Consider the following 114,671-nt stretch of genomic DNA (forward strand, 5'->3'; position numbering starts at 1 on the left):
GCTGCCCGCGTTGTTTCCCTTTTCTTCTCCCTCGCAGACGCCTGCGACACACGGGTCTTGTGGCTGTTGGTGGCTGTCCCTGTCTGCTTGTATTTTGGAGTTTTCACGCAGTTTTGTTGCAGATGTTGTCATGGGATTTTGGTTTTTCTATGTAGTTCCTCTATTTCTATCTGAAAATTTGTTGCTACCATCTTTTAGACTTTCCTAGACCAACTGTGCCTAATAATAACTGGTAGGTGTCCGAACAGATTAGAATTTGGCTATTTGAGGAATTGGTTGGCTAGTAATTCCACTGGGTGTTTGTACCAATTGATAACTAAACTGTCTGGAGTAGTGAGAAAAGGAGAGAGTTTTGAGTCACATTTTAAGATGAAGTGTCACTGCAGTTCTAATTTTCCTTTCCTTAAACTTTATCAAATTAACGATGTAATCCCATGAGGGGAAAAATCTGAAGGATCAAGTTGATAACATTTAGTGATCAAGAAGTTTCCATTCCAGTGTGTATTACTATGCATTTTGAAATGTTAATTACCTCTATGTCTTTAGACCACTCACTTTTCCTCTTTGGACCTCATTCTTTTGAATCCTGCCCTAATTATTTGTCTCCTCTTCAAGCTGGAATATTTTAATATAGCTGTACTTCAAGTAAGTTATAGTTTGAAGAAACCTCCACTTAAGCTTTTATTGTGTATCCCACCTGCCTAGTTTTGTTGTAGATGTTATCTCTGGGTTTTTGGAGTTGCTATTTAATTTCTTTGTTTTTAGGTGGGGAATTAGATTGACCTCAAAACTGTGCTTCCACTGCCTGTTCCATCTTCCACAAATCCTTGAAGTGGTGGAATTTTTAAAATATTTTGGAGGTACAGTTGACAGAATGTGCTGATGGTTTGGAAGTGAGTGGTGTGAGAGGAAAAAAGGAATCAAGCATGACTTCATTTTTTTTTTAACAATATATTTTTTAGAAGTTTTATAGTTTTATTTTTATTGATTGGTTGATTGCTGCATTGTGTCTTCGTTGCTGCGCGCCGGCTCTCTCTAGTTGCGTCTGGCAGGGGCTACTCTTGGTTGTGGTGCGCGGGCTTCTCATTGCGGTGGCTTCTCTTGTTGCAGAGCATGGGCTCTAGGCGTGCAGACTTCAGTAGTTGTGGCATGCGGGCTCAGTAGTTGTGGCTCGCGGGCTCTAGAGCGCAGGCTCAGTAGTTGTGGCTCACGGGCTTAGTTGCTCCGCGGCATGTGGGATCTTCCCGGGCCAGAGCTCTAACCCGTGTCCGCTGCATTGGCAGGCGGATTCTCAACCACTGCGCCACCAGGGAAGCCCTGACTTCATTTTTTTAAAACCTGAATACCTGGGGGAGTATTTGTAAGGTGAAGTCGATGCAGGAGTAATGGCTGACAGGGAACATCAGGAGTTTGGGTTTCAGACATCCAAATGCTGAGCACCAAGTAGGCAGTTGGATGTTAACGTCAGGAGCTTGGGAGAGAGGTCCGGGTTGGAGATGTATGTTTGGAAGTGATCAGCCTGGGGTTGGGTTTAGAGCCATGAAGCTGAGGAACATCCCTGGGAGGAGTGTGGTGCGTGAGGACGCGAGGTCTGAGGACTGGGTGCTGCGGCAGGTCTGACGTCTGGAAGGAACAGCCAGGAGTGGAGGCCTTCCTGCAGCAGCTGTGTATCAAGAGAGCAGTTTTTTCTGGAAGCCAAGTGAAAAACTCTTTCTGGGAGGAAGGGGGTGCTCAAAGATGGCACGTCGTGCTGATAGGTTAAGTAAGGTGAATACCAGGAATGGGATGGACTGGGCAGTGGTGGGCATCTTAATTACAGTGGACCATTAGGGACAAAACTTAAGTGGAGGCGTCTTAAAAGCAAATAGGAGGAGCGGAGACAGCAAGTACGGCAACTGTTAGAGGCATTTTACTCAAAGGTGAGCTGGCAGGGGGTGTTAGTCAAGGGACAGTGGTTTGGGGTTTTGTTTTTAAGGTGATGTGTCACAGCATGTAAGGTGTATGACAGCATACAAACACACATATGTGTATAACATACAGACAGTTCATAGCTGGTGAGAATGAGGCAGTAGGAGGAAGTTGATACAGTAGGGAGGGGGGCAGTTGCTGTAGAAGAGGTGCCTTGAGGAGGTAAGAGAGGATGGGACCCAGTGCCCTTAGAGTTTTCCAGACAGGAGTGAGGACAGTTTGTCTGTAGTAGCAGGAGAGATTGCAGAGGTCGTGATGCTGGTGAGTCGGTAGAGGCGGTGGGAGCGGATGGAATTTGTCTTCTGCTTGCTCGTTTTCCAAGTCATCAGCAAAGAGGATAGAGCAAGAGGCGTTAACACATCTACAGAGAGAGGAGGTGTGCTGTAATGGACCAGGTAACTGTAGCGTGATCCTTGGGTTTCATTAAAGTCCCACTAAGGTCCTGAACTTTTTCCAGCCATGTTTAAGAGCTAGCTAGTAAACAGCTTTTTGATTTGTTGCAGTTTATTTAGGCAGTTCCTAATTTTAGCCCATCTTATGTTTCAAAATTTCTACCAAATAACATTTTGATAAACAGATAATTCTTTCACAATTCCGTAGTTCCTTAGGTTACAATCCTAGAGATCGAATTGCTGATTGCAAGGGTATATTCATTTTTAAAGCTTATGCTAGAAACTGCCAGATTGCCCTCCATAAAAAGATACACCCATTTATATGCCCACTAACACAAGTGTCAGTTTTCCCATGCCCTTGCCCAAGCATATGTATCATTAAACAATTAAGCTTATGGATTGTTAAAACAATTTGGTGCCAAGCTACTAGACAAAAGGTGGTGTGCCTCCTCATTCTAATCTATAATTATATTTACTTGGTTACTAGTGAGCACACATATCTTTTTATATTGGCCATTTTATATTTGTTCTTTAGTGAATTTTTTTTCGTGTCCACTGTCCATTTTTCTCTCAAGACTTTCTTGTTAGTTTGTAAGAGCTCTTGATACATGAATGAAAATAATCTGTCATTCATAAACTGTCATATATGCTGCAAATTTTTCCCCCCAGTTTACCCTTTGGTTTTGGGGGTGTTTTAATGTATAGAAATTTATTTTATATTGTTGACTCTTGATTTCTGCTTTTGCATTTATGCTTAGAAAGACCTTCCCTACCTCAAAATCAGCTGTTCACCTGTATTTTGTCTTAATTCCATTTAAAACCTGCTAATCTTCATGCCTTTACAGTTACTTCCTACTTTGATTTACAAATGTGTATAGTTTGTATTTAGAGAAAAATTATTTACCATTTCTTTTACAGCAAAGATTTGTGGAGAAGATGGGCAGGTGGATCCCAACTGTTTTGTCTCAGCACAGTCCATAGTCTTCAGTGCAATGGAGCACGAGTACGTCCATGTCGTATTTCCACATTGTGCATTCTTGGGAGTTCGGGTTCAGTCTCACGAGTAACTAAAACCAAACTATCTTTGAGGATTTAAATACTTTGAATGTTTACAGGATCTTACAGACATTCCCTAAGACTATCTTGGGTAATGGTTTCTTTTAAATATAAATTATGTGAGTTCTAAAAATAAAACAGATTTTTATTTTTAATGTTAGTATTTCCTAAGTCAAAAGAATTTATTTTTAATTCCAAAGTCGTTAGAGGTGATTGTGACTGTAGTGTGACATAGTAATTGGTTTATCTGTTTAAACGATGCATGTCTTCAGGTGGATATCCTGATTTGTTAGTGCATGCTTTAAGCTTAATGGATGCCATATTACTAAATCCACATAGATTTGTTTAAACTGCCTCCAAAGTTTTCTTAGATTAATTATTGCTGCATGCCCTCAAAAAAAATCTCCATATTCATTCTTTCATTTATGAAAAGGGTGCTATGCACAGTTTGGATGTAGTGCCTGCTTTGAAGGAAATTGCAGCCTAATAAGAGAAATAGGGCATGTTCTTTGGTTACTGTAATAGGAGGTAGCGTGAGTTAGCTATCAGAGGAGAGCTGCACGTCATTAAGAGGTGGGAGAGATTACTTACAGGTTACAGGGAGAGGAATCAGGAAGGCGCCATGGGAAGGGAGGTCACGTTGACCTAGGCCATTAAGATGCAGTAGGCACAGTGGGCAAAGAGTGTGTTCTTCCCAGCTGAGCTCTTTCCTTGGTCGGTCCCTCAAACTTTACCTTTTTGTCCACGTGCAGGCACTTTAGTGAGTTTCTACGAAGTCACCATTTCTGTAAATACCAGATTGAAGTGCTGACCAGTGGAACTGTTTACCTGGCTGACATTCTCTTCTGTGAGTCAGCCCTCTTTTATTTCTCTGAGGTAAAGTCTGCATTTCCTTTCACACTCTGTTAGAGCATTCCAGCCTTTAAGCTGTACATGCTGGGCCCTGTCTATAGAAAATAACATAGAAGAGACAAATCATTTCCAAACTGATCAGGTGGATTTAAGTACTGTGATTACTGTTTTAAGTTGTATCTAATGGCAAGAGTACTTGAATGGCATTAGTCAGATTAAAGAGAACATGAAAATTCACAGTAAAATAACTCTAATTTTGAAAAACCTAATTAAACTACTTATAACAGAATGCAGATTTTTACTTATTTAGAGCTGTTTTAAAACCACGAAATTTGATACTTGATTCCAGTGCATAAGTGTTTGCAGAGCAGACTTCAGAAGAGAGAAGGAAAAGTAGTAAAATTTTTCCTACTGTCTTCATTTTACTTTAGCCACTTGATAGGATTGCCCTTGATAGGACTGAAGCGTTTGCAACAAGCAATGAGTATATTCATCTCTTTGAGGCATACAGTGTAGAGTGATGGGTTTTGTTAGGCTTCAGCAAATGAAATTATTTTGTTGCGAAGCAAATGACTAAGTCGAGATAAGAGGATTCCCAGTCTCACAAAGCAGTAACTTAGACTCACACTTGCATCTTGCCTCTTGACAAGGATACAGTTATTCAGCTGATTTTTGTTTTCAGTCCCTCTCTTTGCTTAAGTTTAAGTCAGCATTTGTTCAGGTTGGCATGGCCACGTGGAGTGGTGGGAATGATCAGGTATAAAAGATTTGGTCTGGTTGCTTTACCTTTTGTATGTTTGCCAGCGAGGAACCACTAATCCATCTTTAATTTTTACTCCAGTTCACTAAAGTTTGCATTCAGCTGTGTAGTGGTTGCTTTTTGTTGTTGTTGCTAGTTTTTTTTTTTTTTCTCCCCCTAAAAGAATATTTAAAAATTATTCAATCTCAAATGACTGTAAGTTGCAGACTGGCATTAACTGAACAAGTGGATCTGTTTTGGGGTGGGGGGGTTTCTTTTGTGGGTTTTTTTTTTTTTTTTTCTCTATGTCCTGTATTTTAATAGTTGGGGCTTAGATATAGACGAGAGATAGTGAGAGAAATCTGTGTATAGCCTGATTTTCCTCTTTTGTGTTTTTCCTTCCCAGTACATGGAGAAAGAGGACGCAGTGAATATCCTACAGTTCTGGTTGGCAGCAGACAACTTCCAGTCTCAGCTTGCTGCCAAAAAGGGCCAGTATGACGGACAGGAGGCACAGAACGACGCCATGATTTTATATGACAAGTGAGTCTTGGTGGTAGACGTATCCAGCTTTCCGCGAATATTGAGTACCTGATGCGTATTTCAGAAGTCACCTCGGTCTCTTCCGCCAGGGAGCTCACAGGGAGCCGCATGAGAGCTGCCTTTCATTGGTGTGTTCAGAGTAGGGGGTTCTTAGAATAAGTTGCTGGCGGGGCAGGGGGAGGCTTGTGTGTGGCAAGCAGGACGATGTTTGTTGGTGGAGGTCACTGAGGGTTTCACAGAAGGGAGATTTGACTGGCGCCTGAAAAATGGATTGAATTCTGCTAGCGGGGAAGGACACTCTTGGCAGAGTCATCGGTACGAGCAGTGCCATAGAAACTTTGCGTAATTGACACTTGGTCAAGGGAACAGGAGAAGATGAAACTAGCTGGAATCTATTGCAAAGGGTCTTAAATGTCTGTGTGGGGTATACCATGTTTTTTGGTGCAAGTCTGCTCAGCCAGATTAACTACTTGGTGAAGAGTAGTTTTTCATTAGTTTTCACTGAAAATGAGAGGGCAGCACAATCTTAGTGAACAGAATTGAAAACTGTGTCTGCCCCCCCTTTCATCGAACTTTTCTCGTTCTGTAAAGAAAAGTAATGTGTTATTTGTATCTGTGAGCACTTGCTAAGAAGATAACTTGAGAGGCAGAGAAAAATCCATGGGATATTAGGGTTGGAGGAGAGCTGAGAGCATCTAGGTCAGTGGTTCCCGAACATCGCCGGGCAGGTCCGTGCTCCTGTCGGCATGAGAGTCACCTGGGAGCTTGTCAAAAATAGGTTTCCAATCCTTTTCTCTAAGAGATTCTGATTCAGCAGGTTTGAGGTGTGATCCAGGAATCTGATTCTGACTAATAGCCAGATTAGGGAGCTGGTTTGATTTTCCCATTTTGCAGATGAGAAAACTAAGGCCCACAGGGGTAGTGACTTTCTCCAAGTCACAGGGCAAATTAGTGGCAGAACTTGGATGCAGTTCTAATGTTTGTCCAGTGTTTATTTTTGTGCAATATATTTGTGGGAAAATATTATATAAGAAACATTGTTATATGGATGTTAATGTAGCAAGCATTTCCATTTAGAAATTTGAGGGAATTCCCTGGTGGTCCAGTGGTTAGGACTGCGCACTTTCACTGCCGGGGCCTGGGTTCAATCCCTGGTTGGGGAACTAAGATCCCACAAGCCGCACAACATGGCCCCAAAAAAAAAAGGTCTGGGGTGCCCCAAAATTCAAATCGTGGAGGAATATTTGCCAACTTAGTTGTTGCAAGATGGGAGACTCACTTTTTGTTAAGAAAATACTGATAGCAAGAAAAAAGAAGAATTTTTTCCTGCCGGAATAGAAGAGTGGCAGTAGTACGGTCCTGGCCGGAGCTCGGTGCCATGCAGAGCAGAGACCTTGTTTTCCCACTGGATCCCATTTTCAAATTGGGAGCCATTTTTAAATGAAAATTACTGTGTGACATCTTCCCGACACTGTCATCTTACCAGTTCCTGCTTATTTGTTTTTCTATTTTTACTTTTTAATATCATGCCTCATCAGCCTGTCTGTATTTGTATCATGCACAGGAGTTAGAAGCCACAGAATGCTCAAGAGACAACATATGTGGTTTTCTGCTTTTAATGCCTTTTTTGTATTCAATTTATAACCAGTTTACCAAAACACTAGTTGCTTTATATCCTATGAAGTTAGAAATCTTTGAGTTATCATTGATTACTCCTTTTCCTTTCTACACCAAATCATTAGCAAATCTCGTTGTTCTACCTAAATACATCAAATTCATCCACTTCACCCTCAATGCTATTTTGTTTTGAATTCCTACATGTATATTATGTATGCCACATAGTTATGCTGGTATGTTCTCCTTTGTACCCTGTACAGGGATCTTTTCTGTTCTCTTTCCAGGGGACATGTCCATGTCTTACCCTGTTTTAAATTTGTTTCTTTCTCCCAAGCACTGAACAGAGCACTAGGTGCCCATTAAATGTGTGCGATTGTTTTCTTTGCCTCAGTTGTAACCTGACCTGGAAAATCTTAAACAAGAACCGAAGATGGTGGCAGGCAGATAGGGAGGGTCACGTTGGCTCAGATATATCTTCGGCGGTGGGAATACAGGTTGCAGCAGGGCTGTCATCAACCCAGCTCTATAGTCCTAGGTCTGCAGGAGCCTCATAGAAGGTTCTCTGGTGTAGGTGCCAGAAGTTGCTTATGATTGCTGTGGAGTTGGGGTTTACTTTGGCTGTCTTTCTACCATAGGTACTTCTCCCTCCAGGCCACACATCCTCTTGGATTCGATGATGTTGTACGACTGGAAATTGAATCCAACATCTGCAGGGAAGGTGGGCCGCTCCCTAACTGTTTCACCACTCCGTTACGTCAGGCCTGGACAACCATGGAGAAGGTAACCAAAACTTGAAAAGCGTTAAACTACAAGAAGTTTTTAACTGGTGGAACTCAGAAAATAGAACATGGGAAAAAGCAAACAGAAAAGAACAGTGGAAAATTGAAGCAGTGCAGCAGTGATGAGAGCGGGGGCTTTGAGTCTGACTTGGTATGTATTAAACTTAACCTTCATAGGCTGAGTGACCTCAGGCAGCTACTGAAGTCCTTTAATGCCATTTTCCTCCTCTGTGAAATGGGGCTAATACAGATACTTAGAGTTATTTTGAGGATAAAAATGAGGTACTACGTGGAGAGTGCTTATTAGTAACGTAAGCATTAAAAAATGTTAACTGCTATTATTACTGTTATTATAACATCTTTTAGATAATTAATATTGAGCAAAGTTAGCTTAGGGATGATCCAAATATTTCACCAAAACCCTCCAACAGGGTTGGAGCACTAGTTTTCTGTATCATGATCACTTATAGGGTATCACTAATAGCTGCTTAATAAAGTGTTGGAATTTGTGACTCACTTGTTCTTCTGATGAACTAAAGCAGATTTTACTAGGAATTGCAAGAGCCCAGGATAAGCCCATGAGGTTATTTTGCTCATATATGTCCTGTGCATCTAGGTGGAAAGGGATTAAGTAAGCATTGCCACATGATACCACACGATACCATACATAAAAACTGATTTCAGGAAAATGGAAGAGTTACACATAAAAATCAAATCATTGAAAGGCTGGTGGTAAACTGGATAGACTATTGGCTATTGTCCAGGGTTGATAATTTTTTCATGATTAAAATTAAAATTTTCTGATCTTAAAGGAAAAGTTCAAGATATGTATCATATAAAGAATGTAAACTTTCTGGGTAATAAGTTAAAATACAGAGAAAAACTAAATGTAAAAATATTTCTCACTAACTGTGTATCTAGGGAACTTATACTAATTTTAATTTTTAAGAGTACTATCAAGTAGGTAAATGGGAAAAAGATATGTATGCTTCGTTCCCTAATACCTTGAGTATTTCTCTGCTAGGTATTATTGTTATGGGGTAAGCAAAAAAAAAGAAACATAGCTTCTGCCCTCCTGGAGCTCTGTCTATAAGAGCACATATTAAACATAGACGTAAATATTTACAGTTGTGCTAAATGCTGTGAAGGAAAAGTTGGTAATAGGAAATGCCAATAATAAAGATGGGAACTTAACATCATTAATAATTTTTAAATAGAAATAAAAGCATCCATGTACCATTAGACATTTATTTAACAACTATTTGAAAAGACAGAACCCAGTGTTGGGAAGCCCGTGTCAAAACAGATGCCTTGATAATGCTAGTGATGCATCCTCAACATTTATCAAAGCTAAAATGTTCGCATCATTTAACTTAGTAATCACACTCCTGGTAATTTATCTTAAGGAAATCAGATCGAAAGTGAAAATCAGTATATACACAAAGACTTCAATATTTATAACAAACAAGAAAAATCTAGTTTCAAATTAGATCCCTCCCTGGTATCTAAGAAGTCTAGATAATCAAGTCCATTCAGTAGTTTCATGGCAAGTTTTCTGGGGGGAAAAAATCTATAAATTGTACACATTGTAGTTTTAGTTACAATGTAAACTGTGTACAAAGGGATAATACTTGGAGTGTAAGAGGAGGAGTAAAATCATGTGTGCTAACTGGTAGCATTGAAGGTAAAATTTTGTTGTAAAATAAAGTTTAGTGTATTTGATTTCAACTTTAAAATAAATTGTATCCTCTCTTCAGGTCTTTTTGCCTGGCTTTTTGTCCAGCAACCTTTATTATAAATATTTGAATGATCTCATCCATTCGGTTCGTGGAGACGAGTTCCTGGGAGGAGGTGTCTTGCTGACGGCTCTGGGCTCTGCCGGCCCCACCGAGGATTCCCACCCCGGGGCGGCTGACAGCTCCGCCATGCAGGTAGTGACCCCTGTGCCCCTGTGCCAGGATTGTTTCGCTCAGATCTTAGCATCAGATCCCGTTTGTAGCTTTTAGGTGGTAGAAGAAACAAAGGAGAGAGAAAATTAGCCTACTTACTATATATGCTAACCAAAGTCTTTGTGATGATTAACAGTGTGTCATATTGTAAGATGTCCTGCTGTTTCATTCAGACCATTATTCTGCTTGACACTGCAGCTCTTGCTTTATTTTTTTATTTTTTAAACATTTATTTATTTATTTACTTACTTATTATGTAGTATGTATGGCTGTGTTGGGTCTTTGTTGCTGTGCGCAGACTTTCTCTAGTTTCAGTGAGCGGGGGCTACTCTTCGCTGCGGTGCATGGGCTTCTCATTGCGGTGGCTTCTCTTGTTGCAGAGCATGGGCTCTAGGCGCCCGGGCTTCAGGAGTTGTGGTGCGCAGGCTCAGTAGTTGTGGCGCACGGACCTAGTTGCTCTGTGGCATGTGGGATCTTCCCAGACCAGGGCTTGAACCCGTGTCCCCTGCATTGGCAGGCAGATCCTTAACCACTGCGCCACAAGGGAAGCCCAGCTCTTGCTTTAAATAATCAAATCATATGACATATTTATAGCCTCCGAAGAGCTGTTTGTATAATTATTTGGGAAATTTTAGTAACTAAATTTGGAATGCTTTTTTAGAGAATAATTGAGTGAACTCCTAGATTTATTAATATTTCACTGAAGAGCATTTGGTTTCATTTTGAACTATAATGCCATTGTACATTTCCTTAAACTTTTTTTGTTTTTTGGAGTGCTTTCATATATCAGGCCTTCTCTGACTGTCTGCAAAATCACAGAAAGTGGGTTATGCCCAAGAACAGAGTAAGGAGGTAGTAAAAAGTTAATTGATTTTATTGAAGTCACACAGTAAGTGGCAGAGCCACGAATATATTCTCTGTCTAGTTTTTCACCATAAGTTTAATAATATAGCATAATTATTTTCTCATCACTATTGGCAAATAATTTTTGACCCTGGGCCTTGGATAAATTTTCTTAATTTTTAGGACAGTACAGTTTTATTACCATCAACAAGGCTGTCTGTCCTCAGTACCTTTTCCTCTTATTGAGGTTGCGTAGGAGGTAACCTGCTGAGTGTGGTTGCCATTTCGTTTTTTGATACAAGCTGGAATGCTTTGTTTTTATTTAGGCACTTAAAAGGTGTAGGTGCTAACTGTAAAGTGTATTTTTTTACATATTTGGTTGAAGTATAATAACATATACAGAAAACTCTACATTTCATAACTACATACAGCTCAAAGAATTTCGAAAAGCAGACCTAACCCATGTAACCAGCATCCAGATCAAGAAACAGGACGCGTCACCAGTATGTCAGAAACTCTCGTCCCCCCTTCCGGTCACTATCCTCCTCTTTTCTTTTTTCTCTCTCTGTTTTTTTTTGTAGAGCCTTATTGAGATATAATTCACATACCATACAATTTATCCATTTACACTGTATAATTCAGTGGTTTTTTAGTATATTTATAGAGTTGCTTAACTCTCACCACAATCAATTTTAGAACATTTTTTCACCCAAGAAAGAAACCCTGTATCCTTTAACTATCACCCTCCTAATCCTCTGTCCTCCAGCCCTAGGCTACTGCTAATCTACTTTAACTTTATGTCTCTATAGATTTGCCTATTCCAGACATTTCATATAAGTGGAACCATATGATATGTGATCTTTATGACTAGCTTCTTTCACTTAGCATGTTTTCAAGGTTCATCTCTGTTTTTAGCATGTATTAGAACTTTGTTCATTCTATGGCCAAATAATATTCCACTGTATAGACACACCACAGTTTGTTCATCCATCAGCTCATCGACATTTGGGTTGTTTCCACCTTTTGGCTGTTACGAACAATGCTACTGTACAATTTTTGTGTGGGTATATGGGTTTTCATTCCTCTTGGGTATATACCTAGGAGTAGGATTGCTGGGTTGAATGATATCTGTTTAACTCAGTCTTGATAACTGTTGCTTTGTAATAAGTTTTGAAATCAGGAAGTGAGAGTCCTCCAACTTAGTTCTTCTTTTTCAAGATTGTTTTGACTGTTTGAGGTCCCTTGCAATTCCATGTGAATTTTAGGATCAGCTTGTCAATTTCTACGACAAAGCTAGTCAGGATTCTGATAGGGAGGGAGTACTTTGACTCCATAGATCCATTTGGTGAGGATTGCCATCTTAACAATATTTTGTAGTTTTCAAGTATAATTCTGTATTTCTTTTCTTAAATTTTTTTCTAAATGTTTTATTGTTTTTGATGCTATTATAAATGTAATTGTTTTCCCAATCTCACATTCAACTTGTTCATCGTGTTTAGAAATACATTTTTTTTTAATTGAGGTAAAATTCACTTAACATAAATTTAAGCATTATAAAGTACACAATTCTGTGACATTAGTATATTCACAGTATTGTGTAGCCATCACCACAACGTTTCATCATCCCAAATGGAAGCCTCGTGTCCATTAAGTAGTTACTCCCCATACCCACCTGTTTTCTTCTAAGAGTTTGGGGCCTTTGATCCATCTTGAGTTAGTTTTATATATTATGTGAAGTAGGATTCAACTTTATTCTTTTGCATGTGGATATCTGGTTGTCCCAGCACTATTTATTGAAGAAACTACTCTTTCACCATTGAATGATCTTGGCACCCTTGTTGAAAATCATTTGACCTTAGATAGATGGGTTTACTTCTGGACTCTCAGCTCTACTCCATCATCTGTGCGTCTGTACTTAGACCAGTGCTACATTGTTTTGATTACTATGGTTTGCAGGCTCTGTTTTGAAATCGGGAGCTGTGTGTCCTCTGACTTTGTTTTTATTTTTCATTTGCAAGATTGTTTTGGCTATTCGGGTCCCTTGTAATTCCGTGTGAATTTTAGGATCAGCTTTAACATTTTGGTCAGGATTACACTGAATCTGTAGATTCCTTTAGGGAGTATTGCCATCTTAACAATATTAAGTCTTACAGTCCATGAACATGGAATGTCATTCCATTTATTTAGGCCATCTTTAATTTCTTTCAGCAGTGTTTTGTAGTTTGAAGTGTACAGTTCTTACACAAGAATAAACTGACTCCTGGAGTCAGTTTATCCCTGAGTATTTTATTATTTTCAATGCTATTATAGATAGAAATTGTTTTCTTAATTTCATTTTCTGATTGTTCACTAAGTGTATTTTTGTGTGTGTTTATCTTGTACCTTCAACTTTACTAAATCCATTTGTTAGCTCTAATAGTTTTCTTGTGGATTCTTTAGGATTTTCTATATGTAAGATCATGTCATCTGCAAATAGTAATAGTTTTCTTTCTTATCAACTTTGGATGCCTTTTATTTCCTTTTCTTGGCTAAACTGCTCTGGCTAGAACTTGCAGTATAGAAGTGGTGAAAGAGAGCAATCTTTGTCTTGTTCCTGATTTCTCAGAGAAAGCTTTCAGTTTTTCATCATTTATTGTGATGTGTGGGATTTTCATAAATGCTCTTTATCAAGTTGAGGAAGTTCCCTACTCTTCCTAATTTATTGAAAGTTTTTTATCATGAAAGGCTTTTGGATTTTGTCAAATGCTCTTTCTATATCAATTGAGGGGATTATGTGGGTTTTGGGGATTTACTCTGTTGTTACGGTGTATTACATTAATTAATTATCAGATGTTAAACCAACCTTCCATTCTTGGGATAAATTCCACTTGGTTGTGGTATATAATTATTTTTATATGTTGCTAGTATTTCGTTGAGGATTTTGCGTCTATACTCCTAAGAGATAGTGGTCTGTAGTTTTCTTTACTAGTGATACCTCATTTTGGTATCTTACCTCAGTGACCTCATGGAAGTATTTCTCTCTTCTTTTATTCTGGTGCCTCTTTCTTTTTTTTTTTGGCTGCGTTGGGTCTTCGTTGCTGCGCGCGGGCTCTCTCTAGTTGCGGCGAGCAGGGGCCACTCTTCGTTGCAGTGCGCAGGCTTTCTCATTGCGGTGGCTTCTCTTGTTGCAGAGCACGGGTTCTAGGCGCACAGGCTCAGTACTTGTGGCTCACGGGCTCTAGAGCACAGGCTCAGTAGCTGTGGCGCACGGGCTTAGTTGCTCCGTGGCATGTGGGGTCTTCCCGGACCAGGGCTCAAACCCGTGTCCCCTGCATTGGCAGGCGGATTTCTTAACCACTGCACCACCAGGGAAGCCTCGCCTCTTTCTTTTTAATTATGTGCCCTTCTCAGCATGTGAAGAGAGCCCTTTTTACCCCTACTATAGAGTGTTCTATAAGTGTCTGTTCAGTTATTTTTTTAATTTAACCTATGCTTTAGTCATGGATGTTAAACATATTCCTGTCTTTTGTTACTTGAAACAATACTGCAATAAATACTCTTGTGTATAAGTCATTTTGCATAAGTGTGAGTCTGTCTATAATTGAATTTTTAGAAGTGGAATTTCTGGGTCAACCCATGCCTCTGTATTTCACAGAAGTACCAATTCTGACTTGCTTTTTTTTTGTGGGCATGAGGAATAGGAGGTAGAATGCTGGTCCTTTTAGAAAGTTTCCTTTATCTTCTCTTTTGTCACATGGCCACACTGAGAATCAAAAGCATTCATGTTTATCCTGTAAAAGTTGGGCTTTACATTTATTAGGCAAGATACATATGCCTGGAAGAATGGGAGTTTTGCACGTTTGGGAACGTAAGCACGTTTGTTGGAACTTCAGTCATTAAGGAAGATACGTTTGCCACACAGACGCATGTGTTGTACGCTTTAGTATTGTGCTTCCCTCCTGTAGTTTGTTCAAGATGACATTTCAGAATCATTGCCGTTAAGCATCTCATTAGTGACAGGGTTGAGTGAAAAGTGCATGTGTTTGAAACACTGAAGATTTTGTACGAATCTGTCATTCCAAACCCAGGACTGATTTGACTCCTGAATAACATACTACTAATTTCACAATTTCTGTTGCGTAGTCTAGTGTGAAAAAAGCCAGTGTTAAAATTCTGAAAAATTTTGATGAAGCGATAATTGTGGATGCTGCAAGTCTGGATCCAGAATCTTTGTATCAACGGACGTATGCAGGGTGAGCATCTTTTTTATTTTTTAATTTAAAAATTGTTTTCTACTCTCTTGAATATACCTGCAGTGCAGTAGAGCATGGTTAAGGGTGAAGGCTCAAGAGTGACTTCCTGAGTTTCAATCTTGGCTCAGCCACTTATGGTAAGCTACCTAACCTCTTTGTGTCTCAGGTTTTTCATCTGTAAAATGAGGATAATATTCCTGCTTCCTTGGGCTGGTGAGGGGATTAAATGAGATAATACGTGAAAAGCATTTAAAACATTGCCGGATGTCAGTGAGCACTCGGTAAATATCATTGACATCATTATTCTACCACCATATACGACTCTGATGAGTGTCACATTTACATAGTGTGTTTTAGGCTATCTCTTCCACATTTCATTGGATTCATATGTTAGCTATTTCAAAGTCTCTGTCTTAAAACCAAAACTAAATTACAAAGAGGCTGATATCATTTATCATGGACTGTATAACTATTACTGTTATCCCTCAGTAACTGCAGGGGATTGATTCCAGGACCCCCTCAGATACCAAAATCTGAGTATACTCAAGTTCCTTATAGGAAATGGCCTAGTATTTTAAGCCTGTATAAATCATCTCTGGATTGCTTATAATACCTTATAAAATGTCAGTGCTATGTAGATAGTTGTAAATACAATGTAAATGCTATGTAAATGGTTGGAATGCACAGCAAATTCAAGTTTTGCTTTTTGGAACTTTCTGGCTTTTTTTTCCCTGAAGTTTTCAGTCGGCAGTTGGTTGAGTCTATGGATGTGGAACCCGCAGATACGGAGAACCAACTATACTTGGAAAAATGGAATAAAATGATTCCTTTGTATTTAAGAATTAACTTGGTTGTTTATTTTATCCTGTAACAGAAAGACAGTGATTCCTGTGTTACAGCACTTCTTGATCCTTACCACAGATCAAATCATAAAATCACTTCCTCTTCCCTAAAGATGGCTTGAAAACACAGAAACCTGTGTAAAGACATGATTACTGTACCCCAGTCCTGGCAGTACCATAAAAAGGGATTTCAACATGTTTAATTGCTTTTACCAGAGAGTAAATTGATATTTGGGAGACCAAGAAGTCTGGAAAATACTTTGAAGTAAATAGAAGGTTATTTTGACCACATTGTCTTCAGCTGTATCAGTGTTGTAGTAATCTTTATTTCTTCTTTTAGGAAATGGTGGACAGTAAGCCTAAATGAGTTAATTCCCAAAGATGATATTTATTCTTAAGGAATGGTTGGTTCATTTATTTCAAACCTGACTTAAGAAAGTCTATCAATTGCAAGATGTTTTACTTCTATAGTTTTTTGTGTGTGTAAAATAAATATATAAATATATTTTAATTTATAAAATTCAAATTTGTAAAATATATAGTGTGTAATATGCATATTTTTTAATTTATAAAATGGGTCATAAATAGAGAAATAATGATTTTTCTCCATCTTTAGAGATACTTTTCAGTGTTTTAGTTTTATGGTTTTAGCATCTTCCTGAAATTTTTCTAAAGGCAAACAAATTTGTATCAGTTGCTATATTGGCACCCATATATTCATTGATGACTTATTAGGAAGGCTGTCTCTAAAATAAGATTCACTTTGCCAGAAATGAAATAATACATAGGCATAGGATTCTTTTTTCTTCTTTTAACTTTTAATTACAAATATATTAATCTCTTCTTATAAAAATTAAATTTACAGATAAGGCTTATGTGCCCTTTGATTACACACCAATGCTTATTTTCCCCCCTTCCTTCTCAGGATAATCACTGTTACGTTATGCTGTATATTTTTGTTTGCTTATTTTTATGTAACTGATATTACACTCTATGCTGTATCTTGTGCTTTCACTCATAGTGAGTTTGGAGATTTTTCTATGTTAGTCTGTGCATATTTACCTCATTTTTAACTATGTTGTAGTATTCCATAAATAATATTAATTATAGCTCATAACTGTGGCAAAATCTTCCATAATGTGGTATGTTACTATTTGGCTATTTTGGTATTAAATGGGTTATTTAAATTGCTTGCAATTTTACTGTGATACACAGTATAGCAAAGACTTCCTTTTTATATTTCCTTGTACCAAGAAGCAGAGTTAAAATTTTCATAGCCCTTAACCAGTTTACAGTTTACCTTTAAAAGCATCTGTACATTTTACATTCTTACCAATCATTAATAAAGATACTAATTTTCCCCACATCCTTGTCAACAATAAATAATATCAAACTTTAAATGTTTTACCAATCTGGGTTTGTTGCTTATGAGATTGAGCTTCTTTTGTCATGTTTGTTGGTTGTTCAGGTTTTTCTTCTGTGAATTGACCATCATCTCTTTTTCACATTTTTCTGTTGGGTAATTTCTTAGTGGTTTGTTGGAATTCTGTACGTTTCTGGTTATTAATTATCAGTTACTGCATCTATTAAAAATAAGACCTGTCACTGTGTTCTTTGCCTTTTAACTTTGTTTTCTATTGCTATAGCTTTATAATGTATATAATTATATTTTTATCTTGTTAGGGCAAGTCTTACCTTTTTGTTTCTTTTACAAAATTATCTTGGCTATGCTTGTGCCTTTTCTGTATGAATTTTAGAACTGTGAATTATCTGTTAACTCATGTTTCATAAACTTTTTGAGGATTTTGAATGGAATTGCATTGAATTAAAGATTGCTTTCTGTGGAGACAGTTCTTTTTGAAATTAGCCCCACTTTGAGTAACATGGGATAGATATAAATTGTATTTTTAGCTTTCTAGATCTAGATAAGATGCTTAAAAATTAATTTTTTTAAAATTTTAAATTGATTTTTAGAAATTATGTTCTTTTCATACTTATTTAGGAAGATGACATTTGGAAGAGTTAGTGACTTGGGGCAGTTCATCCGAGAATCTGAGCCTGAACCTGATATAAAGAAATCGAAAGGTTTGTGGTGTTTTTATACATTTTATCAAGCCTTTACTCACATTAGTCATTGACTGTAAGTAAAGGATCATTGAAGATTTAAACTGTTTGTTTTGCAAAATAACTGCCATCTCTTTGACCTTGTGTTTATAGTCACGAACGAGTGCAAGGGCTTCGTGTAATCAGGTCTCAGTACAGTCTCTCTCTGAATCAGAAGTTACTGAACTTGCTTTACCATTACAGAAGGCGCATCTACATGAAAAGATACTCGTCACCTTTTGATTTAAAGGCAAAATACCCAGTCCAGGTTGGACTTGAGGTTTATCTTGAGACCCTTTATTTTACTAAATTTCCTCTAAATCGCTGAAAGTTATTATGAAATATGTGTGGAAAATATTAATAGGTTGAAATTGAAATCCTTTGTTTAATCAGCAAAAGAGTGCTTGGTTAATTCCAAGAGTTAAACACAGAAATACTCTTCGTGACCGAGCTCCGCTTCCAAACAGTTGGTTTACACAGGACGATTTAGGAAACCACTGTGGGTCCATTCAGATAATATCTAGAAAATTTTCAGTGTGATTGGATTGACAGTATTGTCTTGAGTAAGATACTAACTTTTGTTAGAAGAAAATGTTCCATTTTGATAAGTGTGTTTAAAATTAAGAGCTATTGGCAGTCTTCCTATTGAATTGAATAGAACTTCATTTCTATTCTGTTTATCTTATTTTTTAATACACGAATTGTTTAGGTAATGATTTGCACCACTTTTTTTTTAATAGTTACTAACTTTAGATTTTGTTTGTTTATTTATTTATTTTTGGCTGTGTTGGGTCTTCGTTGCCACGCGGGCTTTCTCTAGTTGCAGCTAGCGGGGGCTACTCTTCGTTGCGGTGTCACGGGCTTCTCATTGTGGTGGCTTCTCTTGTTGCGGAGCACGGGCTCTAGGCGCACAGGCTTCAGTAGTTGTGGCACGTGGGCTTCAGTAGTTGTGGCTCACAGGCTCTAGAGCGCAGGCTCAGTAGTTGTGGCTCACGGGCCCTAGAGCGCAGGCTCAGTAGTTGTGGCTCACGGGCTTAGTTGCTCCGCGGCGTGTGGGATCTTCCCAGACCAGGGCTTGAACCCGTGTCTCCTGCATTGGTGGATTCTTAACCACTGCGCCACCAGGGAAGCCCTGCACCACTTTTATGTTGATGAGTAATCTACTTTGGGGTCAGATATAAATTAACAGAGTAAGCAAAAAGTGCAACAATTGTTGAAATAATTTAAACCAGAAAAGGGCCTGTTGACCTATTTGTCTTTATAAGTTTATCCAAAATATTGATTTTATTTCCTATTTAGCCAGAGAAGTCTGAGGTACACAGTTGGGAAAGTGTAAAGACCGAAGGAAGTCTGCACAGCTCATTCTGTAAATAATTATTGAGTGCCTCCGTGCACTCAGACTCACGGGGCAGTTAGAAGATACAGAGCCTGTTGTTAAGAAACTTACAGTCCAGTAGTGTCTTTTATTGGGTAGAAGATGAATACTAGGAAGAGGTCAGTGGTGGCCTAGGTGCAAAGAAAATGCTGGACAGCCTCTGGAGGTATCGGTCAGGAAGGACTCCACTGTCATCAGGTAGCTTCTGTCAGAGAGGGTAATGGGGTCTCCAGTAATAACAGAGTCTCTGAGCTGTTCGGGTTTTTTCTGGAGCTGGTCTTACTCCTTTGACAGCTCATGAAGACGTGCTGCTGCTCCAGAGAATAGGTGTTGGGTGTTTGCAGTTTGGTTTTGTATTATATGAATTAAGATGTATTAAAGATATATGAGTAAAGATGAAGATAAGGTGTACAAAACACTTTTCCCCAGATCACTGTCTCTGCTTATTCTATTCATTCAGTCTCTTCACATTACTCATTTGTTCATTCATTCTAACATTCGAGTGCCTACTATATGCATCTACTGCTCTAAATACTGGGAAGAAAATAAGATTCCTGCCCTCATGGAACTAACATTATAGTGGAGGGACAGTAAACAGATAAATACAGTGTGTGTGTGTCTGTCTGTCTGTGTTTATACACAGACATGTAAGCAGAGTGAGGGACTGGAGGGGTGGTGGGTAGTGCTGTCTTAGAAGTGGTTGTCAGGAAGGGGCTCACTGAGGAAGCAGCATTTTGAGTAGACGCCTGAGCAGAATGGGGGACTAAGCCCTGGCTCATTCGAATCTTAGATGATACGTCTGTGGGTACCGCCTCCTTGTTCTACAGGTGAAGAAGTTGAGGGTCAGGGAAAATGTGACTTGTCAGGGATCACAGCAGACGGAGCGCAGCCTCGCACTTTGGTTCAGAATACCGCGTTGACGGCGGTTGTTTGCAGCTCAGCTCTGCTTCCTCCCCCTTCCTCTCCTTGCTGAGGGCAGCTGCAAAGAACATTTGTCATTAACCAACCTGTAGTTTCATTTTGGATTTTAAAGCTCTGACAGTAGAGCACAGAAGAAAGGGCTACGTTTTGGGGCAGCTGTATCTCAGAAGCTTCTGAGAATATGAGAACTTTGCTTTCAGGGCAAGCAAGGTAATTTTAAAAGTTACCTTCAAATCATCTAGGAGAAAGTGTAACAAGAAGGCATCGTAGAGGATGTTGTGAGAAGGTGGTCCCTGCAGTGGCAGTCTCCTCGTCCCCGGTGCAGCGGTGGGAGATAGAGCCGCATGTACACTGTGAAAGCCCGCACGTGTCAAACTAAGAAGCCTGCGGTACTGTCTGTTGAGCACCAGAGATTTCTAAGCAGAGTGCAGTGAGATGCATTTTTCTGGCTGTAGTCTGCGAATGAATTGGAGTTGGGGAAAGAGTGGTATCAGAGATTCAGGTAGTATAATTTGCTAGGAATGTAGTTAGAAGAAAAAGAGGATCCGAGGATAGATAGTGGTAGCAGGAGTTAGAAGGTCAGATTTATAAGACCTCCAAGGGGGAATTCAGGAGACTACATCCAAGGGGGAATTTGGTGACAGATTTCATAGGGAGAGCAGATGAGGAAGGCAGATGAGTTTTCTCATATGGGTTCTCTAGATGAAGCATTATGATGTTAATTTTTAATAGAAGATTAAATTAATTTCTGAGATAGAGGCTACAAGAAAAAGAGTACATGGGAGATAGAAGAGCTCGACTCGGAACATGTTACGTTTGAGATGCCTTAGGACAATTTGTAAGTATTGGTTTGACACCCAATGACACGTTTTTGAGTTATTTGCATTTTGAAGGAAGTTAAAGCCACAGGAGGGGATGAGATGCCCCAGAGAGAAAGTGCTGAAGGGAATGGAACCCTGATGAAGCTCCTTGTTAAGGGGGCACAGGAGTCAAAGACAGGGCGTTAGCAGAGGAGGGGGGAGCGTTAACAAGCAGGAGGCTGCCGGCAGGGTGACTGCGGGGAGCCCGAGGACAGACTGCAGGCAGAGCATGTAGTGTGGTGGCCCTGCTGGCTCTGCTTGGCTGTAAAATTAACTAGATCAGTGTTCAGACTTTTAGCTAATAATACAAAATATTAAGGGAAAAGGATCCAGGTTTTGTTTTTTTTCATGAATGCTGCAGTTTACTATAGAGTATCCCAGTCATTGAACTAATCAGGATCTTGCCTAAGAAATAATCTACCAGCCACTTGGTTTAAGGCAAAGTTAAGATGTGAGCCTATATGTATTAATGAAAGGATAAGCTGTGTATTTAATACCTGGAAATAGAGGCTAACCTACGTCCTTGGCGACTCCTCAGCATCTAGAGTACAGATGGAGATAGGCTTGTGTGTCTCCTGGGAAGCTGAGGTGTATCATGGCCTGGACAGAGCATGGCTGTTTAAAACTCTGATCCTACCCAGCAAATTAACACAGACCAGAGATCCAGCATGTAGCAGCATAATCTGCACTGGAAGCCCTTTTGTATAGGAGCTGATCTGAAAGATTTACATACATGGCATCTCCTGATGTATTGCTAGATTCTTATCTCAAGACCAGATCCTGGTCATGGTTTTATTTGATCTTTGAATGTTTACTGCAAATTTAACACTAGATGATAGTTTCTTTCATCAAGTGAGGAGAATAGAAGAAAAATCTAGAGCTCTAAAACAGCTTTTCAAAGTTTTTCAAACCATAATATTTGCAAGTTAAATACTCTGTTATGGAGCCAATATCATTAGTTTTTATTAATGGTAATATTCCTTAATTTTGGGGTGAGGTTTTACCCCCAAAATAGTATCTTTTAAAAAAGAATATCTTTTAAAAGCTGGGAAATAGATGTTTAAATAAGAGCATTTTTTTTAATGTAAAATTATGCATGAGGTCTACATTCAACTTTGGCTTTGTTTACTAGGATCCATGTTCTCTCAAGCTATGAAGAAATGGGTCCAAGGAAATACTGATGAGGTAAATTCCGCTTTTAGTGTAAAAAGATTCCTGTTTATAAGGGGCACTTACTCTAAGCAAGGTTTCGAGTTTTCTCTTTCCTTAGTTCCCTTGCTTAAGCAGCATGGTACATCACTGCTTCCTTATCTACGAGGTAACAGGAAGGGGTGGGCCCTTCCTAGCATCTCACAGTTGCCTGGTAGAGGCAGTGGAGGTATCCTCCGTCCAGAGACTCTGACCACTGAAAAATATCCAAGCAGTCAGGTTTCCATTAATCAGCAGGCACCAGTAAACAGTGTAGAAACAAAAGCTCAAACGTTTCCTTCCTCACTGTCAGTTATACTTTCAGAAGTAGAGACTTGCTTTTTTGAATAGTTAAGCACATTGAAAGATGAGAGTGGAAAAAGAAAGACGTTTTGTTTTGACCGCCTAACATGAAAATAGTCATGATGTCGGATAGACAGTGAAGAGCATGTTGATATATCACAACCAGAGGGCGGCCCGGGTCCTTTCATGCGTGGGAATGTGCTTCCTCCCAAGTACGTAGAAATGCTATGCATATACAGCTGTGTTTAGAACATTAATAATGTTTGCTGATTCTTCTAGCGAATAACCATTATCAACAGTTTAATTACTTTTATAGGCCCAGGAAGAGCTAGCTTGGAAGATTGCTAAAATGATAGTCAGTGATGTTATGCAGCAGGCACAGTGTGATCAGCCGTTAGAGAAGTCCACAAAGGTAAGGATGACTTGTGTTCTGATCTAGCGTGTGTGAAACTGAAGAGAATTAGATCCCAGAGATACAAATACTTAAAAGGACGTAAGGGAGCTTCTGCTTCTGCCGTGGAAGGATTAACTGCTATAGGAATTGCCCTCTCATTGTAAACAACTAGAAAATTGACAAACTAAATGAAACAGCTATTTCCAGATATCAGACAACAGGGCTTTAATCCTTGAAAGGAAGGTAACATTGAGGTGATCCCTAGTTCACTTCCCAGAAGCAGTTTCCAAAGTGTAGGGAGGACAAACTGTAAGCTTTCAATGAATCTTAAAGGATTGAAAGCATACAGTTTGTTCTCTGACCATAAAGGAATTAAACAAGAAATTAGTAACAGAAAGATATGTGGAGGGAATTCCCTGGCTGTCCTGTGGTTAGGACTCTGGGCTTTCACTGCTGAGGGCCTGGGTTCAATCCCTGGTTGGGGAACTAGGATTTCACAAGCTGTGTGGCACAGCCAAAAAAAAAAAAAGAGAGAAAGAAAGATATGTGGAAAATCCCCAAATATTTTGAAATTAAACAACATACTTCTGAGTAACCCATTAGTCAAAGAAGAAATCAAAAGGAATATTAGAAAATATTTTGGACTGAAAACACAGCATAGTAGAATCTGCCCTCCCTATTCGTGGGCTCCACATCTGAAGGTTTCACATCCATGGATTCAACCAGCCACGAATCAAAAATATATTAAAAAAAAAATTTTTTTCCATAAAGTTCCAAAAAGCAGAACTTGAATTTGCCGTGGCCTGGCAACTATTTACATAGCATTTGCATTGTATTAGGTATTATAAGTAAGCTAGAGGTGATTTCAGATACACAGGATGAAGTGTGTACGTTATATGCAAATACTGTGCCATTTTATGTAAGGCACTTGAGCATTCTCAGATTTCGGTATCTGCAGGGGTCCTGGAACCAATCCCCCACCATTACTAAGGGACAACTATATTTGTGGGATACTGCTAAAGCAGTTCTTATAGGTAAATTTATAGCATTAAATATTTATATTAGACGAGAGGAAAAGTCACAGTCTTCTATCTTAAACTAGAAAATGAGTAAATGAAACCCAAAGAAAGCAGAAAGAAGGAAGTAATAAAGATAAAAGTGAATATCAATTACTTTTTTTTTTTGGATCTACTAAGTCATTTACACTCTTCCATTTTGTTGTTGCCTATTCTCTCACTTTTCCATTTCTTGTGACTTTGGTTTTTTTGTTTGGGTTATTTTTTTAAGTACTACTTTAGGAAGGAGTGAATTGAATGGGTGTGATCCATCTTCCATCTTTACCTGGAGGTCAACGACAGTAATCATTAGGAAATTCTGACTTGCCCCCAACCGAATACTCTGTTTTTCTATGGCTTCACCAGCTGTGCCCACAAGAGCCACACAAATAACCCAGCAGATTGGAGGCAGCCACTTAGCACCCCCCAGTTATCTCTTCAGGCAAAGACTCCCAGTTCCTCCACCAGCTTTGCTTTCTGTAACTTGAGTTGACTCACAAAGACTTCATGTGATAGGCGAACCTCTGCTCAGACTCTTTGTGAAGGTGTTAAACTACTCTTCTGTCGTCTACGTTAGCAGGAGTTGGGAACACTATGTTTTAGTTACCTGTGTTAGTTACCTATGTTCAGATGGAGGCGTGAACTTAGATTTGGGTCCAGCATCACCTTTCCTTGCTAACTTTGTAGCCAACTTTTTACTCTCTTATTACCAGAGCTTGGTTTAATTTTGAACTTTTCACTGAGCTGATTCATACCAAAGTTCTGTTTACTTTTGCAGACTCCATCCTCTTTTCTATGTAAAGGTGATAATTTTTGCCTATATTCACTGGCTCAGTCAAACCCAGAATAGCAAATAACATGATAAAGGTGTATAAAGAAGTGCAAGGTAGTTATTTTTGTGATTCCCCGTTATCATGTTGATGATCAAATATTTGACAATATGAAAATGTTCTTTAGAAACCATTTTGGAAAGCAGATGTTTAAACTTAAGGCTTTTTATTGGAGTTGTGTGTTCAGATTTTATTACCATATGCTTTTCATTTCTAAGATACACAGATATATTTTGCTTTTAACCTTGCTAGACCTTCTCTTTGGCTGGCCAAGATGACTGTCCTGTCTGTCCTTTAGGAATCAGCAGTGTATTGGTATGGAAAACGCAGTAGGCTGGCAGGCCTCGTTGAGTCCGTTTCTAGTCAGTATGTGTGACCTTTTGCAAGTTAATTTTCTCCGGTCCCTTCATTTCCTTATCAGTAGATCAGAGAAATTGGACAAGAAAATCTCGTAAGATCCCCTGTAATTCTCATTCCATGAATGTGTGAATGTGAGAAGTCCTGCACCCACAAAGGAGTACCCAACCCCTCTTTAACCCCTGTGGATACCTCTCTGCTTTGAATCGCCTACTCTACATTTGTCTATAGAAAGCACTTGGGCATTTAATGTAAATGACCTCACAGCATTACTGAATTGTTTCATGTGTTTATGTCCCATCTCACAAATAGCAGGGACCATGTCTTCTGTGATGTTTGTTTCCTCCCCAGTGCAGTGAAAAAGAGGACTCAGCCTCAGAAGCTTGGTCTTAGGAGGCCAGAAGATCAAAGCTCTCTGTTTTCTTTCTAAAGGCTTTGGCGCATTCCATATTATGGCTCTGTCTTCATCTAATGAATCCCCTGTGGATGGTCACTTAGGTCGTTTGGGATCGTTCCCTGTTACAAACAATACTTTGATGAATGTGTATGTAAGTCTTTGCCCTCTCTTATGAGTATGCTTTAGAGTTAATTCCTAGAAGCAGAATTATCTGTCAAAAAGTAGATATTTCGTTCTAATATCTGTTGCCAAAAAGGAAAGATAAAAGCAAGTCTGGGTGCCAGTCCTCGTTATATAACCTTCAGGTGGGTTGCTTGGCCTCCTTAGGCTTCCATTCACTCAGCTGTAAATGAAGCTAATTAGGGCTATTTACCTCCCATGATTGTAGTCAGGTCCTGGCTGTCATGAGCACTGGTATGTAGTAGGCGCTCACTAAGTGTTGGTGCCCTTCTTCCTTAATCTGTGATGGTAATGTGTCACTGGTTGTAGAAATGTACCTTACCTTTTTCTTTTCCTTTCTTTCTTCAGCTATGACCCAAGACCTGAGATAAAGGAAATCTGCTTTTGGAGAATAAGAGAACTTTTTTCCTTTGGTTGGATTCTTCCCCACAGCCAGTGAAAACAGAGCACTGTACTTCTTCTCACTGTTGTTCCCAAGAAAGAAGGCAGACAATCCTAGACTTCCACCGTCGGCAGAGTGTCGCGTAGACACGTCTGCACACGATGATCACGCAGTGAAAGTCGTAGAGACAGAGTGGTGTTGTTTACATTACTAGAGAATTACTAGTTTTCCAATGGCAATAACCCACGTGTGGAAGAGTTAGTCCACTGGGATAGGCGGGGGCCACACGCCATGGGAGACGCAGAGGCGTAGGGCCGGTATTTGATGCACCTCCCGTGGCGGTGACCCACCCCGACAGCGTCCGACGGCGGGTACCAGAGGGGCTTCGCCTGGTCTCCTGAGCAGGCAGGGGAGTCGGCCCTCGGGAGCCAGGCGGTGTGGCGCCAGCAGGTGGCTTTTCTTCCGGGGAGCGGGGTCTGCACAGAGGCGTTAATGTGGAAGTGGGTCAAGTCTTGGTGACGTTGTCCTCCCCTTTGGTGACAGTGTGTGGTGTTCACGTTGTAATTGCTCCTGAGACGCAGTACTCTTAAAACCAGCTCCCCCGCGGCCAGAAGGGCGAGCCTCTGCGCCGCAAGTGGTAGGACTTGCTCCTCCGAGATTCTGGGCTCCGGTGACGTCACCTCCCCTCACAGTACTTGTGGAAAGGGATGTGCAACAGCCATCACTCCAGTTTTCCCCTGTGGCTCCTTGAACAAAATGTTTATTCCCAGATGGTAGAGTTTTTAAAGAAGGTGGGCGGGCAGGCGTGGGGACAGAGAGGCACTCAGTTCTGACTCTCTCCTCTTCTTTGCTCTGCGCTGGGAAGTGTGCAGGTTGTGGCCTTTTTCTTCTGTCTGTGGGGTGACGAGAGGCCCCTCCCTGCACTTCCACTCGGTCGGCTTCGGGGTCTGGACCTCGCTGCCATGGGCGGGGCCGCCCGTCGGCCGCACACTCCATGCCGGCGGCGCCAGCGCTGCCTCACCACACGGACTGTCGGAGGGAAGGAACGTTCTCTTAGGTGTTACTGCTTTTGCTCAGACTTTGCAAAAAATACATATATACACATATGAATATATAATTATTAATCACCTCTGTCCTTGAGAAAGTCTTGAATGAATAGAGAATTTATTCCACTGCAACATTTGGTTGTATAGACGCGCACTGTTTCATCAACAGAAGAAGCAGAAAGGCTGTGTATGAGTTTTTGGTACTATGTACCACCTCTGTTATTCTTCTAAAGTGAAGTATTCATGTACTTAAACCATATTCTATTTAATTGTGTTTGATTTTAAAATACATATATGAATTACATTTAAAATTGTGTCAACTTTCTGCTTTCAGGGCATTTATGGCTCCTCTGTTGAGATGTGTTGATTCTTCCCAATATTTCCATTTGCTTTTCAAGAACCCAGGACATGAGCCACTCCTGGACTCAGCCTTGTGTTTGGAGCATATGGCATAGACCTGAGGTGTTATTAGATGCATATGCTGTGATTGACTCACTTTGTTCTTTTAACAGAATATTTCCATCCGTTTCACTTTGCTTCAACCTTTAAATAACAGAAAAGCAACGTAAAGGTCATAGAATAAACTGTGGTTTTGGGTGACTCTTGCTGCCTCTGCATGGTTTGGAATAACATTTTCTGTAAGACTCTAGGCTATTTAAACTAGTGCTTTCAGTTAAGATACTGTCCAGTCATGTCTTTGTGTACGTTGTGTGCTTCTGAGCTAGAGATATCAGTAGGTGTAAGGTTCTTATAAGGAAAAGAATAGCAAGTTTGAGACGGGGTTACTTTTTCTGCCCCACCCACTGTAGGACACAAGCAAAGTGTAGCCTGAGACTGGTAGCCAGACGAGACGTATGCTCTCACGGAGCTCCTTGCGCTTATTTTCAGATTAGGATTGGAATCATCTGACCTCGAGTGCCAGGCTCTGTGTGGTGTGCCCACGAAATAGGATTCCCTGGCAGGGTTTTTATAGGTTCAGTGAATCAACTGAACATCCTGCTTTATCATGATGTTGACATCAATGCAAATTGTTAAAAAAAAAAAAAAAGAAGATGTTAGTAAAAAGGGGTACCTTTTGTAACTGTGCATGTCTTCATCACTCATGTAAGATGTGATGAAAATTTTAAAAACAAGCATCAACCAAGCCCAGTGAAGAGCAATAAAACAGGGAGCAACTTTCTGTGACCTTTTCTACTTGGGTTTCAGGGTTCAGTAGAACTTCGTAAAATGTACGTAATTTACGTTTCTGAAGCTTTGGCTAGTGCAGTAAGAATTTGGAGGGGAAGGTCGCTCTGAATAGAAAAGTACAGACGTCTTTGTTGTTTTAAGTACTGATAGCTGAGCACTGCTGAAGCGGCGGGTGGGCGCCTCTCTCATTACCGTGCCGTGGGGCCTGTTTGTACACAAGGACCTCGTCCCTCCCCTCCCCCACACACCCGTTGATCGGACCGGGGTTGATCTTCTCCTGATCCAAACAGGCCCAAGAACATTCTTTATCCAAAGAATTTTGCAAAGGGCAGGAGACATCCCAGTCCCTGTCTGGGGTGATAGCGCGTATGGGGCACTTGCAAGTCAGGACCCCTGAGCCGGTGCCACGTGGACGAGCCGAGATCTGTACAAGCAGAAATAACAGACACGAGAGCCAGTGGGTGAGAGCAGCTGCCTTGTAGCCTGGAGGTGGTGAAGGTTTCTGGCTCTAGTCCTGCATCCCGGCTGTGGACTCCATCAATTCCTCGGGTATCCTTAGGATGCACTTTGGCTTTTTAAAAATCAGTCTGAAGGGAGTTTTTCCTTCGCGCAACCAAAAGGACCTTGACTACAATACTACCAGATTGCTGTAATCACTAATGATCGCATGTGCTCAGCATGTTTGCAAAATACTGGTGAATTCTGGAGAATTTTTCTTCAGTAAACCTTCCTTGGTCATTTTGTGTATTCTCTCAAAATGGAATCCTAAACTCATGGAACTAAAAGACACTCCCTCATTTTTCCAGGGGGGAGTTACTCAGGCCTAGGAAAAGGGCAGGTCTTTGGCCTTTGGTTGGATGGTCACCTTCTGGACCAGGGCCATTGCACGCTTCCCAACTTCCTTCTGAAGGATAAACACCATCCCCACTTGCAGCGCCTACAATAAAACCCAGAAATAAAAGGGCATTTCTGTTAATGAGTGATAAAAACTTCATATGAGGGAGGGCAATGATTATCACAAACTTTGTAAGTGCTGACCATTTCTACGTACTAGGCAAGGTGTCTGGCCTTTGGCTGGGGCAGGAAGCGGGGCGGGGCCCTCTGCAGACGAGCCCTGGGACGCCGCGGAGGCCTCTGCTTGGGCTCAGAGTAGGAAGTGGGGTCCTACGCGGACGCGGGGGGTGGGTGGAAAGGGCCAGCAAAAGCCTGGAGGGCGTTCGTGACCACGGAGGAAAGCCTGTCTGCTGCCTGTCACTCGGGGTTGGAGCTCTCCCCGCTTCGTGGTTCACGCCAACGGGTGTTTCCTCGTCTGCTCCCTCCACGCTGCCTGCTCTGGCTGGCGCACTGCCCAGGCACGATGGGGCGCCCACGGGGCTGCTCCTCAGCTGCCCCCCAGGGAGCACTCGTGAGCCCAGGCAGGGGTGGCAGGACCCCGTCGGCGGTGGGCGGGCAGGTGCCCGGAAACAGTGGCTTCCATTCAGCCGAAGGCAGCTGGCATTTGCCAAGGAGCAAGTGAGGGTTGTGACGGTGGCGTTTCCTTGGACGCCCGACTCCCCGATCTTGAATAGCCGCCAGGCTCAACCCAAAATGATCCCAAGCCGGCCTCCACCTCCATCCCGGTAAGAACCCCCCACCTGCAGGCACCTCATGGAACGGCTCGAGCTGGGCCTCCAGACCAAGCAGAGCTCCCCATCTTGGCAAAGGGCCCTTTGTTCTTTCTAATGACAGAGCTGCCGGGTTAGCACGTGTTCACCTGCAAAGTGTTGATGGTGCAGGGATGCAGGAAGGGGTAAAAAAAAAAAATACCTCTGGGCCCCCTGGAGCTTCCATTCTACCGAGGAGGTAGAGGTTGGAGGTTCGTCTGAAGTGGGTGCTGGTATTTTTCACTCAAGACAGCCCTTTGAGCCAGTGATTTAACACCCTTTCCTTCCAAAGCCCTTCCTGGCGGAAGTCACCAGGCTTCGTGACCTCTTGCCCGCGCCCGTCCACGGGCCCCCGGAGGGCTGGTTGCTGGGCGGCTCCATTTCCTCGCCGTCGCCTGGCTGACAGCGAGGGGTGGGCACCTTGACCCCGGGCCCTTCAGGCTGCTCTCTGATGAGGGTGGGCCTACGAGCAGCCACAGCCCCGTGGGGCTCCCTGCAGAGCTCTGGGAAATGTGGAGCCTTAGAAGCGAGAAACAAGGAGACCCGTGTAGAGTTTTTACACGCAGGTGATATAAAAACCCCAAGCTTGGAAAACCCAGCTCACTGTTGAGCTGATGCCATGAGGTGATCAGCCAGCCCCTTCCGAGGTCTCCTTTAACGAGAATAACCAGCCCTTGAGTACTTGCCGGGTGCCGGGCACTCTGTCACGTAAGCCGTGCGATAATCTTGCAAGTGCATACTTTTCCCTGTTATAAATGAGGAGACTGAGGCTCTGGAGGCAAAGGAATTCTCCAGGGGATCGAGTCCAGGCAGCCATTAAAAACATTCCATTAGCTTAAAGCAGTGGTTCTTAACACTTCATGTGCATCAGGATCCCCTGGAGAACATGTTAAAATGGGTTGCTGGGCCTCCACCCCTCCCCGCTGCCCACAGTTCCTGCCTGAGTTGGTAGGTCTGGGGTGGAGCCTGGGAATCTGCACCGTAGCAAATTCCCAGCTACTGCAGCTCACGAGACCACACTTTTGAGAATCTCAGCCTTAGAACCTTTCCTGTAAATTGGGAAACGCGTGTTTTCATTCCCTTTTATTGGATGTGCCCACGCAACACAGAAGTGTAATTTGAGACCTATTACTCATTCACTCAAGCACATAAATCCTTTATCAGTATTCAGATATTTGTCAAAGCCAAGGGGACCCAGACGCCAACCCGCTGTCTCATTGCCTGGGCAGGTCTGAGGCCGTCCAGGCAGGTGTCGCCCCCGGGGGTGAGGCTTGGAAGAGGCCCAGACCAGCCTCGGCCCCCAGTGCATTTGCTGGGGACAGTGCACGTGTCATCCCTTCAGGGCTGAGTCCAGGCTGGTGGGTCACACCGGGGTCCCTGTGGAAGCTTTTGCACAAATCCTGCCTGGCCCACTTCCTTCCAGCTTGTCCCCCAGGTCCTCGATGCCACCTGCCCCCGAGGCCCTGACCAGGCCTCTCCTGCCCCCTCTCCCTTGCTGCCTCTTTTCAGGTCCCTCCCGCAGGGCTCGGGTGCCTTGTTCCCCTTCCTCTATCTTCTCCCTTCAGCACACGCTTCCTGGGGGCCAGCTGTGGGCCTGTCCCCGGAGCAGACACTGCCCACCCTCCTTGCTGCCTAGGAAATAAACCCTGATGCATTGCTGGGGTGAGTGACCTGCTGGGGGCAGCCTAGGTGGACCCAAGGTTCATGGACTCCTGATCTGATCATCGCAGCCTTGCCCCGGAACATGCCCACTGTTTGTTCCCTCAAGATACCACTTCTTCACAGTCCCAACACGCCCAGACTGCGCCCTCCCCTCCCCCTCCCCTCCCCCTCCCCCTCCCCTCCCCCCTCTCCTCCCCTCCCCTCCTCCCTCCCCCAGATGGACCAGGACCCCACATCAGCATCGCCCATGGCTGCCCACTGCTGGCCTGGCCCTTCCATGTCCTCACTCCATATCCTCCGTTGCTGCCTGGGGAAGCTGTCCTCTTATCTTCTTACCCAGCTCCGGTCCACTCGCCGGCGCGCAGCGTGGCCAAGCCACTGACACAGGGTGAAGGAAAGTGCAACATTTATTGTAGAACCCCAAGCAAAGAGAACTGGCAGCTCTTGCTCTAAAGACTCAGGGCTTTCAGGGAAGGGTTTTAAAGACAGGGTGAGGGAAAGGGTCAGGGGGTGTGTGATCAGCTTGTGCACAATTCTCTGATTGGCTGGAGGTGAGGTAACAAGGTGGTGGTTCAAGAATCTTAGTCATCAGCCTTCTGGTTCCAACCTGTCTGGGGTCTGCGTGCTGGTGGTCAGCATGCAGTTAACTTCTTCCACCTGGTGGGGATTTCAGTATCTGCAAAACAGCTCAAGGATATGGCTCAGGATGTTATCTACAGCCCCTGAGGAACTAAAGGTCTTCTGGCTTTTTTCTATGGCTAAACTATTATTATTTTGTTTTGTTTGACTGTTTCCCTTTGTTTCTGCATTTTCTCACTTCTCTGATTAAATCTGCTCTTTGGACCTCCGGGAAGGCCTAGGAGGCTAAAGCTTTTCATCAGACAGGAGGTGTGGGACACGGGGGTGGATCTGTCCCCGGGAAGCCCCTGCGGGGTCCTGCCCGGCCCACTCTGGTCCTGCCCGGCCCACTCTGGCTCTTTCTTCGGAGCTTTCTTCCCTTTCTCACTCCCACCCCAGCAAACTGCACTGTCCATGATGGCGACCCCGCCTGGGGCTCTCCAGTCACACCCACAGCCAGACTGTCATCTCCTGCAACTGCTCTACCTCTGGTTTCCCCTCACATTTCAGCCCCCAGCAACCTCAAGCCATGCAAGCTTTGCAGGGTTACAGATGCCTCCTATTGGAATGGATTGAAAGAGGGGTGAGAAGCAGCTTGGGCGTGATCCCAGGGGTTTTCCCCTCACCGTTACTAGAGTTGGGCTTTGTAAACCAGCGTCGAAGAGCAAGTTCAAAAGCAGTAAGTGAGTAGTTTTGTTATAAGGATGACAAGCGGGGGCTGGGGAGGACCATGCTGACGTGGGACTTGGGTCAGTCTTCCCAGTACCAGTGTGGGACACGTGTCTTGTGCTGCATCGCAAACAACTTAGACACAAGGAGAAACGCTTCGAGAAACCGTAGCTCTATCATGATGAAGACTTTGGTGTCCCAGATGCACATAGAGTGAGAATAACATTGTTACTTGAAACGTGAGATGGGGGAAAAAAGCAATATTTTGTACTGATGTATTCTTGTATATAATGTTATTTTAAATATGCATGTGTAACTAAATAAATTAGATATTATAACTAGGCATCTGAGTATTTTGTCAACATTCCAAAAAATTTGAACTCAGATTGATACCTTACTTTTTTTAAAATTTTTTCTTTAGGAAAATCGGGGTTTGCCTTAAATATAGGATCAGTTATATCATTCATTACCTCCCCGTGGTCTGCTGAATAAAATCCAAATTCCTTATTTAGCACTGAACACCCTGGCTGACCCAGCCTCCGAGACCTTGGAACCCTAGACCCTTAACTCCACCTCCCCACACTCTTCCCCTGTGGGGTTCTGCGGACTTCCCCCCTACGCTCTGCCTCAGGAAGCCCTTCCCCTTCGAAGACTCACTCCTCCCCCTCCTCCAAGACCCTCCCTGATGTCCGGTCCCCCTGAGCCCCCAAGCAGCACATCCTCACACAGCATCCAACTCGGCCTTATCGCGGATGGGCCCTGGCCCCGTCTGCCCCACCTGATGTGAGCGAGCTTTTCCCAGGGAGCGTGGCCCAGGAGATGCTGGGGAAGAAAAGAGAAAGTTCGCTTTAAATGAACCGGGCCCAGCTCATGGTCTTCCTGGGCTCATCTGCCCAGAATCGCACCCAAGGCCTCCCATGCCTTAGGGGCTGAAGGGGTCCCTACCTGCTGGCGGCAAGAGACTGATGTTGAGGTAGATATCTCAACCCGGGTCCAGCAGCTCACAGGTTGCCCAAGTGTCCTGAGACCCTTTCAGAAGGTCTGCAAGGTCAAAACTATTTTCGTAATAACACTAAGACGTGAATTGTCCTTTTCACTATGTGAATATTTGCATTGATGATACAAAAGCGATGGTGACCCCTTAGCAGGAATCTGGACACACTGTGCCAGTGGTCATTGTACTCTTCCCGGCCAGGCACTTGCCATTTAAAAAAAAGAGAGCCAGTTTCCCATAAGAGTGTCTTGATGAAGCAGTAACAATTATTAATTTTATTAAATCTCGACCCTCAAGTGCCTGTTTTTAATGTTACATGGGACAACATGGGAAGGACACGGGAAGCCCTTCTGCACAGTGAGGGGTGATGGTTGTCTCCCGGAGAAGCTCTGGCCACCCGCCGTGGACCCCCCCAAGGGCACACCCGACAAGCCGGTTATTCAGGCTTGGGTCTTGCGAAGACATTTTCGTGAAAATGAAGGAAGCGAGCCTATCACTTTGAGAAGAAAACACTGCCGGTATTTATTATTGCCCGGGATGAAATTTGAGTTTTCAAGCAAAAACTAGAATTGTGGAAAACTGATACCACGGCGGCCTTGATAGCTTCCCTTCCTGAAAGACGTTTCTGATGAGATCTAATATATGTGTGATTTTTTAAAATATTGTATGATGAAATGTGTCATATTTGGAAAAGCAGTGTAACCCAATGAACCAATATTTTCCAAATGACTGATGCATGATGCACAAAACAAGTAGGTGAAAGATTGGTTCAATGTGTGAGACCCACCCATAGGGTATGAAGGGTTCCGAGATGAGAAAACTTGAGAACTGCCCCGCTGGTCCAACCTCAGGCCGGTGGAGGAAGCCAGGCCTTATTTGCACTGTGTGTGTTTGCATGAAAGTAAGTTTGATTCCACGTGGTGCTATATCCTTGCTGTGGGGTTTTCGGCCTTTCCCTCACCTCTCTGGGCCTCTGTGCCTTCTGTAGAAACGGAGATAATGACTCTTCAGAAACAGACGGTGGCAGACAGGGTTCGCTGGCATGGGGAACATTTGGTAGTGCAATCGGAAGGTCTGGATGATGTACGATGAAGAAGAGGCTGGAGAGCTGGTTTTCTTTGGTTTAATTACAAAGACAGACCCACCCTAACCATCTCCCAACTAAGGCTGCCCTCAGGGTGCAAATCAGCGGCTTTGTGTGCAGGCCCTGGGCTTGTGTGCAGGGGCTCCTCCTTAGAGGCGAGAGGCTTTGTTTATAGTCGTGCTGTGATCGCCAGGTGTGGGGAGAACTGCTGATCCGAGGTCTCCAGCCAGCACAGGAGGAAATGAGTGTTCTGTCCTGACCGCAGGGCGCCAGGCCACCTCCTCTGCCTCTGGGGGCCCAGTCTGAGGTCAGCGGCACAGCTGGCGGGCCAGCCTCTCGGGAAGGAAGCTCGAGGAGGCTGGGGGCCTCCCTCAAAGGAAGCAAGAAGCAGAACCACAGGCAACAAGGACCAAAACTGTGCACGGGGTCTCGGAGCAGAAAAGCAGAGGTCAGCGGAACCAGATGGAAAGCCCGAGACACAGGCGAGGTCAGCCCGGCATGGGGGGTGTTGGCAGGAAGTGGATGGGGGAGCTAGCGGCCCTGCTGTCATCCCCCAGGGGACTCACCACACCTGATCTCATGAGCCCCGGGGGCCAGGGTGTCAGATTCAGGGACACTTCACGTTAATCAAGCTCCCACAGGCTGTAACACACAAATACAGGTCAGAAGCCTTCTTACTGATTTCTGAGGGAAAGTTCAACTGTCAAAAAGTAAACCAAGGACTTCCCTGGTGGCGCAGTGGTTTAAGAATCCGCCTGCCAATGCAGGGGACACGGGTTCGAGCCCTGGTCCGGGAAGATCCCACGTGCCACGGAGCAACTAAGCCCGTGTGCCACAACTCCTGAGCCCGCGAGCCACAACTACTGAGCCCGCGTGCCACAACTACTGAAGCCCACGCTCCTAGAGCCTGTGCTCCGCAACAAGAGAGACCATCGCAATGAGAAGCCTGCGCACCACAATGAAGAGTAGCCCCTGCTCCCTGCAACTAGAGAAAGACCGTGCACAGCAACGAAGACCCAACGCAGCCAAAATTAAATTAATTAATTAATTAATTTTTAAAAAAAGTAAACCAAAAAGAGCATTTGACACAATCCAACATGCCTTCACGATAAAAACTCTCAGCAAAATAAGCTACGAGGACATACTGTACAGCACACGGAATATAGCCAATATTTTATAATAACTATAAATGGAGGATAACCTTTAAAAATTGTGAATCACCATATCGTACACCTGTAACTTATATAATATTGTACATCAACTAGACTTCAATTTAAAAAAAAATGCTCAGCAAAGTGGGAAGAGAGGGAAACTTCTCTCAACTCTGATGTTTTTCCGACCCCACAGAATGCACAAGAGCAGGGGTGAGCCTCATGTAAACTCTGGGCTCTGGGTGGTGATGACGTGTCCACGCAGCTTCCTCGGTGGTAACAGATGTACCGTCTGGTGGGGTGTTGATGGTGGGGAAGCTGTGCGTGTGTAGGGGCGGGGGTATGTGGGGAATCTCTGCTTTCTGCCCAATTCTTTAACTGAGATAGAGTTGACGTTTAGCATTGTGTAAGTTCAAGGGGCATGACACGTTGATTTGATGCATTTATATTGCAACATGATTGCCACCGTAGCGTTGGCTAGTTGGCTAACACCACGGTTGCATCATACAATCATCGTTTCTTCTAGAGGTGGGAACAACTTTCTGCTCAGTTTTGCTGCTATGATGTTGTTCTTTCCTTAAAAACCTTACAAAGGCTTCTCCTCTGACCCAGGAACCTATGGGACCCTACAGCCTCCGGCCTCCTGTGACGTCACCTGCAATCACTGTCCCAGGTCCACTCAGGCGCAGCCATGCTGGGCTACAGGCACACCCCTCCCTCGGGGCTTTTGCACCTGGAATTCCTCCACTCTGCATGGATCACAGCCTCACTTCCTTCAGGTCTTGGCTCCGATGTCACCTCAGTGAGGTCATTCCAGGTCACCTTTTCTTAAATTGGGCCCCTCCCCCCATACTTCCTCCCTCCCTCCCAGATTTACTTCTCTCCTTGGTCCCTGTCACTAGCTAACCTCCTAGCTATTTTATTTATCCTATTTATGGTCTGTTTCCCCCACTAGAGAGTAAGCTCCTCAAGGGTAGGCACTTTGTCCATGTCGTCTTCTCATAAACACTTGTTGGATGAATGAATAAGTGACGTGTCCAGTGGATGAGAATGCTTGTATCAGGAGATCCTGCAAAGCCACCAGAGAGCCAAAGCCCCAGCGGTACTGAGTGAGCTGGACCAAAGCCAGGGTTACTCTCCGACCTCGGGTAACAACGTTGGAGGCCCTCACCCATCGAGGCAACTGAAATCCTAACCCTCTGTCTCCTTGACTCTGCTCTTTTACTCTTCCTAGGTTCCCAGCCCCTCTTTGGTTGGCATAGACTTTCTTTTCGTCCTTCCTTCCTTCCTTTCTCTTTTTCTTTCTTTTTTTCTTTCTTTCTTTCTCTCTCTTTCCCTCTCTCTCTCTTTCCATCCCTCCCTCCCTCCCTTCCTTCCTTCCCTTCTCTCTCCTTCTTTCCTTCTTTCTTTCTTCCTTCCTTTCTTCCTTCCTTCCTTTCTTTCTCTCTCTCTCTCTCTCTCTCTCTCCCCCCCCCACCTCTCTCTCTCTCCCTTCCTCCCTCCCTCCCTTCCTTCCTTCCTTCCTCTCTCTCTTTCTCTTTCTTTCTTTTTCAGGAACTGCCAAAGTTTTCGTGTTTAGCGGCACAACTGACCAAGGTCCAAGATGTGAAGTTACCGTGTTCAGGAAACATGGGGGGGCAGGGGAGGGAAATCACTCTATAAACTAACTATATAACATGTGCTAAGAAGAATGCACACTTTAGAATATAAAACATGTCCACGCGTAGTAGTTAGCTGCAAAAAGCCATCCGGCTTCTCTTGGCTTGTAGAAAGGGTGCTCCAGATTTCAGTGTAAATGAGCGACACTCAACTCTTCTGTGTGGCAGGGACCTTGTCTTCACCATCCAGCTCTTCCACCCCAGCTTGTATCATGAGGTCTGCGATGTTTTTCTCCGGGTCATCAATGCAACTGCTCACGTCCTCAATTCTTCCAATGATCTGGCTGGACATGGTCTGCCATTTACCTTGCATCTGTTGCAGGAGTGTCTGCACCACTGAGGTGAGATCTTGCATAGTCTTGGAGTCAGTCTCGGCCACCTCCCTGGTTCCTGGCTTGGTGGTGCTGTCTCAGACCATCACCTACACTTCCATTTGTCCCCACAGACTGGCACAGGCCTTCTTAAGAGATGCTCGACTTTACCACCTCACTGACCTGGAGTCACATTTTTTCTCTACATCTTGCATGAACTCTGCCGTGAGCCGCTGTGCTGACTTTGAACTCCAACTCTCAGGGCCAGTCCTCCAGTAAAACGTCTACTACGCCTGCTTCCATCACAGAAGCCCCTGGGCCCAACACAGCAGACGGGAATAAAAGGAATGCCAGAGACATCGCAAAACAGAGGTGCTTCATTTAATCCATTATCCTGGGAAAATGAAAGAGCAATTTTTAAAAGCAGAGTTTTATTTTTATACCTTAGGAAAAGCTAAATTTCAGATGGATTTTAAAAATTAAACGCAAAAAAAAAAAAAAACAACTTCCCAACTAACACAGGAAACCCAGAAGATGGGGGAGGGGGAGAAAAGAAATACATGTTTGCAAATTAAAAATGTGAAATGAGGGATACCGTAAACAAAGCAAAGGGTAAATTATGGATTTGGAAAAATAATAGTCTCAAGGCAAATGACAAAAGTGTGTGTATTATATAATTCCATAAAGAACTCTGACACATTCCATTAAAAGGGACAAATCACAAAAGAGCAAATCCAAATGGCCTACAGATATATGAAAAAAATGTGCATACTCCTTAGTTTCCAGGGGAAAACATATTAAAGAAAAATAAAACATCATTTTATTGCTCATAGACTGGGAAAATTAAAGCAGTAGAAATGGAACTGTGGCAGCACTTTAGGAAAGCAATCTGGAAAAATTCATTACATTTAAAAATCCATATACTTAGACCAAGCAATCCCACTCCTGGGAATCGATTCCAAGAAATAAAAGCACCAATACATAAAGGATTAATGTAATATAGCAGTGTTCATAGTGGCCAACACACACACACACACACACACAAGGGAGCAGTGAATGTCCAACAACAGAGAATGAGTGAATATATTCTGGTGCATCCACACCATGGAATGTTACGTAACCATTAAAAAGGGTTAACCAGCTTTGCTCCAGTTAACTTAAAGGAATTCCATCAGTCAATACATGAGAATAGCAAAATTCAGGAAAGTGTATCATAGGATCCCACGTTTGTCAAACTGACATACAGGAGGGATGTTTTCCACATACATGTTTGTAAGCAGCGGTCTATATATATTTGTATATGACTGTCATTGCACGGGGAAAATCTGTAATAGGTTGCTGACATGGGTCTCATGGCAGGAGAGGAAGGGAGAGGTGAACACAAATAAAAGGGAAACGAACAAGAAAGGGAAGGAAAGCGGGGGGTCCCAATAGCATAGCACCATTTATACTTCTCTGAAATCTACATATGTGAACACACAGCTAAACTTTGACATAGTTTAAAATAGACACACTACCAATATCCCTCTCACTCTCTAAAATTGTAAACAGATCGAGCAAGAGACTATGAGTATCTCTGCCAAGACTGGATGTCCCTTGTATTTTCAAATTTGTCTACACTAATATGCTGTAGCTTTTGTTACAAGTAAAGATAATATTAGAGGGGGCTTCCCTGGTGGCACAGTGGTTAAGAATCCGCCTGCCAATGCAGGGGACACAGGTTCGAGCCCTGGTCTGGGAAGATCCCACATGCCATAGAGCAACGAAGCCCGTGCACCACAACTACTGAGCCCTCATGCCACAACTATTGAAGCCCACGCGCCTAGAGCCCGTGCTCCACAACAAAGAGAAGCCCCCGCTCGCCGCAACTAGAGAAAGCCCATGCGCAGCAACAAAGACCCAACGCAGCCAAAAATAAATAAATAAATGTATTTTTTAAAAAAAGGAAGTTTGAAGATAATATTAGAAACAAGAAAATCAGGGGAGGTTCCCTAATACCTACCAACTCCGTATCGCGGCCTGTGTAGCTGTACCAGGTCCACCCTCCTCTCCCGTCTTGTCTCAGCCCCTCTCCCTGCTTTACCTCCTGCGTGTCCCCGACAGCTCCCAAACCTCTCTCCCATCCAGGTGCTAAACAAACGCTTGTTGAATGAAGACCTGCTGTGTGCCCCCTTCACTCTCCCAGCTCCGCCTCCTTCATCCCCTGCCCACTGCCTGTACCAGCCCCCCCGGCTTAGTCACCGTAGCTGGACCTGCACGCTGGGAACCCTTCCTTCCTCACGTGCACCCGACTCACTTTCCTGATTCACCTGAAACACCGCAGCCTCACCTGACCCCAGATTCAAGGAGCTGCTTCTCGTGCTATCTAGTTCTGCTCTCAACAGATCGCCCGGCTTGTGGGAAGCCCCGGCCGGCGCAGGACAGCTAAATCGAGAGACAAGATGTATTCATTCAACAAATTGAGGCTTTACTGTGTGTCAGGCCCTTTTCTAGGCCTGGAGGCTAGAGTAATAGATCTTTACGTCCCAGTGGGGAACACAAATGGGGAACACAGGCGAGAAGGAGGTGAGGGGCCACACAGACGGAAGAGGGCTCCCGGCCGAGGGAACAGCAGAGGCAAAGGCCTTGATGGGAGACATGGGAGACATCCAGGAGGGACTGGAGAACCCCGGAGAGCCTTCCTGGAGGGGGCGTCTGAGCTGGGCCTTTGAGAGAGAACAGAGTCATGCCAGGCAGGATTAGGACAGCAGTGTGAAGGGGCGGGTGGGCTTGGGAAATGACTGGTCCATGGCACATCTGGAGCTGGTTTGTGGTGGGTAATGATGAGAAGTAGAGACCTCCCTGGGGGTCCAGTGGTTAAGACTCCGTAATCCCAATGCAGAGGGCATGGGTTTGATCCCTGGTCAGGCAACTAAGATCCAGCATGCCCCACGGCGCAGCCAATAAAATAAAACAGAATAGAATAAAATAAAATATAAAATAAACAAAGCAGGAATGGGTCAGGATCCAGGTCACTTGACTCAGGGTCTGCGGCTGCCACAGCCTCTGAGGGAACCCAGAGAACAAAACCACTACCCACGTCCCCAAATTAACTTCCACCGATTTTCAAATCACCATCTGTCCAACCAACTGCCAGGAAGCTGTGGTCCCTGAGGGCTGCTCCTCGTGGCTTCAGAGGTGAGGCAACTGGTCCTCCACCAGTGACACCAGCCCCAGAGGATGTCCCTGGGCTGTAGAATGCAGCTTATGACCTGCCAGGAGGAGGTTAAGACCGTCCTATTACACTCACCAAATGGATAAAAAGACTGACACCACCAAGTACTGGTGAGAATGCAAAGCAGCAAACTCATACTCAGCTGGTGAGTGCGAGTCGTCCAAACACCCTGGAGTCCACTTTATTACTGTCAGTGCTGAGATGTGCCCTGCACCCCAGCGACTCCACTGCTGGGTGTGAACCAAACAGAAACGTACGCACATGGTCACCAGAGTCCACATACACCGGACACGGCCTGGGTGCTTATCAAGAGCAGAACGGAGAGGTAACTCGAGGTTTCTTCTTCACATTGTGGGACCTTGCGTAGCAGCCAGAAGGAGCGGATGACTGCAGACAACAAACGGAATGATTCTCACGTCCGTAATGCCAAGGAAGGAAGCCAGACACAAACAGAACTCAATCCACAACTGAGATAGTATTACTCTCTTGGGGTCAGTGACTAGATGGGGCACGAGAGGGTCTCTAAGTGAATCCAGCCCACCCCAGCTGGTCAAGCCATCACCCGGGAGAGGCACCAGACATTCATTCCAGTCGGGCTGTGCCGGATCCACCAGCCCCACCTGAGCCTTTCCTGATGCGCCCCACCGGAACTCCGGACCCACAGAAGCCTCAACAATTGAAAAAAACAAGCAAACAAAAAAAGGGCCTTGTTTGAAATCACTACGTTTTTCAAGACAGCAATTGATTATCGAAACAATTTTCATCCTTGAGGGGCTGCTGAGGACAGGGACCAAATCTTTGTTGTATTCAAAGTGATGTTAAGAACATTTAACAATATTTAATACAAATAATACTGTATGTTAATATACAAATAAATAATTTTAATCATTCTTTTTTATTCTCTGAGTAAACTAAACAACGTATACCATTAAAGCCTCTTACCAACGCATGTAAGATGCAGCATGCATTACTTATTTAATTACTTTGATCATTCCTGAATAATTCAATATTTTGAAATTGTTGGGTGATGATTTCTCTAATGTGTCTGTCACTAGTTAGATGAGGGCTCGGTCAGAAATATGACTTGACAGTAGGGAACTACGGCAAGCTCTTCTTGAGACTTCTCCATGAAATTTGAAGTCATCAGGTGTTTCAGCATTCTTAATTTCAGAATAATTTCAGTATTCTTAATAAGTAGTGAATGTCTCTTGATATTAACTATGCTGTTCTTGGCTCTGAATCTTTCTTAATCCTTGTAAGAATCTCAGAGATTTTAAAATATAGTCAACATCTTTATCATCAAGTATGTATAAAATAAGTCATTAGTGTGTCTAATTAGTTGGCATAATTTTGTTAATTTTTGTTCATCTTCAATCCACGAGGCTAAAACATCATGTGGATGAGTTTCCATTTAATAAATGGAAAGATTTAAAAGTTTACTCTAATTTTCACTTGTGTCATTAGATAATAAGTTCATTATCACAGAATTAAACAATCTAAAATTCTCTCTTGGAATTGATACTTTGTTTTATTTCTGATAGTATGCCATATCTCTTTATTCCTCTTTCTTCCACTCACTTTTCAGAGTTTCCCTTACTTAGTTTTTTTTAAAAATAAATTTATTTATTTAATTTATTTATTTTTGGCTGTGTTGGGTCTTTGGTGCTGCACGTGGGTTTTCTCTAGCTGCGGCGAGCGGGGGCTACTCTTTGTTGCGGTGCGCGGGTTTCTCGTTGCGGTGGCTTCTCTTGTTGTGAAGCACGGGCTCTAGGCGTGCGGGCTGCAGTAGTTGTGTCTTGCGGGCTCTAGAGCGCAGGCTCAGTAGCTGTGGTGCATGGGCTTAGTTGCTCCACGGCATGTGGGATCTTCCTGGACCAGGGCTCGAACCCGTGTCCCCTGCATTGGCAGGTGGATTCTTAACCACTGCACCACCAGGGAAGACCCCCTTACTTAGTTTTATGTGTTCAGTTACTTTTTATCATTGGCTCAATTAATCCAGCAGTTCTCAAACTTTTGTCTCAAGAGACGAGACCCCTGACATGTTTACTGTATTAAAAATTAAAACTAAGAAGTTAAAAATATGTTTATTCTTAGTTTATTTAAAAACACAATAATAAGCCCATTATAAATGAACACAAATAACATATTATTATGAAAAATAACTATATTTTCAAAAACAAATTTAGTGAGAAAATGATTCTGCATCATCAGTGCCAATATTGACACAATAAAAAAGACAATTCATATCTCTGTGTTTTTATGAAAAGAGTTGTGAAAGCCCACATGCAGCAATGAAGACCCAATGCAGCCAAAAATAAATAAATTTATTTTAAAAAAAAGAAAATTCCTGGCTGAAGTCTATTTTTTATATCATTCCAGAAGATTTGTGTTTGTGATTCAGAAGATTTGTGGTTATATTTTCTAAAAGCTTTAAGAAATATATCCAAAGTTTGTTGTCTCTTCACTTTATGTGCTTATTTCCATATTCTACTATAAAATCGTACACGTATAAGCATCAAAGCTCTGCACACTAACAGTCCCAAGAATTTCAAAGCATCAGCAGTATGATCAAAGTAGAGACAATAGAACCAAAATAGAAGCAAACAGCAATGGTGCGATTTGAAGAGAATAATTAACTGGTGATTCTCCTAATCTCAGAATGCCTGCCTGGGAGATGGGGCCGTGAACACTTGTCACATTTACTTGTCACAGGAGGTCCTTTTACCATCACAGCATCCCATGGCATTTGGCTGATGAACTAAGTTTATGTTAGAATTTTTATTAGTAAGTGATTTCACCTCTCACTGCGGTTACTATTACACAATTTACTAACTGAAACATTTCAATAGTTTGTCAACAGGCATGTTTACACACACACACACACACACACACACATACACACACAGTTACTAGAACAAAGAACAATGAAAGTGAATCAGATTGGCAACTTGGCATGCTTTCAGAAGTAAAGTAAAAGTCCCCCTTGCTTGCATTCCTGATTAAAGCCTAAATTTGACCCCCGGTCACCCTTCCTGAGTTACCCACCCAGCCCCTGCTTCTCCACCCTCCCTGCAGCACCCACAGCCTTGGACAGCTCGACCTGCCCCCCTCAACTCCAGTCCCTGGCTTGAGATGATTGCTCAGTGCACCTCTCCTTAGCGGGGCTGATCGGAATCGCTTCCTGAAGAATCTGGGGTTGAGACTGCTGGCTGCTGGCTCTCCGCCCTTCTGCCCTGTCCACGGAGCCCTGAGGGGAAGGAACAAGGAAGCAGACGTCTCCTCCAGTCCCAGGCTCTGCTGGGAACCCGAGAGCCACACCTGTATCCTTATCTACATTCCTCTTTTATTTCTTTGCTTTATCACATTTGACGTTGGTTATGTGCTTATCGACATAGTCCTAACTAAACACTAACTAAACGTCTCCTTAGCAAAGCTTTCCCACCCCACATGCCCCCCCGCCACTTCTCCTCGGTAGTGAGCCCTGAGGTCAGAAATCCTTCTGTGCAAGCTGCATACTTTATTTTTTAAAGCAATGGTGTGTTCCTGGGGCCCCTGTTTAGCCTGTGCGTACGGGATGGGATGCAGGTCTGAATTAAGGGCTTCTAGTGGCTTCTTTAAAACATCTCCATAAGGTCCTACTGTGGGGATGTAATTTTAATGATATTAAATATAAACAGCTCAAAATTGTATATTGATTATTAGCTTCAATTAACTTCAATTCCTAGTGGATGCAACCTTGTGAACATGGCTGAGTTATGAATGATGTCTCATGCACCGGCTCAGCTGATAGAGGATACACCTGTCCTCACCTGGACGGTGAGGTGACCAGCAGGAAGGTCGAAGCACTGCTCCCGGAGGGTGCTGAGGCCCCACGAGGCACCTCAGCGACGGATCCTGAAACCAGCAGCTTCGGCACCTCAGGACGGCCTGGTCGGCTCGTGCTCTGCTCCCTGGGATGTTGGCTGTTGTCAGGTACTGCATGGGAAAGGCTGCCAGCCTTAGTCCAGGTGTGTTAGCCCTCCCCACTGCTTCCCTGCTGTCCAAAAATTTTATACCCATTGATTCTTCACAGAAACTTTATAGGAAGTGAATTCTCCAGGTGACAGTTAGATAAACAGCTCTTACACAGGTGTAATGGTCCATCCCTAGAACTGCAAAGCTTGCGTTCTGTTCACCTAAGCACCACCTGGGGACTGGACAGAGGAGGGAAGGGGGAGACCCCAGCACTGCGCCGAGGTCGGGGAAGGGTTGCCTATGACCAGCTTTGATCTCACTTTACTTACCCAACACACACTGAAATAGTGCTTTGTAGAGCCAGGCAATCTTCCAAGCTCTTTCCACATTTCAGTCCTTCAGTCCTCTTAACAACCCAATGAAGGTATATGTTGATGTTACATCTTCATTTTACAGATGAGGAAACCTAGGCAGGGGAGGTGAAGTGGCTGGTCCAGGGTCCTACAGCCCGTAAGATATTTATCCCAGAGAACTACTTTTCAGTGAATTTTGGCACATTGAATCCTATATCCTATTTAAATACTCATGTTTAAAGAGAAAGGAAGATAATCTTTCAAAGAGGTAAGGAATCATCTCCACATGAATTTTTGTGTGTATGTGCAAACTTGCTTCATTTGCTCTTAATTTTTGAAGGCTGCGGACTTTCACAGGGTCTAACACGCACCTGGGCCAGATTTTGAAGTAGGGAGGGAATTAGGTAGGTGTGCAGAGTTGGGAGCATAAACCCAAGACCCCATATTTTAAGGGTTTCAGGAAGGGGCCAGTTCCTCTCCGGAGATTTCCTCCGCTGACTGCCTCAAGGTTGGAGGTTCTCAGGGTCCCTGTCTGGCCTTCAGAGGTCATTGTGCAGGGATGGGCCTGGAGTGGGAAATGTAGGTCTGGAGGTGAGGGATAACCTGAGAGCAAATACGTTAAACAAGTGAACATACAGTGCATGATAGGACCTGAGATTTCTGACATTCTCAAGCACGTGGTTTATAAAATGATTTCGTGAGACACCTCTTTGAGGGAAAGGTGACAAATAAGTTCCTTGTCGCTTGAACGTTAATAATCGGGTGGAAAAGAAAACTCCCTTATGTGATTTAAGGTAAGTCTGAGGTCACACCGGCAGGACACCGGAGGCGGGAAGCAAGCGTTCTCACTAGAGCCTTGACAGTATGCAAACCAGAGTCTGCGACCATTGGCAATTCTCGGGGAGGACGGTCCTGAGCTGTCATCAGCTTCTCACAGAAGCCAAGCGACCCCAAGAAGTGCAGGATCCCTGCCCTACACGACTTCGTGAGGGACCCTGAGCAGTAAACGCAGAAGGGTTGGGACTTGGCAGCGTGACCCCTGGCTTTGGAGAGCGCGGGAAAGGCCGGGCTCTGGGAGATGCTCCTTTGCCCTCACCGCAGGCCCGGGGTCCACTCTGCACAGGGATGCCCCTGTCCCTCCCGCAGCCGGTGTTGGCGACCCGCTTCCCCGAAGCCCGCCTCCTAGCGGGTCCAGCCCACGGCGCGCAGGCTCGCGCGCTCCCTCCCGCCTCCATCAGCAGCTGGGCACTCATTTTCCCGGCGGAAGGAGCGCGCCTGCCGCGCCGAGCGCTGCGGCAAAGAAGATGCGCTGACGTCGCGGAGAGCCGGCAGTCGGCGCGGAGCGGCCGACGCGCGTGTGCGGGGCTGCTGCGGGGCAGGGCGATAGGGTACTGGGCCGGGCCGGCGAAGGGCGGCGGCCGGCGCTGAGCAGTGCCCGCGGGGAGACCGAGGCGCCGACGGGCGGGGATGAGGGGCGCCGGGTCCCGCACCTTTACCGGGTGCGCGCGCGGCCCCGGGGGCGCCCAGTGACGGAGGCGGCGGCGCCCCTGCCCGGCAGCGCCGAGCCCGCTTCGCCAGGGAGCCCGCGGCCGGCATGAGGAACGGCCGGGGCCGGGCCAGGCCTCGCTGACCCCGGCCCCGCGCGGCGCCTCCCCGTTTCCGCCCGGCCTCTCGGCATGAGCGCCCGCTCGGGCCCGGGGCCTCGGCTGCCCCAGCTCGGCGGCCGGCGGGCGCGCTCGGGGCCGGCGGGCCCGCGGTGCTGATCGCCGCCCGCCCGCCCGCCCGCGCCGACCCCGGGGCGCGGCCATGGAGGTGGTGGGCGACTTCGAGTACAGCAAGCGGGACCTCGTGGGACACGGGGCCTTCGCCGTGGTCTTCCGGGGGCGGCACCGCCAGGTGAGCCCCGCCGGCCGGGCCGGGCGGGCGGCGGCGCCTGAGGCGCGGCCGCGGTGGGTGCGAGGGGGCTGCGGCGGGGCCGGGCCGGCAGCGCACGGACCTCCCCGGTGGCCGGTAATTGCAGACCCAGCGGAAAACCGGCCGGCGGCCCGCGAGCCCGGGGCTTCCCCGACTCGGTGTCGCCTTTCCCCGCGCGGGGCCCCGACGGCCCCACCGGCCTCAGTCCCCGGGGCTGGGCGGGGCGCGGGGAGACCCGAATCGACCCGAAAGCGGGCTTAGCTTTTTTTTTTTTTTTTAAAGCTTTTGCTGTTTCGCAAACAGGCTCCCAGGAGGTTTTAGGATCTAAAGAATTTGGAAAGGCACCTCGGGCGTGGAAATAATCCTAGAAGGCTTGGGCCAAGGGGCAGGTCCAAAGGGATGGCCTGGTTGCTTAGCCGATAGAGTAATAAATACTACTGACTTTATCATGAGAGTAACTTAAAACTCAAGGGAAAAAAAATAGCGAAAACACGTTTAATCCTACCTAGCTGTCAAATCCTGTTTTCAGTTAACTACACCACCTCCCAGGTTATCCTCCTTAACTTTTAAATAGTTGTAAATAAACTGTGTCCTTTTTTCACTTAATGCTTGTTACTACGTGGTCTTCATATTTGTTTATTTTTACTGGCTATCTTGTAGGACATTAGCTTGCTACACCTTTAATTTATAAAATCATTTTCCTGTTAGAGATTCGGGTTCTTTTCTATTTTTCTTCTCAGTGCTGTTACATGAATTTGCTAAAAGCATCTTTGTGCTTATAGATTTTTTTTTTTTTTTTTTTTTTTTGCTGTTGAATTGTTTCTGTGGAATAATTTCCAGGAGTAACAGTGTTTTTCCTTTCCAGAAAACTGATTGGGAGGTAGCTATTAAAAGTATTAATAAAAAGAACTTGTCAAAATCACAAATACTGCTTGGGAAGGAAATTAAAATCCTAAAGGTATGTTTCTTTATGTGGTATTTCATACTAGATTAAAACTTAAATGGATACACGATGACATCCTTTGCAATTTTGGTAGTTGGCCCCAAGTTTGAGAATGTTCACCGTTGCTCTCGTTTTTTGCACGCTCAGTTTTTTGAAGCATTGAGTACTGGGAAGCTATTTTTAAGAACAGATGTTTGTGGCTCTTGGCCAGTGCCTAGAGGGATTACATGAAAACTGCTTTTAGCTTCTCATCATTTCTTTCCCTTAGTTATTGCCTTATTGTTTGAGAAGAGGCAGGTCCCTCTTACACATTATTTATCTCTTCTGCCGATTCCTTTCATGTTACAGTTAAATTTTTTTTTTTGGGAGAAATGGGGGCAGTTGGAATCTTTCTTCCTTATAAATTGAACAAAGTTACTTTCCTTGGAAGTGGTCTTTTTATTTATTTATTTATTTATTTAAAGTGGTCTTTTTAGATCACTCACAAGTACTGTTATCCAAGTGGGATGCTTTGAGGGAAAAAAAGAGTCCGTGGTCAAATAAGTGTGGAAAATGCTGTTTACTAAATACTTCTTGGAGAGTGACAAAGCACTTGACTCATTAAAGAAAGTCGAAAAAAATGATACAATGAAGAGACCAATTTAGGTGTGTTTAACCCAGTGTTTCCCAAAGTAATATAAACATGGAACCTTCATCTAACATTCATCAGAACTACTATTCTCTGGACAGCTCTTTGGTAAGAATTATAGCTTGTTGAATTATACTTCGTTTTCTTTTAGGCAAATCGTGCTTTTTAAAAGCACTTTGGAATTTTATGCCTTTCTTGTTAGAAATTGTATATTAAATCTGAAAGGCTAGCAGAAAGTATGTGGTCATACTAACTCTGACCTTTATTTTGTAAATGAGAGTACTCACCTTGTTAAGAGTCTAAAAAATTAAGACAGTAAAAAAAATATTTAGGCCCCAAGTAAAGTTCGATCAGGCACATTTGTTTTTATTCTTCAGTAGACTGAATTGTTCTAATCTAGTAACAGAAGTATGGTATACTAGAAGTAGTATAAATGGATGTATATGTGTGTGTATACTTAATTTTATTCGTGTATTGAAATATTATAATTATTAGAATAAATACAAATATTTTGAATTCTCGATTTTCTTAACAGGAACTTCAGCATGAAAACATTGTAGCGCTCTATGATGTTCAGGTACCTTATTTTGGATTTTTAAAGAAATATTTGTATGTTAATAAAGAACTTAAATTTTTTTTCTGTTTCATACAAATGTAAGTGAATCTTAACAGAAATAGAAAATTGCCTTATTCTTGTTGAAAAGATATATAGCTTGAGCTGTGTGTTTATTAAGAATTTGTTTACAGTAGCATAGGGCAGAAGGATAAAATAAATAATGGGCTGCATGAGTAAACTTTCTGACAGATGATAATATACTATAGGAGTCGTGTTGTCTTAGGTCAAGTCCAGATCTAGCATCTCTGTGATAAATGTAGAAAGGACTATATTGAGCTATTGAAAAAATCAGGTAGAGCTTTTTTCTTACTGCAAAAGCAACATTTGCTAATAGTGGAGATATTAGACAATATGTGGAATAAAAACAAGGAAACTCTGCATATTCATCTAGGTTTGTCTGGGATTATCGCCATGGCATACAGTAGAGTTGCATTATGTGTGGAGGTGGGAAGGCTGGGTTCTGAAGTTACTTTCTTTTTTTTCCTTTTAATAAATGTATTTATTTTATTTATTTTTATTTGTGGCTGTGTTGTGTCTCCGTTGCTGTGCTCGTGTTTTCTCTAGTTGCGGCGAGCAGGGGCTACTCTTCATCGTGGTGCGCTGACTTCTCATTGCGGTGGCTTCTCTTGTTGTGGAGCACGGGCTCTAGGCACGCGGGCTTCAGTAGTTGTGGCATGTGGGCTCAGTTGCTCCGCGGCATGTGGGATCTTCCCGGACCAGGGCTCAAACCCGTTTCCCCTGCACTGGCAGGCGGATTCCCAACCACTGCGCCACCAGGGAAGTCCTCAGAAGTTACCTTCTAAGGCAACATTTCTATAAAATCAAAATTACCCTTGGCAATCCTTGTAAAAAGGCCAACTTTGGAGAAAATTCCTGTTTTTTGGGTGGAGCACCAGAGCAAGTAGTTGGCTTGTATTTAGGGGCCATATTGTGCTTTATAAATCCCTGCATACTGGAATCACACGTGGCCAGTGGTGTTCACCCGGTGGGAGCCCCAGGGGTCTGATACTGAGGAGCAGCAGATTGAGCTTTTCCCTCCCCTGTGATTCCGGAAGCACACCAGGGTAAGCGTGATGGGTGTTATCTTGTTCTTTTGTTTTGCTTAGTCTGGGCAGTGGAATTCCAGAAAGTAAATGAACGTGTTATGTGATGCTGCCGTGTATGTTTCTAGCTGAAACCTATTCTGTATACACTCGCGTTACTCAAATTCATTCGTTGCGTGAGGTTTGAGGGGCTACGGTGGCCAAGCGTTTGTAAGTGCAGGGAACAAAGGAGCAAAGCTGTGAGTAGAATGACGTCCTTGCTCTTAGTGTGCTTAGTTTTAGTGGACTGCTCTCCCTCTATGTCCTTTTAAAAATATATATAGTCGTTTTTCATGTAGTCATATCATACCACAGAGTATTTATTTAACTAAACCCACGTTACAAGATGTTAAGGTTTTTCCCATTGTAAAAACAAATGCTACGAGGAGAACACATAGCTTCTGAAGATACCCAGTTATTTCTTGTAAGTTGAATTTCTAGAATTGGAATTACTAGGACAAATAGCATGAACAGTTTTAAAGTGTTTGATGGCAGTGTGTGATTGTTCTCCAAAAATATTGCAGTTTAAACTCCACGCACAGAATATGTGCGTGCTGTGGGTATATTTTATTACCTATTTAAATGGGTGTAATTTATTCCTTCATTTGAGAAATTTCAAAGCAGCCTAGAAAGAAAGGGGAAAAAAGTTTAAAGTAAGAGTGATCTGATGTCACAGTCCCTATTGAAATGCCCGTTCTCCTCAGAGCTGTTTGTGTAGTTGTCTTCGTCTCCGTAGATAGAGGGCACCAAGTGGTGCAAGTCAGCGCCTCGTACAAAAATTGTTGAATAATATTAACTCTTAATTTCCCATCTTTTGAGAAGTGCAGAAAACCCTGTCAATTTCAGAGTAGGTCTTGCTTTCAGCGTAGAGAGTGTAGTTGGATTTTTTCTATCAGAATGAGGAATATTTAAAGTACTGGTTTTGGCTGCAGAATGAGATAGCATTAGGGAGAACATGTACTCAGAAACCAGAATTATGGAACAATTGGGAATGTCCAGGTGACTGCATGAAAATGTTTACTGTTTTGTGCATTGTGTACTCCTGGAACTAATTTGTAAAAATAAACTTAAGAACTATTAGTCAAATGAATCTAGTCTTGAGCATTTGGCTGTCCAGTAAACAGAGTTTGGATTTGCTTCCTGGATTCCGACTGTTCATCAAGGGGTACAGGGTGTTTGCACCATTCTCACTGGCCATCGCTTGTGGAGGTCCACCTCAAGTTTGTGTGCACTTTGATGAATTGAGAACTTTTGACATTGTTTGTAGTGATCAGGTTTCAGCTTGGATGACACTTAAAAAGAAACACATTTTCCCTAATTACAAAAGTAATATATGCCCACAGTTAAAATATTCCAACATTGTCAACACAAATAAATTGGAAAAGACATGGCACTTCCCAGAGATAACCACTGTTTGTTATATTTATTTTAGAGTTTTCTAATTAGATATATGAATCTATAATCAAGTGGGAGGAGGCGGGGAGAACAGGTCAGCTTCCCATGCAGATGCGGCCTCTGTGAGGAGCCGACAGGAGGGACGGGTGTGAGGACCTGGAAGAAGGGATGTGGTGGGAGTGCAGGCGGGAGGGAGGAGTAGCGCTGAGTGATGCAGGAGAGGGTGGAGGGGCCACATGGGGTGGATCTCTAGTCTGAGGACAGTGCAGAGCCATTTGGGGGGTGCTATCATGTCTGTTTTTCAGAAGATACGTATCTTTGAGCATTCTGGGCATGAGATAAATATTGTCAGTTGGGAGTACTTCCCTGCATGAATGTCAGTGACCTGGATAAGCAAGCATCCACCTCTTGGTAATTTTTAGTATAGTGAGAAAAGATGCATTTCATAGACGGTGCTGGCCAACTGAGACATCTGAGACAAAATAAAGTTGGATGTCTATTTTCATCATTTTCCAAAATAACTTTTAGATGAATTAAAGGCTTAAATATGTAATCTAAGAGCTAGAAAGGTATTTTAAATCAGGATAAACTCAGAAGCCATAAAAGTGGTAGGGACATACAAAATTTTTTAAAAATTATTTCATAGCAAATAATATTGTGAACAAATTGACAGCCATAAAAAGGAACAAACTTGATACATGCCATAACATATGAATCTCAAACATTATGTTGAGAAAAAGAAGCCAGCTATATACAGCTACTGTGTGATTCTGTTTTTGTGAGTTTCAAGAGGAGATGGGACTCAGCTAGGGTGATAGAAATCGGGGAGAGCAGATCAGAGGTTGCTACTTGGTATCAGGGATGGACAGAAAAGGGGCATGTGGGAACTTTCTGGTCTGATGGAAATGTTCTGTATTTTGACTGGAAGGGTAGTTACGTGGGTGTATACATGTGTCACAAGTCTTTGTACACTTAAATCTATACCACAATAAAATGCAAAAACATGCAGTTGACGAATGGTAGTTTGAGAAAATATGTACAGCCCGAAAGGTGACGGGCTGACAGCTAAGACGCATAAAGCTTCTCACAAATTAAGGAAAAGACAACCCAAAGAGGAAGTGAGCAAAGGATACAAATTGTTGGTTCTCATAAGAGAAATAAAAATGGCTAAGAAATGGATGATATTCATGAACAAGTAGGGAAATGTAAATTAAGGTAACAGATGTCACTTCTCAGCTTTCCGGTGGGCAAAGTTAAAAAGTGCAGTAATTCTTACTGGTGGGAGTGGGGGGAGGTGTAAGCTATTCTCCTGTGTCACTGGCACAGATGTGAACCGCTAGAATGTTTTGGGGATGCTCTCCGGCGACTCCTTGCCCCCGTGCCCTGAAGAAGAGTCCCAACACTGCGGTCAGAGCCCTCCCCCCCGCCACCCCGTAGTGCAGGTAGGGCGTGTCCCTCCTCTGTGCGGACCCCATTCCTGTGAGTGAAAGCCCAACCCCGGTGCCCCTGGCTCTGGCTCCCCTGCTCTGTGCTTTGCTGCTGGTGTTCCATCCGCTCCGGCTTCCTTGTGGTTCCTGGAGCGCCGTGTCCCCCTACAGGGAGACTGTATGCACAGGACGGTCTCCGTGTCTGCGGCCTGCACAGGCACGCCCCAGCCTCCTTTAGGTCCTGCGTCAAGCGCTGTGCTTTCAGGGACGCTTTCTTTAGCCCCCTAAATAAAACTGCAGTCCCTGCCCGGCACGGTCTCCCCTCCTCCCAAGCACCTGTCACCTCTAACGTGCTCTGCATACGTATTTCTTCCATTGTCTTGCTCCTGACCCTCCCTGCTTAGAACTGAAGACTGGGGAGAACAGGGCGTTTAACTCTGTGGGCTTTCTGCTGTATCCTCAGGACCTGGAATAGTGTCTTGTATATAATAGGTAGTTAAAAAATCTTTCAGTGAGGAGAAATATCTGTCATCGTTAGAAATACACACCCTTTTACTAAGCAACCCAGATTCCTGGGCATCTCTCCCAGAGCCATAAAGGCTTGAGAATTAGGATATATGTCCAAGAACCAATATAGCTTTGCTTATAATGGCCCAAACTAGAAACAAGTGATGTTCCTTAGCAAGGGAATAGCTTAATAAATGGTGATATAGTCACACTATGACATATGACACACTTATGAAAAAGAGTTGTCTATATGTAGTTGATCTGGAGGGATTTCTTTGGTGTATTATTGAGTGAGGAAAGCAAGGTTCAGACATCTGTATGTGATATCCTATTTTTTCAAAGTAAAGTATGTGTATGTTTAACTTATGATTGTATGAGTAGGAGAAAGATATGGAAGGATACATACCAAATGTAAACATTGGCTACTTGGAGAGGTGAAGATAATTAAACAAAAAGGTGGAAATGAATTATATTAAAATTTTAAAAACCTAGCATGTACATGCTTCCTTTGGGTGTGAGTATGTGTACAAGTATTATAGATGCATGAAAACAAGACCACTAAGATATTAATAGCGCCTCTTTCAGATGGTGAGATTAAGGTGATTTTTTAACTTTCTTCCTTCAGATTTTATGTATCTTAAGTTTTTGCAATAAGCACATACTTTTTTTTATAATCAAGAAAAAAAGCAATTTTCTTCTTTTGAGGAAAGGGGAAAACCTACTTTTGCTTTCTTTCTTTCTGTAATCCTTGGGCAATCTTCTGATTATGAATTAGCATTCCAGGTATTCTTATGTCAGTTAGGGAGTATATATAGAGAGAGTATTAGACCTAATCATTATGGTTAGAGAAAGACATATTCTCCATTATAAATTAATACGCATACGAGTTTCTTAAAGTATGTAAAACACTGGCTACTCTGTGGAGAGTGGGCACGGGTGGATATGGGGCCACCATGCTGCAGGTGTTTGGGTGGGTGAAGGCACCAGTGGAAACGAGGAGGCCTGGACTGATTGATGGAATGTCTAGGAGGCCGGGTTGATAGGACTTGGGTACTGTAGGAGGTGAAGAAGAGGGAATCAGAGTTGGCAGCTCTTTGTCGTTTGTGTTGAAGTGGTTTTCCCAGCTCTCTGGTCTGCTCCCTGACCCTTCCTTGGGTTCCATTAATTTGCTAGAGTGGCTCACAAAACTCAGAGAAAACTTACCAGATTACTGGTTTATTATAAAAGGATGTAACACAGGAACAGCCAGATGGAAGAGATGCTTAGGGCAAGGTATCCACCCTGAGTGGGCCACTCTCACCAGATTTCATCATGTTCACCATCCTGGAAGCTCTTGGAAGCCTGTCCTTTTGGGTTTTTACGGAGGCTTCATTATAGAAGGGGAATTTCTGGATCATAGGCTATGCATAGGCCTAGCTTATACTGCCAGCGTATTGGCTTACACTCCCACCACATTTTGACAGTTCGTCACGCCACATCCTTGCCAGCACTCAGCAGTGTTAGCCATTCAGGTGATGAGATGTCTTATTATGATTGTGATTAGCGTTTTCCTGATGATTCCTGATTTGAGTACCTTTTGTAAATCTATTAGTCATTTAAATATCTTTTTGAAATTCCTCTAGAAGCTTGTTTTTCTATTGGGTTGTCTTTTTGTTATTAATTTGTTAGAGTTCTTTATATATTGTGGATATGAGTCGTTTGACAGATATGGGTGTTGTGAATGACTTACCCACTCTGACTTGCTTTTTTGCTATCCTAATCGTTTGTTTTGGTGAGTAGAAGTTCTTAATTTTAATGTAGTCCAGTGTATTGTTTCTTCCTTTTGTATTTAGTGCTTTTGTGTCATATTTAAGAAAACTTTGCCTACCCTAGGGTCATGAGGATGTTCTTTGTTTTTCCCCAGAGTCTTTATTGTTTTATCTGGCACATTTAGCTCTATAATCTACCTGGAAATGATTTTGTATGTGGCGTGAGGTAGGGGTCACAATTAATTTACTTTTACAAAGGGGAGCCAGTTGATCTGTTGCTGAACCGACATCCTTCCCTTCTGTACTGTCATCTCTGCATTGCGAGCTCACATGTGGGGGCCTGTTTCTAGACTCTTTTCTGTCCCCTTAGCCTTTACCTCACTGTCTTTTTCAGTATAGTTTTATGATATCTAGTATCATACTTGATATCTAGTAGTATCAATCCTCCAACTTTTATTTTTCTTTTTCTACATGATATTTAGTTACTCTTGGCCTTTTGCATTTCCACATACATTTTGGAATCAACTTGTCAATTTCCACACATGCACAAAATCTCCTTCGATTTTGATTGGGACTATACTGAAACTTAAGGAGAATTTCTTTGTGGAAAGGTTTTAAATTATAATTCAGTTTCTTTTTTTTTTATATAAATTTATTTATTTATTTATTTATTTTTGGCTGTGTTGGGTCTTCGTTTTTGTGCGAGGACTTTCTCTAGATGCGGCGAGCGGGGGCCACTCTTCATCGCAGTGCGCGTGCCTCTCGCTATTGCGGCCTCTTTTGTTGCAAAGCACAGGCTCCAGACGCGCAGACTCAGTAGTTGTGGCTCACGGGCCCAGTTGCTCCGCGGCATGTGGGATCCTCCCAGACCAGGGCTCGAACCCGTGTCCCCTGCATTGGCAGGCAGATTCTCAACCACTGCGCCACCAGGGAAGCCCTATAATTCAGTTTCTTTAACAGATACATACCTTTTCAAATTTTCTACTTCTTGTCAGTTTTAGTAAGTTGCGTTTTTCCTCAAATTGTTTTTCAGTGTATTCATTTCATGCAAATTTTGGCATACTGGCATTGAGTTGTTCATAATGATATCCTTTTTTTCCCCTTCTTTTTAGAGAATAGGTTTTTTTTTTTTATCAAGTTAATAAGAACTTTGAGTAGGGAAATGATGCAATGAAATTCATTATGTTTAGTTTTGTTGCTGGAAGTTCTGGGGAGTAGTTGAGGAAGTGGATGTCTTAATATTAGAAGGGAGGATAAATATATATTCAGCTTTGGAAAACCCTTGGTGTGGTCTGGCTCACAGGTATGTTGGCCTCACTTCTCAGCCCTTCTGACCCTACAAACATTTCTTAGTTCTTCCCTGGGCTCCAGTACCATTTCAGTTTTGATTTGTCTATAGATGGCTTGATTGGTTTTGCTACAAAATGAACGTTTTTTCTGCTTCTGTCGCTGACTCTTCCTGGCACTTGCAGCTCCTCCTGCTCCAGGTTACTCGGGTGCTTCACGTAAAGGACGGGCCTTTAGCAAGGGGGGTGTGGGAGAGAATGATTGAATCTAGGGAGATTTTCATTGCTTCAAAGGGGGGCAAAAGAAGGTCTGCCCGAGAAGTCAAAGATGTTAAAGTATTTCTGTCTTATTTATTATTTATTGAATGAGTGAGTGAATGCTTGGGAAAACTGAGTGGTTATGTGTACCCCCAAAATTGTGAAACCCAAGACGGGAATGTGTCTTTGTCATATTGAGGGAACAGAAGTTCTTTGTGTCTCCTTAGCCTCCCCTTAGTAGTTCCTCGCTCTCTTTCCTCTGCAGTAGCTAGGGCATGGTGCTCTTACGTGATTAAACAACACTGGTTTGAGATAAGATTTTTGTATTTTATACTTGAGAAGAAGAGAATTTTGTTGAAAGTTATGTTTAATGATTTCTCATGTGATAAAATGTCTTCCCTTTGCCAGCAATTCCCAAGTAATGTGATTGCCTTCAAATATACAGAAAAACCAGAAAAACAAAGAACTAAGCATCCTGGATCATGTATTCCAGAACTCAGATTGTGCATTTAGTGTTGCGAGGGAGGATTTATCAAGTCATTGCTCCAAATCGTAAACTTTTCAAAGTGGAAGTGCTTCCTTGAGGACCAGAGAATCCTTCCTTTTTTCCACAAGCGGTAACCATAACCAAAAGATGAATCTTTCTTCCAAAAGATGAATGTTTCTTTAGTTCTTTCCGTGAATAGAATTGAACTTTTTCATGACTACATTAGCGTCATTGAAGCTGAGGTGCTATGTCATTGTTTTGGGGATTTTAAATTTCACTTACGAATGGATTTTGTGATTTCATTTTAGTTGTTTAAAATGGACACATGTACTATTTTTATTAACTGTCATTATTTTTTAAATTTGTGCTTAATTTTTTCTCTAATCTAAACCATATTTAATATGTTTTCTTTCAGGAATTACCCAACTCTGTCTTTCTGGTGATGGAGGTAGGTAGTATACAGGTTTCTGTTTAATTTATTTCACATTTCTTTTGATTAATATGTACTTTAAAATTGATGGTAGGTTATTCGAAAATTTGGATTAATAAAGGTTCAGTGATTTAGATTCTATTTTATAAGGAATATAAAATTTTAAAATGTTGATTCTATAATTCTTATAATTTGTGTGAGACTAGATTTATATTATATACCAATGTATTTTTAATTAAAGTTAACTGATAATGAATTAAGCTTGAATCAGTGTCTTATTTTAATTACTTTTTCTTTTATATATCAGTATTGCAATGGTGGAGACCTGGCAGATTATTTGCAAGGTAACTTTTTTACTTTGTCAGTGTTCAGTGTAGTAATGTAGTCTGTTTAGTCTTCATTTACTTCTGAAATATGCTACCCCTGTTTTCTGTACTTGTATAGAAACATTCAGTAAATATTTGTGTATGTGTAATTGTGGTCACTTTGCTGACTGACTGTCGTTTGTTGTGGTTTTGCTCCTAAACTTTGCTTGTGTATAAGTACTTGTTTATGTGTGCCTCTCTCGGACAGTTTGAGAGGTAGGGCGTCTCCCCAAGAGAGAAAAACCAACAGAATTTCTCTTCAAAAGACGCTAGTGGGCTGCTGTCAGTGAACCTTTAGTCCATTTCATTTACTTCACAGAAACAAAACAAAACAAACCATAATGGAAGAATGTATCCAAGAATGTGTTTATTAATGTGAATGTTGCTCGTACATTTTTTAAAATGTTATAAGGGATTAAGTGTAACCTTGAAATTACTATGTGGCCCAGAGGTAAGATAGTTTGTGGCCCAGAGGTAAGATTTTAGTACTAGATGTTGCTAGTATCTAAAGTGTATTCATGTAGGACAGTAAGTGCTCAAATCAAATTGTGTGCCTCAAAAGTGCTTTTTAAAACGACGTTAGATGAGGCCAGCACCTACTTGCTTGCCCCTTAAAGATACACGGGGAGTAGGCAAAAAGACAGGGAGAGGTTCGTCACTCAGCCTAGAAACAGGCCATGGCAGTTGATGGTAAAAACACTAAGACATCAGTAAATACACCCACAAAGGGTATGGACAGTTTACAGAAGAGAAGCAACATATTTTAAATGTTCCAGTAAACAATTCCAAACAATTAAAAATGAGATTTTAAAAATCTTTAAAATATAAAATGTTGCTGAGATTTGGAAAGCCATGTAGAAATAATGTAAAGAACACAAGGATTACTCCTTCTAAATACAGCTGAAGCTCCTGTAGGCCCTTCTGTGATCCTACTCCGGTCCCTCCCGCTTAGAGACAGCCATTATCCTGACTGAACTCAGGAGTTTAGTCCATGTGTGTTTTTGTTTTTGTATTTCCCTGAGGTTCTTTTTTAAGAAATTCTCAGTTTGATAAAAAGATTTTTCAAAATGTCATTTCCTAGTGGATACAGTGCAGAGACAGGCCCTTTCTTCACTGCGGGGGGAGAGGAGTTGGAGCTAGAAGACAGCTTGCCTTACCTTCTGGTCCGCCTCCGAATCTTGAACTCCTTGACTGCTTAGTGATCCTGATGAAAGCACCTTTCCCTGGGGTCACGTTGAGGGGCACCTTAGCCGTTTAGAGCCCTCACTGGAGTATCAGTTTCCTTCTTTCACAGAGGTCCTGTTGGCTGACACAGGCGCTCATGCTGCTGTAGCGGATTTGTTAGCTTCCGCAGCACTTTTGTCTGTGATGTTGAACTCTGCATTGGATATTCCAGAGCAATAGTGTGAGAACAGGAGACCCAGGAGTAAAGAGCTTACCTGAATGCTGCAGTCAGGCAGGCAGGCTGGTTTGCAGTAGTTCTGTTGTTCATATAACTTAATCACTATGCGATTTTGGTCATTATTTAACCTCTCCCTGGTCTCCAGCTGCCAGTTGAAGAGACATGTAAACTAAATTTAGTCCTTAAGGAATTGTCTAGAGCTGTACTCTTCAATATGGTACCATGGACCACATGGGACTGTTGAGCTCTTGAAATGTGGCTAGTCTGAATTGAGAGATGTGCTGTGATGTAAAACATACGTTGGATTTTGAACACTTCATAGGAAAAAAGAATGATTATATCTTAAGTTTTTTATATTGATTATAGGTTGAAATGATAATATTTTGGAAGTATTAGATTAAATATATGTTATTCCACCAGTTTCTTTTCATGTTTGAAAATGTGGCTACTAGAAAATTTGAAGGTACGTATGTGACTCACATTATATTTCTGTTGGAGAGCACTGGTCTGGAAGATCTGGCGGTCAAAGGTCGGGCTGGTCTAATGCCACCAAATCACAAGACAGCTATTTAGTCCTTTTATTTGCTTTGATAAATAAAGTCCTTTTTCTATCAAAAGATAGAAAACAAATTCTATCAATTGCAAGTTTTAAATAAGACAAATTGTAGCGTAGTTGGTAAGTTGTGCTTTAATTCTAGCAGGTATCTTCAGTGTGGCGGCCACAACTGAGCCCGCCCTGCTAGGGCGAACTGCTCAAGAGCTCATTCATCTGAGAGCTTTCATGTTAGCTGTGCCTCTAAAATGTTAAGCTTTTAATGTGAGAAATTCAATTTATGGGATTGTGTTGAGAGTAGGCATCCTGTGTTCATAGAAGTATGTGAATTTTTACTGTAGTTTGTGCCCAGAAGCAGCCTAAACTAGATCATTTATTTTTCCCCACAGGAACAGTGTTAGAATTTGGACTCTGAATCACATAAACCCTAAGTCTATTCAGTAGTATGTCATGGGGCAATGATACAAGTTCTAAGCAGCCGTAGTCATTTAAAGTAGCAAAATTTTTCTAAGCCCTAGAATGAAAATGTAAATGAATGAAATGGAAGAAACTGTACCATCCATTTTATTTTTTATTTTATTTATTTATTTATAATACATTTTTTACATTTATTTATTTAATTTTGGCTGCGTTGGCTCTTCGTTGCTGTGCGTGGGCTTTCTCTAGTTGCGGCGAGCGGGGGCTACTCTTTGTTGTGGTGCGCGGGCTTCTCATTGCGGTAGCTTCTCTTTTTGGGAGCACGGGCTCTAGGCGCGCAGGCTTCTGTAGTTGTGGCTCACGGGCTCTACTGGGCAGGCTCAGTAGTTGCGGCGCATGGGCTTAGTTGCTCCGCGGCATGTGAGATTTTCCCAGATCAGGGCTTGAACCTGTGTCCCCTGCATTGGCAGACGGATTCTTAACCACTGCGCCACCAGGGAAGCCCTACCGTCCATTTTAATTGTTTCAGTGTAATTTAAGTAAGACATTACAAAAATAAAGCTCTAGTTGATTTGATACTCCCACTAATGTACAGTCATTTATGTGTTGCCACCTGCAAGAAAGTAGATCTGGAAGAATATACTCCAGAGGTAAACAGTGTTCATTCATCTCCAGGATGGGACTAGGGAAGATTTCACTTTTTATATGTTTTAGTGTATTTGGATTTTTATTTTTTAATAGCATCAGGAAAAGAACTCCAAAGAATTTTAAAAAAGGGATAGGTTAAGAACTGCCCTCACAGAAAAAAAGTATTTGATAATTTTTTTAAAAAATAAATTTATTTATTTATTTTTGGCTGTGTTGAGTCTTTGTTGCTGAGCGCAGGCTTTCTCTAGTTGCAGAGAGCAGGGGCTACTCTTCGTTGCGGTGCACGGGCTTCTCATTGCTGTGGCTTCTCTTGTTGGGAGCACGGGCTCTAGGTGTGCTGGCTCAGTAGTTGTGGCTCACGGGCTCTAGAGCACAGGGTCAGTAGTTGTGGTGCACGGGCTTAGTTGCTCCATGGCATGTGGGATCTTTCCGGACCAGGGCTCGAACCCGTGTCCCCTGCATTGGCAGGCGGATTCTTAACCACTGCGCCACCAGGGAAGCCCAATTTGATAATTTTTAAACTGTGGGGATTTAGTTTATTTGAAGATGTTAAGGACATAAACTGTCACGTAATGTGTCATTAAAATGATTTTTAAAGTAACATTTCACTTGTTCTGAGTGTTAATGTTATTTCTTTCTTAATCTTAAGTGCATATGGAAAGGTTATAAAGAACATATTCTAGAGTTGTATGGGCAGAAGTATGTTCACAAAGGCTTTAAAATGGGGCCATGGATATTAAATCCCTAATGTAGATTCAAGGAATGACTTTCAGACCCATTGTCATGAAGTATATATTTGTGTACTGCCCACATTTGAGTACTTATGTGCCAGGCCTTTTTCTAAAGTCTCTATTATTAAATATGCTGTCGTGCTTGATTGTTACAACAGCCCCGTGTGGTTAGTCTATTTTCAGCTTTTTATAGATGAGGATGGACACAGAGGGGTCGTCTTCCAGGGTCACGCAGTAAGTGGAGGAGCTGGGATTTGAGCAAAGGCAGCCTGACTCCAAACCAAGCTCTGTTCCGTTACGTGCTCCAGTGGGCGCGTAGAAACACTGCCGTCTGCTGAACAGCGACTGCCCTCAGATCACTCCCACCCCCTCTTCATAGTACTGAAGACGTGGCTCCTGACGGGGGTCTTTAGTTAGGAGAGATGCTGCGGTGAGGCGGTGTGTTGGCAGCAGGGAGATGAGAGGAGGCAGGTGTAGGGCCGCAGACCCTGGCAGGCCCATGGGGAGGTGATGCCCAAGTCTCGCCAGCCAAGCAGTTCACCTGTTTTTAGTTCGTGCTCACGTAATGGTTGGAATTAAATATGGACATTTATCCCAGGTATTTGATATGAAGGGGACTTATTTTTGGCTTGTGGAGGAGACTCCCATTTGTTGAGCACCTCTTGGTGTGCTCGTTCTTCCCAGTAAAAATGGGAAAGGAAAGCCAAAAAGGGACACCAGTGAAAATGGAGGATGCAAGTGTAAATCAGCTCTCTTTACAACAGATTGATTAAAAATTTTGAGATATCCGCTCTCTCTTCACAGACTTAAATTGTTAAAGTAAAAACAATGAGAAAATGCGAATCCCAGTTCCGTAGTCCCTCAGTGTTCTCCTCAGAATACGCAGATGATACTTGAATGTTGATGGAGCGCCTTTTCTCCCAGCTAAAGGCACTCTCAGTGAAGACACCATCAGAGTCTTTCTGCATCAGATTGCAGCCGCCATGCGGGTCCTGCACAGCAAGGGGATCATCCACAGGGATCTCAAGCCCCAGAACATCCTGCTGTCCTATGCCAATCGTAGGAAGTCCACTGTCAGTGGTATTCGCATCAAAATAGGTACCTGGCTATGTATTGTCTCATGCAAAGAACATTTTTGGGACTTGGTATTTTTAGATAATTTTAGTTCAGCTTTGTTAGAATGATTGATTTTGTTGAGACACTTTAAAAATTTTTATTGAGTTCAGTGAGGTACATTTGGATATGGGAACCCTTTACGTTAGTGGCAGCAGGTGCTAGACGGGGCCAAAGACCCCATGCTAGGAACTCTGAGTGTGACTCCCAGCGGGAAGTCCTGCTTCTCCTTATCACAGGGGAGCTAATATATCATGGTTGCTGGCAGCAAATTAATAGCCCGGATTCTTTACAGCTTGTTGGATTTTAACGTAAGGGATCTGAGAGATCATTTAGTTCAGGCTTCTTACTTGGAAGGTTTTTTAGCACTCTCAAGATTATTTGAAGCAGTTTATAATGCTAGATTTTTTTTAAAACTTTTCTCTTCATTGGTGGAAAAATAATTATTTAGCAGTATTTTAAGAAATCTCTGATATTTTATGGGTTACATCTGGTATCTGGAGGAGGACAAAAACAGCTCCAATTCTATACCCGGTATTGATATTGGATGAGAGCTGTATTAATGAATCATGTATTATAATTAGCATTTTCTCTTGCAAAGTGTGGCACTCCCTTCTTGGTTACAAAACTGGCAGAGCAGTGACTTGTGCAGTTGGTGATGACTACTGTTTCTTAACTTGTTGAAAGTGAGGTAGCTCTTTTTTCTTTGGTGGACAGTCTTATTCAATAGGCTTTAATTTCTCACAGTTCTTTTGTACCCTCTTGTATCTTTAAAGAATCATATGATCTGTGTTAACTGAGCAAAGGTATCATTTGATTTTCTCCTTTTTATTTTGTGAAATAGCGGATTTTGGTTTTGCTCGTTACCTACATAGTAACATGATGGCTGCAACGCTGTGTGGGTCTCCAATGTACATGGTGAGTGTTTGCATCCTTGTGTGTTTACAGCACAGCAGCATAAGCACTGGAATTTAAGTATAATGCTTGTTTCCAAGTAAGATGTGATTTTATATATAGTCTGAGTTTTTATTATATTACAAATGTTAATTCTATTACTGATAATGATATAATGCAGACGTCTTTCGCTTTAGTATAGTGGACTGTGAAAGTCTGTCATCTTTGCCCATTGGCATTTATTTTTTAACATGATTAGTTAGTTATTATGGTAGAAATCTCCTGTTAGATTAAATTGAAAACAAAAGTTGATGAAATATGGTCATGCTATACATAATGTATAATTTTAGGAATACTTAAAAAAAAAACCTTTTGGGGTACCTCTTCAGCCGTAGGATGTAGTCATCTTTTGCATGTTGTCTCTTTAGACAGGATCCCTATATTGTAGAAGTATTTTCCATCAGTGTCACACTTAACAGCTGAAAAAAGTCTTAGTTTTCCTCTTTACCCTCTCCTGTGGTTACTGTCAGGTCTAATAGGGTGAAGCTGTGAAACTTCTGAACTAATGTGAGGTGTTAAGCCTGGAAATACCTTAATTCTGGAACTTCAGAATCCTGTGAAGTAAATAAATGTACCTATTTCAGTTTTAATTTAAAATGGGTTTATGTTCAATTAGGGTTTCTTCTAAAGTAAAATCACTTTGAGCTAAGGGAACTAGTAATCAAAGTTCAAAAAAAATTTTTTGTGTTAGACTTACTTTTTCTTGATCATAATCTTACTGCTTATATAGTAAATGTTATAATTTAATATAATTAAATACTATTTTGCACTTCTTGAGTGTGAAACTAGTTCAGCCTTGAACTAATAGCCTTGAGGATAGACAGAGTGCTTGGGCTGATTATTAAAGGGAGGTGGCTCAATAAGAAATTTACTAAGGACAATAAATAAAAATGTTATGCCTGGAAAATAAAATTTCACTATCTTTTAAGTGTATTTGACATTCCTATTTAATGCTACGCTTGCCTTGATTGATGGTATTTTTAAAAAGCAACATCTAATGAGAGGATGGGAAAATAGCTGTGACAAAGCAGCAGAGAAAAAAAATTTTTATTTTTTTGGCTGCTCTGAGCGGCATGTGAGATCTTAGTTCCCCGACCAGGGATCGAACTCACGCCCCCTGCATTGGAAGTGCGGAGTGTTAACCACTGGACTGCCAGGGAAGTCCCAAGATAGTTTTCATTATTGTATTTTGCATAACAGATTTTCCATTACTTTAAAAGTTTTCAAATGACAGGAATAACATAGCAAACACTTGTGTACCTACCATCCGTATTTAACAAAGTTAACATTTTGTCATGTTTGCCTTGATCGTTTTTAAGAAAGAAATAAAGTATTTCAGAAACAGTTCGTGTGCCCTCCGTAGCCCTCCTTTTCCCATTTCCCACTCTCCTACTCTCCTACCCCAGAAATAACCTCTATCCTGTAATTGGGGTATATTTTTCTTTATTATTATTTTAATACTCTTTCTGTATTTTATGTGTCCATAATATTATATAGAAATGTTTGTTTCTGCAACTTGCTTCTTTTCATGCACCGTTGTTTCTGAGATTTACCAGTAAGCCTCAATGTAAGAATGTGGTTCTGTATTCGTTACAGTATCATTTGATTAGGCCAATATCACAATGTGTTGTTTTTATTTTTGTAGTTTTGTTAGGAGTGTGACCTTTCCCAGCTAATTAATCCATACATATTAATTATGTAAATGACCTAATGCACGTCTCTTGAATTGTTTTATCCCCAGGCTCCTGAGGTTATTATGTCTCAACATTATGATGCCAAGGCCGACCTGTGGAGCATAGGGACAGTGATATATCAGTGCCTCGTTGGAAAACCACCTTTCCAGGTACCTTGACTTTTTTTGGATGTGCTCAGTTTGGGGATCCTCTCATTTTGCAGTTGCCTTTGACTTATAAAATGGGGAATACAGTTGACCCTTGAACGATGTAGGGGTTAGGGGTGCTGACCCCTCGCAGTGGAAAATGTGCTATAACTTTACAGTCGGCGCCTTGTACTTGCCGTTCTGCATCCGTGGGTTCAACCAACTGCAGATCGTGTAGTACTGTAGTATGTATCGAAAAAAAGTCCCCACAACGTTCAAACCCATGGTGTTCAAGGGTCACCTGTACTTTGAAAGCAGTGTTTCTGGTTCCTCTGCGACTTATTTTGATTTTGTTAACAGGCGAAACTGCTGTAGTGAGCCAGAACATCTTTCGCTTTTTCCGTTTTTATCTGCCTTCCCTTGTAGTTGGACTGGGCCTGGGGCCGGTTAGGTTCTCCAGGCTCATGAAAGCTGGTGCGGCTTAGCGTAACGACCTGGTGGGAAATAGGTGTGAACAGTGAGGTCAGCGCTTCCTGCTTAGCCTGGCTTTGGGGTCCTGGAATCCACGTGAGGGCTAGGGCAGGTCTGGGAAGATCACTGGAGACTGTCCCCAGCTCTCTATTCCTGTCACTGCTGGGTGAGAGGTAATTATTTAGGCTTTATGGAAGTTACTTTGAGTAGGTCTTCCTCTCCCTTAACATCCTGTCAAAAAGAGGCCTCCTAGGATATAATCACAATGATTCCTCTTGAGTTCATACTGCCCAGTTACAAAGAGGAGTTTTGAATCTGAAAACTGGAACAGAGTGAAATTATTTGCCCAACATGGTTTTTAAAAGTCGGTGACGCAGCCAGGTTGAACACTGCATTCCCCAACCTAGCTTGGCTGTAGAGACGGCGTCACTGATTCAGCAGCACTTACCATGAGGGTGCTGCTCGTTACTGCGGCAGAAGAGCAGCAGTCATCTGAGCTCTCTGCCTTGAATCCCTCGAGGGTAAACTACACCCTGGTCTTACACAGTAAAAACACACCTGTTGGGTAGGCCATGTAACCTCCAGAGTAGCGATTCTTTTCTAAGTTTCAGGCCTCTCTGAGAATCTGACCTCAGAAAAGGTACATTATTATGCCCAGATGTGCAGAATTCACATACAATTTCAGAAGTGTTTTAAGTTCCTCGTGCCCATCTGTGGCTCTTTCAGCATTTCATGGCTTTCCAGTTCAGAGTCTCTGTTCTATAGCAGAATGTGAGCTTCGATTATATGATTTGGAATTTTTGCCCTTAGTTGTTTAGGAAATTAAACGGTTTTCTTCCTTTTTTTTTTTTTTTTTAAACAGGCTAGTAGTCCTCAAGACCTAAGGATGCTTTATGAGAAAAACAGAAACTTAATGCCTAGGTATGTGTTTTGATTACACTGGGTTTTACCATTTGTCAGTACAGTGTTATCTATTTGAATTCTGTGTGTTTTATGTTTTTCCGTTATTGAATCTTTTTTCAATTAACAGTAAGGAGAGCTTTCATTTTAACAGGAAATTAGAAAATTACTAGTGTATCATAGGTGCCTGTATGCTGTACCATTTTCTTTCTTTTTAAAAATGTTAAGTTTATTTAAAAGAAAAAGCTACAGAAGTTATATGTGTTCTTTGAGGGGAGGGAGATGCAAACAGAATAGATGGGCATAAAGTAGAAAATAGCTAGGCTTTCCCCTAGAAAATAGCTAGCTCTAAAATAGCTAGAGAGTCCCCTAGTTAGATGTAACGTATTTTTTTTAATCAGATCCCTGTTTTCATTTTTTTGGATACTACAAACAGGCTTTAGTGACGAGAGATTGTGTGTGTGTGCGTGCGTGCATGTGTACACACATTTGTGCATTTCTTTAGGATGGACTCCTAGAAAGGGAATTGTTGGGCTTAGAGACACTCTGTCCAGCTCGGCTGGCCCTGTTTGCACTGCTGAACAAGCAGTGCGCTCCTTTCCTGCGTTCTACCAGCAGGGGTTGTTACCAGTCTCCATGCCTCCCAAGCAGGGCCAATTAGCTCTTCATTTAACTTGCCTTATTCTCTTTACTAGTGAGGTTGGCTCGCTATTTGTTTAACATCCTTTTGTAGTTTTTATTCTGTCAATTACCTATTCCTAGTACTCACTTTTTTTTTATTGCCTTGTCCTTTTTTATTGGATTTCAGGAAGCTGTGTTATTTCTCACTTGTATTTATCTAAGCTCTGCCCTTTTGCAGACAGAATTGGAGGTGGCTGTTTGTCTAACAGAGAACTCTGTAGCAACTGTTAGTGCTAGGTCGACACTGTGTTAAAACTCAGGATGGTCTGTGCTTGTGAAGTGCTTTGTTCTCGCAGATATTCCAACAGCAGCAATAAGAAGCACAATGCAAGAATCTTCCCAAATTGATGCTGCTTTTCAAAGGCAGTTGCTTAGTGTGTGTTTGTTTGTTTTTTCCTTTAAGGAGTGAGGGTCTACCATGGTCCTCTTGGTATAAAATGTAGTATTTGTGAAACTGCATATACATTTTCATTTACTGTAATGAAGGCGAAAGTCGTGTAGTTAATATATAAACTCACCACTTAGGTGGTTTTTTTTTTCCTTTCTCCCCAGCATTCCCAGAGAAACATCACCTTATTTGGCTAATCTCCTTTTGGGTTTGCTTCAGAGAAACCAAAAAGATAGAATGGACTTTGGTAAGTAATATTTTCAAATTTTGTATGTATGCTAGTTTCTAATTTTATTTTTGTGTATTCCAAAATGTTTTTTTTTAATTTATTTTTTATTGAAGTATGGTTGATTTACAATGTTGTGTTAGTTTCTGGTGTACAGCAAAGTGATTCAGTTACACGTATGTATACATTCTTTTCATATTCTTTTCCATTGTGGTTTATCACAGGATGTTGAATATAGCTCCCAGTTGAATATGTGCTATACAGTAGGACCTTGTTGTTCATCCATCCTCTATATACTAGCTTGCATCTGCTAATCCAAAACTCCCACTCCATCCCTATGCCCCTACCCTCCTTGGCAACCACATGTAAAGATTTTTTTTAAAGATACTATAGATGTTTCAGAAGAAAATGATAATCAGTTTTACTTTTCTTTCTATCTCTTTGTCTTTTTTCTTTCACATATTTTGTAAATGTATGGAAGGTATGTAAATAGTTAAGATAATCGATAATTTAGAAACTATTATCCTATTTGTCGTTCCACTATTGGCCGACATTTCTCATGGTTACAGAGCAATCTCAGTTTAATTTCTCCGTCTGAAAGATAAAAATATTTACCAAACTACATGACTAAAGTTTAATTCCAATTTTTACCAAACTTTAAGAAAAGATATAGTTAGACTATTTCATCTTTCCCCCGTACAGAAACTGTTAGAGCTACTGTCTACTGAGAACATTTACTGGGACAGTGAACTGAGTGCTTCTGAGTGTGAGGTAGTTTAGACTAAACCTGACTTAAGCTCATTCCTGATTTTGTATTACCTGGTGAACCTCTGTGCTGGGCTGTGCCATTCTCCTTGTCTGCTCTGTGCTATTTAGTAACATACAATTTGGAGACTTAATGATAAATGAGATGGTCTTTGTGAGGTTTTTAAGAAATAACGAAATAAATTATACAAACAGGAAAAGAGTAAATTAATGAACTGCCATGTACTTACCTACCTATTTATCTTTATCTAATTAGCAGGCTTACTGTGTAGGTTTTATCCTTGGTGAATAGCTGAAGAAACTAAAAATCAAATTAATAGCTTTTTTAAAAATGTGAAACCAGCTGTAGGAATATTTCTTCTGGGATAGAAGAGTAGAGTTTATTATACAAATCAGCTGTCTAAGACTTCCCGCTAGGACAATTAAGAGCCATAGTTCACAGAGTGATTCGCGAGGGCCTGGTCACAGTTCTCCGTGCCCTTGTCTGTTTGAAGACGGCACACACTAGAGGACGCGTCTACTTTAGTCGCTTCAGGGGTGCTGTGCTGCTAATGGCCACTCTGAGAATTCACACCATTATTTTAAAATTTTCATTCATTAAGAATTACTTATAATTTGATGGGTTTTATGGATGGTTTATAAAATAATGTGCTTTTACATTTAAAAGAAATGGAGTCTATGTAAAGAAGTTAATAATAATTATGTAGGATCTCAAGGATATTATGTTGACTACATTGATGAGGTTAACCTATCTGCAAAAATCAACATCAGTTTAATGGTTGCATTCTCATTTTCATTATAGAAGCATTTTTTAGCCATCCTTTTCTTGAGCAAGTTCCAGTAAAAAAATGTGAGTACCCACTTTTTACATTTCTACTTAAAGAGTGAATGCAAGCTTAAGGAAAAATTAGTATTTGGTATTACAAAATTAATTTTTTATGTGCTTCTCAAGATTTCATTGAGCTTTTCTTAAATATTTGTAGTTGTGTTTATTTAATTACAATTCTGTTTTTCCTTCCAAGTCCAAATTGAAAGAGTTTAGTAATTACTGCATTTTTGGTTTCACCCATGGGAGCTGTAATACGTAGGTGAATGTAAATTTTTGGCCAACACAAAGCTGTAGTAGTTGTGACAGGTTTGCTAGTGGACAGCTCGTGTAATCGCACTCCCTTTGTCGGTGTTTCTCCCCCAGCCTGCCCGGTCCCGGTGCCCGTATACGCCGGCTCCGCCTCTGAAGGTCCCTGTAGCAGCTCTCCATCCTGTCTCTTCGCCTCTCCACCTGTAAGTCCTGGTTGTATTAAAGGTAACGTTAGAGCCTGTGTTATTGCATCTGCTCACAGAGCCTGCAGATACGTGTGGGTATTCTCTTTATGTGTGGAGTTTCCTAGCGCAGCTGAGGCCTGGGCAAAGAGTGCTGTTTTTGAGGCCCTCGGTCTGGACTCTGCCTTATCTGGCTGTGCACACTTCAGCAAGACGTGTCCCCCCTGACTGGTGGACACAGTACTCTCAGCCTTTCGTGACCAGCGAGGTGGGGAAGGATGTCACTGTGACACGTAGATAGGTAATTCGCATTTGTTTCATGAATGTCATAAACATCGGTCTGGACAGGTACCGTACATAGAACTTCCAGTGGCGGACGAGCGCCCTCTGAGTGGACTTCACTGCCTTGGACCCCGTAGTCATGGTGACGGGCCCTGTGAGCCGGGTCCACTGCAGCTCTTCCCTCCCCAGGGCTGCCCGAGCCGTGCGCCCCGCGGCCATCTTCCCTGCAGTCTCAGTGCTCCTTCCTGATCCTGAGGACTTACGGCCACTTCTGGTCATGCCTTCCTTCTGCTCTGCTCTCCCAGGTCTTGCCCTTCCGACTTCTGTGCTTTTCTAGACTTTCCCCCACGTCTGTCTTGCTGCCTGAGAGGGCTGTGACCTTGAGACTTTTCACAAGCCAAGGCCCAGGGGCCGTTGTGTCAGCCACTGCAGGTATTTTCTAGACTGGCCTGGCAGACGTGCATTTCTTGAATTCTGCTGGCAGAAGGGTCGGGGAATCGCAGAGGGAGCTGGTTGGGCGATGAGCAGCTTGAGGCTTAAGAGTCTGGGGCGTGGGAGCTTCCACATCCCTGACTTGCCACATTGCCTATGACAGGTGACTCAATCTCTCTGAGCCCGTTTCTCGTAAGTAAAGTGAGTATAAGTTACCCACTTCATGGATAAATGAGCAAAAGCACCTACTCCAGTGCCTGGCACACAGTAATACTCACGAAGTGGCAAGTGCTGTTAGTCTTATTTTCCAGGGAAACCCAGTACCCCACAGAGAAAGCAGATGCTGCAGCAGCCTGTTGCAAACGGATGAGTCCTAGAGCTGGCAAAAAACCTTTCTGCACAGCCCTGCAGACTCAAACCAAACAGAAAAAGCAGATAGACTAATAAGACTTACATTACAGTCCCATGAATTTAAAAAAACTAAGAGGGGAAAAAAGTGTTGTCTATTTCCAGTTTCAGTCTGGAATATAGGAAAACACTGGATTTGGAGCGACTGGGGAGAAATGCAGAGGAACTGCAGGGAAAGACCGAAGGGTCTGTTTGGAGCCGGGCAGGACCAGCCTCAGCGCTGGCCCTGCTGCTTGCTCACTGTATCCTACGGGGCGGGTCAGTTCCCAGGCTGAGCTGAGCTTCCTTGTCTGTAACGTAGGTTACAGAGGCCTGGTTAACCTCTAGTTGAAGGGGAGTGGGTGGTAGTATGTAGTGAGTACTTGATAACTGTAGCTACCATGATGGAGCACGTATGTGATACAAGGTGACACATGGTGTGAAAAGCAGAGATGGTGCTGGAGAAGGACAGCAGGGGAGAACCTGAGTGTGGGGAAGCCTGGGGGATGGTAGGACCCCCAGGGAGGAGAAAGAGAGGGGCCGCCAGGAGGGACGCAGCTGGGAAGTGCTTTGACTGGACAGTGTGTGCTGGGCTTTTGTTGGATGGGGATGCTTTGAAAGGGAGTGCAAGACAGCAGCGCGTCTTGGGCCGCTGGGAAGAGCAGAACACGTGCTCGCAGGGGGAGGGGCGAGGGGCGGGGGAGGGGAGACATACTTAGATGCGCAGAACTTCGGTGGAAAAACCTTTAGAAGGCCTTTTTGAGAAGCTAATGCTTGAAGTGAAAAGAAGGAAATCTGGAAATAAGAGGAGAGCAGGAGTAATATAATATAATGTAATGTAATGTAATGTAATTTCCAGTTAGTGAGATTAGAAAATGGGATGGTTTGATAGGCCTTGCTTTCAACATAGTCTGCAAAAGTGAGAGGACTTCCTATAGGCACTGCCTTCCTTCCTAGGGCTGCAGCAGACTCTTGTACTGAGGGTGGACACATGCAGGCATGCCCACGTAACATTCTCTTTTTTACATTCTCACACAAATGTCCAGCTGCTACTTCCTTCCAGAGAAATCTTTGAAAGGTGAAAAAGAAAAACTCTGTAACAAAAAACTCAAATCACTCTTTTAGTTATGATACTGGCTATAGGCTAAATGCTGTTTAGATAATATCTCTTGAATATCTGTTGCTTTAATGACATTTATTAAATGCTTACTTTATGTGAAGTTTTGGTTGATACCAGTGGAAGATATGACCAGATCCCTTCATTGAGGAGCTTTTAGTTTAATTGTGTGGAGAAGAGTGAGGTAAAGCATCGCTATAGAAGCATATGTATACACGCCTTTACTGCCTGTGGGAGTGTGGATGAGGGGCATGAAATCAGACTAAGAAGCCAGCAAAGATGCTCAGGAGAGGCACTGAGCTGAGTTTTTTGTTTTTGTTTTTGTTTTTTTATTTATTTATTTTTGGCTGCGTTGGGTCTTCGTTGCTGCGCACGGGCTTTCTCTAGTTGCGGCAAGCGGGGGCTACTCTTCGTTGTGGTGCGCAGGCTTCTCATTGCGGTGGCTTCTCTTGTTGCGGAGCACGGGCTCTAGGCAGGCGGGCTTCAGTAGTTGTAGCACACGGGCTCAGTAGTTGTGGCTCGCGGGCTCTAGAGCGTGGGCTCAGTAGTTATGGCACACGGGCTTAGTTGCTCCGCGGCATGTGGGATCTTGCCGGACCAGGGCTTGAACCCGTGTCCCTTGCACTGGCAGGTGGATTCTCAACCACTGTGCCACCAGGGAAGCCCTTGAGCTGAGTTTTGAAGGAAGAGTAAGCCCGGTGAATTTGTAGAAGAGTGGTGTTGTAAGCAGAGGAATCCCTGTGGAATGGTGACCCGCTGAAGGAATCTGTAGCCGTCCTTGGCCACAACGTTTATTAGAATTAAGTTCAGCTCCGTAGTCTCCCTGGCCACATTTCAAGTGCTCATAGCCACATGTAGCTGGTGGCCGCCACACTGGATAGAACAGAACTCTCCCATCGTTGCAGGAAGCTCTGTTGGACAGGCTTCTCTGACGATTCAGTCTGTAGGGTGCAGAGAGCTTTGGTGATATGCTGAGGGGAAAGCAGAGCCAGAAGGGTAGGGAGAGGCTGTGTCCTGGCAGAATTTGGGCACCGAGCAGAGGCTGCCAGACTTTTTGTGGTGAGCCATTTGAGAGATTCTAAGTGGAGGCGTCATCTGATCCGCTGTGTTTTAGCGAATAAATCCCTCTGTACGCAGGTGGAGGATTGGATCGGGGACACGGAGAGAAGCCTCTCCACCAGATCAGAGAGAACAGCCTGTGACCATTGCAGACTTTTTGGTTTGGGTTTGGTTTTGCTTTGTTTTTATTGAGAATGAGGACCTGAAGTAAGTCAGCAGTAGGAAAGGGGAAGACGAGGGGCCAGGAGGAGCAAGGTGAAGTGTTCGTGGCGCTTGGATTGCTTGAACTGGGGACCTAAGGAAGAGGGTGATCTTGACGGGACCCAAGTGGGTGGACTTTGATGGAGCCACTCAGCGAGGGAGCACAGAGGCGATGCGCTGGTGGTGTGCAGGCGCGGGGGCAGGCGCGGGACAGCCTGGGAGAGGCAGGGCTGCAGTCGTCCCTCTGGCAGTGGCAGCCGAGGCAGGAAGGTGAGAGTGAACCCAGGTGAGGCTACGAAGTGTGCCGAGTGGAGGCCCAGGGTGGCCCTGGGGAATCCCGCAAGCCCCTCCTCTCCGTCAAGGGGCAAAGGAGACTAAGAAGTCGCGGGGAAAGCAAGAGAGTAGCGTCACTGAATGGAGGGGGTGGGTCAGGAGGAGAGCGGCCCACAGTGTCGGAGTCGCAGAGGCAGGTAACTGAAGGCATAGAGGAGCCTCCGGAGAACGCGGCCACAGGGGTCCCCGGTGGGCTTCATAAAGGCAGCTTTGGTGGAGGGTTGAAAGCAGGAGGTGGGTTATGGTGGGTTAGGCGACACACAGGGGGTGAGGAATTGGGGTCAGTGAAGACTGAAGTTTCAAGAAACGTTGTTAAGTGAAGAAGGGAGAGAAGATGGTAATTGAGAGGGTTGCATTGATTTGAGATGTGGAAAAATTAAACATGTTTGTGTGCAGAGGGGAAAAAAGCCAGAATAAAGGGAGAGGGTGAAAGTGTCAGGAGCAGAGGGGAGTGATCTGGGTCCTTGAGGAGGTGGGGAGAATTAGTGGAGAGATTAGCTTTGAACGCAAGAAGCATCTCTTCCACCCAAGTGGTTGTGGATGAAGGTGATTTTATAAATAGCAAAGGAAGAAACTGAGAGTTCCTGCCTGGAAAGAAATGGCACTGGAAAGAAATCGTGGAGTTAGATACTTGGGATCCAGCCCAGCTCAGCTGCTCTTCAGTTGGCAGATTTCCTCATCTTCTGAGTTTTGTTTATTTATATATGAAATGGATTTCAGAACAGGGCCGAAGTTAGATCATACACGGAAAGCTCTTAGCAGTGCCCAGCCCGTGGTAGGTGCTCTATAATGTTAGTCCCTCCATCTTCCTCTCTCTTATAACCTTGAAGCATAAGTGCTCTTCAAAAAGTGATAAGGAGAATTTATATCATGTGTATGTCAAACACACACATACACACAAAGAAGTGATCAGGAGATTTGAGACTGATTTCATTGCTCCGTGACCTTCAAAGGAGCGCCAGCAGTTTAAGACTGGGGTTTAAAGAGCATTTTGTAGTATTTTTCTTTTTCTTAAATAGAAACAAAGGTTAAACATGGTAATGGTTTGTTTTAGTGAAACACAACTAACAGTGAATGATTACTTTCTTTCTTTGGGGCTATGTGGGTGGAAATTAAATATAACTTCAACATTCAAAATGTAAAACTATTACGTGATTAAACTACACCTAAATTTAAAAAACAAAACAAAACATGGTAATGGGGACCTAACACAATAAATTATGAAGTTCATTGTTTTAGGAAACTGTTGTATGATGAAGACATTCAATTAGAGTTGTCACTAGTGTCCTTGAAGTGGGCAAGTGTCAAGAGGTCTATAGCTACTTACGCCCACGTATCTGTAAATATCTTTATATGCTTTTCTTCCCTTCCTGTCCTATCTCCCACAAATCAACTCCTTCCTCTGACAAAAAAGAACACAAAAGGAACACACCCACGCCTGTAAGGTTTTCTAAATCTCTCCTTCTGGAAGTGTAAATAATCTCTGTGCTTACATGCCCTTATCCTTACTGTTAACATGGTCTCTTGCTTTCCCTTTTATAATGTTTTCTTCATTGGAGATTTAAAACTTTGTGTGTGCAGGATGTCATTAATTTAAAGTCCCTGGACGTTTTGTTTTAGTCATTAAGTAAACAGGTATTGAGTATCTGCTTTGCTAGGCCATGCGCTGAAACGGGGATGTGGAGATGATAAAAACTCACCTGAACCATTTCAGGAGAGGCAGCGTGTACATGTGATAACTGGTATGATGGTTTTTTTGTTGTTGTTGTTGTTTTGGTATGATGTATTTTTAAGTATCATTTTTGGAAAACACTGTAGAAGTCATTATGCAAAGACACTTTAAACTGTGCTTTTCTAAGGGAAAGATTTTCCAAAGAGATTTTTTTAAATCTTAAATGGAACTGAACTCTATGCCACTTTCATGAAAAAAATATTCCTTAGTCTGATGGCTATTCTGACTTGCATTTTATTATGAGGCCACTTTTAATTTTATGTTGTTAATTTTAGTCCCTTCCAGATATGCAGCATATTCAGGAAGAAAACTTATCCTCCCCACCATTGGGTCCTCCCAACTATCTCCAGGTGTCCAAAGATTCTGCCAGTACTAGTAGCAAGAACTCTTCTTGTGACACGGATGACTTTGTTTTGGTTCCACACAGCACCTCGTCAGACCACTCATGTGAGAATCTTTTCTGCTTGTACACATTATATTTCTGAATTGACTAGACTAGCATTTTTTAACCTTCATATCACGCTCTCTCGTGTAGGACACCTTTTCAAATGGACATTTTATTTAGTTGATGGAATTCCCAGAACTATCTACCTACCTTCCTGTAATCTGCTCAGTCATCTTCTATAAGACAGTAACCTTGGATTCTGAAGGTAGATGAAAACTTTGTAGGAAATGATCTCAAATTCTGTTTGTATCCAAACAGAAAGGAATAGAGAAGCCAACATAATGAGAGAAATTAAATTTAAGGAAAGGAATTAAAAGAAGACCTCTTTTGGAAAAAAACTGAGAGTCAAAGGGTCTTAAAAACAGTCTGGATGGTGCTTCAGGAGCTACTGGCCTGAGTTCAGGAATGAGTCTCATAAATTTACAGGAAGAATTTTTTATAAAGGAAGCAGAATCCAAGCTGACTAAATACAGTCAGGGTTCTGTGGAACAGTGAAGGGCACCAGAAAACCTACAAAAAGAGAAGTTAGACAAAACCATGAAAAAGGATGGAAACATGGCTTGGAAATTTGATTACTTTCAACAAGTGAATAGTACCCAGTTGACTGTGTGCAGATGTAGAAAGTTGGAGACGTTTGTATCAAGAGGTCTCTAGTTGTTTGTCAAATACGTATTTAGTAGCTGCTTACGTTCACCCCTGCGCTGGCTGTTGTGAAGGCTGTGGCCCTAGACCAAACATGCTTCGGGGCTGATTGGCTGGGGCAGGGGAAACACACGGCACATAAGGCAAGCGGCGGGCCCTGATCCGTGTGCTGAGAGCTGGGAGCTGCCTTTAAAACTCATCCTGTGTGGTGGTTTTATTTCACTAAAAAGTTAATTAAAACTTTTAAAATTGTGAAATATTTGAAACAAAATACGGCAGATACTCAAATCATCCACCGTGCTAATTTTATTTATGTCAACATTTTGCCATATATGTTTTAGATGTCTTTTCAAAGGTATAAAGTGCTGTAGGTACAACCAGAGCACCTTGCATCATTCTTCTCTTGCCAGAGATGTATTCTTCCTCTTGATCTGTAATTCTAATATGCCCCTGTATCCATAAAGAACATAAAGTATTTTTATGATTTTAGTTTCAAGTAAATGTTATATAGAATATTGTTTTCTATAGTTTGCTTTTTTATTCATATTTTTGCTGTGTATCTAGATGTATATCTAGGTGTGTATCTAGTTCATTTTAATATATGGTATTTATAGTGCAACTAAACCACCATCCATTTCCCTACTGATTATGACTTGGAACATTTCTTTTTACTGTTCAAAATGTGTTATAACAGATGTCCTTGTGCCAGAATTTCTTCCAGGTGGATGCTCTAGATAGGTATAACTTTAACTCTATAAAATACTGGTATAAGCAAGTTGTAGCCACTAACACCTCTGCCATGCTGCCCCAATGTTATCATGGTGCCTTCTAAAGATTTTCATGGTTTTTTTTCATATTTAACTTTACCTGGAATTAATTTGTGTAGATGGCATAAGGGCTCTATCAATTACCCTAGCATTATTTATTGAATATTCTGTCCTTTCTACACTGATATGCAATTCCAGACTTGTCATATCAGGCTTATATAAAGGATTTGTTTCATTGTGTGTGCGTAAGATGGGGTGGAAGGTGATGGTGGGGAGCAGCCTAGAATTCTGTGGAGTCACCCGGGCTATTCTTGGCCCCCTTTCCCCCACCCCCATATAGTTTAATTTCAACTTGAAAATCCTACAAAAAACCATTTGGGGACTTTTTTTTTTTTTTTTTTAAATTTATTTATTTATTTATTTATTTTTGGCTGTGTTGGGTCTTCGTTTCTGTGCGAGGGCCTTCTCTAGCTGCGGCAAGCGGGGGCCACCCTTCATCGCGGTGCGCGGGCCTCTCACCACCGCGGCCTCCCTTGTTGCGGAGCATGGGCTCCAGACGGGCCCATTTGCTCCGTGGCATGTGGGATCCTCCCAGACCAGGGCTCGAACCCGTGTCCCCTGCATTGGCAGGCAGACTCTCAACCACTGTGCCACCAGGGAAGCCCCACCATTTGGGGATTTTGATCAGCATTGTACTGATTCTCTAAGACCTATTCAGGGACCTAGAGAATTGTCTGCTCAAGAATGTTTGTGTGTTTGTTCCTCCACTTACTTAGATTTCTTTAGTGTGTTTTGATGCATGTTTATACTTTTCTACGTAAAGGACATTCACACCTTTTGTTTTATTGAAGTTACCTTTGGTTTTTTTTGTATTGTATAAATGTTGTCTTAAAAAAATTTCTTTTTTTCCCAAACTGCTCCTGTCGAGGTCTTTTTATGCTGCCAAATCCCAGGGGTCATTTCTCAGTCCTCATCTTTTTGATGTCCACAGCATTTGTTACGGTTGACCACACCCTGCCATGTAATTAGTAAAAATTTGTTATTGTGAAGTATATCATATGTATAAGATAGTTTTTTAAAAGATTTAATTTTTCCTTTTTGGCCACGGCACGCGGCTTGTGGGATCTCATTTCCCCAACCAGGGACTGAACCTGGGCCACGGTAGTGAAAGCTTGGAATTCTAACCACTAGTCCCTCAGGGAGCTCGCCAAGATTTAATTTTTTAGGTCAGTTTTAGGTTATACAACAAAATTGAGAGAAAGGTACAGAGATTCCCCATATACCCTTATGTACCCCTTATTGCATAGCTTCCCCCGTTGTAATCATCAGTCACCAGAGTGGTACATTTGTCACCAACGATGAACCGACATTGACACATCATAATCACCTAACGTCCACAGTTTACTTCAGAGTTCACTCTTGGTGGTGTACATTCTGTGGTTTGGATAAATGTATAATGACATGTTTCCACCATTGTTATTATACAGAGCATTTTCACTGCCTTAAAAATCCTCTGTGGTCTACCTGCTTATTTCTCCCCACCTAACCCCTGGAAACCACTGATTTTTTTTTTTTTTTTTGAAGGGGACTGCAGCTCCTGCATTGTGGGTGGGATTTGTGGCTCCTCTGTACAGCTCTCCCTCCCCCTTTCCTACTTTTTTTAAATTGAAGTATAGTTAATTTACAATGTTGTGTTATTTTCAAGTGTACAGCAAAGTGATTCAGTTATACATATATGTATATATGTATTCTCTTTCAGATTATTTTCCATTATAGGTTATTACAAGATATTGAATAGAGTTCTCTGTGTTATACAGTATAGGTCCTTGTTGGTTATCTGCTTTATATACAGTAGTGTGTATATGTTAATCCCAAACTCCTAATTTATCCCTCCTTATCCCCTTTGCTAACCATAAGTTTGTTTTCTATGTCTGTGAGTCTATTTCTGTTTTGTACATAAGTTCATTTGTATCATTTTTTTAGATTCCACATATAAGTGATATATGGTATTTGTCTTTCTCTGTCTGACTTACTTCACTTAGTATGATAATCTCTAGATCCAGCCATGAAGCTGTAAATGTCATTTTTCATTCTTTTTTATGAGTAATTTCCATTGTGTATATGTACAACATCTTCTTTATCCATTCATCTGTTGATGGACCTTTAGGTTGTTTCCATGTCTTGGCCATTGTGAATAGTGCTGCTATGAACATACGGGTGCTTGTATCTTTTTGAATTAGAGTTTTCTCCAGATATATCCCCAGGAGTAGGATTGCTGGATCATATGACATCTCTATTTTTAGTTTTTTGAGGAACCTCCATACTATTCTCCATAGTGGCTGCACCAATTTACATTCCCACCAACAGTGGTGGAATAGGAGGGTTCCCTTTTCTCCACCCTCTCTCCAGCATTTATTATTTGTAGACTTTTTTTTTTTTTTTTTTTTAAAGCACTTTTCTTTTTTTTTATATAGCTACTTTATTTATTTATTTTATTTTATTTTTTTGGCTGTGTTGGGTCTTCGGTTCATGCGAGGGCTTTCTCTAGTTGAGGCAAGTGGGGGCCACTCTTCATCGCGGTGCAGGGACCGCTCTTCATCGCGGTGCGCGGGCCTTTCACTATCGCGGCCCCTCCCGTCGCGGGGCACAGGCTCCAGACGCGCAGGCTCAGTAGTTGTGGCTCACGGGCCCAGCTGCTCCGTGGCATGTGGGATCTTCCCAGACCAGGGCTCGAACCCGTGTCCCCTGCATTAGCAGGCAGATTCTCAACCACTGCGCCACCAGGGAAGCCCTGTAGACTTTTTGATGGTAGCCATTCAGACTGGTGTGAGGTGGTGTACCTCATTGTGGTTTTGATTTGCGTTTCTTTAATAATAAGTGATGTTGAATATCTTTTCATGTGCCTGTTGGCCATCTGTGTATCTTCTTTGAAATTTCTGTCTTTTAATTGTGCATTTAGACCACTGATGTTAAAAGTGATTATTGCTGTACCTGGATTAGTATCTACCATATTCATTACTGTTTTCTGTTGTTGTCCTTGATCTTTGTTCTTGTCTTTGTCTTCCACTCTTTTTCTACCTTTTGTGGTTTTAATTGAGCATTTATTATGGTTCTATTTTCTTTCCTTTCTTAGCATATCAATTATACCTCTTTTTTATTTTTTTTAGTGGTTGCCCTAGATTTGCAACATACATGTGTAACTAATCCAAGTCCACTTTCAAATATGCTATACCATTCATAAATAGTGTGGGTATCTTATAATATCAATAACAAAATAATCCTAATTCCTTCCTCCCATCCCTTGTATCACTGTCATTAATTGCACTTATATATAAGCTACATAAGTATGTCTGTATATATACACATAAGATATGTAGGGAAGCATACATAACTGAGTACATCGTTGCTGTTGTTATTTTGAACAAATTGTTACCTGTAAACAGCTCATGGAGCTCAATATCAAAAAAACAAACAACCCAATTAAAATACGGGCGGAAGACCTAAACAGACATTTCACCAAAGAAGACATACAGGTGGCCAAGAGGCACGTGAAAAGATGCTCAACATCACTAATTATTAGAGAAACGCAAATCAAAACTACAATGAAGTATCACCTCACACCAGTCAGAATGGCCATCATCAAAAAATCTATAAACAATAAATGCTGGAGAGGGTGTGGAGAAAAGGGAACCCTTTTGCACTGCTGGTGGGAATGTAAATTGATACAGCCACTATGGAGAACAGTATGGAGGTTCCTTAAAAAACTAAAAATAGAACTACCATATGACCCAGCAACCCCACTACTGGGCATGTACCCTGATAAAACCATAATTCAAAAGGACACATGTACCCCAATGTTCATTGTAGCACTATTTACAGTAGCCAGGACATGGAAACAACCTAAATGTCCAATGATAGGTGAATGGATAAAGAAGATGTGGTATGGTATATACAGTGGAATATTACTCAGCCATAAAAAGGAATGAAATTGGGATTTGTAGAGATGTGGATGGACCTAGAGTCTGTCATACAGAGTGAAGTAAGCCAGAAAGAGAAAAATAAATATCGTATATTAACGCATATACGTGGAATCTAGAAAAATGGTACAGATGAACCTAGTTCCAGGGCAGGAATAGAGACGTAGACATAGAGGATGGACATGTGGACACAGTGGGGAAGGGAAAGCTAGGACGAATTGGGAGCTTAGGTTTGACATAAATACACTATCATGTGTAAAACAGATAGCTAGTGAGAACCTGCTGTAAAGCACAGGGAGATCAGCTCGGTGCTCTGTGACGACCTAGACGGGTGGGATGTGGGGGGGTGGGAGGGAGGTCCAAGAGGGAGGGGATATATGTCTGCATATAGCTGATTCATTTCATTGTACAGCAGAAACTTAAGAACATTGTAAAGCAATTTTACTCCAATTAAAAAATAATAATAAAAATAAAAGTTTTTATTTTACCTTCACTTATTCTTTCTTCAGTGTTCTTCCTTTCTTTATGTAGATTCGGTTTTCTGATCCATATTATTTTCCTTCTCTCTAAAGAACTTCTTGCAAGGCAGATCTACTGGCAACAAATCCCCTCAATTTTTATTTGTCTGAGAGTCTTTACTTCTCCTTCATTTTGGAGGATAATTTTGCAGGGTACAGAATTCTAAGTTGGTGGTTTATTTCTCTCAACACCTTAAATATTTCCCTCCACTCTCTTTCTGCTTGCATGGTTTCTGAGGAGAAGTCTATGTAATTCTTATCTTTGTTCCTCTGTAGGTATGGTGTTCCTTTTCTCTGGCTTCTTTCAGGATATTTTCTTTATGTTTGATTTTCTGTAATTTGAAAATGATATGCTGAAGTGTAGTTGTTTGGGGCATTTACCCTGCTGGGTGTTTTCTGAGCTTCCTGGATCTGTGGCTTGGTGTCTGACATTAATTTGGGGAAATTCTCAGTCATTGTTTCAAATATTTCCTTCTGTTGCTCCTCTTTCTTCTCCTTCTGGAATCACCGTTATGCATATGTTATACCTTTTATAGTTGTCCCACAGACTGTGGATATTCTGTTCTGTTTTTTGGGTGTTTTTTTTTTTTTTTTTGAGTCTTTGTTCTCTTTGTTTTTGGGTTTTCAAGGATTCTCTTGAAATAATTCTCTTGCTCAGAGATTCTGTCCTCAGACATGTCCAGTCTCCTAATAAGCACACCAAAGACATTCTTCATTAATGTTACAGTGTTTTATCTCCAGCATTTCTGTTTGGATCTTTCTTAGGATTTCCATCTCTGCTAACCTTGCCCATCTGTTCTTGCATGCTGTCTGCTTTCCCCATTAGAGCCCTGAGCCTATTAATCATACTTGTTTTAAATTCCCTGTCTGATAATTCCAGCATCCCCACCATGTCTGGTTCTGATGCTTGCTCTGTCTCTTCAAAGTGTGTTTTTTTTTTTGCCTTTTGATATGCCTTGTAATTCTTTCTTTCTTTTTTTTTTAAAGAAATAAGATTCTTTTTTTAAAAAATAAATTTCTTTATTTTATTTATATTTATTTTTGGCGGCGTTGGGTCTCCGTTGCGCACGGGCTTTCTCTAGTTACAGTGAGCGGGGGCTACTCTTCGTTGCGGTGCGCGGGCTTCTCATTGCGGTGGCTTCTCTTGCTGCGGAGCACGGGATCTAGGCGTGGGGGCTTCAGTAGTTGCAGCACTTGGGCTCAGTAGTTGTGGCTCGCGAGCTCTAGAGCACAGACTCAGTAGTTGTGGCGCACAGGCTTAGTTGCTCCGTGGCATGTGGGATCTTCCCGGACCAGGGCTCGAACCCGTGTCCCCTGCATTGGCAGGTGGATTCTTAACCACTGCACCACCAGGGAAGCCCTGTAATTCTTTCTTGATAGGCGCACATGATGTACCGGGTGAAAGGACCTGCTGTCAGTAGGCCTTTAGTGATGTGGTGGTGAGGAGTGGGCGAGTCCTGTGATTGGGGCTCTGCCTTGCGTTGAGCCTGTGCCTCTGGGCCGTGAACTTCACAGGTGTTTCAGATTCTTCCTCTCGCCTCAGGTGGAACAGGAGGACTACAGGGGCCCGGAGTTGGGTGTTTCCCACCCACCCCCCCAATTAAATTACTGAGTTTAAAGTCACTTGAAAGCATCCCCAGACTTCCCTGGTGGCGCAGTGGTTAAGAGCCCACCTGCCAGTGCAGGGGACATGGGTTCGATCCCTGGTCAAGGAAGATCCCACATGCCGCGGAGCAACTAAGCCTGTGCGCCACAACTACTGAAGCCCACGCACCTAGAGCCCATGCTCCACAACAGGAGAAGCCACCGCAATGAGAAGCCTGTGCACCGGAACGAAGAGTAGCCCCCGCTCGCCGCAACTAGAGAAAGCCCACACACAGCAACGGAGACCCAACCCAAACAAAATCAAAAACAAAAAATCCTCAATAAAGAACTTAAAAAAAAAAAAAAAGAAAGCATTCATTCCCCTCTGGTGGTTATGCTACCAAGTTGATATATGATTAGGTTCCATCGCTTCATTTTATTTTTGATTTCTAGAGCTTGTTCTTTTCTTTTGACTTAATTTTGTTTTGTAATGATGTATGATTCCAAACTCAAAGCTACAAAATGAAGAGGTGAACTCTTAGTGAACTCCAGCTTCCAACCCTGTGGCCTCTGCCCCGTTTCCTCCGTAGGAAACTATTGTCTTTAAAATCGACTCCTTCCTTGCCCCTCTCTTTATCCCCTTACCCTGATTCATTTTCCTTTTATCCATCTTATCACTGCCTGGTATTATTACCTTCTTTCACTACTAGAATGTAAGCTTCATGAGAGTAGCGACCAAAGTAAATGTATTTCTCAGTTCCATGTGTGGCCATTCAAAAGGATATTTATGATTATTTTTTTCCTTTTTGAGTATTTTGAGGTTACCACAGTTTATTTTATTTTAAAAAATTTATATTATTTGGTCAACACTGTTATTTCACATCAACACATATGAATTATACCTTTGCAGCCATGTAAAGGTCACACAGGGCAGTATGATCTAGTGGGTACAGAGGTGACAGGCCCCTGGGTTCTGAGCTGCACTCTATTCCCTTAGACGGATGATGTCTGAGCATGAAGATGGCCTGTGGCATCTGTGTCCAAGAGGCCCCAGTTTCATGACATCTTGTTCAGCCACCCGTGCAAGACACAGGAGAGTGTCACGCAGGAGTGTGGGTGCTCCAGCGTTAGAGTGAATTAGACTTCGGATACAGGCAGCTGTACTAGAATGTGGCACACGTGTTCCTAAAAGTCACCACACCCTGCAAAGTAGTTCAGTAAAAACCACAGAGTTTATGGGCAAATTGGGATTAGGAGCACAACACTCAAAACCTTTGGCCGTGGCACATGAAAAGGAACATGATAAAAACACAGATTTTGCACATGTTAAAAGGTGAAGAAATATGTATACACTGCAATAAGTATGACACTTTACCCTGAAAAGACCTGATGTTGGCAGCCTGTGAATTCAGCTGGGTGCAGTGTTCTGTGCTCACCTGTTGTTACTCATGGGCAGAATCACAACATAAGCAAATGGTAAATTTGTACTGTGATCAGATTGTTTCCTAATAGTCATGTTGGAACAATATACATTTTTTTAACAGGTGGTATAGCAGAACTGACTGTATTTTTCTCTTTTTCCTTTAGATGATATGCCGATGGGCACTGCTGGCAGACGTGCTTCTAATGAGTTCTTGGTGTGTGGAGGGTATGTTTGCATATATTTCACTAAACATTTTTTCATATTTTTTGTGTGTGTGAGTAAAGTTATAGAACTCTGTGTTCTTGATGTAAAATTTATTTTGTTTCACAATCTATTCTTTAAAAACTTTTTTAATTGTGTTAAAAAACACTAAATCTGCCGTCTTAACCATTTTTCAGTTTGAGTTCAATAATAGCATTAAGTATATGCACAATGTTGTGGAACAGGTCTCCATATACTTATTATTTTTTTAATATACATTTATTTATGTATTTATTTTTGGCTGTGTTGGGTCTTCATTGCTGCGCGCTGGCTTTCTTTAGTTGTGTCGAGCGGGGGCTTCTCTTGTTCCAGAGCACAGTCTCTAGGTGCACGGGCTTCAGTAGTTGTGGCACGCGGGCTCAGTAGTTGCGGCTCGCAGGCTCTAGAGCGCAGGCTCCGTAGTTGTGGCGCACGGGCTTAGTTGCTCCACGGCATGTGGGGTCTTCCCAAACCAGGGCTTGAACCCGTGTCCCCTGCATTTGCGGGCAGATTCTTAACCACTGCACCACCAGGGAAGTCCCTCCATATACTTTTATATGGTTATATATTATATTGTTATATTTAGATTTTTAATCTATTTTTAGTTGATTTTTGTATACGGCATAAGATAAGGAAGGGTCCAGTTTCATTTTTTGCATGTGGATGTCTAGTTTTCCCAGCACCATTTGCTGAAGAGACTGTCCTTTCTCCATTGAGTGGTGCTGGCACCCTTGTCATAGATCATTTGTCCATGTATGCAAGTGTTTGTTTCTGGGCTCTCTATTCTGCTCTACTGGTCTATAGATCTGTCTTTATGCCAGTGCCATGCTGTTTTGATTACTGTAGCTTTGTGATATGTTTTTTTTAATTTATTTATTTTTGGCTGTGTTGGGTCTTCCTTGCTGCACATGGGCTTCCTCTAGTTGTGGCGAGCAGGGGCTACTCTTCATTGCGGTGCACGGGCTTCTCATTGTGGTAGCCTCTCTTGTGGAGCACGGGCTCTAGAGCACAGGCTCAGTAGTTGTGGTGCATGGGCTTAGTTGCTCTGCAGTATGTGGGATCTTCCCGGACCAGGGCTTGAACCTGTGTCCCGTGCATTGGCAGGCAGATTCTTAACAACTGCGCCACCAGAGAAGTCCTGAAATATGTTTTTAAATAAAAAAGTATGAGACCTCCGGGAATTCCCTGGTGGTCCAATGATTAGGACTCAGTACTTTTACTGCTGTGGGCCTGGGTTCAATACCCAGTTGGGGAACTAAGATCCCACAAGCCGTGTGGTGCAGCAAAAAAAAATAAATAAATAAAAAGAAGAATTATGAGACTTCTAATTTTATTCTTCTTTTCCAAGATTATTTTGACTATTCAGGGTCCTTGCAGATTCCATATGAATTCTAGGATAGATTTTTAAATTTTTCTATTTATGCAAAAATTGCCATTGGGATTTTGATAGGGATTGCACTGATCCATATAAAACACTTTGGGTAGTACTATTGGCATCTTAAATACTAAGTCATCCAATCTATGAATATGAGATGTCTTCTTTAATTTCTTTTAGCAGTGTTTTGTAGTTTTCAGCATACAAGTCTTTCGTCTCCTTGGTTAGACTTACTCCTCAGTATTTTATTCTTTTTGATACTATTGTCAGTGAGATTGTTTTCTTAATTTCCTTTTGGGATTGTTCATTTTTAGTAAATGGAAATACAGCTGATTTGTGGGTGTTGATTTTGTATCCTGCACCTTTGCTGAGTTTGCTAGCTCTAATGTGTTTTGGGGTTTTTTTGCATGTGAAATCTTTAGAGTTTTCTACATTTAAGGTCATGTTATCTGTGAACAGAGATCATTTTACTTCTTCCTTTCCAGTTTGAAAGTCTTTAATTTCTTTTTCTTGCCTGATTGCTCTGGCTGGGAATTCTACGTTGAATAGAAGTGTTGAGAGTGGCCATTCTTGTCTCATTACTGATCATAGAAGAAAGGCTTTCTGTCTTTCACCATTGAGTATGCTGTTAGCTGTGGGCTTTTCATATCTGACCTTTATTATATTGAGGTAATTTCCTTCTATTCCTATTTTATTTAGTGGTTTTATCATGAAAGGGTGTTGGATTTTGACAAATGCTCTTTCTGCATCAATTGCAATGATCATGTGGTTTTTGTCCGTGTTCTGTTAATGGTGGTATACTGTAAATCCCATTTGGTCATGGTGTTTGATCCTTTTAAGGTGCTGTTGAATTTGGTTTGCTAGTATTTTGTTGAGGATTTTCACATCAAATTTCATCAGGGATATTCTGTAGTTTTCTTGTAGTGTCTGTGTCTGGCTTTGGTACTAGGGTAATGCTGAACTCATGGAATGAGTTTGGGAGTGTTCCCTCCTCTTCAAATTTTTGGAAGAGTTTGGGTGTTTGTGTTAAGTCTTTAACTGTTCGATAGAATTCACCAGTGAAGCCATCTGGTCCTAGACTTTTCTTTGTTGGGAGGTTTTCAATTACTGATTCAGTCTCATTACTAGTAATGGGTCTGTTCACATTTTCTTTCTTCATGATCCAGTCTTGGTAGTTTGTGTATTTGTAGGATTTTTTCTGTATCTTCTAGGTTATCAGTTTGTTGGTAAGCAATTGTTCATAGTATTCTTTTAAAATCCTTTTTATTTCTGTGGCATTAGTTATGTCCCTTCTTTCCTTTCTGATTTTGAGTCTTTTCTCTTTTATCCTTAGTTAATCTTGCTAAGGGTTTGTCAATTTCATTGATTTTTATTTAAAAAAAATAAACCAACTCTTAGTTTCCTTGATTTTTTTCTATTGTTTTTCCATTTTCTCAATTTTCTTTACCTCTCCTCTAATCTTTATTATTTCCTTCCCTCAAGTGGAAGACAACCAGAATCTTAGAAAAAGAGTTCTGAATAAATCAAGATGCACAATCTGTATATGTTCTGACATCTACCTGTTATTTCCTTCCTTCTGCTAGCTTTGAGTTTAGTTGTCTTCTTTTTCTAGTTCCTTGAGGGAGAGAGTTAGATCGTTGATTTGAGACCTTTTCGAATGTGAGATACAAACTTCATCTTAGCACTACTTTCACTGTATCCCATAAGTTTTGGTACATTGTGTTTTCATTTTTCTTTTTCTCAGGTTATTTGCTGATTTTTTCCAAGAATTCTTCTTTGACCCATAGGTTGTTTAAGAGTTGTGTTGCTTAGTTTCTATGTATTTGTGGATTTTCTAGTTTTCCTTCTGCTGTTGATTTCTGGTTTCTATCCTTTGTGATTGATTGGAAAAGATACTTTGTATGATTTAAATTTGTTAAGATTCATTTTGTGGCCTACCATGTGGTATGTCCTGGAGAATGTTTCCAGTGCATCAGAGAAAAATGTGTTCTGTCAGTGGGGGGAGTGTTCTGAAGCGTCTGTTAGGTCCTGTTGTCTGTGGTGGTGTTCAGGTGGTTGTTTCTTTATTGGTCTTCCATCTGGTTGTTCTATCCATGATTGAGGGTGTGGGTTCAGCCTGTGATTATTTTTGTAGAATTGTCTTTTCTCCCTTCAAGTCTGTTATGTATGTGCCTCATATATGTGGTAGTGCTGATGTTTGGTGCATGAATATTTATAATTGTTATGTCTTCATGGTTAATTGACCCTTTTATCATTAAATAATGTCTTTTTTTTGTTTCTTATTATAACAGCATCTGACTGAAAGTCTATTCTGTCTGATGTTAATGTAGCCACCCCTGCTCCCCTTTGGGAACCATTTGCATGGAATATCTCTTTCCATCCTTGCACTTCCAGCCTAATAGGGAAAGATTTATTACTGCCATTTTGTTACATTTCTGTATGTCTTGTGGCTCTTTTGTCCCTCATTTCCTTTCTTACTACCTTTGTATTTTGTAGTTTTTTTCAGTACTGATATGCTTTGATTCTCTTCTCATTTCCTATTGTGTATATTCTGTAGGTATATTCTTTGAGGTTACCATTGAGAGTATATAAAATAATTTAAAGTTATAGCAATCTATTTGAAACTGATAACAACTTCAATCACATATAAAAACTCTACTCCTATAGAGTATAAGAGTATACTGCCCCCCACCTTTATGTTACTGATGTTCCAGATTACATCTTTATTTAGTGTTTACCCATTAATATCTAGATTTATAATTTGGGGGTACTTTTGTCTCTTAGATTCTTTTTTTTTATATTTATTTATTTATTCATTCATTCATGCATGCAAGCTGCGCTGGGTCTTAGTTGAGACATGGGGGATCTAGTTCCCTGACCAGGGATCCAGCCCAGGACCCCTGCATTGGGAGTGCAGAGTCTTAACCGCTGGACCACCCAGGAAGTCCTTAGATTTTCTTTTTATTTAAATATGAAATAATGGTTCCAAAAGTTCTAAAGTGACACTTTAGAAGATAATCATATTGTTTGTTTAGGTAACTAAATATATAATCTCTTTATCTCTGTAAGGTTGTAATAGGGCAAAAATGGGAGAGTTTGTGGCTTTTTTAGAATTACAGAAGGGCAAAAGAAGGAAATAACTCATCTTTCTTAAGGCCCAGTACTGTCCCTGATGTTTTAAGGTATGTTGTAAATTGAACTGAAAGTCATCGAAGGACGTGCTGTTTCTGAATTTATGAAAAGCAAGGAAAGAAACCAGCTACACTACAAAATGTGGACCTCAGATGGGTTATGTGCAGGGAGAGTCACACAGTGTATTTTCAGTCTTCATCAAAGTCCAAGTTCCTTGGGAACGCTTACTGCACTCACAACTTTTGTAAACATTCCAGTCATCTCTACTCTTGAACTTCCTGTTCTTTTACCCAGCATATTTTCCTAGAAGTATTTTTCCTCTTGCATGAGGAGTGCATAGCAGAGTGTGAGCAGATGAAGCTGCGTTTTGCGGCCTGTGGCTCTTTCCTGTTGTTGCAGAGGGGCGTCTGTCCCCTTCTTCTTACAAGTCTTCCTCCTCAGTATGCATGTGCAGGCCAGTAGACTTCTGTAAAGGACAAGTGTGGTTTTTTTTGGCTTTATGTATATTTTCAAGGTGATCATTTCTTATTCACATTCAGAAGTGATCATTTGGCTTCTTATAGAATTTCCTCTAAATACCACCAATGCGTCAGATGAAAGGAAAGCGGTCTCACTTGTATTTCTTTCCTTTTTCAATGAATGATGTCTGCAGGCAGTGTCAGCCCACCGTGTCCCCTCACAGCGCAGCCACCCCCATTCCCGTCCCTACTCAGATAAGGAACTACCAGCGCATAGAGCAGAACCTCTCCTCCACTGCCAGCTCTGGCACAAATCGGCATGGCTCTCCAAGGTAAGCTAGCAGTTGCTTCCTTTCCCAATTCTTCCTTTCTTTTAAAATTGTTGTTGTGATTGAAAGATCCGTTAATTTCCATGGTCGACTTAGACTCTTACCTGTGTGTGTAATGGAGATGTACAAAATTGAATAATAATAAATTTCTTTGTAATGGGTCTATTTAAGTGATATTTAAGCTTGGCTGGGTAATTAATATAGTATGAGATATATATATATATATTTGTCCACAAGTATAATTATTTTTAAGAATTGAGGAAGAACTTGTTAAAAAATGAAATCTCACCAGTTTTAGCAGACTATGTACATATTATTTATTTCTCCCACATCCTAAAACCCCACTCAAGTAGAAAAGGAATGACAAAGGTATAAGTCCACAAAGACAAGTAAAACGAGAATAAGTATTGAGTGGGTGAGCGCTTCCGACACATTTCTGGAAGTGAGAGAGAACAGCGGAGGGGTGCCTGCTGTCGCCACCGGGCAGGGTAAGTGTGTGAGCAGGTGGGGCTCCGGCAAAACAGGGCAGCCGGAGTCTTAGCTCAGGCGGGGTGGCCAGATGGAGGCAGGCGGCTGAGAGCAGGAAAGCTGCATCTGGAGGAAAGCGCATGAGTGCAAAGAGAGGAAAACTCACGTGAAGAACTAGTACCTGAGAGCTAGGTTAGAGACTGCATCTGTAAGTAAGAACGAAATGCTACTGAAAACAAGCGAAGTAAAAGAGACCTCTTGGACATTACAAAATAGAATAACTGAACTAAACAAAAATAAATGTTGGAAGACAGAGCTGAGGAAATATTTGAAATAGATAATCAAATCAAGAAGATGGAAAGTGTGAATTAATAATACTCTTCAAGGATTAATTAGTTTAGGCATTCTAGAAAGAAAACTATAATAGCGAGGAAGAAAATTTCCAGGAAATAATTAAGAAAGTTTTTTCCAAAATTGGAGGAGACAAGATTTTAGATTAAAAGGACCCACCAAAGGAATAGCTCAGTGAATTGAAAAGGATCCTCACCGTCTTGTACGATGTAAATTAAGAAAACTTCTAGGAAGGGTATTTGGCAATATCTGTGAAAATCAGTAATGCATATATCCTTTGACCCATCAGTCAGCTTCTGGTAACTTATTCTAAGATACATATTCCTTGCCTGTGTATAAAGTCGTATGTATACAAAGTGGTTAATTGTTATAATAGCAAAGGATGAGCAATAAGCCCAGTGCCCACCAGTAAGGGACAGATTTATTCTGATCCATCTGTGACAGTGGAACACCTTCCAGAGAGAGTCAGGAAGCTCTCTGTGTGGTGAGGTAGGGCGGTTTCCAAGGTATATTATAAAATGAAAACAGCAAAGTGAATAACAGCGCACTAGCAGTGGTTCTCAAAGTGTGGTCTGCGGCTCCATTTCAGAGGGTCCATGAGGTGGAGACTGTTTCCATGGTAATTCCAGGACACGGTTTGCTTTCTTCACTGCGCTGACACGTGCACTGTTGGTGTGAACACAGTGATGGGAAAGCTGCTGGTGCCTCAGGACACGTCACAGGAGTGGTTCCCGTTCTGCTGTTAGCCCTGGTCTCTTTACCTCCACACACTTGTAGTTCCGAAGAGTGTCTTTAGTGAAACAGTGAAAGGTATTATCTCTCTTTGAAAATCTCGACCTTGAGTGGAAAGTAGGCATAAAGCACCTTTGCTGCACATCGGAGTAGCGGTCCTAAGGAAAAGCCCTTGTATGGTTGTTTTCATTGTGAGCTGAATTTTAGCCACTTTTTCATGGAACACCTGGTGCTTGAGAGGACAGCTGTGGCTGTGGTGTTGACAGCCATTTTGTCAAAAGTGAACTAAGTTGGTGGTGATATTTTGATATGAATGTGACTTTTTGATATTATATAATGCGTCAGCGTTTGGAATATCTGCATAACTCTGTCAACTAGTATTTTCCAAATGACCAAATTTTTTAAAAAGCATGCACAGATATAAGACCCATTCCAAGTCCAAGATACTTTTGCCAGAGAATGGAGTTTAATGGAACAGAGTACAAATTTTACCGATGTGGTTTCAGATTCCACATTGCAGCTGATCTTAGAAATGACCACTTGCTGAGTTTGGGGTAGCATCAAAGAGGAGTGTCACAGGGCTTCCCTGGTGGTGCAGTGGTTGACAATCTGCCTGCCAATGCACGGGACACGGGTTCGAGCCCTGGTCTGGGAAGATTCTACATGCCACGGAGCAGCTGGGCCCGTGAGCCACAGTTACTGAGCCTGCGTGTCTGGAGCCTGTGCTCCGTAACAAGAGAGGCCGCAGTGAGAGGCCCGCGCACCGCGATGAGGAGTGACCCCCGCTTGCCGCAATTAGAGAAGGCCCTCCCTCGCACAGAAACGAAGACCCAACACAGCCATAAATACATAAAAATAAATAAATAATTAATTAATTAATTAAAAAAAAAAAAGAGGAGTGTCACAGTATCTGAAAGGCTACCAAAGTGCTTCTCCTATTTCCAGTTACAAATTTATAAGGCAGTGTTTTCTTCATGTACTTCTCCCAAAATAACACGTATAACAGACTGAATGTAGAAACAGTTATGAATACCCAACTGCCATCTCTTGAGCCAGACATTAGAGATTTGCAAAATGTAAAATAATGTCATGCTTCTCAATAATTTGTTTTGGAAAATATTTTTCATAATCTTGTGTCATAAGTTTATTATTTTTAATGAATTAATAATTATAAAAATTTCTCAGTTTTAACTTCTAGTACCATAAAAATCAATAGATATAATAAGTTGCATAAATAAAAACTCTCTGGTATCTTCAGTAACTTTAAGAATATAAAGGGGATCTAAGACCAAAAAAGTTGAAAATGATTGGTATGGAATCTATTACCTTTGTTAAAACAAGATGAAAATAAGATTATATATTCAGTTTGCTTGTATTTGAATTAAGGAACTCTGGAAGGATACATTAGAAACTAAAAATAATGGTAACCTTTTGAGCAGGATTGAGGAAGTGTTGGGAATTAGGTAGACGGATACAAGGATGGGAGGGAGACCTCACTCTGTATAATTTTATAGGTTTTATGTTTGTTGCATATGACTATGTTCCATATGTTTAAAAAATCGACTCCACGGCATATTGTTAGGAAGTTTTAGGAAAAAAGAGAGAAATAAAGTCCTAGAACCTGCCGGTGAGGGAGTAATATTATTTTTCCCTTTAGATCTGCGGTGGTACGAAGGTCGAACACCAGCCCCATGGGCTTCCCCCGGCTGGGATCCTGCTCCCCGGCGCCGGCAGACGCAGTACAGGCGGTCGGACGAAGACTCTCCACGGGGTCTTCCAGGCCTTACTCACCTTCCCCTTCGGGTAAGGAGAATTTATAGCAGTTGTTTCCAACCTTTTTTCATTATGACCAATGCGACATGACACTCTCTTTAGGAACACTGGCTCACGCTGGCAGTGAGTCCCAGCTGACTGGGAGCCATATCCCGCCCCTCCAACCCTACCCTGCTCTGATGCCCTCTTGAGAATCTCTGTATAAAGCCATTCAGACCGCTGTCGGAAACTGGGTAATATAAATGGATCTTGCGGATAAAAAGCATCTCCACTGGGTTTGGGCTCTAAACACCAACTCAGAAACCCTAGGTGAAAGTACATAAAATGCCTACCCTACTTGGCACTAGGAGTTAGGAGGATTAAAAGGCAGTAGAGTACGTGACGGCGCTGGGTTACGTCCACCAGAGGCCTTCCCGCTGCGGAGGGACCGGGGGGCAGCTCCACTGCGGATCCTCCCACCTCTCCTGGACACCGCGGGCAGCAACACGGGGAGCTCGAAAATAGCCGCCCGAGGCACGCAGGGAGGCCACAGAAGAGGCAATCCCAACCCCACAGGAAGACCTCGAACCACATTTTCAGGGGCTTAACTAAGAGAAAACGCTCCAGCTTCAGAACACACGCGAGAGAGGCCGGGGCAACGGAGATCCAGAGTCCGTGAGCAGCGGCCCCCTAGCGGCGCCGTGGGGGAGAACGGGCGCAGGGAGGGCCAGCGCGCACGCGCACACACGCACCCGAAGGGGGAGGCCCCGCCCTCCGTCTCCGCCCCGGAGTAGGACTGGGAGGGAGGGGCGCGTCTCGGAAGCAGGCGGAGCGAGCGGGACCGAAGCCTCGCCCAGGAGCCGCGGTTCGCAAAGCGAAAACCACAGTGATCATGTTTTTTAAAAGTTTATGTCACCACTTCCCCTGTGGCAGTGGTGTGGACACTACTTTTAGCTGGAAAATCTTCAAGCAAAGTCTTGGCCCCTCCTCGCCCCCTCAGAGGCCCCCGGGCCCCCGGAGTTTGCGGACGAGGCCCCAACCCTTGCTCTCAGGGAGGCGGCCCTCCCTCGGGGTCGAGTCTCTGCCCGCTGCTCCGCCGCTGCTGGAGACACACGTCTCTCGTCTGCTGGAGCTCTCGGAAGCCTTCCCCGCCTCCCCCTCTTGTTAATTCGGGTTCGCAGCGGTAGATACAAAGAAGGGGCTGCAGAAATGTGCACGGAGAGCCTGGGCAGCCGCCGTGAGGAAGCAGGGGCCGCAGGGCGCCCCTTCTGACCACCTTGTAGGCCTGACGCCCGGGGGGAGAGGGCAGGAAGGAGGGGTGGGCAGGCGTCTCGACGGCCGGTGAGTTCTGAGGAGCGTCCCCAGGCTCAAGCCACCCAGAATCCCCGTGACCCACACAGTCGGGCTGGGCCAGCCGGGGGGCAAGCTCGGCGGGAGGGGAGTGCGGCGGCTGGAGGGGCAGCAGCTGGGCCCCGGCAGCCCCACGCCCGAGACCCACGGCAAAGGTTTGCCTGGCTCTTGCCCAGTCTCTGCCCTCCGGGCGGGTCCTACGGTGCTTTGATCTATCTCAGGGTGCCCAGCACGCTGTCGCTTAGTACGTGTGAGCTGAACTGCATCTTCGCTAGTTGAATGGTGTCAGCTGTAATGTGCGATCTGTGCATGTGTCGCCTCTTCCATGCTGTATTAGTTGTGAGCCATTTCTCCGTGCTTTGCCCTTCCCTTCTTCACAGTTGGCACCATTCCTGAGCAGTTTAGTCAGTGCTGCTGTGGGCATCCTCAGGGCCAGGAATCCAGGAGCAGGAACTGGTCAGGTAGGAGATGGACTCCTAATGTTAATAGTTTAAATCCCGTCGTAAGTGAATTTGAGATATGTTTTTCCAGTCATAACAAACCAACAGAATTTATGGGAAGTATTTTCTCTGCTCTCTTGTCTTTTATGCTAATGTGCTCTAGCGTATCACTGCCAGTTGGTTCTCGCCTACGTATAGGATTCTTTTATGAAACTAAGTCCTGGGAATTACACAACTTGGCTAAACTCCGGTTGTTGTCCCACAGATAATGAAAATCAGTCTAGAAGATGAAATTTCATTACTTTGATTAATACTGGTTTTGATAAGAGCTACCAGTTAGCATCAGATAAAAAAGAACTACGGATGTTTATTTGCTTTATTATCTAAAATATGTATGCCTGAAAAGATCTGCGCAAATCACACTTTGATAAGTCAGATTTTATTGTATGTGCATTTGAGGAGCTGGGCAGTGAAAGGAATGCTGTGTTACTTAGAAAAGCATTCTTGGGGCGTCTCTGGGGGCGCCGTGGTTGAGAATCCGCCTGCCAGTGCAGGGGACACGGGTTCGAGCCCTGGGCCGGGAAGATCCCACATGCCGCGGAGCAACTCAGCCCGTGCGCCACAACTACTGAAGCCTGCACGACTAGAGCCCATGCTCCGCAACAAGAGAAGCCTGCACACCGCAACGAAGAGTGGCCCCCCATCTCCGCAGCTAGAGAAAGCTTGCGCGCAGCAACAAAGACCCGACGCAGCTGCAAAAAAAAAAAAAAGTTAATTAGAGGTTTTTTAAAGAAAAGAAAAGCACTCTTTTCTAGGTTTAGTGTTTCATATTTTGTGCTTCTTTAAAAATAAAGCTTGATTAACTTTGTCCGGATCATAACATTTTGTCACTGTTTATTTGTGTATGTGTACGTATATACACACATGTGTGGCAGAACCCAGTTCTGAAAAATGAAATAGTAGATTTAGGAGGAGATTAAGCCATGAGTGGTCAGCAGCAAGAGCTCCTGTTTATTGGGAAAGATGATGGTTATCAGCCACTAAGAAGGTTTGTGTGTCTTTAACGTTATTGGTGGTAGTTTGGCTTGCAAGAAGCTCCAAGGAATTTGTAACCAGAGCCCCAGGCTTAGTGAATGTCAAGTCAGCAACAGCAGGGTTTGTGGGGGGGAATTCCCTTGTTATAGCCAGCTGTTCATCATATCAAGACCCCATCACCCAGTGTCCCCTTAAGAGGCAAGAATATCTGTGGACAAGTGTTTTCTTTGTAGAGAAGATGGATACTTTAGGTTTTAAATGAATTTCGTGAAACTGACAAAAATAAATATGCATATGCTTGTTATTTTTAGACAAAATAAAATCCAGGAAAAGTATATTATCTTTCTAATTTTCTTTCCAACGTTCTGTTTTGAATAAAGAGCTATTCTAGGTTAGCTTGAAAAGTTTCTTTTAGTTGCTATGTGAGAAAAGAGAATAATTACATTGATAATACACACATACGTATCGATATGAAGAGTGGAAATCATCTCGTTCCATGCAGATTTTTGTTGTTTTCGTTGGCTTTACGCACTCTTTAGCTCTCTGTGGTGCTGACTAGACGCTACGTTAATTGAGTTGTGTGCCCGCTGTTGGTAAAACAGCCGACAGACCCGTGGTCACTAACCCCTGTCTCCTGGGAAGGCCAACGGCAGTGTGCTTGTCACTGTTTGTAAAGGATGCCAAAAAACGTCTCTTGCCAGGTGAACAACTTTTAGAATATCTCACGGGAAACAAGGCATTCATTGGAACTCTCCTTGAAGAGGTGTCTTCTTAACTCGCCAGTTCCTGCCCTGCGCTTCTTCCCTGTGGGTTAACGCTGTCTCTGTCCCCGGCAGGCTCTCCCGGGCCGCAGCCTCCGTCGCCGCAGCCACTCTTGTTGGGTGCTAGACTGCAGAGCGCCTCCACCCTCACCGACATCTACCAGAACAAGCAGAAGCTCAGAAAGCAGCACTCGGACCCCGTGTGCCCGTCCCACGCCGGGGCTGGGTGCAGCTGCCCCCCCCAGCCCCGTCGGCCCGGCAGCCTCGGGACCTCTCCCACCAAGCACGCGGGGTCCTCCCCACGGAGTTCCGACTGGTTCTTCAAAACTCCGTTACCAACGATCATTGGCTCTCCTACTAAGGTGTGTTTATTAAGCCCTTTTGTAGATGTTGTGACTTTGCTAAATTAACATTTGTTAACTGGGGCATTTTGTTCCGGGTGGTCAGCTGAGGTCCAGCAACGGACCACAGGAGAAATTGAAACAGAGAAGCTGGTCACTCAGTGGTCCCGGAAGAAGCACCCAGATGCCACACGGGGGAGTCAAGTCAAAGTGCAGAGAGAGGCAGGACCTGGGCACATGCCTTTATTAGGCTCTGTGGGTGGAGTGCTGTGGGGTTCCCGGGCTAGGGCTGGGTGGGTCAATCCAAACCAAAAGAGCAGGGTTCTGACAAGCTCCACGGGGGTCTTGTCTAAGGGGCACACAGCGGGAAGGCCCTGGGAGACGGGGGCAGATCACCAGGCCTGTCAGGGAAGTCGTATCCGGAACGTACATTTATTTGGGATTCTGTGGGCTGCTGTCTAGGGCGTGTGCTTGTACACGGGGCTGGTGTCAATTTAAGGTCCCTGCAGGCCTCATAGCCAAGCACAGTGGATGTGGAAGCAGCAATACCATGGAGTAGCTTAACTCTCAGTAGTAGGTCATGAACTAGTATCATAAGTACTTTATAGACAGCATTCAGGAAGAGGATAGCTGCAATTTAATCAGCACCTGCCGTGTACCAGGCAAAGTGTAAGTCCTTTACTTGCTGAATGCTTTATATACACGTTCCCATTTAATGCTGAAAAAAGGAAACAGGCCTAGCGTGAATGAACTGTCAAGATCACAGAGACTGGAAGCAGGAGAGCCGGCACTTGAATCCAAGACTGACAGAGTCTGGAGTCTCTGCTCCGGCCACTGTGCCACGAGCCTGACGGTTCTGAACATTCCTGCGTCATAGCAACCAGTTTACATGTGTTCCCTTAGACCACGGCTCCTTTCAAAATCCCGAAAACGCAAGCGTCTTCCAACCTGCTAGCCTTGGCCGCTCGCCGCGGGCCTTCTGAGGGGCAGTCGAAAGATGGGAGTGACGCACGGGGATGCTCTCACCTTCTCTCAGTACAAGGAGGGGAGAGGCAGACGTCCGAGCGGCAGGTCAGGGCGGCGTTCGGCAGGTAAGAGACGCCGTTTCCTTCCAGCCCTGAACGTGGGAACTGTAACAGTGCCTCCATTCCTGTCATGAAGCAGCCAGACCCGATGAGCTGGCTTATGCCGGTGGTTCGTGACACTGTGCACGTGTGAGGCACTGCACACACTTAGAACCTCTGAAGGCCATGGCTGTTGCCTATACCTGTGGGAGTCCGGAGCGCCTCCTGAGCCTCCTGAGTAGTCTGTTTCTGCCTTTTTGTTTATTTTGGGTGTTGAAGTTTAGATATCTACCTTGAATTGTTCGGTCTCTATTTTTTGTCTCCTTGTTCTCTGACTTTCCTTTAACCATTTTATGGCTTGGTCTAAATCACCCTTATTACTGATATGTCTGGATTTTTTAAAAGTATACATTTACATTATTATCATTCTTCTTTTTAGATCTGTCAGTACTGGGAAATTATCAGATCCACCGGTAAAAACACCTTTAGGTGGACATCAGGGCAGCACGGACAGTTTAAGTACAGAACGACCAATGGATATAGGTAAGAGAAGTCTGGTTTCTTTTCAGGCAAGTAATCTGTTTGTTATCTTTCCTATTGCTGCTGTAACAAATTACCACAAGCTTGGTAGCTTAAAAACAACACAGATGTATTATTTTACAGTTCTGGAGAGCAGAAGTCCACAGTGGGTCTCACTAGGCTAAAATCGAGGTGTAGGCAGGGCTGGTTCCTTCTGCAGGCTCTTGGGGAGAGTGCACTTCCTGGCCTTTTGCAGCTTCTGGGGGCTGCCCTCATCCCTTGGCTTGTGGCCCCTTCGACCGTGAAAGCCAGCAATGGCCAGTCTAGACTTGGACCTTCTGCCCCCTTAAGTCTACACTTAAAGGACCCTTGTGATTACATTGGACCCACTGGATAATCTGGATAATCTCTTTAAGTTCAGCTGATGAGCAGCCCTGGTTCCATCTGCAGCTTTAGTTCCCCTTTGCCATGTAACATAGCCTATTTACAAGTTTCAGGGGTCAGGACGTGGGCATCTTTGGATTGGGCGTGGGGGTAATTACTCTGCCCATCTACTCCTGTTGACTGTTGATGAACCTGTTGACCAGATTTCTTCATCCAGTCCCTATCATCTCATCTAATTTCTTAGGAGCCTGTCAAGACAGGGACTTGTTCAGTGTCTTGATGATCAGCAGCCCATGAGTTAGAAGTTAGATGCCGACCAAGATTGCTTTTTATCAGTAGGATAACACTGGCCAAAGTTGCCTTACACATCTGTACTCTTGAGCATTTCTTATACAGTAAGCCCAACCTATGAAGAGCCATAGGTCACTGAGATCCCTGGCTCTTTCATAGTCGTTCCAGGGAACTTTATGTCCATGGACCCACATCTAGATTACTTCAGACTGCTTATCAAAAAATGAAAACAAAAGGCTGGCTCCAGACCCTAACCCAGACTTGTTTAATCAAGTTTTCTGGGAAAGGATTTTAGGAATCTGTGTCTTTAACAAGTTCCCCACGTGATTATTATGTCCACTTAAATTTGAGAGTCAGTATTGGAGCCTCTTTGTTCTTGTTTTCTCTGTAATTCTTTTACCGTCTCTCCCATGAGCCTCCAAAGGAGGAAATATCTAGACCAGCAAACACCCAAGTGTGGTTTCTGTGCTGTAGGGCTTGATATTTCACTCCACCATCATCTTGCTGGCATGGTTTCTGAAGAGAAGTCTGGTGTAATTCTTACCCTCGTTCCTCTTATAAATGAGGTGCTTTTTTTCTTTGGCTTCTTTCAGGATTTTTTCTTTGATTCTCTGCTGTTTGAAGATGAAATGCACAGGTATAGATTTTTTGGCATTCTAACTGCTTGGTGTTCTTTAAGCTTCCTGGACTTGGAAGGTTTGGTTCTGCATTTATTTTGGAAATTTCTTGGTCATTACTACTTCACATATTTCTTCTGTTTCTTTCTCTTTGTCCTCTTGATATTCCTGTTGTACATATATTATATCTTTGTAGATGTCCCACAGTTCTTGGATATTCTGGGATTTTTGTTGTTGTTGTTGTTGTTTTAATTCTTCTTTCTCTTTGCTTTTCAGTTTTGGAAGTTCCTATTGACATATCTTCAAGCTAACTGATTTTCTTCTCAACCATGTCCTGTCTGTTGATGAGCTCATCAAATACATTCTTCATTTCTGTGCCAGTGATTCTGACTTACAGCATTTCCTTTGAGTCTTTCTTAGAGTTGCCATCTCTCTGCTTTGTTACTCATTTGCTCTTACATGTTGTTTATTTTTTCCATTAGAGTTCTTAACATTAATCAAAGTTATTATAATTTCTGGTGTGATAAGTCCAATATGTGTGCTATATCTGAGTCTGGTTCAGTGCTTGCTCTGTCTCTTCAGGCTGTTTTTACCTTTTAGCTTGCCTTTTAATTTTTTGTTGAAAGCCAGAAATGATATTACTGGACATAGAATTGAGTTAAATAGTGTGAGGGTTTTTTTTGTTTATCTGGCTAAGAGTTAGGCTGTGTTTAGTGTTTGCTGTAGCCATAGGTATCAGGGTAAACTTTTCTCTGGTGTCTTTGTTTTTGTCTCCCCTGTTGTCTTTGAGTTTCCCTAGATACCCCTTCTTAAATGCCTAACACTATATTTTCTTCTAAGAAAATATAAGCTATAAAACAGCTTAGGGACTTCCCTGGTGGCACAGTGGTTAAGAATCCGCCTGCCAATGCAGGGGACACGGGTTCGAGCCCTGGTTCGGGAAGATCCAACCTGCTGCGGAGCAACTAAGCCCGTGCGCCACAACTATTGAGCCTGCGCTCTAGAGCCCACGAGCCACAACTACTGAAGCCCATGCACCTAGAGCCTGTGCTCTGCAACAAAGAGAAGCCACCGCAGTGAGAAGCCTGTACACCAGCCCCCACTCGCCACAACTAGAGAAAGCCCGTGTGCAGCAGCAAAGACCCAGCACAGCCAAAAATAAATAAATAAATGTATAAGAAAACAAAAACAAAAAACAGCTTAGCTCTTAGTTTCTCCACATTCTCACCAACGTTTGTTGTTTGTGGTCTTTTCGATGATAACCGTTCTGACAGGTGTGAGGTGATGTCTCATTGGGGTTTTTATTTGCATTTGCCTGATGGTTAGTGATGTTGAGCATCTTTTCATGTGCCTGTTGGCCATATGTATTTTTTGGAAAAATAACTATTCAGGTCTTCTGCCCATTTTTTTAATCAGGTTGTTTCCCCACATTTTTATTCCCAGTTCTTGGTTTCCACCTTTTCACATTATCCTCAGGTGTGATGGCAATTCACATAGAAGTAACTGAATTGTAGGCTTTGGCGAAAAGAAGATTCACAGCTGTGAAGAGATTACCATAAAATATTTTTAATGGAGATCTATATTGAATTTTCTGTTTTTAAGAGTGATAAATGCGGGGACTCCCCTGGTGGTCCAGTGGTTAAGAATCCGCTTTCCAATGCAGGGGGCGTGGGTTCGATCCCTGGTCGGGGAACTAAGATCCCACATGCTGCATGGTGCGGCCAAAAATTAAAAATAAATAAATAAATAAAATATAGTAAACAGCAATTAAAAAAAAAAGTAATAAATGCTTACTGTAAAAAAAGAAAACAAAACTAATATAAAAGTAAAGGTGTCCCTATAAACCCACCCTCCGGTATGTGACACATTTGGTGAACTTTTTATTGCAGCCCCTGCAGGAGCCTGTGGTGTTGCACGGGCTCCTTCTGTGGGAACAGCAGCGAGTCCCAGGGCTGTGCTGTTCACGGTAGGGTCTCCTCCACACAGGGCCGCGACCCCCGCTTGTACCCATATAGTCCTTCGGACAAGAACCACCTCAGGTGAGGATTGTCTTAGTTCCGCCTTGGGCTCGTGTTTGGTGTGCAGATTCTGATAATGGCTTAATGGTGTGACGTAGTTTCTTTACCAATGACGTGGAGATAACAATTTACTTTACCTTAAAGGGTTATGAAGAGTAGATGAGGGGACTTACCTGGCAGTCCCGTGGTTAAGACTCTGCACTTGCACGGCAGGGGGCATGGGTTCGATACCTGGTCGGGGAACTAAGATCCCGCATGCCACGCTGTGCGGCCCAAAAAAAAAAAAAAAGAGTAAATGAGACAATACTTGTGGGGAAAAAAAAAACTTTGCAAAATAAAAGGTACTATGTTATATATTTGTAATAATATTTATATAATTTTATAACATTATTACATAAATGTGACTTCTCCACAGTGAAGCAGCTATGCATATTGGTGCTTCTTAGCTTATATTGAAGGCTTATTTTAGTACATCCAGTAAATTTTTTGAAAATGATAGATTGTTGTTTATTTTTGTTTTTGTGGGTATTTTTAGAAACCTAGGTTTCACCTTTTTTTTGGTACTTTGAGTCCCAATCTTTGCACTTAATCCTATATCCTACTTTTAGATAGGCTGATAGATTGGGTTTATCAGCCATAGTCTATAAATAGGTAATTGGTATGAAAAATTAAGGAAGTATTTAGATTGGACTTGAGTTATCATTTGACATCATATATTATACCTTGTGTCCCTTAAGTTCTCTTATGCTAAATCAGTTACTAATCAAGATACCAGTAGATTAATAAGCAAAGGATATAAATAATGAGAGTGGAAAAAGAGCTAATAATCTTGATTTTAGGATTATTAAGAGTATTAAATAATAAGAAAATACCACTTTGAGAAAATAACTTTTTATACCTGTTAACTAAGCCAACATTTAAAAAATGTAATGTCCAATGTTGTTGAGGCTTAGTGGGATCTCTGTGCTTACTCAACGGCTGCTTTAGAAAATAGCGTGGCAAGTCTTACAAAGAGCTATAAAAATATTTATAGTAATATTTGATCTGTGGTAATCCCATTCTGTTTATAAGGCCACTTACAACAAAGTGGTCTTATAAAGTCTTTATCACAAATAACTCAAAAGAAGGAAGGATTTCATTACAGTGTTATTGGTGGCATTAAAAAAAATCAGAAATAGTATAAGTGCCTCCACATAAGCATTGGGGTATAATTTTAGTGAAGTGCACGCATCCGCTGAGTTTTATCACCGTGAGGACTGTGGAGCAGCAGGGAGAAATGTGTATGCCAGAAATTTGTTTAAAACAGAATTTAAAAGTAGCTCTGCTGATTCTGTAAGGAATGAAGGTGAGCCTGGGAAGATAAAGCCTGTTCGTGTGCTCAGGGAGGGGTCGGGGGCCTTCCTGTTAACGCTTCCTCGCCCGTCTCCGCAGGGGGCTCCAGTGGCTCCGGAGGTTCCCTGGGCTCCGCCGGGGGCCGCGTGTCTGGGGGCTCCCCGCCTGGGCCGTGCTCGGGGTCTCCCCCTCCGGGAGCAGAGGCAGCTCCCAGCCTGAGACACGCGCCTTGTGGTGCTTCACCCCCCAGCCTGGAGGGGCTCGTCGCCTTTGAAGCCCCTGAACTGCCCGAGGAGACGCTGATGGAGGTGGGAAGAGACCCTGTGACGTGTTCCTTAAGGGTGCTCCGAGGAGGGTGTCGGTGATGGGAGGACAAAATCCCCCTTACCTTTCCTGTTTGGAACATTGCTCATATATTTTCAGAATAATGTTGACAGTGACACTCATTCATAACAAGCTTTGGTTGACAGGAAGTGACGCATACAGATTTTTGTATTCTTAATCTCTTTATCTGAAGTTTATTTACTACTTATAGGACTTTTAAAACATCATCTTTTTCCTAAAACCATAACTTTTTATTCTCAAAGCTTGCTTTTCTTCATAAGATAAAATGATACACTTAAACTTAGGTTTAAAAAAATAAATTAAGATGCCAAATCAGTCAGTAACGCTGAGGAGTAAAGCTGCCCGGCAGACGGGACAGTCGCGTGTGCGCACCAGTACCTTCCCCCCGCGGGGCCAGGTCTCCAGGGAAGAACACCTCAGAACGTGAAGTGCGCTGAGCACAGATGCAGAATAGAGCTGAATTGTATGATTCCAGAGCCTCTGCCGGCTGATCGCTCAGTGTCGACTCTAGGACAGCGTTCCATAGACTGCATCTCCTCCAGGTCAACTAAAGAACAAATTCTCTTTCCATATTTGTATTGTGTGTGAAGGAGAATTAAGTGTTTCACATACAAGTTATAAGGTACTGCATGCAGAGTTTTAGTAGTGATTCTGTAGTAAGTTGTAATTTTGAAAATATGTATAATCTGAGATTGGAAAAGCAATCTTCAGAGTTTTTTCAATCTCCATCAAATTAGGCATAAATTATGTTCCAATATGTATTGGAACATATAGTCTGATATGCTGTCATAGAGCAGAGAGACTTTCAAAAGTTGATTGGTTTATTCTTCTGTCTCTAGTACACTGATTCTCATCCCTTTTTAACCATAAAAGGAGAGTGAGAAACTTAGTCTTATTTGAGATTTCAAAATACATTTATAGCTAAAAACAAATCTCAAAACAACATTAATTTTAGAGTACCCAATTTTAATGCGCTGCTATTATGTCTGTCTATACTCCACTCTTTAACTAACGGAAAAGATCACAAAATTTAGAGCCTTGGTAATAGGAATCACTGTTAACTGAAGAGCCACCAGAAATTAAAATAAAGTGTCTCTGAAATTGTAAGTCAGTAGAATTCATTAAACTATCAAGAAGTGTGGTTTACTGCACAGAATATCCTTACATTCTTATATCTTGGTATCTATTTTGCCATGTTTCTGTCTCATATATATTGATTTAATTGTTCTGTGTTTCATTTTTTTCCTGGTGCAAGTACAATGACCTCACATCTTTGAGGCTGGATTTTGTGGGTGCTCTCATGCATCCATACACACAAACACATGCCACACTCTTGTTTGGTTTCATTTGTGTTTATTTTTCTCACAGTTTTCTGGAATTTAAAACTTTCATTCTCCTCTGATCATTCTGACATTCATAAGTATAGAAAACACTAGCAGTGGCCACAGTTTATGTGCAGAAATGAGTGTGCGCCTCTCCTTAACCTGCAAGTTTCTAAGACGATTGGCTTTGCCGCAGCGAGAGCACACAGACACCTTCCGCCACCTGAACGCAATGCTGTTGTTCACGGAGTGTGTGCTGGACCTGACGGCCGTGCGCGGGGGAGACCCGGGGCTCTGCGCGTCTGCGGTCTCCTTGTACCAGATCCAGGAGAGCGCGGTGGTGGACCAGATCAGCCAGCTGAGCAAAGACTGGGGGTAGGTGCCCCCTTGCCATCCATCTCCAGAGGCTTCCTGCCCTCTGTAAACTGGTGTCCAAGCTGGGGGCCGTGTCATCCACTGAAGGTCATGGGCGTCTCTGAGTTATCTCCTTGTGCTCGATTTCACTGTGTGAGCCAAGACTTGGAGGTTCTGCAGCCTTGTTGTTTCCTTTCCTGTAAATCATGCTGTTAAGATATTTGGTGATAAAGAGATTGTATTTTTATCTGAGTGTGCCCGTCGTATTCAAAGTACACACGTCTTTCTCCATGCCGGCCCTTCTCCCTTCAGGAGGTGTTCGTGCCCTGAAAGTGTCAAGGGGAATGATGTTCCCTTAGAGAGACTGTTGTGATGGGGCCCTGGCCTGTCGGTTCGCAGGCTGACGCTCTGCTTGCTGTCTCTGGTGCAGGCGGGTGGAGCAGCTGGTGTTATACATGAAGGCCGCACAGCTGCTGGCAGCCTCTCTGCATCTCGCCAAAGAGCAGATCAAGTCCGGGAAGCTGAGCCCGTCTACGGGTGTGAAACAAGGTACAAGCGGAGCGTGACGGGGCTGCTTTTCCCCTTACACTGGGAAGGGAAGTTTTTGGTGGGGGGTCACTGTGGTATTAAGCATTCTTAAATGGGAAAAGATGCTGGCTTTTCTGTTTTTTGGTTTTGCCATTTAATGGACACAGAGAGCAGTCAGAATTACTTTGTTCTCAGTCTTCTCTTCACTGAGCGAGAGAACATGTGGAAGAATGATTTCCAGTCACTTTTTTCAGTGATCATTTAGTGTCGCTTTCCATAAATCAGCAGGAAAGTTGCATGTCACCATGACTCTGTTTCTGGAGGAAAATTAAAATTCTCATTTCAATTTTTTTTCCAGTTGTCAAAAATCTGAATGAACGATATAAATTCTGCATCAGCATGTGCAAGAAACTTACAGAAAAGCTGAATCGCTTCTTCTCTGACAAACAGAGATTTATTGATGAAATCAACAGCGTAACAGCAGAGAAACTCATCTATAATTGTGCTGTAGAAATGGTAACCCTTTTTAAGGTGTAATATTGCATAGTAATACTACTTGTCTTTAAGAGCATCTTTTGTTTTTTGTTTTTTGTTTTTCTTGGCTGCGTTGGGTCTCTGTTGCTGCGCGCGGGCTTTCTCTAGTTGCAGCGAGCAGGGGACTGCTCTTCCATGCGGTGCACGGGCTTCTCATTGCGGTGGCTTCTCTTTGTTGCGGAGCCACAGGCTCTAGAGCGCAGGCTCAGTAGTTGTGGCGCAGGGACTTAGGTGCTCCGCGGCACGCGGGATCTTCCCGGACCAGGGCTCGAATCCGTGTCCCCTGCATTGGCAGGCGGGTTCTTAACCACTGCGCCGCCAGGGAAGCCCCCTAAGAGCATCTTTTGAAGTGCACACCTACTTGACATCATCCTTTTAAAAAGAGTTTATGCCCCACCACTCCCAAGTCTCAGGTATTGTGGTCCCTCTTCCTGAAGGAGTGATTACACTTAATTAACATGCAACAAACATAAGTTATGTTGGTTACCTACCACATTTGGTAAAAGTTTACCATACCTCTTAAAAATTGCTAACATTAGGCATGATCTAATCTTCTTATAGTTTGCATCTAAAAGCTTTCACTGGATCTGTTTCTTCTGTTTTCTACTATTTAAGAAATTTGGCTGATAAAACATTAGAAAAAATACTGCTCTTATTACCCAATCTGCAGAAATTCACGTGCTCAGATTCCACAACTGACCGACCTTAAGTGTAGACACACAAAGTATAATCTACTTTTCCAACTGTCTGGTTATATTAGTGGAAATAATTTGTTTTTTGTATCTTGGGGGGAAAATTGCTCTGAAGGAAACATGAAATTAGGGACTGTCAAAGAAGTAATTAAGTGGGGAAAAATTTAATTACTGACCAACCTTACAGTTTTTACCATATTAACATAGTTGAGCTTCCTTCTCCCTCTCAAATTTGTGTACTTTGAATTGTACTGTTATATTACCCCCTTGGTCTTATTTTGAAAGCCATCATAATAAAAAGGCGTATGAAAATAGTTTTGGAATATAAACTGTGGATGAGAATAATATACATTATATTGCCCTAAACTGTTGACATGAATAATATGCATTGTATCGTCTTGTACCGAATTAAGACTTCATAGGACAGATTTTCTTGTAGAAATTTGTGCCAGGAAAGACGTCCTCTCGTCGGAGTTACGGTGCTTCTGTCTCTTCTGATGATAGAGCCACGTGCCTCCAACAAGTCTCTCCTTGTGCCCTGGCTGCTGAGCAAGTTTGGAGACACTCAACTTATATTTAGTTATTTCTCTCTCCTTCCTTTTCAGGGCTTGGATTTTCTGTATCCATTTTATTTATCGTATTGTATGTGGCTTTACTCTTTGAAAGAGACAGAGCATACTGACAAGTAAATTAGGAGACTGGATTACTGACAGTCTGGGCAGTGAATGATTAAAGAGAAAATCAGGATGCTGTTGGCGAAACAAATGCTCCTAACCCCGTGAATGACACTGTGCCCGTCTTTCTGGGGGAGCCCTACCCACCTCTCCCCCTGCCCAGCTCGCTGCTGCTTCCTTATGGCTCTTCCTCAGCGTCACTTCCTGGAGGCTCTTCCTCCCTAGTCGGGTTAGATGCCTCTCGCGTGTGTTCTGTACCGTCTGGGGCTTCCTCCTGTGATGCCATGTACCCCTTGGAGTTCACAGCCCACGCCTCCCTCTGGACTGGGAGCTCACCTTCATCGTATGCTCTGGGCCGACCCTCAGCAGGTGCCCAGTAAATACCTCTTGAGTGAATGAATCCCACACACCAGAAAATTCTGTAACTAAAAGGAAAAGCTGATAAGTGGCTTTTAACATCATTTAATTATTTCATTGTAACAAGATCTACTTTAGTGAAATGCCAGGTTACTAGTGTGGAAGTGTACTAGTGGAAAAGTTTAAACAAACTTTTTAGTGAAGTCATAGAAGAGCCAGTTTAGAAGTATAAATATTGTGAGTTATGAATCTCTGAGTTCAAGAAAGTTATGTTTGAATGCAGAGTAACTCTTTTGTCAAGAAGCTCTTTTATGTTGCTTACCCGATAGATTATATCATTTTGTCAAAACGTATTAATTTTAGACAGATTCCATTTAAAGCTGCATTGCCTGAATGGATTCATATTTTCATGGGAAATATGGGAAAAACCTTCTTGTTTTTGCTGACTGGTTCCAGGTTCAGGCTGCAGCCCTGGATGAGATGTTCCAGCAGACTGAAGATATTGTTTATCGCTATCATAAGGCGGCCCTTCTTTTGGAAGGCTTAACTAAGATTCTCCAGGACCCAGCAGATATTGAAAATGTACACAAATGTGAGTTGACTTAGAAAGTAGTGTGCGTGTTGGTTGCACTTGCATTGTCTCCTCCTGGTGCAGTAGACAGAGCATGGAGTTCGGAACCGTGCAGCCTGGGGGTTGCATCTTGGCTTCCCAACCTTGGGCAAGTCACTCACCCTTTCTGTGGTCTCTGTCTCTTCTACAAGATGAGGAACAATGCCTGCCTTGCGGAGCTGTTGTGAGGATTAGAGAGGTTGCTTGTACAGAGCTGTTGGCTTTTGTCATTAGTCTTTAGATTTCTACACTGCATGACTGTATAGGTGGGTGTGTTTGTGTATGCAGGGAACTTTGCTTTTATCATTAAACAATAAGAAAGGCAACTGTTTCAATCCTCGTTGGCTTAGTGACGGAAGAGCCCTGTGAAAACCCTGTGTACTGCAGATTTGGTGTACAGAACGGAGTGGAGACCGGTAGGGTACCAGGATGGTGTTTCCACTTGTCAGATAAAAGACCAGTGATGTTTTTTGAGGAGGAGGAGGTGGACCTCTTGGAGGAGGAGGTGTGGTCATGCCACATTTTGAAGAGCCACAAGGGGCTGGCAGTTCTAAAATTGTTGGCAGTTGTGAGCGAACTAGCTGTTAAAACCTAAATGTTCTTCATTTGACGTCTAATCTAGCTTTTACCACTGTGCAGCACTAAGCTAAACAATTACCAGGCAGAAAGAAGAAAAAATACTCAGAACTGTTAACTCTGGGGCAAAGATAGAACAGAGGTGAGGGTGTAGGTGGAGAGTGAGAGATTTTTTTTCATTGGTTCTTCTTTCCTTGCTTTTGAAAATATAAATGATTTTTATTATGAATTTATTTTATTTCTAGATAAATCTAGTATTGAAAGGAGATTGTCGGCCCTCTGCTACAGCACCTCGACCTCGTGAGCCGCAGCAGGCCTGCCCCCAGGACCAGTGGTGGGTGTGAGGGGATGCGTTCGGGAGCACAGCTTGGATCCTGTCGCCCCACCCCCAGGAAACTGTAGGTTCCTACACGGTGACTACCAAAGAGCAAGCAGTGATTTCAAAAAGGAAAAACAACCCCAGAACTACCTGCCTTATCAGAGAAGTCACCCCTTCCCTTTTTCTTTGTAGAAGCGGAAGCAAGAGTATTCCACTTGGCTTTCAGTTTGAACTTGGTAAATAAATGCACCTTAGAGCTAGAGTTGTCAGTACAGTTCTTCTTAAGGATAATTAGGAATGAAACGATGAGTGGCTCTTCACGCCACTCACCAGAGCAAAGTGTGGGGTTCCACACGTCCACTGAGGCGAAAAAGTAAAAAGCCACGTCTCATCCAGGCAGTTTGGTATTCGGGGGAAGTTTATCTGAGTCTGAGCACGCGTCCATAAACAGCTCAGGAAGAAATAGCTTAAGAGGGAATGAAAGACGTCTCTTGGAAGAAATTGTGAAATCTTCAATTTGATCTAATATGGACACATATTAATAATCTTCTAAAATCTTTCATATTGCACTAATTTATTAAAACAACTGTGTATTGGATTTTGCAATTTAAAACTAACTGAGGCACAATGGACTTGTTTAAAATATTTTACTTGATTATATACACGTACCCTTTCCAGAATTCACAGGTAATCTCTCGTGGACTTTTAAGTGGTAAAAACTTGTGTTGTGTGAACCTTTGCATTTTCTTAACCTATTCGTCTACACCTACAGGTTTTCTCAGTGATATTTTTAAGTTGCTGGTTGTCTGCTTCTGTTTGCATCTTTTGCTGTGCATGCAGAATGTGCATTCATGCCTATGACCTCTAGGTTTACTAAAGGCTAGGTTTATTGGGGCAGTATTAGAACAAGTGTCAATCCAGAGATACTCTCGAGAATTGTAATAGGGCCAAAACAAAGTTGGTGACTTAGAGGCTTACTAGTGATGTGGAATTTTACATGAAGTTAGTGAAAAATGAGGTTTGTTTTCTCTTAGGAAAAGGGGCAGCTCTTTCCAGCCTGTGTGCGTTTCCGTGTTAACCCTGACAGTTCACCAGATAGCTAGTCATGGAGAATGTGGGCCCTTAACATCCCTCTAGAAATGGTGCCTACGTTGTAGATTATTTCGTTTCTCTTACTTACCTGCTTGAATACTTGAATAAACCATTCTCCAGTTTTAATCCTTTTAGATAATATAATCTGAACTCTGACAAATTGCACAGAAGCTCTTTGGCATTAATCTAATTTAGTGTATTGATAAAAACAAAAACATGGTTTCTCTTTACTTTGACGAAGTAATGTAATTTTTACTTTATTTATCTATATGAAATTCCAGCAGTTAATTTGAACATTTATTTATATGATGTTTATATTTTTAGGTCTTTAATACAGTGTTTCTACCTCTTATTTGTAACTGCATGCATTATTCATGAAACTAGGTAAAACTCACTGAATTGTTGTGTAATAGCCTTTTTATTATTGCCTGTACAGATGTATATTAAGGTAAATAAAACTGACCAGGTGTTTCTAGGGTAAGGCTGGGTCCCTGTGATGTGGCTTGTCAGGCCAGGTCCTTCCTCGGTGAGTTTGGAGGCTTGGTGGTTAACACCCGTTGCCCTGCCCCCGGATTTCACATGCTCGGTGACTGTCCTGCAGGCTGCCAGGAGCGTGGGCTGCGTGGTGGGTTCCTGCCCTCCCTGCAGGGGTGGTAAGCACTGTCACTGGCGATACCCCATTCTGTATGATTTTTTCGAGAGTAAAGGGCAGTTTCTTGTATGTTCTCTCAGTTACCGCCTGTGTCATCTCACTGATCCTCCGAGGGGGTGGGTACATTCCGGCCCCTCCTCCCCTCTCCCGTTTGTTTTTTAAACACAGGATGAAACAGGTTCACAGCGAGGAAGTGCTTGGTCTGCAGTCAGTACCTAGGGAAGTGGCCGGGCTGTGCTTTGTGACCTCCAAGTGCATTCTTCTTCTTCTTGTACGACCAAGGTCAGGTGGTAGGTGGTATGTGTGAGACCGTGAAGTCTGAACAGCAGAGAAGGACAAACTGTAAACTCGTGATTAATGGTTCTGATTATATTTCCATCATCAAGGCCAATTGTTTTAAGAGATTTTGCCTTGATTATAGCAATAATAAACAAATGCTTTATGTTTCCACGTGCATCTTTTGATTTTGTATCACCTCTTTTATAAAAAAGAAGGAAACCAGCCCACACATGCACGCGTTGACAGCGGTGCTCAGGCGAGCCGGAAGGTCGCGGGCGCGCAGGTGCGCGCGGGGCTGATCCGTGAGCGCCGAGGGGCCGTTCCTGCTGTGAGGACTCGCCCTCGTGGCGCGTGCGCTGGGCCCGGGGGATGCTTCCCACACGCCCGTCTCCCCAAGGCGGGCGCCCTTCTGCCCCTCCTGGGGTCCAGCAGAGGAGCCCGGAGAGGGGGTCCCTGTTGGGGCCCGGTCCCCACAGGGAATGGCAGGGGACTCGAGCTGGGCACCGTGGGTGTGAAGTCACTGACGTGGCTTCCTCCTGAGGTGACGGAGGAAGACTTGCCGCTCGCACCGAGCGCCTCCGGTCGCTTCTGCGGGCAGCGCCCGCTCCTGCGGGGGCAGAGCGCGGCTCTGTTGTTCCAGGGAGGCCGCTGCCGCCCGGAGGGCTTGGTGTCTTCCCGCGTTGACGGGCGCAGCCTAGGAGCGTCCGTGTCCACCGCTGCACCCGGGAGACGACGGACGCTGGGCCCTGGGCCCTGCCCGAGGCCCCGCCTCGCCTGCCACAGCCCTGGCCGGAATGCTGTCCTTGGGAGAGGGGTCAAGGTGACATCGTCCTCACCGGAATCACAGGAAGTCACATCAGAAGCGACCCGCCTGGGAAGGCACCGCACGCAGGAAACGACAGTCGGTCCCTAAAGTCCCAGCTTCGGTGGACGAGGCGGAGCCAAACAGGTGAAGGGTCACAGGGGTCAGTGCCCAGACTGTTGTGGAGGAGGGAGCCGAGGCTGCGAGCCTGCCGACAGCTCGGGCCCACGCAGGGCAGGGCGCCTGGCAGAGCCCCCGGGTCCCCTTGCACAGAGGGCCTCGCTCGGCCGGTTGTGAGCGTGCCGTCCTTTCTGAACAGCCTCCTGGCGTGGATCTGAGCGGGGGCTGCTGCGGCGGTGGCCGAGCCCTGGGCTTCCCCTCGCCCTCCTGCTCCCAGGCTGCCCCGTCTCAGGGTTTGCTCGCTGCGGGCTGTTCTCCGCTTCCTTGGGTGCAGCTGTCTTGGTCTCGGACTCCTGTGCAGAGCGGCGCGTCCTTGGGCGCTTTCCCTCCCTAACCTCTCCACACCTGTCC

General features: G+C 43.0%; 2 protein-coding genes and 1 non-coding gene across 10 annotated transcripts in view; all 3 read left to right on the forward strand.

Annotated features, from left to right (window-relative positions):
- The window catches only part of AKAP10 (A-kinase anchoring protein 10), a 62,918-nt gene extending 26,036 nt beyond the window's left edge, over positions 1 to 36,882 (forward strand). The window contains exons 6-16 of one of the 3 annotated variants that reach the window (XR_009499477.1): positions 3,279 to 3,363; positions 4,169 to 4,292; positions 5,414 to 5,550; positions 7,803 to 7,947; positions 9,704 to 9,877; positions 14,861 to 14,970; positions 17,815 to 17,897; positions 22,204 to 22,256; positions 22,879 to 22,974; positions 26,124 to 30,010; positions 36,825 to 36,882. Coding sequence is in view for 2 of the 3 variants with exons in the window: in XM_059907113.1 (XP_059763096.1) it covers positions 3,279 to 3,363; positions 4,169 to 4,292; positions 5,414 to 5,550; positions 7,803 to 7,947; positions 9,704 to 9,877; positions 14,861 to 14,970; positions 17,815 to 17,897; positions 22,204 to 22,256; positions 22,879 to 22,974; positions 26,124 to 26,129 (1,013 nt within the window). In the remaining variant the exon portion in view is untranslated. Of the gene's footprint in view, positions 1 to 3,278; positions 3,364 to 4,168; positions 4,293 to 5,413; positions 5,551 to 7,802; positions 7,948 to 9,703; positions 9,878 to 14,860; positions 14,971 to 17,814; positions 17,898 to 22,203; positions 22,257 to 22,878; positions 22,975 to 26,123; positions 33,296 to 36,824 lie in introns of those variants that run through there. The other 2 variants (XM_059907113.1, XM_059907114.1) reach the window with 2 other exon arrangements.
- Positions 36,883 to 47,453: 10,571 nt separating this feature from the next.
- On the forward strand, positions 47,454 to 113,521 carry ULK2 (unc-51 like autophagy activating kinase 2). Of its 6 annotated transcripts, XM_059906997.1 has the most exons (28): positions 47,454 to 47,598; positions 48,482 to 48,574; positions 49,723 to 49,764; positions 58,409 to 58,441; positions 58,731 to 58,767; positions 63,464 to 63,637; positions 64,497 to 64,570; positions 66,348 to 66,449; positions 67,759 to 67,817; positions 69,030 to 69,112; positions 70,659 to 70,706; positions 71,049 to 71,137; positions 76,935 to 77,106; positions 86,180 to 86,240; positions 91,415 to 91,552; positions 94,758 to 94,903; positions 96,583 to 96,663; positions 98,514 to 98,800; positions 99,683 to 99,870; positions 100,283 to 100,386; positions 103,544 to 103,693; positions 105,104 to 105,312; positions 106,868 to 107,046; positions 107,456 to 107,574; positions 107,912 to 108,084; positions 110,267 to 110,402; positions 111,242 to 111,330; positions 113,228 to 113,521. In XM_059906997.1, exons 1-27 carry the CDS (start codon positions 47,509 to 47,511, stop codon positions 111,298 to 111,300), a joined length of 3,126 nt encoding a protein of 1,041 aa, XP_059762980.1. In that variant the 5' UTR covers positions 47,454 to 47,508; the 3' UTR covers positions 111,301 to 111,330; positions 113,228 to 113,521. The 6 variants fall into 6 exon arrangements, with proteins under 6 accessions (XP_059762980.1, XP_059762979.1, XP_059762981.1 ...); XM_059906996.1 differs by lacking the exon at positions 113,228 to 113,521 and having other exon boundaries at positions 111,242 to 111,577; XM_059906998.1 differs by lacking the exon at positions 113,228 to 113,521 and having other exon boundaries at positions 107,912 to 108,069; positions 111,242 to 111,577.
- On the forward strand, positions 87,438 to 87,510 carry TRNAK-UUU (transfer RNA lysine (anticodon UUU)). Its single transcript has one exon. It is a non-coding gene; the product is annotated as a tRNA-Lys (tRNA).
- Positions 113,522 to 114,671: the final 1,150 nt, after the last annotated feature.

Source organism: Balaenoptera ricei, chromosome 20 (genome assembly GCF_028023285.1).
Source record: "Balaenoptera ricei isolate mBalRic1 chromosome 20, mBalRic1.hap2, whole genome shotgun sequence".
Taxonomy (NCBI): domain Eukaryota; kingdom Metazoa; phylum Chordata; class Mammalia; order Artiodactyla; family Balaenopteridae; genus Balaenoptera; species Balaenoptera ricei.

Excerpts from the sequence above, each read along its gene's own strand:
- ULK2 (XM_059906997.1), top strand. The coding sequence starts at position 47,509 with ATGGAGGTGGTGGGCGACTTCGAGTACAGCAAGCGGGACCTCGTGGGA. Across the intron at positions 63,638-64,496 it reads TGGTATTCGCATCAAAATAG|CGGATTTTGGTTTTGCTCGT; the intron begins GTACCTGGCTAT and ends TTTGTGAAATAG. Across the intron at positions 108,085-110,266 it reads AAATGGTAACCCTTTTTAAG|GTTCAGGCTGCAGCCCTGGA; the intron begins GTGTAATATTGC and ends GACTGGTTCCAG.